This window comes from Halichoerus grypus, chromosome 9, assembly GCF_964656455.1.
Source record: "Halichoerus grypus chromosome 9, mHalGry1.hap1.1, whole genome shotgun sequence".
NCBI lineage: Eukaryota > Metazoa > Chordata > Mammalia > Carnivora > Phocidae > Halichoerus > Halichoerus grypus.
Window position 1 is genome coordinate 141920535 of NC_135720.1, and position 103991 is coordinate 142024525.

The 103991-nt window shown below is 48.5% G+C and overlaps 11 protein-coding genes across 24 annotated transcripts; 5 read left to right on the forward strand and 6 right to left on the reverse strand.

Annotated features, from left to right (window-relative positions):
• Positions 1-14339: 14339 nt before the first annotated feature.
• TRIM38 (tripartite motif containing 38) lies at positions 14340-52321 on the forward strand. 7 transcript variants are annotated; one of them, XR_013441460.1, is made up of 11 exons: positions 14508-14528; positions 15863-16282; positions 18471-18566; positions 20486-20716; positions 21709-21731; positions 21828-21940; positions 32603-34450; positions 34648-34778; positions 34935-35388; positions 47248-47400; positions 52092-52321. XR_013441460.1 is itself a non-coding variant. In XM_036112292.2 (7 exons), the coding sequence occupies exons 2-7, from the start codon at positions 15893-15895 to the stop codon at positions 28997-28999; spliced, it is 1377 nt and encodes a 458-aa protein (XP_035968185.1). In that variant the 5' UTR covers positions 14340-14409; positions 15863-15892; the 3' UTR covers positions 29000-30605. The 7 variants fall into 7 exon arrangements, 4 of the variants coding, with proteins under 4 accessions (XP_035968185.1, XP_035968183.1, XP_035968184.1 ...); XR_013441459.1 differs by lacking the exon at positions 34935-35388; XR_013441461.1 differs by lacking the exon at positions 34935-35388 and having other exon boundaries at positions 34648-34730.
• Positions 50530-69875, reverse strand: LOC118548430 (histone H4). 7 transcript variants are annotated; one of them, XM_078055767.1, is made up of 5 exons: positions 68568-69875; positions 62042-62202; positions 53877-53972; positions 52876-52941; positions 50530-51665 (listed from the first exon to the last, which is right to left on the reverse strand). In XM_078055767.1, the coding sequence occupies exon 1, from the start codon at positions 69799-69801 to the stop codon at positions 69490-69492; it is 312 nt and encodes a 103-aa protein (XP_077911893.1). In that variant the 5' UTR covers positions 69802-69875; the 3' UTR covers positions 50530-51665; positions 52876-52941; positions 53877-53972; positions 62042-62202; positions 68568-69489. The 7 variants fall into 7 exon arrangements, 1 of the variants encoding a protein (XP_077911893.1); XR_013441467.1 differs by lacking the exon at positions 62042-62202 and having other exon boundaries at positions 69128-69485; XR_013441464.1 differs by lacking the exon at positions 62042-62202 and having other exon boundaries at positions 68568-69485.
• H1-1 (H1.1 linker histone, cluster member) lies at positions 58627-59325 on the reverse strand. Its single transcript, XM_078055766.1, has one exon. It carries the CDS (start codon positions 59272-59274, stop codon positions 58627-58629), a length of 648 nt encoding a protein of 215 aa, XP_077911892.1. The 5' UTR covers positions 59275-59325.
• On the forward strand, positions 61586-62125 carry LOC118548404 (histone H3.1). Its single transcript, XM_036112332.2, has one exon. It carries the CDS (start codon positions 61715-61717, stop codon positions 62123-62125), a length of 411 nt encoding a protein of 136 aa, XP_035968225.1. The 5' UTR covers positions 61586-61714.
• On the forward strand, positions 62912-63269 carry H4C1 (H4 clustered histone 1). The gene has a single exon (XM_078055768.1). It carries the CDS (start codon positions 62935-62937, stop codon positions 63244-63246), a length of 312 nt encoding a protein of 103 aa, XP_077911894.1. The 5' UTR covers positions 62912-62934; the 3' UTR covers positions 63247-63269.
• A 2693-nt stretch (positions 69876-72568) lies between the features above and the next one.
• Positions 72569-75267, reverse strand: H3C2 (H3 clustered histone 2). 2 transcript variants are annotated; one of them, XM_078055770.1, is made up of 3 exons: positions 74593-75267; positions 73401-73597; positions 72569-72856 (listed from the first exon to the last, which is right to left on the reverse strand). In XM_078055770.1, the coding sequence occupies exon 1, from the start codon at positions 75265-75267 to the stop codon at positions 74857-74859; it is 411 nt and encodes a 136-aa protein (XP_077911896.1). In that variant the 3' UTR covers positions 72569-72856; positions 73401-73597; positions 74593-74856. The 2 variants fall into 2 exon arrangements, with proteins under 2 accessions (XP_077911896.1, XP_077911895.1); XM_078055769.1 differs by having other exon boundaries at positions 73401-75267.
• A 1002-nt stretch (positions 75268-76269) lies between these two features.
• Positions 76270-76670, reverse strand: LOC118548410 (histone H2A type 1-B). The gene has a single exon (XM_036112337.2). The coding sequence runs from the start codon at positions 76668-76670 to the stop codon at positions 76278-76280; it is 393 nt and encodes a 130-aa protein (XP_035968230.1). The 3' UTR covers positions 76270-76277.
• Positions 76671-76730: 60 nt separating this feature from the next.
• Positions 76731-87315, reverse strand: LOC118548428 (histone H2B type 1-B). Its single transcript, XM_036112362.2, has 2 exons — positions 86898-87315; positions 76731-77030 (listed from the first exon to the last, which is right to left on the reverse strand). The coding sequence occupies exons 1-2, from the start codon at positions 87272-87274 to the stop codon at positions 76988-76990; spliced, it is 420 nt and encodes a 139-aa protein (XP_035968255.2). The 5' UTR covers positions 87275-87315; the 3' UTR covers positions 76731-76987.
• Positions 87316-87622: 307 nt separating this feature from the next.
• LOC118548398 (histone H2A type 1-E-like) lies at positions 87623-88118 on the forward strand. The gene has a single exon (XM_078054424.1). The coding sequence runs from the start codon at positions 87623-87625 to the stop codon at positions 88013-88015; it is 393 nt and encodes a 130-aa protein (XP_077910550.1). The 3' UTR covers positions 88016-88118.
• Positions 88119-88953: 835 nt separating this feature from the next.
• H3C3 (H3 clustered histone 3) lies at positions 88954-89755 on the forward strand. The gene has a single exon (XM_078054425.1). The coding sequence runs from the start codon at positions 88969-88971 to the stop codon at positions 89377-89379; it is 411 nt and encodes a 136-aa protein (XP_077910551.1). The 5' UTR covers positions 88954-88968; the 3' UTR covers positions 89380-89755.
• Positions 89756-95859: 6104 nt separating this feature from the next.
• LOC118548395 (histone H1.4) lies at positions 95860-98256 on the reverse strand. The gene has a single exon (XM_036112321.2). The coding sequence runs from the start codon at positions 98220-98222 to the stop codon at positions 97581-97583; it is 642 nt and encodes a 213-aa protein (XP_035968214.1). The 5' UTR covers positions 98223-98256; the 3' UTR covers positions 95860-97580.
• Positions 98257-103991: the final 5735 nt, after the last annotated feature.

Here is a 103991-nt window from a genome sequence, read left to right on the forward strand (position 1 = left end):
GACGCCCCCTCCCCGGGCCCTGGCGCACGTCTCCTCCCCGGGCCCTGACGGGCGCCTCCTCCCCGGGACAGGACGGGACCCTCATCCCCGGGACCTGACGGGAGCCTCCTCCCCGGGACCTGACGGGCGCCCCCTCCCCGGGACCTGACAGGAGCCTCATCCCCGGGCCCTGACGGGTGCCTCCTCCCCGGGACCTGACGGGCGCCTCATCCCGGGGACCTGACGGGCGCCCCTTCCCCGGGCCCTGAAGGGAGCCTCCTCCCCGGGACCTGACGGGCGCCTCATCCCCGGGACCTGATGGGAGCCTCATCCCCGGGACCTGACGGGAGCCTCCTCCCCGGGACCTGACGGGCGCCTCCTCCCCGGACCTGATGGGCGCCTCATCCCCGGGACCTGACGGGAGCCTCATCACCGGGACCTGACTGGAGCCTCATCGACGGGAGCCTCATACCCGGGACCTGACGGGCACCTCATCCCCGGGACCTGACGGGAGCCTCATCACCGGGACCTGACTGGAGCCTCATCGACGGGAGCCTCATACCCGGGACCTGACGGGCGCCTCATCCCCGGGACCTGACGGGAGCCTCATCCCCAGGACCTGACAGGAGCCTCATCGACGGGAGCCTCATCCCCGGGACCTGACGGGCGCCTGATACCCGGGACCTGACGGGAGCCTCATCGACGGGAGCCTCATCCCCGGGACCTGACGGGCGCCTCATCCCCGGGACCTGACGGGCGCCCCATCCCCGGGCCCTGGCGCGCGCCTCATACCCGGGACCTGACGGGAGCCTCATCCCCGGGACCTGACGGGAGCCTCCTCCCCGGGACCTGACGGGCGCCTCATCCCCGGGACCTGACGGGTGCCCCCTCACGGGGACCTGATGGGAGCCTCATCCCCGGCACCTGACGGGCGCCTCATATCCGGGACCTGACGGGAGCCTCCTCCCCGAGACCTGACGGGAGCCTCATCGACGGGAGCCTCATCCCCGGGACCTGACGGGCGCCTCATCCCCGGGACCTGACGGGCACCCCTTCCCCGGGCCCTGACGGGCGCCTCATCCCCGGGACCTGACGGGCGCCTCATCCCCGGGACCTGACGGGAGCCTCATCGACGGGAGCCTCATCCCCGGGACCTGACGGGCGCCCCCTCCCCGGGCCCTGGCGCGCGCCTCCTCCCCGGGCCCTGACGGGCGCCTCCTCCCCGGGACAAGACGGGCGCCTCACCCCGGGGAACTGACGGGCGCCCCCTCTCCGGGACCTGACGGGCGCCTCCTCCCCGGGAACTGACGGGAGCCTCATCCCCGGGACCTGACGGGAGCCTCATCCCCGGTACCTGACGGGCGCCCCTTCCCCGGGCCCTGACGGGAGCCTCCTCCCCGGGACCTGACGGGCGCCTCATCCCCGGGACCTGACGGGAGCTTCGTCTCCGGGACCTGACGGGAGCCTCGTCCCCGGGACGTGACGGGAGCATCATCCCCGGGATCTGACGGGAGCCTCATTCCCGGGCCCTGACGGGCGCCTCATCCCCGGGACCTGACGGGCGCCTCATCCCCGGGACCTGACGGGCACCCCTTCCCCGGGCCCTGAAGGGAGCCTCCTCCCCGGGACCTGACGGGCGCCTCATCCCCGGGACCTGACGGGAGCCTCATCCCCGGGACCTGACGGGAGCCTCATCCCCGGAACCTGACAGGAGCTTCAACCCGGGACCTGACGGGCGCCTCATCCCCGGGACCTGACGGGAGCCTCATACCCGGGACCTGACGGGAGCCTCATCCCCGGGACCTGACGGGCGCCTCATCCCCAGGACCTGACGGGCGCCTCCTCCCCGGGACCTGAAGGGCGCCTCATCCCCGGGACCTGACGGGCGCCTCCTCCCCGGGACAGGACGGGACCCTCATCCCCGGGCCCTGATGGGAGCCTCCTCCCCGGGACCTGACGGGCGCCTCCTCCCCGGGACCTGACGGGCGCCTCATCCCCGGGACCTGATGGGCGCCTCATACCCGGGACCTGACGGGAGCCTCATCCCCGGGACCTGACTGGAGCCTCATCGACGGGAGCCTCATCCCCGGGACCTGACGGGCGCCCCCTCCCCGGGACAAGACGGGCGCCTCACCCCGGGGAACTGACGGGCGCCCCCTCTCCGGGACCTGACGGGCGCCTCCTCCCCGGGAACTGACGGGAGCCTCATCCCCGGGACCTGACGGGAGCCTCGTCCCGGGGACCTGACGGGCGCCCCTTCCCCGGGCCCTGACGGGAGCCTCCTCCCCGGGACCTGACGGGTGCCTCATCCCCGGGACCTGACGGGAGCCTCATCCCCGGGACCTGACGGGAGCCTCCTCCCCGCGACGTGACGGGCGCCTCATCCCCGCGACGTGACGGGCGCCTCATCCCCGGGACCTGACGGGCGCCCCTCCCCGGGACCTGACAGGAGCCTCATCCCCGGGACCTGACGGGAGCCTCATCCCCGGGACCTGACGGGAGCCTCATCCCCGGGACCTGACGGGCGCCCCTTCCCCGGACCCTGACGGGAGCCTCCTCCCCGGGACCTGACGGGAGCCTCGTCCCCGGGGCCTGACGGGAGCCTCGTCCCCGGGACCTGACGGGAGCCTCCTCCCCGGGACCTGACGGGCGCCTCATCCCCGGGACCTGACGGGAGCCTCATCTCCGGGACCTGACGGGAGCCTCCTCCCCGGGACCTGACGGGTGCCCCCTCCCCGGGACCTGACGGGAGCCTCATCCCCGGGACCTGACGGGAGCCTCCTCCCCGGGACCTGACGGGAGCCTCATACCCGGGACCTGACGGGAGCCTCATCCCCGGGACCTGACGGGCGCCTCATCCCCGGGACCTGACGGGCGCCTCCTCCCCGGGACCTGACGGGCGCCTCATACCCGGGACCTGACGGGAGCCTCATTCCCGGGACCTGACGGGAGCCTCATCTATGGGAGCCTCATCCCCGGGACCTGACGGGCGCCTCATACACGGGACCTGACGGGCGCCTCATACCCGGGACCTGACGGGAGCCTCATCCCCGGGACCTGACGGGAGCCTCATCGATGGGAGCCTCCTCCCCGGGACCTGGCGGGCGCCTCATCCCCGGGACCTGACGGGAGCTTCATCCCCGGAACCTGACGGGAGCCTCATCCCCGGGACCTGACGGGAGCTTCATCCCCTGGACCTGACGAGAGCCTCATCCCGGGGACCTGACGGGCGCCGCATACCCGGGACCTGACGGGCGCCTCCTCCCCGGGACCTGACAGGAGCCTCATCCCCGGGCCCGGACGGGAGCCTCCTCCCCGGGACCTGACGGGCACCTCCTCCCCGGGACCTGATGGGCGCCTCATCCCCGGGACCTGATGGGCGCCTCATACCCGGGACCCGACGGGAGCCTCATCCCCGGGACCTGACTGGAGCCTCATCGACGGGAGCCTCATCCCCGGGACCTGACGGGCGCCTCCTCCCCGGGACCTGACGGGCGCCTCATCCCTGGGACCTGACGGGAGGCTCATCGCCGGGACCTGACGGGAGCCTCCTCCCCGCGACGTGACGGGCGCCTCATCCCCGGGACCTGACGGGCGCCCCTCCCCGGGACCTGACAGGCGTCTCATCCCCGGGACCTGACGGGAGCCTCATCCCCGGGGCCTGACAGGAGCCTCATTCCCGGGACCTGACGGGCGCCTCATACCCTGGACCTGACGGGAGCCTCATCCCCGGGACCTGACGGGAGCCTCATCCCCGGGACCTGACGGGCGCCTCATACCCGGGACCTGACGAGAGCCTCATCCCCGGGACCTGACGGGCGCCCCCTCCCCGGGCCCTGGCGCGCGTCTCCTCCCCGGGCCCTGACGGGCGCCTCCTCCCCGGGACATGACGGGCGCCTCATCCCCGGGACCTGACGGGGGCTTCGACCCCGGGACCTGACGGGAGCCTCGTCCCCGGGACCTGACGGGCGCCGCATACCCGGGACCTGACGGGACCCTCCTCCCCGGGACCTGACGGGCGCCTCCTCCCTGGTACCTGACGGGAGCCTCATCCCCGGGACCTGACGGGCGCCTCATCCCCGGGACCTGACGGGTGCCTCATCCCCGGGACCTGACGGGAGCCTCATCGACGGGAGCCACATCCCCGGGACCTGACGGGCGCCTCATACCCGGGACCTGACGGGCGTCTCATCGATGGGAGCCTCCTCCCCGGGACCTGGCGGGCGCCTCATCCCCGGGACCTGACGGGAGCTTCATCCCCGGGACCTGACGGGAGCCTCATCCCCGGGACCTGACGGGAGCCTCATCCCCGGGACCTGACGGGAGCTTCATCCCCTGGACCTGACGAGAGCCTCATCCCGGGGACCTGACGGGCGCCGCATACCCGGAACCTGACGGGACCCTCCTCCCCGGGACCTGACGGGCGCCTCCTCCCCGGTACCTGACGGGAGCCTCATCCCCGGGACCTGACGGGCGCCTCATCCCCGGGACCTGACGGGCGCCTCATCCCCGGGACCTGACGGGAGCCTCATCCCCGGGCCCTGATGGGAGCCTCCTCCCCGGGACCTGACGGGCGCCTCCTCCCCGGGACCTGATGGGCGCCTCATACCCGGGACCTGATGGGCGCCTCATACCCGGGACCTGACGGGAGCCTCATCCCCGGGACCTGACTGGAGCCTCATCGAAGGGAGCCTCATCCCCGGGACCTGACGGGCGCCCCCTCCCCGGGACAAGACGGGCGCCTCACCCCGGGGAACTCAAGGGCGCCCCCTCTCCTGGACCTGACGGGCGCCTCCTCCCCGGGAACTGATGGGAGCCTCATCCCCTGGACCTGACGGGAGCCTCGTCCCGGGGACCTGACGGGCGACCCTTCCCGGGCCCTGACGGGAGCCTCCTCCCCGGGACCTGACGGGCGCCTCATCCCCGGGATCTGACGGGAGCTTCGTCTCCGGGACCTGACGGGAGCCTCGTCCCCGGTACGTGACGGGAGCCTCCTCCCCGGGACCTGACGGGCGCCTCATCCCCGGGACCTGACGGGCGCCTCATCCCCGGGACCTGACGGGAGCCTCATCCCCGGGACCTGACGGGAGCCTCATCCCCGGAACCTGACGGGAGCTTCAACCCGGGACCTGACGGGCGCCTCATCCCCGGGACCTGACGGGCGCCTCGTCCCCGGGACCTGACGGGAGCCTCATACCCGGGACCTGACGGGAGCCTCATCCCCGGGACCTGACGGGCGCCTCCTCCCCGGGACCTGACGGGAGCCTCATACCCGGGACCTGACGGGAGCCTCCTCCCCGGGACCTGACGGGCGCCTCATACCCGGGACCTGACGGGAGCCTCATTCCCGGGACCTGACGGGAGCCTCATCGATGGGAGCTTCATCCCCGGGACCTGACGGGCGCCTCATCCCCGGGACCTGACGGGCGCCTCATACCCGGGACCTGACGGGAGCCTCATCCCCGGGACCTGACGGGAGCCTCATCGACGGGAGCCTCATCCCCAGGACCTGACGGGCGCCTCATACCCGGGACCTGACGGGAGCCTCATCGATGGGAGCCTCCTCCCCGGGACCTGGCGGGCACCTCATCCCCGGGACCTGACGGGAGCTTCATCCCCGGGACCTGACGGGAGCCTCATCCCCGGGACCTGACGGGAGCCTCATCCCCGGGACCTGACGGGAGCTTCATCCCCTGGACCTGACGAGAGCCTCATCCCGGGGACCTGACGGGCGCCGCATACCCGGGACCTGACGGGACCCTCCTCCCCGGGACCTGACGGGCGCCTCCTCCCCGATACCTGACGGGAGCCTCATCCCCGGGACCTGACGGGCGCCTCATCCCCGGGACCTGACGGGCGCCTCATCCCCGGGACCTGATGGGCGCCTCCTCCCCGGGACCTGACGAGAGCCTCATCCCGGGGACCTGACTGGCGCCCCTCCCCGGGACCTGACAGGAGCCTCATCCCCGGGACCTGACGGGAGCCTCATCCCCGGGGCCTGACGGGAGCCTCATTCCCGGGACCTGACGGGCGCCTCATACCCTGGACCTGACGGGAGCTTCATCCCCGGGACCTGCCGGGAGCCTCATCCCCGGGACCTGACGGGCGCCTCATACCCGGGACCTGACGAGAGCCTCATCCCCGGGACCTGACGGGCGCCCCCTCCCCGGGCCCTGGCGCGCGTCTCCTCCCCGGGCCCTGACGGGCGCCTCCTCCCCGGGACATGATGGGCGCCTCACCCCGGGGAACTGACGGGCGCCCCCTCTCCGGGACATGACGGGCGCCTCCTCCCCAGGACCTGACGGGCGCCTCATCCCCGGGACCTGACGGGGGCTTCGACCCCGGGACCTGACGGGAGCCTCGTCCCCGGGACCTGACGGGAGCCTCCACCCCGGGACCTGACGGGAGCCTCATCTCCGGGACCTAACGGGAGCCTCCTCCCCGGGACCTGACAGGAGCCTCATCCCCGGGACCTGACGGGCGCCTCATCCCCGGGACCTGACGGGAGCCTCATCCCCGGGACCTGACGGGCGCCTCATCCCAGGGACCTGACGGGCGCCGCATACCCGGGACCTGACGGGACCCTCATCCCCGAGACCTGACGGGCGCCTCCTCCCCGGGACCTGACGGGAGCCTCATCACCGGGACCTGACGGGCGCCCCTCCCCCGGACCCTGACGGGAGCCTCCTCCCCGGGACCTGACGAGCGCCTCCTCCCCGGGACCTGACGGGAGCTTCGTCCCCGGGACCTGACGGGAGCCTCGTCCCCGGGACCTGACGGGAGCCTCATCCCCGAGACCTGACAGGAGCCTCCTCCCCGGGACCTGACGGGCGCCTCATCCCCGGGACCTGACGGGAGCCTCCTCCCCAGGACCTGACGGGCGCCCCCTCCCCGGGACCTGACAGGAGCCTCATCCCCGGGCCCTGACGGGTGCCTCCTCCCCGGGACCTGACGGGCGCCTCATCCCGGGGACCTGACGGGCGCCCCTTCCACGGGCCCTGAAGGGAGCCTCCTCCCCGGGACCTGACGGGCGCCTCATCCCCGGGACCTGACGGGCGCCCCTCCCCGGGACCTGACAGGAGCCTCATCCCCGGGACCTGACAGGCGCCTCATCCCCGGGACCTGACGGGAGCCTCATCCCCGGGACCTGATGGGAGCCTCATCCCCGGGACCTGACAGGAGCCTCATCCCCGGGACCTGACGGGCGCCCCTTCCCCGGGCCCTGACGGGAGCCTCCTACCCGGGACCTGACAGGCGCCTCATCCCCGGGACCTGACGGGAGCCTCATCCCCGGGACCTGACGGGAGCCTCATTCCCGGGACCTGACGGGCGCCTCATACCCTGGACCTGACGGGAGCTTCATCCCCGGGACCTGACGGGAGCCTCATCCCCGGGACCTGACGGGCGCCTCATTCCCGGGACCTGACGAGAGCCTCATCCCCGGGCCCTGAAGGACGCCCCCTCCCCGGGCCCTGGCGCACGTCTCCTCCCCGGGCCCTGACGGGCGCCTCCTCCCCGGGACAGGACGGGACCCTCATCCCCGGGACCTGACGGGAGCCTCCTCCCCGGGACCTGACGGGCGCCCCCTCCCCGGGACCTGACAGGAGCCTCATCCCCGGGCCCTGACGGGTGCCTCCTCCCCGGGACCTGACGGGCGCCTCATCCCGGGGACCTGACGGGCGCCCCTTCCCCGGGCCCTGAAGGGAGCCTCCTCCCCGGGACCTGACGGGCGCCTCATCCCCGGGACCTGATGGGAGCCTCATCCCCGGGACCTGACGGGAGCCTCCTCCCCGGGACCTGACGGGCGCCTCCTCCCCGGACCTGATGGGCGCCTCATCCCCGGGACCTGACGGGAGCCTCATCACCGGGACCTGACTGGAGCCTCATCGACGGGAGCCTCATACCCGGGACCTGACGGGCACCTCATCCCCGGGACCTGACGGGAGCCTCATCACCGGGACCTGACTGGAGCCTCATCGACGGGAGCCTCATACCCGGGACCTGACGGGCGCCTCATCCCCGGGACCTGACGGGAGCCTCATCCCCAGGACCTGACAGGAGCCTCATCGACGGGAGCCTCATCCCCGGGACCTGACGGGCGCCTGATACCCGGGACCTGACGGGAGCCTCATCGACGGGAGCCTCATCCCCGGGACCTGACGGGCGCCTCATCCCCGGGACCTGACGGGCGCCCCATCCCCGGGCCCTGGCGCGCGCCTCATACCCGGGACCTGACGGGAGCCTCATCCCCGGGACCTGACGGGAGCCTCCTCCCCGGGACCTGACGGGCGCCTCATCCCCGGGACCTGACGGGTGCCCCCTCCCGGGGACCTGATGGGAGCCTCATCCCCGGCACCTGACGGGCGCCTCATATCCGGGACCTGACGGGAGCCTCCTCCCCGAGACCTGACGGGAGCCTCATCGACGGGAGCCTCATCCCCGGGACCTGACGGGCGCCTCATCCCCGGGACCTGACGGGCACCCCTTCCCCGGGCCCTGACGGGCGCCTCATCCCCGGGACCTGACGGGCGCCTCATCCCCGGGACCTGACGGGAGCCTCATCGACGGGAGCCTCATCCCCGGGACCTGACGGGCGCCCCCTCCCCGGGCCCTGGCGCGCGCCTCCTCCCCGGGCCCTGACGGGCGCCTCCTCCCCGGGACAAGACGGGCGCCTCACCCCGGGGAACTGACGGGCGCCCCCTCTCCGGGACCTGACGGGCGCCTCCTCCCCGGGAACTGACGGGAGCCTCATCCCCGGGACCTGACGGGAGCCTCATCCCCGGTACCTGACGGGCGCCCCTTCCCCGGGCCCTGACGGGAGCCTCCTCCCCGGGACCTGACGGGCGCCTCATCCCCGGGACCTGACGGGAGCTTCGTCTCCGGGACCTGACGGGAGCCTCGTCCCCGGGACGTGACGGGAGCATCATCCCCGGGATCTGACGGGAGCCTCATTCCCGGGCCCTGACGGGCGCCTCATCCCCGGGACCTGACGGGCGCCTCATCCCCGGGACCTGACGGGCACCCCTTCCCCGGGCCCTGAAGGGAGCCTCCTCCCCGGGACCTGACGGGCGCCTCATCCCCGGGACCTGACGGGAGCCTCATCCCCGGGACCTGACGGGAGCCTCATCCCCGGAACCTGACAGGAGCTTCAACCCGGGACCTGACGGGCGCCTCATCCCCGGGACCTGACGGGAGCCTCATACCCGGGACCTGACGGGAGCCTCATCCCCGGGACCTGACGGGCGCCTCATCCCCAGGACCTGACGGGCGCCTCCTCCCCGGGACCTGAAGGGCGCCTCATCCCCGGGACCTGACGGGCGCCTCCTCCCCGGGACAGGACGGGACCCTCATCCCCGGGCCCTGATGGGAGCCTCCTCCCCGGGACCTGACGGGCGCCTCCTCCCCGGGACCTGACGGGCGCCTCATCCCCGGGACCTGATGGGCGCCTCATACCCGGGACCTGACGGGAGCCTCATCCCCGGGACCTGACTGGAGCCTCATCGACGGGAGCCTCATCCCCGGGACCTGACGGGCGCCCCCTCCCCGGGACAAGACGGGCGCCTCACCCCGGGGAACTGACGGGCGCCCCCTCTCCGGGACCTGACGGGCGCCTCCTCCCCGGGAACTGACGGGAGCCTCATCCCCGGGACCTGACGGGAGCCTCGTCCCGGGGACCTGACGGGCGCCCCTTCCCCGGGCCCTGACGGGAGCCTCCTCCCCGGGACCTGACGGGTGCCTCATCCCCGGGACCTGACGGGAGCCTCATCCCCGGGACCTGACGGGAGCCTCCTCCCCGCGACGTGACGGGCGCCTCATCCCCGCGACGTGACGGGCGCCTCATCCCCGGGACCTGACGGGCGCCCCTCCCCGGGACCTGACAGGAGCCTCATCCCCGGGACCTGACGGGAGCCTCATCCCCGGGACCTGACGGGAGCCTCATCCCCGGGACCTGACGGGCGCCCCTTCCCCGGACCCTGACGGGAGCCTCCTCCCCGGGACCTGACGGGAGCCTCGTCCCCGGGGCCTGACGGGAGCCTCGTCCCCGGGACCTGACGGGAGCCTCCTCCCCGGGACCTGACGGGCGCCTCATCCCCGGGACCTGACGGGAGCCTCATCTCCGGGACCTGACGGGAGCCTCCTCCCCGGGACCTGACGGGTGCCCCCTCCCCGGGACCTGACGGGAGCCTCATCCCCGGGACCTGACGGGAGCCTCCTCCCCGGGACCTGACGGGAGCCTCATACCCGGGACCTGACGGGAGCCTCATCCCCGGGACCTGACGGGCGCCTCATCCCCGGGACCTGACGGGCGCCTCCTCCCCGGGACCTGACGGGCGCCTCATACCCGGGACCTGACGGGAGCCTCATTCCCGGGACCTGACGGGAGCCTCATCTATGGGAGCCTCATCCCCGGGACCTGACGGGCGCCTCATACACGGGACCTGACGGGCGCCTCATACCCGGGACCTGACGGGAGCCTCATCCCCGGGACCTGACGGGAGCCTCATCGATGGGAGCCTCCTCCCCGGGACCTGGCGGGCGCCTCATCCCCGGGACCTGACGGGAGCTTCATCCCCGGAACCTGACGGGAGCCTCATCCCCGGGACCTGACGGGAGCTTCATCCCCTGGACCTGACGAGAGCCTCATCCCGGGGACCTGACGGGCGCCGCATACCCGGGACCTGACGGGCGCCTCCTCCCCGGGACCTGACAGGAGCCTCATCCCCGGGCCCGGACGGGAGCCTCCTCCCCGGGACCTGACGGGCACCTCCTCCCCGGGACCTGATGGGCGCCTCATCCCCGGGACCTGATGGGCGCCTCATACCCGGGACCCGACGGGAGCCTCATCCCCGGGACCTGACTGGAGCCTCATCGACGGGAGCCTCATCCCCGGGACCTGACGGGCGCCTCCTCCCCGGGACCTGACGGGCGCCTCATCCCTGGGACCTGACGGGAGGCTCATCGCCGGGACCTGACGGGAGCCTCCTCCCCGCGACGTGACGGGCGCCTCATCCCCGGGACCTGACGGGCGCCCCTCCCCGGGACCTGACAGGCGTCTCATCCCCGGGACCTGACGGGAGCCTCATCCCCGGGGCCTGACAGGAGCCTCATTCCCGGGACCTGACGGGCGCCTCATACCCTGGACCTGACGGGAGCCTCATCCCCGGGACCTGACGGGAGCCTCATCCCCGGGACCTGACGGGCGCCTCATACCCGGGACCTGACGAGAGCCTCATCCCCGGGACCTGACGGGCGCCCCCTCCCCGGGCCCTGGCGCGCGTCTCCTCCCCGGGCCCTGACGGGCGCCTCCTCCCCGGGACATGACGGGCGCCTCATCCCCGGGACCTGACGGGGGCTTCGACCCCGGGACCTGACGGGAGCCTCGTCCCCGGGACCTGACGGGCGCCGCATACCCGGGACCTGACGGGACCCTCCTCCCCGGGACCTGACGGGCGCCTCCTCCCTGGTACCTGACGGGAGCCTCATCCCCGGGACCTGACGGGCGCCTCATCCCCGGGACCTGACGGGTGCCTCATCCCCGGGACCTGACGGGAGCCTCATCGACGGGAGCCACATCCCCGGGACCTGACGGGCGCCTCATACCCGGGACCTGACGGGCGTCTCATCGATGGGAGCCTCCTCCCCGGGACCTGGCGGGCGCCTCATCCCCGGGACCTGACGGGAGCTTCATCCCCGGGACCTGACGGGAGCCTCATCCCCGGGACCTGACGGGAGCCTCATCCCCGGGACCTGACGGGAGTTTCATCCCCTGGACCTGACGAGAGCCTCATCCCCGGGACCTGACGGGCGCCACATACCCGGAACCTGACGGGACCCTCCTCCCCGGGACCTGACGGGCGCCTCCTCCCCGGTACCTGACGGGAGCCTCATCCCCGGGACCTGACGGGCGCCTCATCCCCGGGACCTGACGGGCGCCTCATCCCCGGGACCTGACGGGAGCCTCATCCCCGGGCCCTGATGGGAGCCTCCTCCCCGGGACCTGACGGGCGCCTCCTCCCCGGGACCTGATGGGCGCCTCATACCCGGGACCTGATGGGCGCCTCATACCCGGGACCTGACGGGAGCCTCATCCCCGGGACCTGACTGGAGCCTCATCGAAGGGAGCCTCATCCCCGGGACCTGACGGGCGCCCCCTCCCCGGGACAAGACGGGCGCCTCACCCCGGGGAACTCAAGGGCGCCCCCTCTCCTGGACCTGACGGGCGCCTCCTCCCCGGGAACTGATGGGAGCCTCATCCCCTGGACCTGACGGGAGCCTCGTCCCGGGGACCTGACGGGCGACCCTTCCCGGGCCCTGACGGGAGCCTCCTCCCCGGGACCTGACGGGCGCCTCATCCCCGGGATCTGACGGGAGCTTCGTCTCCGGGACCTGACGGGAGCCTCGTCCCCGGTACATGACGGGAGCCTCCTCCCCGGGACCTGACGGGCGCCTCATCCCCGGGACCTGACGGGCGCCTCATCCCCGGGACCTGACGGGAGCCTCATCCCCGGGACCTGACGGGAGCCTCATCCCCGGAACCTGACGGGAGCTTCAACCCGGGACCTGACGGGCGCCTCATCCCCGGGACCTGACGGGCGCCTCGTCCCCGGGACCTGACGGGAGCCTCATACCCGGGACCTGACGGGAGCCTCATCCCCGGGACCTGACGGGCGCCTCCTCCCCGGGACCTGACGGGAGCCTCATACCCGGGACCTGACGGGAGCCTCCTCCCCGGGACCTGACGGGCGCCTCATACCCGGGACCTGACGGGAGCCTCATTCCCGGGACCTGACGGGAGCCTCATCGATGGGAGCTTCATCCCCGGGACCTGACGGGCGCCTCATCCCCGGGACCTGACGGGCGCCTCATACCCGGGACCTGACGGGAGCCTCATACCCGGGACCTGACGGGAGCCTCATCGACGGGAGCCTCATCCCCAGGACCTGACGGGCGCCTCATACCCGGGACCTGACGGGAGCCTCATCGATGGGAGCCTCCTCCCCGGGACCTGGCGGGCACCTCATCCCCGGGACCTGACGGGAGCTTCATCCCCGGGACCTGACGGGAGCCTCATCCCCGGGACCTGACGGGAGCCTCATCCCCGGGACCTGACGGGAGCTTCATCCCCTGGACCTGACGAGAGCCTCATCCCGGGGACCTGACGGGCGCCGCATACCCGGGACCTGACGGGACCCTCCTCCCCGGGACCTGACGGGCGCCTCCTCCCCGATACCTGACGGGAGCCTCATCCCCGGGACCTGACGGGCGCCTCATCCCCGGGACCTGACGGGCGCCTCATCCCCGGGACCTGATGGGCGCCTCCTCCCCGGGACCTGACGAGAGCCTCATCCCGGGGACCTGACTGGCGCCCCTCCCCGGGACCTGACAGGAGCCTCATCCCCGGGACCTGACGGGAGCCTCATCCCCGGGGCCTGACGGGAGCCTCATTCCCGGGACCTGACGGGCGCCTCATACCCTGGACCTGACGGGAGCTTCATCCCCGGGACCTGCCGGGAGCCTCATCCCCGGGACCTGACGGGCGCCTCATACCCGGGACCTGACGAGAGCCTCATCCCCGGGACCTGACGGGCGCCCCCTCCCCGGGCCCTGGCGCGCGTCTCCTCCCCGGGCCCTGACGGGCGCCTCCTCCCCGGGACATGATGGGCGCCTCACCCCGGGGAACTGACGGGCGCCCCCTCTCCGGGACATGACGGGCGCCTCCTCCCCAGGACCTGACGGGCGCCTCATCCCCGGGACCTGACGGGGGCTTCGACCCCGGGACCTGACGGGAGCCTCGTCCCCGGGACCTGACGGGAGCCTCCACCCCGGGACCTGACGGGAGCCTCATCTCCGGGACCTAACGGGAGCCTCCTCCCCGGGACCTGACAGGAGCCTCATCCCCGGGACCTGACGGGCGCCTCATCCCCGGGACCTGACGGGAGCCTCATCCCCGGGACCTGACGGGCGCCTCATCCCAGGGACCTGACGGGCGCCGCATACCCGGGACCTGACGGGACCCTCATCCCCGAGACCTGACGGGCGCCTCCTCCCCGGGACCTGACGGGAGCCTCATACCCGGGACCTGGCGGACGCCTCCTCCCCGGGCCCTGACCGGCGCCTCCTCCCCGGGAACTGACCGGCGCCTCCTCCCCGGCCTCTCGCGCTCGCCTCGTCCCCGGGGCCTGACGGGCGCCTCCTCCTAGGACCTGGGGAACGCCTCCTCCCCGGCCCCTCGCGCTCGCCTCCTCCCCGGCCCCTGGCGGACTCCTCCTTCCCGGGCCCTGACGGGCGCCTCCTCCCCGGGAACTGACGGGCGCCTCCTCCTAGGACCTGGGGAACGCCTCCTCCCCGGGCCGTCGCGCGCCCCTCCTCAGACATCCTTCCGGTCCCCGGCGGCCCGCCTCTCACAGCAGTTTCGCTTCTGAGTTTGAGGTCTGCGACCCGCGCGGCGGGGCCTGGGGAAGCGGCGGCAAGTGTGTGGGGGTGGGCGCTGGGGGAGGGTGGTGGGCGCGGGCGTGTCCCGGAGGGTTGGGATGCACGCGTGTGTGCCGGTGAGTGTGTGAGGGGCGTCCTTGTGCGGAGCCCGCGCCGCCGGAACCCTGCCGACCGTCGGGGCTGCTGGTGGGCCCGCGGAGTCCCCGCCGGGCCTGGGGAGGGAGGGAGGGCGCTCTGCCCGCACGCCCGGGCCTCGGGCGCGGCGGAGCCCGGTGTGTGCCCGCCGAGAAGGCACCCGCCGGGGAAGAGGGGTCTCCAGAGGACATCCTCGGTGACTGCGAGAGACGTTACGGGATGCTAGGAGCCCATCTCGCCACTGCAGCCGAAGCCCTGTTTTTATATCTGGCACTGTCAACAGGGAAAGTAGTGGTCACCCTCTGAACTGCTTCTCGCACCTCCGCGCCCCTGCCCGCCAAGGCGCAGGGGTGGGGAGTGGGGGACAGGGCGAGGTTCCGCAAGCAGCTGCCGGCCGCGGTGGGTGCCTCTGGTCAGGCCTCCCTCCCTGTCACGGGTCGTCGGGTCCTTGCCGCTGGAGGCCAGGAGGCCCAGCCCGCGGGACGCCCCCCTCCCAGGCGGGGCCTGCCTCCTCTGCTTCCGCCCCCTCCTGGCTTCTGCAAACCCCCAGTGCTCCTGTCACCCCGAGAGCCGGTCCCCTCCCTCACTCTGCGGGAGCTCTGTTCCCGGGGACAACCCTTCCTTTCCCAGCTCTTTCCAGATCTTTCTCTCAGGTCTGAGAGGTCGACAGCAAAGACGCATTGGTTCTTCTGGTTGCCTTATTTACTTTCGTTATCATCCCGGTTGGGGCTCCGTTGAGACCTTATTACCCTGGTGTCCTTTGTTCCCTGTGGGGTGGGAGTGGGGGCCGGCAGTGGGGTTCCAGTAGAGTCAAATTGGATGATCTCGGGGGAATCCTTCAGCGGCCACCCAGTTACTTCAGGGTTACCACCAGTCATGAAGGGACAGTCCTGGTACTAAGGATTCTTGACGTTTATTAGAGTAGGAAAGAGTTTCACGCTCCCTCACGGAGTTCTCTCTTGCTACAACTTTGGTGAGGAAGCCTTCCTTGTTCTCTGTCGCTGTCAGTGCTTGGTCTGAGAAAACTTTCTGCAACCAGGGAGTGTGACATATGGGCGATCGTGTAGCCACCAGTGACCGCAGCTGTTAAGCAACTGAAATATGGCTAGAGGGATTGAGAAACGGAATTTTATTTAATTTTAATTAATTTAAATATAAGTGGCCACATGTGATCGTCACCACCGTTTTCCACAACACAGCCTCATTTTATGTGCCATCTAAATCCCAATCCATTTCAGTGGCCGGTGCAGTGCGTGGCACGGAGGCTCAGGTGAGGTGTGTTTCCATACCTTTGGATTTTCATCTCTGCCTCTAGCTCCCATATTGGAACTTGTCGGGAAAAGCCATGGCCTCAGCCAGCAAGATGAAGGAGGAAGCCACGTGTGCCATCTGCCTGTCCCTAATGTCTGAGCCTATGAGCATCAACTGTGGACACAGCTACTGCAAACTGTGCATCATCACCTTCCTTGAGCAACAGGAAACGTTAAATATGGTCCCCTGTCCCCACTGCCGGGCTCCATTTCATTTGTCCAGCCTCCGGCCCAACAAGCAGCTGGGAAGTCTCATTGACGTCATCAAGAAGATGGACCATGAGATGTCGTGTAAGGAACACGGAGAGCACCTCCACCTATTCTGCGAAGATGAGAGCCAGCTCATCTGCTGGCGCTGTGAGCGGTCACCACAGCACAAAGGGCACCACACGGCTCTCATCGAGGACGTATGCCAAGACTACAAGGTGAGCGTGTGGGTTGGAGGGCTTTGGCGAGTACCGCTCCCATGCTGCTCCTTGGGGACTGAGGTTATTTAGCCTATAACCTGAGAAAAGGATCCTGAAATCCTTGTCTGTCATCATGTCACCCTTCATGTCATGTCTTTCATGATACGAGAAATAGTTTCTTATGGGTCCTCATTGAGTCAAGTTCCGACTGTCCATCCTGACCTTCAACAGGATGGTCACACTCTTGTTCCTCTCCATTCTTGCTATGATGAACATCTCCCTGCTCCAGAATGCAATGTGCTCAAACCCAGACCTGCATGTTTTATTGCTTCGCACCATGTATATAATTTTAGAAACCACAATGTGCAAGACCGTATGACACACTCTGAAAACACAGGAGACAAAGATATACCACCTTTTAGGTATCCTATAGTCTAGTGGGGAAGACAAATCAGCAAAAAGACTGCCTGGAATCAACTGGTTGGGGTGGCGAGGAGGGACACCAAGGGGTGGGGAGTGGTATCTGAGGAGTCTTCTCAGAAGTGACTCCTGAAGAACATGTAACAGTTAACCATAGATACAGGCATGGAGAAAAGAGGGGGCATTCCAGACAGAGGAGACCAAAAGTGCAAGGGCATAGCCAGGGTGGGGGATGTAGGGAAAGGCAGGCGATGGCCTGGGAAAGGAGCTTGGCCCGGAACTGTGGTATCAACTAGAGTCGAAATCCTAGCCCAGAGTAGTACTGGCCACTGGGGGGGTTTATTTGCAGATCGAAGGATCAGGTTGACGTTGAAAAGGGCATTCTGGCCTTGAAAGTAAAAGGAGTATCTAGGAGTAAAATTCAGCTTATTCCTGTAAGAAGGGGGAAAGGGGCAGTTTCACGCAAGATTCAGGAAGGGGAGCTACAGGATTTGAAAATGATTGTTCATGGAGGATGAAGTGGAGGGAGAGGTTTGGGGCAAGTCCTGTTTCTCACTCAGAAGTAGTAAAGGAAGGCTGGCCTTTGCTGTAGGGAATGAAGAAAGGGCACAGTCCTGCCACCTTACTCTCTCTCTCTCCTGCCTAGATTTGAGAAAAACATCCCCAGTGCGGGGCTCCTTATTCCCGCCCCCGTGAGGTGGAGGTGGGCTTGTAGTAAGGTTCTGGGTCCCCTGGATAGCAACGGCAATACGGTCTTTGACTGACAAGTTTCATAGAGCCCTTTCTTGAGAGTACTCAAGAATTAATGAGTATACTTATTGGATTTACGGAAGACAGGAGCTGATCCTTTGGTCACAACTAGCAATTTAGGTCAGCTTAAAATTGCTTTCCATGGAAACGTGAGAAACATTTCTGAAAAATAACCCAAAAGCTTGACATAGATACAAAATCATTTTAAATTGGCTTCACGAATTATCACTCTTCAAAAGTACCAGAGCTCCCCTCCTCCATTAACTGTTTCTAGTAACTTTCGCTGACATCCTGGTCTTTCCTTCCCGACTCATCATAACACATTCAAAGTTCCATGCGCATCACTATGGCATTGGTTATGTTTGGTTCAACACATTATTTTATAAAATCTTCTTTTAGATGATGATTAGCTTGTTCTGTGTGAAGTGTTTCCCTGGCAAGACTGTAGTGGTGGATATAGCCCAGGCCCTGGGGTAGTGGACGATGTTGGAATCACAGCTCGGTTCAGCCACTCAGAACCATCTATTAGTGGGAACTAGTTATTGCACCTTGGGCAAGTTATTTAACCCCTTCCTAAGCCGCAGTTTCTGCTGCACAGAAATGATGTTAAAAATCCTACCAATTGGGGCACCTGGGTGGCTCAGTCGTTAAGCGTCTGCCTTCGGCTCAGGTCATGATCCCAGGGTCCTGGGATCGAGTCCCGCATCGGGCTCCCTGCTCGGCGGGAAGCCTGCTTCTCCCTCTCCCACTCCCCCTGCTTGTGTTCCCTCTCTTGCTGTGTCTCTCTCTGTCAAATAAATAAAATCTTTAAAAACAAAAAACAAAAAACAAAAAATCCTACCAATTGCTCAGTGCTGCCAAGGGAATCAAATATGTGATTGCACATCCAGCCCTCAGTGTGCTTCCTAAACTACCAGAAATGACTCAGTGTATATTCAGTGTTATTCTAATAGTTTTGGAGGGCTGGGGTTCCCCTTACATGCCTAATGAAGAGTTACTAATTGAATAGACTTTATTCACCCAATTTTTCCTTCAGGAAAAGCTTCAGAACGCTGTGACAAATTTGAGGCAACTAGAAGAGGAATGTATGAAACTGAAGGTGTTCACAACAAAGCAAATAAGCGAATGGAATGTAAGAATTTGTGTTTATTGATCTCAAGCTCTTTTCCATCCTAGAATGTAGGCATAGAGGATGGTTGGCAAAACACAATGATAATTTATTTTTACTAAACCAGACCAAATGAAACCAGATGAAACCCCAAAAAGAAACCATTGTTTGTTTTTATGCCCCTAGTTATCTACATCTGTGAGAATTTATCTCCAATCCCTTCAACTTTTCAGTAGTAATTGGCTAGGATTCCTGATGCCTCAGGAGAAGCAGAATTGGTATGTCTATTTAAGTTAGAGCCATCCTTGACTGGGTTTCAAATTTTAAACCCCTCAAAGTACCTTCCTGGTTTGAAGGCCTCAACTTTATTACTTTGGCACGCTTACCACAGTGCAGGCTGTGGTTCAGAAATCAATCTTTGTGAACATTAAGGAAACAGAATCACTCCAGGTTGAGATTCATATTGCTCAAGCCCATGAGGCTAGTAAAAGAAGTCTATTTGATTTATAAGGAGGGTCATAAGTGCTGCAAGAACCTATACACATAAACTGCAGACTAAGAGTCTCTAAGATGATCCCCCTTGGCTGACTAGCTCCCCATGATCAGAGATGCATCCCCTTTTGGAAATATTTATGTAATCCATCAACTTGTAGCCAAATCCCTCAGGCTGGTGGACTATTTTGCCTCTCTCAGGGGTCTCTTCCATCCTCTGCCCTGATCCTTTGTTTGTGGATGTTAAACTCTCCAAGGACGCTCTTACTTCCCTTATTTCTGGGATCTTGGGCCATGTTTCTTTTAGATACACCTTGATTATAACTAATATATACAGAAACCCCATCCATGACCCTTCTAGCACATCCTCTCAGTCATCAAAACCATGTCTGAATTGGGGAAGCACTAGTGGAAATTGCAATTCTGTCTCTCCCAAAATGAAAGCCGGGCCCCAAAAGATGTAGCACTTGGCTTCTGTCAGTCTTACACATAAAGATGATTACTGGGACCCTGGGTTGGTGGTGAATATTTCTCAGTTAACTATGATAAAAGCCTGCCACCCAGACCCGCCCCTGCTGAGACCATGGACTTCCCTACTAGCCTGGTTGTCTTAGAGTCCAGGCTCAGTGATGTTTATTACAAGCTTTTGCTTCAAGAAATTTCCTCAGGCTCAGAAATACCTCCTTATGACCCAATAAAAACTCAGTTTTTTTTCTCTGTAACTGGTAAAGTGTTTGACCTCAGCCTTAGTTCCACAATTAAATTATCTGGCACTACTGCCCCTCCTTCCCCCTGCATCTTGGCTGAAGAAGAAGGAAATAAATCAGGTGACTGTAGAGAATCATGACAACTGTCCTCTCCCACATCTGAGTGCCCGCCTCCTAGGCATGACTCTGCGGCAGGGAATTTATGACTTTCTTCCAGCTCTGATGACTCAGTAGCTGAGAAAACTGTCTTCTGTGTATGTTAAAATACACGTAACATAAAATTTACCATTTTAGTCATTTGTAAATGTACAGTTCATTGGCATTAAGTACTTTCTCATTGTTGTACAACTATCACCACACATCTCTTAGTGGGAACTAATAGTGGAAACTAATCTCCAGAACTTTTTCATCATCCCAAACTGAACTCTGTACCCATTAAACACTAACTCCCCATTCCTTTCTCCTCTCAACTTCTGGTAACCACTATTCTACTTTCTGTCTCTATGAATTTGACTAGCATAGATACCCCATATAAGTGGAATCATATAATATTTGTCCTGTTTCTGGCTTATTTCACTTAGCATAATGTCTCCAAGATTTATCCACATCATAGCATACATCAGAATTTCATTCCTTTTTAAGTCTTAATAGTATTCCTTTATCTATATACGACATTTTATCAATTCATTCATCGATGGACATTTGGCTTGTTTCTACCTTCTGAGCATACTTTCTTGACTCTAGGAGAAGATAGAGATTCAGAAACAAAAAATCCAGTCTGACTTTAAGGATCTTCAGAGATTCCTACAAGAAGAGGAGAAGTCTCATCTGTGGAGACTGGAGAAAGAGAAAGAGCAGACTCTAAAGAGACTGAGAGATAACGAGGCCACTCTGGAACAGAAGAGCCAAGAACTCAAGAGTCACATCCTGGAACTAGAGGAGAAATGTCAGGGCTCAGCCCAGAAGTTGCTGCAGGTGGGCTGTGCACTCGGGGGGAAGGAACTCTTGGGCTATTAAGAGAAGGAGAAGGGTGAGGGAACATGGGCAGATTGGCGAGGCCTGCCTGCCTCACTCAAAAGTGGCACATTGGTATGGGGAATTTAAAAAAATGTTTCTTTTAGATATACCTCAGTATGGGGTGGCCTTTACTAGTCTATAGCGAATCACAAAAATCTGTTCATGTGAATCGGAAAAATGTAGCCCTTCTGGTGGATATGGTGGGGTCCTTGGCTAAATGGAATCACGGGGTAACTTTTGCTACCACTTGCCTCTTTCCGTGTGCACAGAACCCCGTGAAACTGCCTCCTGAAGTCCTCCACCAGGTGACTGGTGGGTAACAAAGTAGGGCAGCCAACATGAGTGACAGTCTTTTCCCTAATTTGCTTGTAGAGCTCTCCACAGCTCTTATGGGGCCTTCTTTCAGCTATATGAAAGATCCAGCCCATTAAGATAAAGTATGCCTGGAACTATTAATTCTAGTTCCCGCTAACAGGACTCGAGGTTACACTGTAAGTCTGAGACCGTAGCGTGACTGCAGCACCACCATGTGATATGCCTCCCACCACCATCCTAGTGGGCCATTCTCAGGGGCTGTGCGCGGACTCACCACTCAGGACCCTTAGTGACAGGGGGTCTTTCATATGGGCTCACTCTGTCAGGTCACTGACAGCAAGTCTTGGCAGAGGAAGCATGGGCAAAGCTCCTAGGCCTCTTCCCTAAGCATCCCACAGGCTGTGATTGCGGACACCACAGCTTGCCACAGATCTCAGCAGGAAAGACGACAGACTCAGAGGGTGATAAACATCCTGCCATGCTGACTATCCCAGGGCGCTGGGATGGGAATCATTCTGTCTGAGTATCCATCAATATCTAAGGCTAGGGTCACTCTCTTAACTTCTTTGGAAGGAGCGTTTATAGAGAAGAGCCCCATGTGCCTCCACTTACTTTCTGTCTTTGTTTCTCTGTAGGATGTGAAAGACACTTTGCGCAGGTAAGTCCTATATGAATGCACAAGGGAAGGGGTATGGGTATATAAAGTTGAATGGAATGTATCACTGAAGAAGTCCTTGGCCTCTGCTTATTCTAGGAGTTGGGCTATGACGTTGGAAAGACCAGAGGCCCACTCTTTGGAGCTTGATACTGTGTGCAGTGTTTCTGAGCTTTATTTTGATGTGAAGAAAATGTTAAGGAGCTATCAAGGTATGTGAAGAATCCCTAAATGCTATGGATGGAAGGGGCCTTAAGTCGTAACCATGTTCACCACCTGTCCCCGGCCGGGCTCACAGCCGGAGAGGTCATTTAGTGATTTTCAGTGGAGCTGTCTTGCCCTCCCTTGTTAGCATGCTCTAGTGCTTAGACAAGGACATAGCATACTGGTTATCTGTGCAGACCCATCACATTCCTGATCTGCCATATATTGGCTGTGTCACCCCAGGCAAATAACTTCCTCAGTTTCCGCAGCTGAAAAATGAAGATATGAACAATTCCCACTTCACTGGTTGTCATGAAAAGTAATTGTGTCAACATGTGTAAAGTGCTTAGTGCAGTGTCTGGGACACAGTGTTTGTGGTTAATATTTTAATCAACTCTCAGAGCAATATAAGAAAGATCAGTGAGTATTATGGACTTTGATTCAAATGGTTTCAGGACCTTGACCCAGACAACACAGATGGTAAATATTAGAACCATAATGAAAAATGAATTTTACCAATTCCAAAGCCTGAACTTCCTGCTTCATTGATTCTCTTAATCAGTGCTTTCTATATTTCTGCAATCTGTTATTTATAATTACAAAATTTAAAAAGCTCTGAAGACTGAAAGTTTTTTAAAACTTGTTTGGCTACAAAATCAGACCTAACCTAAAATGATTTGGTGACTATATTATCTCTTCCAGTAAACAAATTTAGCAGCTTAAAATTATACACACATATTATCTCATAAGTTTTGTGGGTCAGAAATCTGGGCACAGCTTAGTTGGTCCTTTGCTTAGGGTCTCACAAAGCTGCATATTAAGGTGTTGGCCAGGCTGGGTTCCTGGAGACTAGACTAGGGAAGAATTCTCTTCTAAGCTTACTCAGGTTGTTGGCAGAATTCATTGCTTTATGATTATAGGGCATAGGGCCCTGGCTTTTTGTGAGCTGTTGGCTGGAGGCTGCCCTCAGCTTCTAGAAGGCACCCCTCAAACTCTTGCACATGGGCTTCTCAACATGGCCACTTACTTCTTCAAAGTGAGCTCAGGAGAGTGTCTCTAGAGCATGTCTTTTAGAAAGATGGAGTCCCGTATAATGAAATATAATATTAGGAGTCACATCTCATCACTTTTGCCATATTCTATTGGTCAGAGGTAATTCACAGGTCCTGCCCACACTCAATTGGAAGGAATTGCCTAAGAGCATGAACACCAGAAGGCAGGGACTATGGAAGACCAAACTGAATCTAACAATACATTAAAAAAAAATCATTTGCCATGATCAAGTGGGATTTATTCCTGGGATGCGAGGGTGGTTCAATATTGGCAAATCAACAATGTGATACATCAACAACAAGAGAAAGGATAAAAACCATATGATCATTTCAATAGATGCAGAAAAACATTTGACAAATTATAACATCAATTCATGATAAAAACCCTCAACAAAGTAGGTTTAGAGGGAACATATCTCAACATAATAAAGGCCATATATGAAAAACCCACCACTAACGTACTACTCAATGGTGAAAAACAGAACTTTACCCCTAAGGTCAGGAACAAGACAAGGATGTCCACTCTCACCACTGTTATTCAACATAGTACCGGAAGTCCTCGCCACAGCAATCAAACAAGAGAAATAAATAAAAGGCATACAAATTGATAAGGAAGAAGTAAGACTTCCACTATTTGTAGATGACATGATACCTTATATGGAAAACCCCAAAGACACCAGCAAAAAACTACTAGAACTACTAGAACTATATTTAGTAAAGGTGCAGATTACAAAATCAATATACAGAAATCTGTTGCATTTCTCTACACTAATAATGAAGCAGCAGAAAGAGAAATTAAGGAAACAATCCCATTTACAATTGCACCAAAAATAATAAAATACCTAGGAATAAACTTAACCAAGGAGGTGAAAAACCTGTACTCTGAAAACTATAAAACACCGATGAAGGAAATTGAAGACAATACTAACAAATGGAAAGATATTCCAGGCTCCTGGATTGGAAGACCAAATATTGTTAAAATGTCTACACTACCCAAAACAATCTACAGATTTAATGCAATTCTTAATCAAAATACCAACTGCATTTTTCACAGAAGTAGAACAACAACGACAAAAAATTCTGAATCCAAAACCCATTTGGCCCCACGGGGTTCAGATAAGGATTATGAACCTGTATTTGTTTTCCCCTCAAGTTAACAACAACAAACAACAATAAGAACAATTACAAAACAAAGCAACTCTGTATTTGATCCTATAAAGATTCAGGAAAGGCAAAAATAGGACTCCATGCAAATCACATCCAGATTTAACTGAGCAGATTTGTCTACTCTTGGCTTTTACAGAAGGATTACAACATTGTGCAAGTCAATCTCTTTCTAAAATGGGCTCATCTTTTAACTAGATCATTTATCATATTTATCATATTATTAAAACTTTTCTTCTTTCAAAAGTAATACAAATAAATTATAATCAGTCAAACAATATAGATAGATATGAAGAAAAATTCAAGGTTTCTCCCGCCTCTCTCCAATCCTACTTCTCCAGGTAACAATATCTATGTCTTTCTCTGTTTGTTTGTTTGTTTTTACAAACATTTAATATATAGAATGTCACTCGTTGCTTTTTAAAGCTAATATTCCCTGAGTACATTATAATTATACGTAACCATATCCCTACCATTGGAGCTTCAGGCTGCTTCCAGCACTTGGGTATCAAACACTGCTGCAAATAACTGCCTGGGCCATGCAAACTTCCATCCTTGTGTTTTCATACCTGTAGGACAAATACCTAGCACTGGGGGTGCTGGGCTTGTTGTTAATCTTAATACATATTACGTGTGGCAACATACAGTCTCACCAGCACCAAGAAAAGCAACTTACATATACCAAGCACTCTTTTTCTGACAGATGAGAAAAGCTACACATGTGTTACCTGTTTCATACCACAGTCCTCTCTGTAGGAAGCATTTTTCACTTTATAGATGAGGAAACTAAGACACAGTGAGGCAGCCAATAAGTGGTAACTCTGTATCTCTCAGAACACACTCTCTTAATCACTCTGCAATGTGGCAAAAAAATGAATATGTTGTGGTTTTGAATCCATTGTTTTGTGGAGCGGGCATTGAAATTTATGTATAGTTGGTTTTGTTTGTTGCTGGTGCACACCATGCTACCGTGAATACTTTTCCATGTGTCCTTGTGTTCTGTGGATGGTTTCCTCTGAGGCTATACCTTGAATTGAAAATGCTGCCGTGCAGGGATGCACATCTTAATTTGACTAAATACTGCAGATCTTGAAATTGTATCGGTTTATATCCTGCCGACAACATAAGAGCTCCCACCATTCTGCATCTCCCTGAGTCTTTGCTTATAATTTATAATTTTTGATAATCTGATGGATCTGAAATGGTACCTAATTGTGGACTTAATTTGTGCTCTTTGATTTCACTAGCAAGGTTGAGCCTCTTGTAAGTCCATTAGCCTTTTAGTCTTCTGTGATTTATCCATGATTTGCTCTGATTTAAGCATTTTTCTATTGGGTTCTTTCTCTTATTGACTCATGGGAGCTTATTATAGCTAATATCTCTGGTAATGTATGGCATTTTACATTTTCATTCTATCTTTTGATATATAGGGTTTCAAGACACATTTTCCTTCAAAGTCTATGACTTGTTTCCAAGGAGCTCCGTCATCATCAATGGGCATTGAATTTATCAATGAGTTAGTTGTATTAATTGATAGGATCATGCGGTTTCTCTCCTCTAATCTGTTAATGTAGTGATTATGATAATTTTCTAATGTTAAACCATAGTTGCAGTCTCAGAAAAAGCTAAATTTTGATATATATACAGTATATATAACATAGGTTTGATAGCCAAATATTAATTTGTCATGAAGATCATTATTATGCTGTACTTATGTTGCTAGATAAAGGTTAGTTGCATAGAGCAGTTAAACAAATAATCCATTGAGCAAACAGGAATGCTGACATTTGAAAGTAAAGAAGGTTTTGCTGATACCTATACTCTGATAGCATGATGACTATGATAGAGTGATGATGGAGACAGTTGCTACGTATGTCAGGAGAGGCTGCTTACACATCAGACCTCCTCACATAAAAGTGAGTCATATGTTTTCCTGGTAAGTGTGCCTCTGCAAACACCTTCTGTCCCCATTACTATAACTAATACTCTATCAGCTCTGTTGATGACAACATTGTATGTTGGCTCCTCACCTTTACTCCTTGACTCTTTGTCTAGTTGGTAATAAAAACATCCCAGTCTTTTCATACAATTATACACACAAACAGAATATTATATATCTAATAATATATATTAAAACATTTGATATATAATATAGAGAGATTATTTTTTTATTATGTTATGTTAGTCACCATACTGTACATCATTAGTTTTTGATGTAGTGTTCCATGATTCATTACATGAGTTTTTACTAAGAACTATTTTTCTAGAAAGTTATTCATGTTGTTGATATTTTCAACTTTATTAGCAACATAAAGTTTATCATAAATTCTCTTAATTTTTAATTTCTATATTCATTCCAATTTTGACTTCTTTTTTTTTCTCCGTTGATAAATCTTTTTAGAGATATGTCTCTTTTCATGAAAGCTACTGTTGGCTTTTCCCTTTCCATTGCATTCTTACTTTCTTTCATTTCATTGGTTTAGTATTTAAACTTTAGTTTCCTTTTAAAAAAAAAATTCTGTTTGGGTTTCTCTGTTCTTTTTTTTTTTTTAAGATTATTTATTTATTTATTTAGAGAGCACATGATCAAGGGGAGGGGCAGAGGGAGAGGGAGAGAGAGCATCTCAAGCAGACTCCCCACTGAGCTCAGAGACCCATGTGGAGCTCTGTCTCATGACCCTGAGATCATGACCTGAACCTAAACCAAGAGTTGGATGCTCAACTAACTGAGCCACCCAAGAGCTCCATTCTCTGTTCTTTTTCTATTTTAAGCTGGATAGTTAGCTTCTTAATTTCCAGCTTTTTTCTCTTTCTAAAATAAGCACTTAAAGGCTATAAATTTTCCCAAAAATTCCACCTTAGCTTCGTTGTATAATTTTTTATATGTAGCATTTATTATTGCTCAAGTCTGTATGTCATCATATTATGATTTAGAAACACTTACATTTCCTAATATTGAGAAGATTTTTTATTGATCTTTTTAATTGGTTTCTAACCTAATTGTATCGAGGTGAGAGGACATGGTCTATGCAATATAGGTTCATTGCAATTTGTTCAGACTTGCTTTCTGACTAGTCTACTCAATTAGTACATATTCCATCTATACTGGAAAAAAGTGCGTATTCTCTATTTATTAGTTGCTGAACTTTGCATATAGTTACTAGATTGGGCTTGTTGGGTTGTTCAAATCTTCCATATCTTCCCTTTTTTGCCTGCTTGATCTATCAATTATGGGAAAAAGGGTGTTAAAATATCTCATGATGATTGTAGAGTTGTCATTTTCTTCTTGTAATTCTGTAATTTTTACTTTGTATATTTTGAGTTATAGTATCAGTGCATGCTTGTTTGGAATTAGGATCTCTTCGTAGTGAATTATATATTTTTCTTTATTAGGTAACCCTTTTCGTCCTTGGTAGTACTTTGCCTTAATATCATTTGATATGAGTATATAACTGTAACAGCTATATATTAGCCATCCTTTAACTCTAAACCTTTCTATGTCTTTTTGTTGTATGTGTCACTTATAAGCAATATGAGGTAGAATTTTTAAAATCCAGTTTGATATCTTCTCCTTCAAGTGGTATTGCCAACCTGTAAGCATTTTAATTTCTTAACTTGGGTTTTCCTGAATCATTAAGATAATAAAAATTGAACCCCAAACTTTTTTGAGTCAGGCTCATGATAAGAACCGATTGGATAGCATTTAATAAAGGGATTATCTACAAAGATAAGGATTGGGGTCATTGTATAAAGAATAGTGAAGCAGCCAGGGCTGGGAATAGGTAGGGAGCCATCACCTCCCTGGGGCCTCAGTAGCAGGTGGACGAATTGTAGGAGAGTATGACCAGAGGAAGGGGAAGGCAGACCCTCCAAGTGATAGGCAGTAGGGAGGGACTTGGGGTACTAAATACTCTGAACTCTGCTTCTTTTTGCCCTATGGTCTCCTCTAGTACTTCCCATTGGCTTTGGAGAGGATAGCAACCATGTCAACTCTGGTTAGTTCTGGTCCTTGGCTCCTGTGAGTGACTAAGATGATATTATTATTACTACCACTTACTGGGCACTTACCATATTCCAGGAATTTTACTGAGTACTGAGCATACATTAACTCATTCAATGCTCCCACTATTCTTTGTGACAGATATGATAATTTCTACTTCATATGTAACAAAACTGAGTCTTGGAGAATGACTTGCCTAAGCTCTCACAGCTAGTAAGAGATGATGCTTGGGTTTGAGCACAGGTTGGTTTTATTTAAATTAAACTGTGCTCTTGGCAACAAAAAATGTGTCTTATCTATTTATTTACTTACTTACTTTTTTTTCAGTCAATGTGACTCTGGATCCAGATACAGCTCATCGTGAGCTAACTCTGTCTGAGGATCGGAGACAAGTGACTCGTGGATGCCTCCAGGAGAATCTGGACAACTCTTCTAAGAGATTTAGGATCTTACCCTGTATTCTGGGCTGTGAAGGCTTCACTTCAGGAAAACATTACTTTGAAGTGGATGTGGGAGAAGGAACTGGGTGGGACTTAGGAGTCTGTCTGGACAATGTTCAGAGGGACGTTGGTCTGATACAGAAGCCTCAGTCTGGATTCTGGGTCATTAGACTATGCAAAAAGAAAGGCTACTTAGCACTTACCTCTCCCATAACTTCCCTTTATCTGAGGGAGCAGCCCCTGGTTGTGGGGATTTTTCTGGACTGTGATGTCGGAGTTGTATCCTTTTACAACATGACCACTGGATCCCACATCTTTACCTTCCCAAAGGCCTCCTTCTCTGATACTGTCCGGCCCTATTTCCGGGTTTATCAACATTCTCCTTTGTTCTTGCCTCCCCCAGACGAGTAAGGAAAGAAGTAAAATCTCCTTCTTGGTTTAACTAGCATAGAAAATATAACGTCAGCCCTGTGAGGGCAGAAATTTGGTCTGTTTTCTTCACTTCTTGTACTCAGAACAGTCCTGGGCTTTTAGTGGCTACTTAATAATTCTGCTTCGAATGAATGGATAGAACAATGGCAGAAATACCACAGATGGTCAGCCTGAGCTGGGAAAGCCAGATAATAGCAATGATCATGCATTGTCTTCCAAATCCCCCCCTCCCCCCCAGTGGATTCAGAGCTTTGATTTCCAAGAGTCTTTGGGTGACCTGCAGGGTGACCCACAGGTCAGGAGGTCTGAGTTCTCCCAGTTTGTTTGATGCCATAGGAACTCATGGGTGGGGGGTGAGGCAAAGCTGCAATGGTCTCTGCCAACTGCAAGAAAGAGCAGGAGAACCAACATAGTGACTCTTCTAACCACTGACATTTGATTATTCATCTGAGCCATAGCCCTGGATGATGTAGTGAGTGCAGATGCCTTCCAGACCTAGTGAGCTCTGCCTGGGCAATAACACGTAAAGTATGAAAGAAGAGTTAAAATTGGCTTACAGTGATATGTTTCAAATGGGAAGGAGATTCAGAATAAAAACAAATTTTCTTGGACTCAGTACTGGAAAAGAAGTTGATATGTTCCAGACTGTGCTAAGCCAGCTATCTTGAAATAGCTAAAGATCTCAGCAAATAGTTACCACTGGCATGATTGTTGGCAGACTTTGTTATGATTCTTCTATGATCAAAGAGACCTTAGCTATACCTGGGTCTATTTTCAAGAGAACATTCCATGGCAAACCTAAATTATCATGGCTGAGTTGACTAATGGCAAGATCATAGTGAAGTCAGCCAAGCCACAGACAATGTAAATGATGCAGGTGTGATGCCTGGGGCTTTAGAAGCTGTCTGAGATCCTAGGGATGGTAGAAGTGTGGCTAAAGGGAGCTGGCATTTTGGGGAGGTGCCGTACCAGCCCTGGTCTCTGGATTTCCTGGACTGTCTACATGGGAGAGACATGAACTTGCTTCAGCCACTATCATTTTGGGTTTTCTAGTCAATGGAACTTAATCTAATCTACCAGGGCACAGTGAGTTGCTGTTCCTTAAAAAAAAAAAAAAAAAAGTAGCCATAAAATCATCTACTCCTTATATGTTTTGTTTCCATGTATTTAATTGGAATTCTGTACCTTTCTGAATTTCATTTGTATGTATGAGTTTGTTTAGATTTTCATTCCCCTTCTTGAGTCAGTCAGGTCATTCAATTTCTTTTAAAAAGCAGTTTATCGAAGTTTTCGAATGTATTTGCACATAATTCTTCAAATTACTCTCAAAACTATTATTTCCTGTATATGCTCTTTCAGGTTTCCATTTTATTGCCTGTTTTCTTTTTTAAAAACCTTTATTAGAGTAGCTAATGCTTTGTTTAATGTAGTAGCATTTCTTCCCGTTAAGGACGAGCAGAACTTATTTTTTGTTCTCTAACTTGCCTGAACCCCAGTCAGTTTCTCATGCAGGCCATCTGCATGTTTTTCTCAGGGGGAACTCTTCCCCATGGCATTAAAAATTATTTTAATATGTGGTTTTAAATGACTGTAGCAATCTCATAATCACTCACATATACATTTGGGTTGTTTCTTGCAATTATAAGTAACGTTCAAATGAACATCATTGTATGCGATTAGGTCTTCAGCTCTCCTGTTTTTCCTCAGGGTGGGTTGCCAGAGTCACAGTATATGAACGTTTGGTTAAAAGACTGTTAATATGTTCTTGCCCCTCTCCTTCCTCTCCCCCCACTTCCTCTATCCCCTCTTCTGTTCCTACAGCTCTGGCTGTCATTGGCTAAGCCCTCCAGGAGCTGGGAACCTTGGGGGGGCTTTGATAACATGGGAACTATGGGCAGGAGTTCAGATGGGAGAACCTTTCCCAGATGGGAGTGAAGAATGTTGTAGTTTGGAGGTGAAAAACATCACTGAAGCAGAGATCACCTCATTAATACCCACTTCTGTTTCCTCGTGTAAGAAAGGGATGGATACAGAATTTTAAAAACTAGGGGGCTGAAGGGGCAGGGGGCAAGAAGCTGGACACATCTGGGATTTTACTTCAGAAGCAACACTTGCTTCTCCTCAAGGACGGACAGAGCTGTCACTGTTGTAGAAGACTAATTCAAGGCCATCCACCGAATTTCTGCACCAAACCGCCCCAAAACTTTGTCGCTTCAGACTGCTATCAATCATCACACTCACAATGCTCTAGGTCAGCGGGAGGTTCTTGCGGGCAGGGCTGTATGTGGCTGAACCCGGCTGTGCCTTCTCGTGTGTCTGCGCAACTGGAGAACCAGCTGGTGCCAGGTGATCTGGCACAGCCTCACCCCAAGTCTGGGGGCCGGCAGGCTGTTGCCTGGAGCGCCTCCCCCCGCTAGCAGGCGAGCTGAGCCTCTTTCACATGGTTGTTTCAGGGCTGTGAGAGAACCAACCAAAAGGGGAACAAGTTGCAAAGCACCTGGCTCTTTTGAAGCCTCTGCTTAGGTTACATTTGTTAAATCACTTGGCCAAGCCCAGATCCAAGCGATAGAGAAATACATTCCACTTCTTGATGGGAGAAGCTGCAAAGTCACAAAAGCAAAAGCGTACAAACAGAAAGAGGATGAGATGAATTCAGGGCAATTTTTGCAATCTATCATTAGAAACTTATTGCTTAAAGTCTCTACATCTAAACTAAGGGAGGAATAGAGATTCAGAGACACTCTGAGTCCTTGGCCCATTGCAGATTCAGCCCCAGTCTCTCCCCAGAGACAAGGTCTACTGGACTCTTGGCAACATCAGTAATTCCACTCTGCCCACACAAACAGCCTGAGCCCCTGGGACTCTGAGAACTGATCCTCACACCCACCTCTCTTAGCCCTGCCCCTCATGCTTTTCTATGTGGATAGATGCTTCTGTGATCATAACCAACCACCTGGACCTGCATATACAGGCACTGGCTTAAGAATGTGGTTTGTGAGACTCGTGCTGTGTGAATAACCTTGGGAGCCTGGTTTCTTAAAATATATGATCTGGCCTCCAGGTCAGAACTGGCCCTTCTGTTCCGAACACCAAGAGCTACAAATCTTGTCTCACATCCCCTCCTGCTCCAAGCAGGGCTGGCCCCCCAGGATGGAATCCGGGAGGGGTGGCAGACACAGAGAGCCCGGGCTCCTTGAAAATACAGAAACATGGTAACATGGAAATGCAGCTTGCTCCAGACTGCACGTAGGCGAACAAATGTTTAACTTCAAACCCTGTTATCTGCCCTATGAATATGGTCTTTATGGGGATGGTCAGTTGGAAGTCTCAGCTGAGGGGAGGATGCTCTGCCCAGGGCTCCCAATCAGAACTCCAGCCTGGCTGTTTCCATGGGGCTTCCCCAGCCAATGAGGTTGGATGTTTTAAGTACCCGATTTGATGTAACTTTGCCTTATTCTCATTTATTGCCTACTATTAACTCCACTATGTGTAGATTCCTTTCCTCTTATGTTTCTATAATAATAATAATGTTTTCTTTCCTTTTTGAAACCAAAACACAGCTGTTGTGAATCTTTTGTTCAGAACACATGCCCACCCATAACACCAGCCTGAAGTGGAGTCTGCACTTGGTTCTCTGGGACTCCCAGGGAAGGAAAAGAATTACCAGCAGCTGGAATTGGAAATGCAGGAAACTCCTCAGGCCCTTCACCCCAAATTCTCTTCTTCACCAGGAGGAATAAGGAAGACAGAGATTGTTGTTCAGGAAGGTGTTTGATTAGCATGTTAATGAGCATGTGGCCAAGAGAATCTGCTATACTCCTTGAACTTATATGAATTTCTCTGGACAAGTAGATATGATCCAACCTGTCTTATTCTAGGAATCAGGTGTCTCATCACTCCAGTCCAGAGGGTGGGCCTGCAGTCTTCAGAGCTCATTCTTCTTCCCACCTGCCTTGCATCTAGCCATCTGACCCTCTCTGTCTTTCTCCAATGCCTAATCTCTCTGAGGACGGGACTGTTTTTGTTTTACATCTTGGTGCCAATCCTAAGTGCCTGCTTTAGTTTGTTGGACACCTGGATCCATTAAAGATAGTAAGTGAAGTATAAAAACGTTCACCTTTCTATGGTACAGCCAGATCTATGTCTGATTTCTGATTTGATTTACAAGTGGGTGACACCAGACTTCTGGGCTCTGTTTCCTCAAGGGTAAGACTGGGGCAATAATCCCAGGCTCGGGTACAAAGCACTACGTATGTAACACAATAACTAGGCCTTTTCTGTTAGTTGATGTAACAATTGCAAAGCACTTCCATATACATGACCTGCTAAAGAGGACTTCTTGGGCCGCCATCATGTAATCTTTGTGGGATCCTGGGTAACTCAATCCCTTCTCTGGGCCTCCATCAGTCCAGGAAAATACTAACACAATTTTAGTGATGCAAAGAAAAACATTCACTACTGTGTGGTCCTCGACCCAGATCAGTGGTTCTTTTTTTTTTTTTTTTTTTTTTAGATTTTATTTATTTATCAGACAGAGAGAGACAGAGGCAGGCAGAGGGAGAAGCAGGCTCCTTGCTGAGCAAGGAGCCCGATGTGGGACTCGATCCCAGAACCCTGGGATCATGACCTGAGCTGAAGGCAGACGCTTAACCGACTGAGCCACCCAGGCGTCCCCAGATCAGTGGTTCTTAACTTCTGCAGCCCACTGTGGTTACCTGCAGAGCTTTTAGGTAACACACCGAAGCCGGCCTGCCCTAGACAAATTAAAAGAGGAATGTGAGCGAGGGGAGCCCAGGCAGAAGGTTTACATCTTGAGCTTCTGCAGTGACAGTGAAGGGACCTCTCCCCCGGAGGTGTCACTTCTTTGGCCTTACCCAGGTCTCCCCCTCCCCATGAGCCTCAAGGAGGACTGAGCACCTGCTTCTCTCCTGAGGCGGGTCCTGGGGGCGTTCAAGGTCCCACCCCCACTGGAGCCTCTCCTCTCGGTCACCGGCGGCGGGGAAGCGCCCGATGGGCGAGTGCCCCGAACCGGTGCACGGCCCGTAGGACCTCTCCTTCCACGCCGGGGATCATCTGCGCAGACTCCACCTCCGACCGGAGTGGGAAGCGGGGGAGACCTCGCGAGGCCGGATCCGGCGCCAGCGCCCACGAGGGAGCGCCCGCCCCTCCGAGCCCAGCCCCGGCGCCGGGGAGCGCCCGGCGTCTCCTGCCGCAGGAGCCCCGCCCCCAGCGCCGGCCCCGCCCACTCCAGCCTCCAGGAGCCGCGCATGCGCCGCCGCCGGGGCTCGTGTTCGGGCGTCTCGGGTCGATTGCTGCGGTGTTTCTGGTTTCTCCTGAGGGCGAGAGCTCTGGCAAAGTTGCTGATCGTGGTGCGCTCGTCAGGGGGTGAAGGTGGAGACCCCACGTCTGAGTCGGGCGGGAAGGAAAGAGGTGAGTCGCGTAGACGCCCCCGCAGGGCGGGTGGTCCGGGAACCGACGACCCCTACTCGCCTTGAGCTTGTGGTCTGGAGCCACTGGGCTTTCCTCAGAGGCTTCAAATGGAAAAGTACAAAAAACCAATGTAATGGAAACCTGCATATCCAGCCCCCAGATCTGTACAAGTTAACATTTGACTGTGTTTGTTCCAGATTGTGTCGAGAGAAGTAGACGCGGACAAGCTGCAGGAAGAACTCACCGCCTATCCCTCCGGGAGTCCGCAGTGCTTCTGAAGGTGGGGTGTCGGCTCCCAGGACCCCCTTTTTAATTAAAAATATTAAAGGTACTTTCCGAAATACTAGATGCGGTACGATATCATTTACATGCATTTTTAAGGACGGGCAAAAGAGCCTCGAGTGCTGTCTTGGTGCCCTGCCCATTTGTGGCTCACCTTTTGTCACTTGGCTTTTCCCCCGCGGTACTGATTTTTGTTATCTAGGTAGATACACGAAGTGGAGTGCACCCCATCGAAAGAATAAATCACAATGAATTCCTTTGTTCCTGCTGGTGAGCGTTTGCGGATGTTGGTGGAGAGCTGGCCTCCTGGCGCTGTCATCTTCTGCTGGTTCTGCCCCTTCTGTGCTGCTGTTTCCGACTTACCTGCATCCCAACGACGGCAGAGCGCCTCTGTGCGGTGTGTGCATGCTGTGTCACCCTCCCAGGGAGACTCCCAGGTCCCAGCGGTTCCTGAGTGCTGCCAGACACTCCTCCTGCTGGTTCTAACCCTTCTGTGCTGCTGTTTCCGACTTACCTGCATCCCAACGATGGCAGAGCGCCTCTGTGCGGTGTGTGCATGCTGTGTCACCCTCCCAGGGAGACTCCCAGGTCCCAGCGGTTCCTGAGTGCTGCCAGACACTCCTCCTAGTGGCCTCAGCATCTAGACTCCTGCATCGGTGCGTGGGAGTTTTTATGTCCCACGAACTCGTGTGTGCTTGCTTTTGTCCAGCTTTCTAATCTGTGCCAGGCAGATAGGGAGTAAAGTGACCTCTCATGGTTTTATTTGACCATTTGGGGAACATTTGAGTTGTAATTCCCTTTAAATGATTGTTAGCATTGCAGTTTTCTCATCTGTATACTGCCAGCTGATATCCTTTGTCAATTTTTCTATCGAGTCAGTTACATTTTTTGTTGATTTTTCAGATGTTGATAGAGTTTAGCTATTAATCTTTTGTTGGTTTTTGATATTTCAAGTATCTCCTCACAAACACGGTAACTTTGTCATAGATCCTTAATTGAACAGAAAACCTTAATTCTAACGTAATCAAAATTATTAATTTAATTATGACTTGCGCCTATGGGATTTACTTCAAGTTCTCTTTTATTTACTTATTTACTTACAAACTTTAGAGTTTACCTTACGCCCTTAGCCATTTACTTCATTTGGATTCCACCCCTGTAGGTGATGGAGGGTTGGGATCCAGTTTAGTTTTCGTCATTCAGTGAGCTAGTTTTCAGGACACCATCGACAAACGATCTGTTCTTTCCCCATGGACATGCTCTGCCTCGTTTTCGTATGTTCAATCCCTGTATCCACCCATGTCAGTCTCTGAGCTCTTGCATGTCTTCCAGTGGCTTATTTTTTCCTGTCTCGCCAGCAGTGTTGCACCTTACATTCTAGTACACATGTCTGTGCATATGTACAAGAATTTTTCCAGGGTGTATACCAAGAAGGAAAACTGTTGAGTGTTAGGGATGCACACTTTCAAGTGGACTCCCAGACTGTCAAGTTAGTATCCTTTTTTTCCTACATTCCTGCCACTGAGGGATTGAAATGGTATCTCACTGTTTGAATTTGCATCTCCTTGCAAGTCATTTTGTAGTTTCCTCTTCTGCCGGTCGTTTGTTCAGTATTCTTCTGGGTTGTTTTTCCAAATGATTGATGTTTAAGAGGTCTTTATGAGGGGCGCCTGGGTGGCTCAGTCGGTTAAGCATCTGCCTTCGGCTCAGGTCATGATCCCAGGGTCCTGGGATCGAGTCCCGCATTGGGCTCCCTGTTGAGCAGGGAGCCTGCTTCTCCCTCTCCCTCTGCTGCTCCTCCTGCTTGTGCTCTCTTGCTCTCTCTCTGTCAAATAAATAAAATCTTAAAAAGAGGTCTTTATGAATTTTGGATTCTAATTCTTAGTGATGTAACAAATGGTGTCTGCAGGTATATTGTTTGTACCTTAATTGTGATTAGAATGGATTTTGTTATATAGAAAATGTTAATTTTGGATTGTTCAAGTTGAATACTATATTCCTTAATCATTTTTGGTTTTGTATCTGACTTAAGGAATTCTGCCCTTCCCTGAGGTCATACATAGTCTCATTTTATTCTAAAATTTTAAAAGATTTTCTTTTCTAGTCTATTTCTTTACTAGATCTGGAACTTTTTGTGAGGGGTAGAACTATAATTTTCTTTTAATTCTGTATGAAAGCCATTTACTCAGCCTGAGTTGTCAGCCTTTCTCCACCAACTTTGAGTAGTGCCGCTCCTGTATGATCTGCATTGGCACTGTCTCTGGGCTTTCTCTTTTATTGTACTGATTTCCTCATTTATTTCTGAGTCAGGGCTCTCTTCTGTTGGGGAAATAAAATAGTTCTGCCAACAGAAGACCCGTCTGGGTCCTCATAACCACACTATCATCAGGGAAGGCCAGTGTGGTGTAGTCCAGGATTCAGCTAGTGGAATGTTTATTCCCCATTTGTTCAGCTACTTAGCAGGAGCCCAGTGTGTGTGTTTGGTGGGGAGAGGGAGGGCCTGAAGGGAGAATCCTAATCCCCAGATCTTCCCATTCACTTGCCCTAGTATGTGGAATCTTATCATTAAGTGTTGATGTTTTTAGTTTTGTTTGTTTAAATCAGTATCTTCTTTAGAAATTAAAGTGTCACTAAGGCTTAACATGTAACATGTTTATAGCCCCATAGGAGTGAGTTTATCTGAAAGCTTTTTAATGATAGATAAGCCAGGACCTTTTGAAACAACCAGAATGATGAAATATGGAAGGTTTGAGTGGCCGCTTTTGAAACTATAGACTAAAATAAAATTTAGAGGTTGTTTTTAATTTTAATTAATCACGCCGTTATTTCTCCTCTTTAATTTCCAGATACATTTATGAGTTGATTATAGTATTTTTCAGTTTTTACTGTGCTTAATTATCCTGATGATAATTGTCACCTGCCCCCATTCCAGACAATAATATACTTAATAAAAAATCAACTTTATTGAGGAATAATTTATACACAACAAAATGCACTTGTATTCATTGTATGATATAATGAATTTTGTATATCCATGTAGTGACCCCCATAATCAAGATACAGAACATTTGGGGCGCCTGGGTGGCTCAGTCGTTAAGCGTCTGCCTTCGGCTCAGGTCATGATCCCGGGGTCCTGGGATCGAGCCCCGCATCGGACTCCCTGCTCCGTGGGAAGCCTGCTTCTCCCTCTCCTGCTCCCCCTGCTTGTGTTCCCTCTCTCGTTGTGTCTCTCTCTGTCAAACAAATTAATAAAATCTTTAAAAAAAAAAAAAAAGATACAGAACATTTCCATCAACCTAGATAGTTTCCCTGTGCCCCAGACCCAGCCCTGGGCCCTAGCCAACCACTGATCTGCTATCTGTTATTATACCTTAGTTTCCCCATTCCTTGGATTTCATATGAATGGGATTTATATTATGTATTCTTGCATCTGGTTTATTTTTCTCGAAATGTTTTTGGGATTCATCCATGTCCTTGCATGTGCCCCACTTTGTTCCCTTTTATTGCCGTCTTTCATTATAAGGATACATGATGTTTTGTTTATCCATTCACCTGTAGATGGACTTTTGGGTTGTTTCTGATTTATGGCATTGTGAATAAATCTGAAAGAGACGTCTGTATACAAGTCATGGTGCGGACATGTTTTCATTTCTCTTGGATGGAATTGCTGGGCTGTATAACTGTTTGTTTAATTTTATGAGAAACAGCCAAACTCTTTTTCCAGTGTGGTTATAACATTGTCCACTTCCTTCCACAATGTGTGAGAGGACTGGTTCCTCCAGACCCTTGGCTAACACCAGGTCAGGGTTTTTAATTTTAGGCATTTTATTAGGTGTGAAGTGGTTTTGATTTGCATTTCCGTAATAACTAATAATGTGTAGCATCTTTTCATGAACTTGCCATTTGTACATCTTTTGTGACATGTCTGTTGAAAACTTACTCTTTTTTTTTGCTTGTTTGTCTTATTATTCAGTTGTAAAGTTCTTTATATTTTCTGGGTACAAGTCCTTTGTCAGATATATGTATTATAAATATCGGTGGTTTCTATTTTCATTGTCTTATCTGTTTTTTGAAGGACAGAGTTTTTAGTTTTGGTGAGCTAATTTGTCATTTATCATTTATGGTTCATGGTTTTTGTGTATTTTTAATAAATCTTTGCCTGTCCTGAGGTATTGAAAATTTTCTGTGATTTTAGTTTTTATAGTCAAATCTGTGATACATTTGGAGTTAATTTTTGTGAAAGGCTTGAAGTTCTTTTTTTTCCCCATGGAGGATATCTAGTTGTTGGAGAACCATTTGTTGAAAAGATTGTCCTTTCCCTTTTGACTGGCTAGCTTTGGCATGTTTCTCAAAATTAATTGACTGTAGATGTACTCTATTCTGTTCCATTGATCTTTCTGTCTATCCTTATATCAGTACATACTGACATATAGTCTTGATTACTACAGCTTTTTAATGAAGTCTTAAAATTAGATAGTAATAAGTCCTTGGACTCTTTTTTCCATTTTGAAAGATTGATTTGGCTCTCTTTAGCCTCATGTAAATTTAGAATCAGATTGCCAGTTTTGACCCCCCCCCCAAAAAAAAGGTTCCAGTTGTATTTTTTCATTGGGATTGTGTTAAAGCTATTATATCAATTAGGAGAGATTTGACATCTTGACAGTTTTTTTTTTTATTTAAATTAAAGTTAACATATAGTATATTATTAGTTTCAGGGGTAGAGTTTAGTGATTCATCAGTTGCATATAACACCCAGTGATCATTACATCAAGTGCCCTCCTTAAACCCCATCCCCCCACCCAAACCTCAGTTATTCCCTCCAGCAACCCTTAGATGGTTCCCTGTAGTTAAGAGTCTTCTATGGTTTGCCTCTCTCTCTGTTCTTATTTTATTTTTCCTTCCCTTTCTCTGTGCTCATCTGTTTTGTTTTTTAAATTCCACAGATGAGTGAAATCATATGGTATTTGTCTTTCTCTGACTGACTTATTTCACTTAGCCTGATATACTCTAGTTCCATCCAGGTCATTGCAAATGGCAGGATTTCATTATTTTTGATAGCTGAGTAATATTCCAATTTGTATATATATACCACACCTTCTTTATCCATTCATCAGTTGATGGACATCTGGGCTCTTTCCATATTTTGGCTATTGTGGATAGTGCTCCTATAAACATTGGGGTGCATGTGCCCCTTCAAATAACTATTTTTTTATCCTTTGGGTAAATATCTAGTAGTGCAATTCCTAGGTCATAGGATAGTTCTATTTTTAACTTTTTGAGGAACCTCCATACTGTTTTCCAGAGTGGCTGCACCAGTTTGCATTCCCACCAGCAGTCTAAGAGGGTTCCCCTTTCTCTGCATCCTCACCAACATCTCTTGTTTCCTGACCTGTTAATTTTAGCCATTCTGACTGGTGTGAGGTGGTATCTCATTGTGGTTTTGATTTGTATTTCCCCGATGCCCAGTGATGTTGAGCACTTTTTCATGTGTCTGTTGGTCATTTGTATGCCTTTTTTGGAGAAATGTCTGTTCATGTCTTCTGCCCATTTCTTCCCTGGATTTTTTATTTCTTGAGTGTTGAGTTTGAGAAGTTCTTTATAGATTTTGAATACTAGCCCTTTATCTGATATGTCGTTTGCAAATATCTTCTCCCATTCCATAGGTTGCCTTTTAGTTTTGTTGTTTCCTTTGCTGTGCAAATGCTTTTTATCCTGATGAAGTCCCAGTAGTTCATTTTTGCTTTTGTTTTCCTTGCCTCTGGAGACATGTCTAGCAAGAAGTTACTGTGGCCGAGGTCAGAGAGGTTGCTGCCTGTGTTCTCATCCAGGATTTTGATGGATTTCTGTCTCACATTTAGGCCTTTGAATTTATTTTTGTGTGTGGTGCAAGAAAGTGGTTCAGTTTCATTCTTCTGCGTGTGGCTGTCCAATTTTCCCAGCACCATTTGTTGAAGAGACTGTCTTGTTTCCATTGGACATTCTTTCCTGCTTTGTCGAAGATGAGTTGACCATAGAGTTGAGGGTCCATTTCTGGGCTCTCTATTCTGTTCCATTGATCTATGTGTCTGTTTTTGTGCCAGTACCATACTGTCTTGATGATGACAGCTTTGTAATAGAGCTTAAAGTCCAGAATTGTGATGCCTTCGGCTTTGGTTTTCTTTTTCAGTGTTACTTCGGCTATTTGGGGTCTTTTCTGGTTCTGTATAAATTTTAAAATTGTTTGTTCCAGCTCTGTGAAAAATGCTGGTGTTATTTTGACAGGGATTGCACTGAATGTGTAGATTGCTCTAGGTAGCATAGACATTTTAACAGTACTTGTTCTTCCAACCCGTGAGCATGGAATATTTTTCCATTTCTTTGTGTCTTCCTCAGTTTCTTTCATGAGTGTTCTATAGTTTTCTGAGTACAGATCCTTTGCCTCTTTGATTAGGTTTATTCCCAGGTATCTTGTGGTTTTTGATGCAGTTGTAAATGGGATCAGTTCCTTGAATTTCTCTTTATGCTCCATCATTGTTGGTGTATAGAAGTGCAACAGACTTTTGTGCATTGATTTTTATATCCTGCAACTTTGCTGAATTCCTGTATCAGTTCTAGCAATTTTTTTTGGTGGAGTTTTTCGGGTTTTCTACATAGAGTATCATGTCATCTGCGTAGAGTGAAAGTTTGAGTTCTTCTTTGCTGATTTGGATGCCTTTTATTTCTTTTTGTTGTCTGATTGCTGAGACTAGGACTTTCAGTAGTATCTTGAACAACAGTGGTAAGAGTGGACATCCCTGTTGTGCTCCTGACCTTAGGGGAAAAGCTCTCAGTTTTTCCCCATTGAGGATGATATTAGCTGTGGGTCTTTTGTATGTCCTTAATGATGTTGAGTTTTGTTCCCTCTATCCCTACTTTGTTGAGGGTTTTTGTCAAGAAACGGTCCTGAATTTTGTCAAATGCTTTTTCTGCATTTATTGAGAGGATCATATAGCTCTTACCCTTTTCTTTTATTAATGTGGAGTATCATGTTGATTGATTTGCGGATATTGAACCACACTTGCAGCCCAGGAATAAATCCGCCTTGGTCACGGTGAATAATCCTTTTCATGTACTGTTGGACCCGATTAGTTAGTATCTTGTTGAGAATTTTTGCGTTCATGTTCATCAGGGATATTGGTCTGTAATTCTCCTTTTTAGTGGGGTCCTTGTCTCGTATCAAGGTAATGCTGGCCTCATAGAATGAATTTGGAAGTTTTCCTTCCATTTCTATTTTTTGGAACAGTTTCAAAAGAATAGGTATTAATTATTCTTTAAGTGTTTGGTAGAATTCCCCTGGGAAGCCATCCGGCCCCGGACTCTTGTTTGTTGGGAGATTTTTGATTACTGATTCAATTTCTTTGGTGGTTATGGGTCTGTTCAGATTTTCTATTTCTTCCTGTTTCAGTTTTGGTAGATTATATGTTTCCAGGAATGCATCCATTTCTTCCAGATTGCCTAATTTGTTGGCATATAATTGCTCATAATATTCTCTCATAATTGTATTTCTTCAGTGTTGGATCGCTCCTCTTTCATTCATGATTTTATTTGGGTCCTTTCTCTTTTCTTTTTGATAAGCCTGGCTAGGGATTTATCAATCTTGTTAATTCTTTCAAAGAACCAGCTCCTAGTTTTGGTGATCAGTTCTACTGGTTTTTTTTTATTTCTATATCATTGATTTCTGCTCTAATCTTTATTACTTCCCTTGTACTGGATTTAGGCTTTATTTGCTGTTCTTCTTCCAGGTCCTTTAAGTGTAAGGTTAGGTTGTATATTTGAGACTTTTCTTGCTTTTTGAGGAAGGCCCATATTGCTGTATACTTCCCTCTTAGAACTGCCCTTGCTGTGTCCCAAAGGTTTTGAACTGTTGTGTTTTCATTTTTATTTGCTTCCATATATTTTTTTTAATTCTTTAATTTCCTGGTTGACCCATTCATTCTTTAGTAGAATGTTTTTTAACGTCTATGTATTTGTGGTCCTTCCACATTTTTTCTTGTGTTCGATACCAAGTTTGATAGCATTGTGGTCTGAAAATATGCATGGTATGATCTCAATCTTTGTACTGGTTGTGTCCTGATTTGTGACCCAGTATGTGATCTATTCTGGAGAATGTTCCATGTGCGCTCGAAAAGAATTTGTATTCTGCTGCTTTAGGATGAAATGCTCTGGGTATTATCTGTGAAGTCCATCTGGTCCAGTGTGTCATTCAAAACCCTTGTTTTCTTGTTGATCTTCTGCTTAGATGAACTGTCCATTGCTGTGAGTGGTGTGTTAAAGTCCCCGACTATTTTTTTTAAAGGTTTTATTTGAGAGAGAGAGAGCGAGTGTGAGCAGATGGAGGGGTAGAGGGACAGAGAGAGAGAAAATCTCAAGCAGACTCCTCAGTGAGCATGAAACTGGATGCCGGGATTTACCTTACAACCCTGAAATCATGACCTGAGCCGAAATCCAAAAGTTGGATACTCACCAGACAGCCACCCAGATGCCCTTGAAGTCCCCTACTATTATTGTATTATTATCAGTGAGTTTCCTTAGGTTAGTTATTAATTGATTTATATATTTGGCTCCTCCCAAGTTAGGGGCATAAATATTTACAATTGTTAGATTTTCTTGTTGGGTAGACCCTTTAATGAGGATATTGTGCCCTCCCTCATTTCTTATTGCAGTTTTTGTTTTAAAATCTAGTTTGTCTGATACAAGTATGGCTACTCCAGCTTTCTTTTGATGTCCATTAACATGATAAATGGTTCTCCACCCCCTTACTTTCAGTCTGGGGATGTCTTTGGGTCTAAAATGAGTCTCTTGTAAGCAGCATATCAATGGGTCTTGTTTTTTTATCCATTCTGATACCCTATGTCTTTTGATTGGAGCATTTAGTCCATTTGCATTCAGAGTAATTATTGAAAGATATGAATTTAGTGCCATTGTATTACCTATAAAGTCGCTGTTCCTATAGATTGTCTCTGTTTCATTCTAGTCTTTGTTACTTTTGGGCTCTTTCTCCACTCAAAGGGTGGAGTTAACAAAGGGGGGGTTAACATCTCCATTGTATCGATGAAGAAATTAAGTTTTATAGAGATTAAAATATTTGTCTTTGAATCTAGTACAGTACTTAGTTCATAGTAGATGCACAGTAAATATTTGTTGAATGAATGATTTACTAGTCTAACACTTTTAATGCTGAAGCCTTCTACAGGGATTGAGAACTTGTCTATTTGGTGGTGTATAGAGGCGTATGGTGCTGGTACCCAGGATGGACACATTGTGTTTGGATACACTATTTGAAAAAAAATTTTTTTTTAAAGATTTTATTTATTTATTTGACAGAGAGATACACAGCGAGAGAGGGAACACAAGCAGAGGGAATGGGAGAGGGAGAAGCAGGCTTCCCACAGAGCAGGAGCCCGATGCGGGACTCGATCTCAGGACCCTGGGATCATGACCTGAGCCGAAGGCAGATGCTTAACAACTGAGCCACCCAGGCGCCCCAGTATTTGAAAAATTTGAATGTTAGTGTGCTACCTGCTTTGCCCTAGGCCCTATCATGCCTGGTTGCCTTATAACTCACCCAGTTTCCATGTTGATATCACCCATCTGTCTCCTGTGGGCTGGGTTGTGTGGAATCGCCTCTTCCACTTTCCCGTTCATAAGTCACCTTCTAGAAGGAGCTCATTGCTAACCTGTTGTTTTGCCTTCTCCCATCTCTTTCCTGCCATTGCCTTCCCATCCTTTCTCTCCCCTTCTCTGTCCACATATGTCCTCTGGATTTTCTCATGATTTTTAATGTTATAAGTGGAAATTCTTAGGCCACGATGCCTAATATGATGAGCTAGGAAACCTAAGCATCAAACGGAGTCGAATCAGGTGTACCATCTACAAGTTTGTGTTACACGGATTTAAATATTTAAATAAACATTTATTTAAATAAATATTGTACTGTGTGGTTAGTAGGCAAATGAGCAGTGTTTATAAATTATATTTAACGCAACCTCTATCAACTTGTCCTATTTTATAGTTACTCTGCTTTTATTCGCTGCAGTTAACTACCTGGGCGTCGAGTCATTTTATCGTATTGTTTTCTTGTCTGCTGAATGAGGAGTTAGAAGGCGTCATGTCTGTTCTGAACAAAAGATTTACAGCAGCTGTACTCTCAGTTTCAAAGTGGAGAAACCCCTTTATTGATATTATAAAAATATAGTAGAAATGGAAAGAAGAAAAGGGAAATCTGCATATAGATGAGAGCAATAGTAAGCAGTAAAGGAGAATAAGGCAAAGCTGCACCAGATCGGGTGCTTACAACCTCCAGCCTCATCAGCTGGGAAGCCCCGTGGAGACGGCCAGGCTGGAGTCCCGGCTGGGAGCCCTGGGAGAGCGTCCTCCCCTCGGCTGAGACGGACTGACCATCCCCATATAAGGGCCGTATTCGGAGGGTGAATAACAGGGTCTGCAGTCAAACATTTGTTCGCCTCCGTGCAGTTTGGAGCAAGCTGCATTTCCATGTTCTCGTGCTTCTGTATTTTCAAGGAGCCCGGGCTCTGTGTCTGCCCCCCTCGGGGATTCCATCCTGGGGGGCCAGCCCCTGCTTGGAGCAGGAGGGGACGTGAGACAAGATTTGTAGCTCTTGGTGTTCGCAACAGAAGGGCCCGTTCTGACCTGGAGGCCAGCTCATGTCCACTAACCAGGCTCCCGAGGTTATTCACACAGCACGAGTCTCACACACAAGTCCTGAGCCCGCTGTGCAGGTCGGGGTGGTCGGTTCTGCGGGACGAATCACAGGAGCCTCCATCCATACAGTGCAGTGTGTGAGGAGCTTTCGGGGACGTAGCCAGGGCTCCGTGTACGAGTACTATCTGGACAGGTACAACCTAGAGCAAGGGGAGTGGGGGGAGGATGGCATAGGGCCGGGTGCAGGTTGCCTGGTGCTCACCAGGCAAAGTTCTCCAGGAAACATCTGTGGAAGCAGCTTCAGAACCTCCGTCCCCGGAGGCCACCAGAACTGCTTTCCCTGGAAGTCCTCAGAGCACATCGTCCGGTAGAGCTGGACATCCTCCTCCTGTTCCTTTCTGGTCACTGTCCAAACTGTCGCCTGCTGACAGCCTTCCCCACAGTCGGCTTGGTTCCTCCTCCTGTGGGGCCCCGGGTGCTGAGGATCGCGCCCTTTACCAGACACACACCCACAGGGCCTGTGGGGACCGGGGTGCGGGAGGGAAACTCCCTCTGCCTGACTGCGCCCCAGCCTCCACGCATTTGGAACTCCGCCAGAGTCTTGCTTCTTGAGGAGGTGGCTCCTGGCACTGTGGCCGGGGTCTGCGGTCAGTCCTCCCCCTGTGGCTCACATTGGCTGTGGCAGACTCCCCCCCGCTCCTGTTTCTGTTTGGCCACTGGATCAGATGTTACTTTGACCACAGGACCTTTGCCCTACTTATGGAGAAAACCAAAACCAGTGGTAGGAACTCCACCAACGTGGAATCCGATATATTTACCCTTCTGTCCTGCTTGAATATGGGAGACAGGGTGGTGAGTCTTGTGTCTGAACCGCTGGGAGCGTTTTGTTTGTTTTAGAAGCTGGAAGACAGAATCACCAGCTTACTAAGCTTTCTGAGTTCTGCTGAAATGTGAGCTGTCAGCCTAGCTATTGCCTTTGTGAGTTGTGTAATCCAAACAGTATCTCACAAACCTTCAACTCCGTTGAAACCTAAATGTGTCATATTTGATAATGAGCAAAAATTACATTTATGACATAGGAGGACCTTATATTTTTCTTTCGATAACAGTAAAGTATAAGGGAAAAATGCATTTGCTTGGGAATTTTTAATATTTAGCCTAGCACATCTAGCCAGCAGAGAAATCTGATTAAATGTTAGTTCTATTAAAGTAAGAAGAGGCAGTTTGGAAAAAAAGAGGGGGTTTGCTTTGCCCTTTTGTTTTTTTTATACTTGTATAAAATAATACTTGCATATAATAAAACTTAAGTTTGAGGGGAGCATTTTATTTCTAATAACCACTTTAAAATTATATGGTAGTCTAAGTCATATGTAGCTAATGCCTTCATAAATTAGGAAATTCTGATACAATCAATACAGTAATATGATGAAAACTTCATGAATGTCCATAACCATACATATTTTAAGGAACCAATTCTAAAGGAACTAGGATCAGGAATATTGTAAAATAATTAGGGCACCCAAAATATTCTGTATTTCCTCCTGATAAAGCAGATGAGTGACTCTAAGTTTAATCAGACCAACAAGTTTGAGGAATTGTGCAACAGAATCAGTGATTATTATGAACACACAGTAATCTAACAGAAATGTTTGGTTAAGTGAAACAAAAGTGAAGACGTACTATGACAAATGATGGAAAATATACTCAGATTGATAAAAAATTTATAAAAATTAGAATGTAATGTAGAAAAGTAAATATAGTTCTTCATTTTGTCCTGAATTTGATTTTTTTTTTTTGTTTTTTTAAGTGGGTATCCTTTTTTTCTAAACACTTAGGAACAGGGAACATGAGGATGGTCAGAAGCCGCCCACGCAGCGTGCTCTGGTTTCTGGCCAGCCTGCCGGCAGCTCGAGGCTTCCCTCTGGTGGGCAAGTTTGGGAACGCACTGAAAATTCATCATCCCGTGTTTTCTTCCCTCCTTGTTCCAGGTGAGTACTTCCCTTTGGGTTTCTGTACTTTGCCCTCTTCAAGCCCAGCACCTTAACGTTTTTGTATCACCCCTGTTTCACCTCCAGTCTAGAAGAATCAGCTTATTGTCCCTAAGAAGGGTCCCTGAAGCTGCAGAAAGTCTTACTTTTGAAAACATGCCTGGTGTGCATCCTAGCGTGGGTTGTAGGTGTTGTGGGGGCTGTTGGGGAGGCCTCTGGAATATCAGTGGAGGTGTTGGATGAGAGGCGAAGTGGGCTGGAGGAAGGGGAGTGACGATGTCGGGAGAAACTGCTGGAAGCTCAGAGGATGGAGATGGAGCAGCGTGTACTGAAAATGTACAAACAGGTTTTAATCGATCCCTACCCCGTAACGATGAGCTCCTGCGGGCAGTGCCAGTCTCTTTCCCTAGGAGAGGTTCCCTCTTCTTACATTATGAGTTTAGCAGCAATTCTGCAGGAAATACTAGACTCCACAGCCTGGAGGAGTGATCTGCCCTTGCAGCTGCAGGCAGGCTCTGTGCTCAGTGGTGTGGCCCCCAAGGCAAGGCCATGAAGAGCTTAGATTACTGATAAGCAGGAATATGAAAACATCGTGAAATTTCAGGAGGAACACGGGTGGCTCCTTTTTGAGGCATATATTGGCCAGTGGCCTGGTTCTTAGACTGTCAGGAGGGGAGGAGCGAGCCCTGAGATCCCAGTGAGACCAACACTCCTCCCCCGTTCCAAAGCAAGGAGCATTCTCTCTAATGAGGCAGTGGGGTTTCCAGCTGCAGGACTCTTGACCCCTCAGTTTCTTCCTTCAGTTGAAAAATTCAAGACCGTTATATTTTATGATGTTGCCAAGGCACAGATTGGAATCCTACTCAAGGATGCTGGCAGTTCAAGGTGGTGGTCGTGGAGTCTTCATTCTTGGTTCCTTGCATAATCACTTATAAGAAGTAGTAAAAGTTTAGTGTAAGTAGGAAAAAATGGCCATAAAATGAGGAACAAAATTTTATTGATGGTTGAAAAGTGAGTGAGTTGTGATTTGGACTAACTGCTTCCCGTGTTCTCTTTTGTCTTGAGCTCTTAATTCTCTAGATGGTGGGGTATTTCCTTTTCCCAGGGAGCTTTGGGGCTCCCTGATGCTCATGTGTAAATATCCCCTATTATCTTCCAAAGTTGCAACTTGTAGTGAAATTTCCAGGCCTGTGGGGAAGATATTTCTACATTGTCCCCTTCCCCCATGCCCCTGCCAAACTGTTTTTTTGAACCTTTGTTCATATTTTTGAATGGAGTTAAAATCAACATGTGTAGAGAAAGCCCAGCCCGTGGGCTTCATAGAAGCTGGTAAATGACAACATCAAAGCCAGTGTGGATTTGAAGTTAGACTAACCAAGTGACAAACCTTACAGAACTGCAAATCACAGTGAGCAGTAAGGAAGTTTTCTTATGAACCAAACAGAAGCCACATGATGTTTCAGTGACATTAGTACTCGGTAGAGACTCCCACTTTGGGAGTCTGATCCCAGACTGTTTTTACCCAGTAAAGTTCAGTGTAGAGCTCTGAACATGAAGGGAATGAGCAAACAAGCAAGTCTGCCTGATAGTTCTTGCCCCACTTGGGTGAGAGGAAGCCCAGAGGAAGGCATTTATTGAGAACATTCTCTGAAAATAATGGTGTGTCAATAAATGTTTGATAGCTCTCAGGAAAACAAACAAGAACCACACACACACACACACACACACACACACCCCTTTAATTTGTAATGTGTGCCCATTTCTGTGGTGAAACTATTTCCACCACAGTGGATCTCAAACTAGCAGTGACTGAATGTGGAGTTAGTTACAAAGCAATGCACAGTAGCCCACGACGTAGAATCGCCACCACACGAGAGGAGTGAACAGCCCCATGAGTGAGGATAATGGTGAAGTGATGAGGAGATGTGGGGTATCAGCTAACTTTTTTTTTTTAAGATTTTATTAGAGCGCACGTGAGCACAAGTGGGAAGGAAGGGCAGAGGGAGAGGGAGAGGCAGACTCCCCGCTGAGCAGGGAGCCTGATGCAGGGCTTGATCCCGGGACCCTGGGATCATGACCTGAGCCGAAGGCAGATGCTTAACTGAGCCACCCAGGTGCCCTTAACTTTGCTTTTTATATAAGCTATTTAATTGTAAGTTTATATAATTTAATTTTTAATAATCGTTGAGTTTAAACAGGCAGCTCACAAAATGCCTGAAGGCTTAGCAGGTGGCCCTGGCGAGCGGCGTCAGCCACCCCGGTGCACCGCTGTGTGTAACCCCCACTCGGCTGGCGGCCCTCTTTGTCCTTCGTGTTCCGTGTAAACTCCTGTGAGGTAGGGGATGCTATGAAACTCCAGTTTGTAGCCAAGAATTCCAGACCCGTGAGACATGAAGCCGACTGTCAAAGATCAGTGGCCAGGAAGTGCTAGAGCAGGTGTTGGAGCTTTATTCTCCGCACCCCCCCCCCCCCCGAGTCCTGGGCAGCTTCTGTCCCCTGCATCCTGTTAGCTGGTCCGCAGGTTCTCCCTCGGGACGGATTCTGTAGGTAGCTGTCCTCTGGTGGTCTTCCAACCCCAGCTCTGTCCTGGAGGAGGATGGCCAGACCAGCCAGGGTGACGAGCCATGGGAAGCCAGGTATCTTTCCAGGGCCTGATAGTGAAGGCTCTTTTTAGGTCTGATGATTTCTGGAGAAGATGGATCTGTTTCAGCCCTGGGGGATCCTAGAGGCTGGACAGTGATGTAGGAGGTAAAGGGGGCTGCCTCACTGAGGACATTGGAGTTAAATCTGAAAGAGGGTGAGGGAATGAGCCCTTGTGATATCTGGGGGCAAACATTCCAGGTAGACACAATGATCGCTGCAAAGGCCCCCAAGGCCCCCAAGGCCCCCGGGGACTGCAAGGCCCGTTATTCCTGGGTGGAGTAAGCAAGGGGGCGCCCCCGGGACGCGGTCAGGGTGCCAGTGTGAGGTGCTGGGGGGAGGGGGCAAAGCTTGTATATACGGAGCAGTGTATTTTGCAGTGCTGGGCATGACCCGATAAGTATTCATGAAATCAATTTACTGGGCTGCTGCCAAGTGTTTCTGGATAAAAGAGCAGAACACAGAGAAAACAGCGCATAAAAAGTCAAGTCAGGGTAAGTATTGTTTAATGAAATACTTGTTTTGCTTTTGTGTGTCTTTGCTGTGACAAATAGTTCTTACTGAGTGGAATTTTAAAAATAAATGCTTAAAGCCCCAGCCGTCAGACCTTGTAGGAACACTGGGTTTTACACTGAGTGGGAAGGGAAACCATTGGCAGGATGTGAGTCGGGGGACACGAAAGAACACCCTGCCCGCTGTGTTGGGAGCCGACTGAAGAGGACGATACTGGAAATAGGAAGACCAGTTGGGAGGCTGTTGCCATGGGTCCAGGGGAGAAATAAGGAGGTGCAGTGACCATCTGAGGACAGGGGAGAGCCTGTGGGTGCAGTCTGGAGAGAGACTGAACCATTGGTGTTGGACATGCCAGGGTTGGGTTGCCTCCTGGACGTCCGAGGGGCAATGTAAGTTGGCAGATTCTAGAAGCGCGTATGTAGTATTAAATTAACCCAAAGAGAGGTCTGGCCTTTGCCCGTGGCTGCTAGGAGGTGGTCTCTAGGCCCTTGGAGTGTCCTGCCCGGTAAGAGTGTCTTTGTTTACCTGGTGGCCTTGGCCACTGGACAGTCAACAGTATAACTCCTAATGGGAGCTTTGGGCCACACAGGATCTGCTCTTCCTCCAGGGGGGCTGAGGACGGCGGGTCAGCCATGTGAACATCAGTCGTGGAGCTCCAGAACTGTGGGAAAATACATGTCTGTGTAAGGCACCCAGGCCGTGGTGTTTTGTTGGGGGCAGACCAAGCAGATGAGCACACAGTGCAATAGAAAAATGGGCAAGAGATGCCAAAGAAAACCACAGGGAGGTACCGCACATCTGCCACGATGGATAACATTTAAGAAGACTAACATTTTTAATTAAAAAAAATAAACAAAACTAGAAGGATGTGAAACAGGGATTTTCATCTAAATTTTACTCAATATTAGGTTTGTGAGGTTCATCCAGATGTTTATAACTGTGGCTTTAATTTTCATTTTTTGATTCCAGAGCAGGTAAACTGGTACAAGCACTCTGAAAAAGTTTAGGGTTTGACCCAGTGATTTCTGATTCTAGGTTATAAACAACACACGTGTGTCCACGTAGGTGCCGAAACACACGTGCGGGAATGTTCCTGGCGTTGTTTGTAATCCCTGAAAAAGAGAAACAAATGTCAGTCAGCAGTGGAATAGATCCCTAAATTGTGGTATATTCATAAAATGGAAGATTATACAATAAAAATGAGTCACAGTTCTATATAGTGACACAGATGAATCTGTCAAACCTAATTTTCTGAGTAAAAGATACCAGGCACAAAAGACTACCTTTTTTCTGATTTCCATTTTATATGAGATTCAAAAACAGCCAGACTGGATGACTGTGTCAGAGATCAGGATAGTGGGTACATTTAGGGAAGACAGAGGGTTAGTGACTGGGAGCAGGTGTGAGCAGACGGGGAGACTTGGTGGACGTTCTGTTTTTTGGACTTGTATGGTGGTTCAGGACTCTTCACTCTGTGATCATCCAGGGAGCTTTACATTGCTATTTTGTCACGTTTTGTTATGATTTTCTCTTTATAGGTTATGTTTACAGATTTAAAAAGTTTAAAGAAGGTTGGGGCTCATCTAAAGAATATGTCTTCCGCGGGGCGCCTGGGTGGCTCAGTTGGTTAAGCGACTGCCTTCGGCTCAGGTCATGGTCCTGGAGTCCCAGGATCGAGTCCCGCATCGGGCTCCCTGCTCGGCAGGGAGTCTGCTTCTCTCTCTGACCCTCCTCCCTCTCATGCTCTCTGTCTCTCATTCTCTCTCTCTCAAATAAATAAATAAAATCTTTAAAAAAAAAAAAAGAATATGTCTTCCATGAGAAGAGTTTTCAGCATCCAGAATAAACTTTAAAATCTCTGGTTTGCTTTCCGGGTAGGTGTGGGAGTGGCTTACCTGCTACTTACTCTTTTCATCTGTCAGAATCAAAATACTGAATATTTGATGCACAGTCAAGGCGCATGTAGCATATTAGCAGCGTTATAAATAAAAGGATAAAATCAACCCACAGGATTTTGGGGGCAGTTGCTCCTGCCATTGACTGAATCCTGTTTCCAGTGGCCCCTTTCTATGCGGGACATGGGAGAGTGCAGATCTATGGGTCGCTTCCCACGTATCCACTTTAGAGCAGCCAAGCATCGCTAGGTCCTCTAGGGGCAGGGTCTAGGCTTGCACACTTGGACCCTGTGCTCCCTCTGAAGAGTTAGCAAATATGTGAGTGATCCTTTAAAAAACAAAGAAACCTGTGTAAGTGTGGAAGAGGGTGGCTGCTTACAAAACCTATTTCGTCTTCCTCCGAGGCACGGGAATGAGAATACTTTACCTGCCTCCTTATCTGTTTCCTTTGTAGTTAGGATTCCCCATGTGGAAAGGGAAGCATGGTGGCCATCTAAAGAGTTTGGAGGAAAGAATGATTAATTAGTTCAGAGAGGACACCCACTGATTCTAAGATCATAAAACTTATTCCAGTTTCTTCTCACTCATTCGCCTTGAATGTGGCTCGATATAAATGCCCTGAAGATATGATGGGCCCTTTGTAGTTGATGGGGGTGCTGTGACATGAATTCAGAGAGCACAACACTCCCTGCAGAACTTTGCCAGACAGGAACAAACACTAACTGACTTCCAAAGCTTGTCTAGCTCTAAGCATTGCACAGGTCTTTGAAAAGCTAGAATTGTCTTATGATTGCCCTAAAATTGGAAAATAAGAACAGGAAGGGTGGATGATCTTTACCATATTTTGGAAAGGATCATCAATCCTCAATTAAAACAGCATGGTGCTAGTGCTTGGCTAGATGGACTGATGCACAATAGAAAGTCCAGAAATCGACAGCATAGGAATTTTGTATGCCATAAAGACAGCATTTTTTTTTTTTAAATAGGTTTCACGCCCAGTGCAGAGCCCAAGGGTGGGGCCCGAACCCATGACCCTGAGATGAAGACCTGATCTGAAATCCAGAGTTGGACACTCCACCGACTGAGCCCCCCAGGCGCCCCATAGATAGCCCTTCTCATCATTGGGAGTAAAGTGTTGAGACAATGGGATAGTCATTTTTAAAACACCATATACTAGGATAAACTCCAAATAGATCAAAGACTGACATGTTAAAAAAAAAACAAAAACCCAGATGAAAATACAGGTGAATTCCTTTGATTCTTGAAGTGGGAAAGACCCTTCTTAACTTATCAAAGTTAAGAGACAAATGACTATCTGAAAAAACATTTTACAACACCTGGTACAAAGGGCTCAGCTCTCCAATACAGACCCAGAGCTTCTGGAACCAAAATAAACCATTGTTCCTTTACACATGGTATATCACGTACCTGTGGAAAGAGATGGAGAGCTCTGGGTCCCATTACAGCCAAAGATCCAGGACAGACTGCTAAGTGAACAGCGGTAGAGAACTTGTTCACATTATCCTGTGACAGGGCAAGAAAGAAAAGTATATCTATGTTTTGTTTCTATTTGCATAAAGAAACACCGGAAGGGGACCTGAGTGGTCAAGGTCAGTGATGTGGAACTTGACTTCTCAGTGTGTATCTTTTCATGTAATTTGGATTTTTGTATCAAACTATTTATTATAAAATAAAATGAAATAAAATAGATGGTGACCCGTGATAGTCTAGGTCCAATCACATTTCGGTCTTTAGGCATTTGTATTTATTTGTTTTTAAGATTCCATGATGATTATTTTACTGTAAACTGCAGCTCGCAAGGTTGCTTTTTACCCTTTGATAGAGAAATCCCACTCCTGGAAACCCATTCTGAGACACACTTGAAAATGACTGTAGTTTCTGTTAAATAAATTTTTAAGATCCAGCAGGTGACTGGTGAACTAAACAATGGCGCACACCCACTCTCGAATCCTGTGGGTAGTTTCTAGGCCACCATTTTACTGAACAGCCATTTAGTAGTTAATACTTCGAGTTTAACCCAGTTCTATTTTTGTACGCAGAACAATTTTTCCCTTTAGATTTGCATGTACACATTGTCCAAGATCTGAAAAATAGGTTATGGTGTAAAGAAAAGAACAATGTTCTTTTCCTCCCCAATGTTCCCCCTTTTCCTTTGGGCACATAGGGCACAATAAAACCTGCAGCATCAAGATGTGAAACTTGCCCTCCTCTCTTTTTCTCATACATGTGCAATTGTAGGACTTACAGAGCCAAGCTCATTATCTGTCATCAGTATTTTAAAGGGCCCACACTGATCTTCCATCAGTCCTGGAAATCCTTTAACTCCTGTGCTTTGCGCCTCTCTTTTCTTTCCTTTCAAAAATCCCCACAGGCAAGGACAATCAAATCAATTAGTAAATAATAGAATTTGTATGTCACCTGTTACCCACTTGTCTCTGGAAGATCTCTGGGACAATGAGATGGATTTCAAGTCTCTCTACTGTCTTATATAGATGTTAGATCTGATTCTGTGGTCAGAACATCAAAACAGCAGACTCGGGATTGTGAAAGACCATAAGGGAGCATCTTAACCACTGGTTTTCACACTTGATGGTGACCCCACTAAGACACGCATTCTTCTTCGTGACCCAGCACATGCATACATACGCCTAACAACGGAAGTGCCCCCAACCTAAGTTCCAGGAAGCCATAGATACCTCAGGGTGGCACGCTCTAATATGTTCGAATCTCTTCGATTACCGACAAGCCATGAAAAACACTGCTCTAAAGCAACTTTTTTTTTTTTTTTTAAGATTTATTTGACAGAGGAGCACAAGCAGGGGAAGCAGCAGAGGCAGAGGGAGAAGCAGACTCCCCACCAAGCAGGGAGCCCGATGCGGGACTCGATCCCAGGACCCCGGGATCATGACCTGAGCCGAAGGCAGACGCTTAACCGTCTGAACCACCCAGGCGCCCCTCTAATGCAACTTTTAAATTAGCAAACGGAAGCACAAAGAAGTAGAATAGTTACTCAGCTTTATCGATGATGAATGGTCAGGACTAGGTCTCCTCCGCCCTTGATGTTCGATGCCTCAGGAGTCAGTACTTTCCCCTTTATACTCTTCTCTACCTCAGTCATCCCCTTGGCGACCTCACCCAGGTTCATGGCTTTACATGCCATCCATATACCAATGATTCCCAAATTTATAGTTCCACCTTAATTCAACTCCGTCCTCCCCAAACTATTCTCAAAGCTGTCAGTCACCTCCATACTACTTAACCAAGAGACTATTCTCAGGCCTGTACTCAATTCAGTCATTCAATCAGCAGCATTTGAACCCAGTTGCTAATACCCCTCATCCAGTTGGCGATCTCATGGACTCAGAATTTCTGACTCCCCCCTCCTCCAGCTCTACCACAGCACACCTGCTTCTCTCTTAGATGACCGCCTTATAAAAACACATCTTTTTCTAGTTCACTCTTTCAGCCACACTGCGTTTAAAGAAAATCATATATCAATATATTAAAGTCTAAAAGCTACTGAAAAATTTTCTAAAAGTAAAATAAAATTTGAAGGTATCATTTAAAATAATGGAGATGCCAAAAATTAACAAATGTCCTAAAGGACAAACAATAGCTTAATTAAAACCAAGAACTAAAAAAGGATTCCTGCTAAATTATTTAACTTTACTTTGGAAAGTCTCAGCAAATGCAGTACAAAAGAAATAAAATGCTTGGTATTCACATTGAGGAAGACAAAAACAACAACAACAACAACAACATGTTATTTTGCTGATGACTAGGAAAGACTCGAGGGGCTCTATTTTAAAAAGTACCAAGAAGTGGAATTACAGAAATTGGTAAGGTCACTGGATACAACATATCAATACATTTCCTCCTTCCTAGCAGTAAGACCTAAAAAAGGAAATGAGTCCTCTATTCACAGTAGAAACAAGCATACAAATTAACAAACATGACTTATATGGAGAGATCAACAGAAAAGAACACAGAAATCTTATTAAGACTTTAATAACAGGACATACAGTGGGAGAAATGGATGGATTATAAATTGTGTTAGGACAACTGGCCATCTGGGAGAATGTAAACTCAGATTCTAAAAGTGCATAAAATTTTAGATGGATTAGAGACTAAAAAATTTTTAGGAAGCAATTTTTAGAAGAAAACCTAGGCTATTGAATGAATAATGGAGGGGTGGGGTTCAGTTTCTTAACCAAGAAATCTAGAAGCTTTAAAAGATACGTTTCTAACATTTAATATTTGGGATTTTATATAGATCTTTATAACATTTAAATGGAAAATCCACCATAAATAAAATTAGTAAAAAATGCCAAAATTAGAAAACTATCTGCAACAGAGGTGATAAGTAGTTCATTACTATATAAAAAACAGTGGGACAAGAAAAACTGCCCAATGAAAAAGTAAGCAAAGGGATAAGCCTGCATTCTCTCAAGAGTGCATTCAAATGACCAATAAACCTAAAGAAAGGATATACTAGTGACCATGATAATGCACATCAAAGTGACAATGAGAAGTAATTTTACACCCTTTAGACGGGCAAAAATTGGGCCCACACCTTGAGGGGCAGTTATTTTCAGGATACGTCAGCACCAACTGAAATATAAAATTCACTCTAATCTAGCAAGTTCCGTGCTGGAACTCTTGCGCCACAGTCGCCAGTGGTCAGTGGAAACAACGTCAATGCTTATCGCTAGGAACTGGATGAAGAGCTTATGTTACTCCACGTGGACATTAAAAAGAGGTTTTGACTTGAAAGGATTTCCAAAAGGTTTTAAGAAGCAGTTTGTATAAAGTCACCGTTTTGTAAATAGCCCTAACCGAAAACCAGAAGGAGCAATCATGCATGTGTAGGGTAGGGGCTCCTAAGAGACCGAGTTCAAAGCAATCATGACTAGCTAGCTGCACGCCAGCTTAAGGGCCGGGGAACAGAGATGTGAAGTGCCTGTATGGCAGATGTTACCGGAAAGCGGGAGCCCAAGACAGTGGGAAAAAAGATCACCTAAAAAATGGGAAAAAAGAGTATGTAGGGGCACGTGTAAAAATGAGGCTTTACAACCAACTGAGCTGTGTTTAGTAACCCTGGCTCACCATATGGTGTTTTCTCCTCGGAGGTGAAAGAGGTTATTAAAATCTGTATCCTAGAATTAAATTTCAAAAGCCTAAAGGGACTATTCTGCGAAAGTGTCCTTCCCTACTTACTATGGTATAGCGCCACCAGAATTGAAAACCCTGTACGCAAAGAGATACGCTCTAGTTAGGGGCAGAGTGGGTTTTCAAATATTAGCCAATCAGGGCAGCCTTGTTTCCTATAAACACAGAAGCCCGGTAAGGGCTTGGGAGCTTCGGCTCCAAAACTCCGAGGCAGCCAAGCTTCCTTGTCGGGACCACCGCCAGAAACTTGCGCGCAGCCCCCAAGCCGACCCACGCGGAGGCGCCGCGCCAACAAAACCGACCTGCGCTTCCAGAGTTCAGCCTGCGAGGCCTACCTGGTGGGGCTCTTCGAGGACACCAACCTGTGCGCCACCCACGCCAAGCGCGTCACCATCATGCCCAAGGACATCCAGCTGGCGCGCCGCATCCGCGGAGGGTGTGGCCAAGCTTTCGGTTTCACTGGTTACCCCCCAAGCACTTGTCAGGGGAACCCATATCCGGAAAAGGCCGCCTTAAGCACTACTGTCCCGAAAAGAGCAGGGCCCGGCTTCGAACTCAACGGGGGGATGGAACAGCCAGGTGTGCGCGCGGCGCACGCTTCCAGCTGGGGCCGGGGCGGGGCTCCCATCCCTCCCAGTTCCCGGGGATGACTCAGTAGCCCGGGGCGCGGACTTCCGGTTCGGGACAAAATCCCCCAGGTCTTGCCAATACAGTTAACTTAGGCAAGACGAAGCTCGCCAGGCCAGTGGTTCCCGAGCCGCTAAACCGCACCTAGAAAGGTCAGGTCCGCCGGTGGGAACTGGAGCCTCTAAGGAACTGCGGGGTGGGGTAAGGACTGGCTCAGCACCCCCGGCAAGGGAGCCCAGCAGGACAGTGGCAAACCCCGCGTAGGAGCCAGGACGCACGTACTAAAGCTCTTTCCTCCGAAGTATGTTGGTGGCTCTTAAAAGAGCCGTTGGGTTATTGGAATAAGTTCCAACTACAAAGCTTACTTCTTCTTGGGTGCGGCCTTTTTGGGCTTGGCGGCCGTCTTTGGCTTGGTCACCTTCGCCTTGGCCGCCTTGGGCTTCACAGCCTTGGCTTTGGCGGGGCTCTTGGCTACTTTCTTAGGCTTCACAACCTTGGGCTTCTTGGGGCTCTTGGACGACTTCTTGGCCACAGCCGGCTTTTTGGCCTTTTTCGGGGTCTTAACAGCTTTTTTAACAGCTGCCGTGACCTTTTTAGGTTTCTTGGAAGCGCCCGTCACCTTGGCCTTCGCCACCTTCGTGGGGTTGGCCTTGGCTTCCCCGGAGGCCGCCTTCTTGTTGAGCTTGAAGGAGCCCGAGGCGCCGGTGCCCTTGGTCTGCACCAGGGTGCCCTTGCTCACCAGGCTCTTGAGGCCCAGCTTGATGCGGCTGTTGTTCTTCTCCACGTCGTAGCCGGCGGCCGCGAGCGCCTTCTTGAGCGCGGCCAGGGACACGCCGCTGCGCTCCTTGGAGGAGGACACCGCCTGCACGATCAGCTCCGACACGGAGGGGCCCGTGGGCTTCTTTTTGGCGGCAGCCGCAGCCTTGGCCGGCCTCTTGGCTTTCTTGCCAGCCGCGGGCTTCTCGGGGGGAGTGGAGGTGGCCGGCGCGGGCGGCGCGGTCTCAGACATGGTGAGAGCGGAGCGGACCGAGCGAGCTGCGAGGACCTGACTGAGCAGGAAGACGCCGGCGGCCCGGGCGCGGCGTATTTATAGGGCGGGGCCGCGCTGTGATTGGTGCTCGCCGGCGCCCGCCTCTCGCCCCCTAGCGCCCCTGCGCCGCGGCCCTCAGCGCGTCCCCGAGGGGACTGTGCCGCGGCGGCCCTGTCGCCTCGCGCAGCCCGCACTTCTGGGCGGGGAGGGGTCGGGTCCGCAGCCCATTAGCGCCAGACGGTGCCGCTTCCCTTTATAGAACAAGCCTTTTGATTCCGGGGGCGGAGGAAGAGCAGTTTGTAAACGAGGCACCCGGCTAAGACTCCAGGGAGGCGTCGTCAGGGGCACCCGTTCCTAATCGCACTGAGTGTAAAAGGCCGCGCGTCCTGAATGGCCCGGGAGGGAGAGAGGAAAGCGGGCTGTGGGGGGAGGGCGGTGTGCAGGAGTCTGGGACCAGCCCGCAACGCCATTGCCCCGGCGACGCCGAAGCGGGACACGCCTGGTCAAGACCTCCCATGAATTTTGGTCAAAGCAGTAGCGTGGTACACACCGCAACTCGCTGACACGGCGGCGAACACGCCGGCGGCACGTGTGGGAACCGACACACAACGCTCCCGTGAGCGAACGCCCAGTCGGGCCTGCGGTCCGGCGCCCCCGACGCGCCCGGTGCCTCCGCGGCCTCCCACACGCCGCGGGCCGGGCCGACGGGCCAGGGGCTGCTGTTCCCCGGCAGCGCGCCCTCGCTCGGCGGCAGCCCCCAGCCCCGCGCCCCCCCAGGGGCGTTGAAGAGGCGCCGGGCGGACTAAACGCTCCCCTCGCCGGCGCCGTGAGGGGGCGAGAGCGCCTCGGGACGACTGCTCGGTGGCCGTGAGGCGCACTTAAAGGCAGGGACAAGGCTCAAGTGGTTTCACAGCGCGAACCAGACGACGAGAGAACAAGATGCCTCTCCCAGGGCTGCGCCCGGTACCCAGCACGCCCCGTCACAGGCTCGGGCAGTCGCCCGGCGGCCGCAAGGAGGCAGAGACGTCGCCTTCCCGCCCTGCGCTCCTCCAGTTCTCAAACAAGTCCGCGCGGCCTAAGTGACCCGAGCTTCCCGCTTTCCCTCAGACGTCCGAGGGTTTGTTACCGGCCGGCGGCCGGCGATGGGATGTTCCCGCTAACAGCTCCGCCACCCTCGACGACCTCCCGCTTTCCCGAGAGTCGGCGTTTTCAGACGCAGCCCGTAGTTTCTCCCAGTTTGGAGGAGAACAATCGGAGCTGGGCGTTTGAAGGAAGAGTCAATTATAATAACAGGTATACGACCTTCCTGCAAATCTGGAAGCTTTTGTAAGTGAACATCTTCTGAAAGTCAAGCTTTTCCTAGTGTAATAAACGAAGACTCCAATTAAACGTAGCTTTTTGAAAGGGAACACTGGAGTCCGGAATTTCTTAAGGTTCCGGCCTCCTGTGTATCCACTGGATTAAATAGGCTTCAAATAAAATAGGAACGTTCTACCCAAATGAAGGATGCTAGGTTTCTTACTGGCCGGTCAGTACAAAAGTACTCAACCAATGAAAAGGTAGAATCCGGCCTACCTACTCTTAGTACAAAACGGTCACACTTGATGTTTCTAAGCTTGAAAAATTTTAAGAACTATAAGGTTAGGTCTTGGCAATGAGAAGTTTGCCCTTCTCGTGGCTCGGAATCCAGTTGATTGGACCCAGGACACGCCTGCTCCGCAAGGCTCAGAGAGGTCGGTGCTGGAGAATTTAGTCACTGATATTTTACACCTGGCAAAATGTACTCTAGGCATGAGAAAAAATAAGTTCCAGAAAGCTCCAAGTTTAGAAGTCAGCATTACCATTTAACAAATAGGTGTCCGATTACTGGAAATACTTCTGTAGGCGCCGGTGTAATTTTACTAAGGTTGACATTGTCTTGTAGGATGCAAAGGAGTTCCTTCATTTTAGCATTATAAAGGGATCTCATTTTTGAAAAGGTTTTAGAAACTTGTAATACGATATGGGGTTATTGGGGTTATTGAGCAGGGAGTGTAAAGAGTACATTATTGGGGGCAATATTTCTCAAATTTCTCCCCAAGAACTGAAGAAATAATACTTTTGAACTACAACACCAACGAAGTCAATGTTTAGTTTTTTGAAAAGGTAACGTTCAAAGCACTGCATTCAGACTACGAAAATCATTGTGTAAGTCATAGTGAGCTAGTTGTGGAAGAAAAAACCCGAAGAGACGAGGATAACGTGGTAGCCAATGAAACTGCGCCGTTGTTGGAAAGCTAAAAGATGGACCAATCAGAGCCTGTAACCTTATATGTCAGCATTTTTCTCATCCAATCACTTCACCTTACGTACTATAAATACTAGGCAGTCTTCCGAGTAACGTACTCGCGCTAGTGTTTGGTGCGTTTAAGTAGGTGTCATGGCCCGCACGAAGCAGACGGCCCGCAAGTCGACCGGCGGCAAGGCCCCGCGCAAGCAGCTGGCCACCAAGGCGGCCCGCAAGAGCGCGCCGGCCACCGGCGGCGTGAAGAAGCCGCACCGCTACCGACCCGGCACGGTGGCCCTGCGCGAGATCCGGCGCTACCAGAAGTCCACCGAGCTGCTGATCCGCAAGCTGCCGTTCCAGCGGCTGGTGCGCGAGATCGCGCAGGACTTCAAGACCGACCTGCGCTTCCAGAGCTCGGCCGTCATGGCCCTGCAGGAGGCGTGCGAGGCCTACCTGGTGGGGCTCTTCGAGGACACCAACCTGTGCGCCATCCACGCCAAGCGCGTCACCATCATGCCCAAGGACATCCAGCTGGCGCGCCGCATCCGCGGGGAGAGGGCGTAGATGTGATTTCCTGCTTCCGTGCCAGCTTTCAATCCAAAGGCTCTTTTCAGAGCCACCCACGTTTTCAAGTAAAGTGGCTGTAAAAAAACCATCAACTCAGCAGTTTAATATGACTAGCTATGCACTTAGAAACGAAAGGATATGGATTAGCAACACTTTCATGGGTTACAGATGCTTCCTTTTGTCTAAATGTTCCCTGTATATGCGAACAAAATTGGTCCTTTAAAAAGTTAGGAAGTACTGTTAACTTAGGTCCTAAGGAAGAGTCAGTGAGGGTTTCAAGAGGGGCATGAAACAGTTGGCATTTGAAGGGCATTAAATAGGGCCTCTTGAGCATGTTGTAAAACGAACAGGAATAGTATAGTTTCATCAACTCTGTGTTAAAAGTAAAACATCTAAAAGAAACCTGGTTTATCATTAACTATAAACTGCTCAACTTACATTTCTTTGATCTTGATATTTTTGCCATTACTGAAATTATTGCGAAACAAGCCCTTTGCCTTAAGTATTCTATTTAAAATATTTTTGGAATCATACATGAGTTTACCATAAGCCCAGTTCGTTAGAACAACGCAGTCCAGTTAAGGGAGTAAAGACCAATGGTCAAGCTGGGTTCTGACCCACGCCCGCCCTGAGCTCCTGGGGCTTGGAGGCGGGATTAAGGGAGGGGACTGCTGGCGTCACATCTCCCGCCTGCGCTCTTTCCATTCTCTACATCTGCAAGGGGTGGGGTTGGAAGGGACGTCGTTATATAAGGACCAGCTCTCACTTGCTTTGTCACTGGCTGTTGTTTTGCTTTTTAGAAAACCATGTCTGGCCGCGGCAAGGGCGGGAAGGGCCTGGGCAAGGGCGGCGCCAAGCGCCACCGCAAGGTGCTGCGCGACAACATCCAGGGCATCACCAAGCCCGCCATCCGGCGGCTGGCCCGGCGCGGCGGCGTCAAGCGCATCTCCGGCCTCATCTACGAGGAGACCCGCGGGGTGCTCAAGGTGTTCCTGGAGAACGTGATCCGGGACGCCGTCACCTACACGGAGCACGCCAAGCGCAAGACGGTCACGGCCATGGACGTGGTCTACGCGCTCAAGCGCCAGGGCCGCACCCTCTACGGCTTCGGGGGCTAAGCTCTGATTTCGTCACCAGAAAATTGCATTTCATAACCAAAGGCCCTTTTCAGGGCCACCCAACCGTTCAAAAAAAGAGCTGTCTTGATAGACCCTCCGCTGTAGTTAAACTTTCTAATCTAGAGATCCAATGACTGAATCCCGTAAAATTGCAGGATTTTTGGAAGTAAAACTACGAAATCCGTATACACCAAAGGAACTCCCTTAGCTGAACAGTATTTAGCCCGCTCCTCTGTCCCCATTCGCTGCATACGAGTAAGGGAGGAATGATATTCCAATTCAAAAGTGGGGAAGGACCAAATAAGTGGGGAACTTGCAATGATTTCCAGGAACAAAGAGGAACATTGTCCAATCAGAAAGTCCCATCCGTGGTTGTCAACCAATCAGAACTGATGATCTCATGTGCCTTCCCCCCCCCCCCCCCAAACCGCCAGGCGAGCCAGATGGGGGATGGGAAGGCTGGCCAGAAACCCCAAAGCCCTGGGTTAGGAATTTTTAAGATTTATCATTTTGCGGATTATGAAATAGACTCAGACCTGCAAGTGTCCTTCAATCAGGTCCCAAGAACAGTACTGAGGTTTCACCACTAACAGAATGATTTGTCTCCAAAAAATAGTCTCTGGAAATGGGCAGGGGAGAAACCAGATTCAGGCTGCCGGAAAACCCAGGGCACTGGATTCAGGGGAGAGTAACATCTGGTTTATGGGGGGAAGGTGCCTCTTTCATTGTCAGCAGAGCCCGTAGGAGTTCGCCATATTTTCCTTCCTTCACAGAGAAATGGAAATTAGGGCGGCTAATTTTGGGTGAATGTTATGATGTATAAACTATATCTCAATTAAATAGAGCGAGTGCGACAGAGCCCCCAAGCTGTTGCAAGCTCAGTATGTCAGCTTCAGCCGGTGTCTCTCCTAGCTTTTTTGGTCCGCTTTTCCACCTGATAACCGTCCTCCAAGATTTCTGGGGAATGATAAAAGTACCTAGCATGGCTTAATTTAAATTAACACGGGAGAATTCAGAGCCGCATCCTGGACGGCCAGAGGAGCAAAATGGGCCTGGCTGGGAGAGTGGTCATTTTATGTTCTCCTTAGCTGGTGTTAGCTGGTGTTCCTTCAAGAGATATTTACTGACCTCAGGTAATGTGCCAGATACTCTTGTAGGCACTGGGGTACATCTGTGAGCAAATCAGACAGAATTCCCTGTCCTGGATGCAGAGTATATGTAGAGAGGTGTGTGAATACAGATTTTCTATATGGGAGGAGAGGGGTAGTTGCTACAACAATAGACGTGACTAGCTTCTGTGATGGTTGGTCTGGCTTCTTTATTCATAGCCTTGTAGATAGTACTATACCCATTTTAGTCGTGCTCACTGCCCTGGGGGAAAGCCTCTGAGCCTTCCTCAGTCCTAACACTCACGAAGGCCTTGTTCAGAACAAAGATCATGCTGCCTGATTTGCCATTCGGCATCATTCCTCAGATCTAGAGGACAAACTGCCACACTGATTGATTCAGGCAGTGGTAAGTCAGGGAATAGTAGAGAATCAACTCTACTGTGGCAGCACTCTGGTGGGCCTAGGGTCTCGTGTAGAAAATTCATGTGTGCGTTCATTCAACTGATGGGGTTCGGGACATGCTATCTCCTACTATGCCACCTTGGTATATTAAATATGTTAAACTCAAGGAGTTTAAGCTTCAGAAGCAGGAAAATCACCCTGACATCCCCTCCACCCCACGTCACCCCCCACTTCTTCTTTTTCCCTGAAAGCAGAAGATAAATCTTTTATGTGAAATGTACCCTTCTGTACCAGGAGGAAGAAAGACATCCTTACCACCAGAGATGAGGAACTCAGGGCTGAGAAGGCCTTATGAATAAACCTTGTCACTTCTTTACCATTTACTACTTCTAGCCCAAAGTGCTTTGTCTTTTCACGTCTTTAGAAAGGTATTATTTCTTTGTCTAACAGATATAAAAGCTTCCTGCTCTGTTCACTTCCTTGAACCTTATATCTTTGTGGGGCTCCTGTACTTATGTATATAATTAAATTGGATTTTCTCCTGTTAATCTATCTTTTTATTACAGGGAGTTCTCAGTCAAGAATTTAGAAAGGTAGAAGGAGAAATACTTTTCCTCTCCCCACACAACAAACCTTCCTAGACTACCTATTAGCTGTCAGCCCTGTTCTAAGTGCTAGGGACACTTCAGGGACAAAATAAAGTCCCTGCTCTCAAAGAACTGTATTGTAGTTGGGGGACACAGAACAACAATCAGACATATATTGATACACGTGGGGATGCATATGTTATTTTAAAGAATGAGTAGAAAGTGGTGATTATTTTACATAGGGTGGTCAGGAAAGTTCTCTTTCATAAGAAGGTGTTTGGGCAAAGGCCTGAATGAAATGAAGCCTGCAGCCATCCAGGGACAGGTAGTAGAATATGCCACACAAAAACCGCCTCTGACATAAAGATTAAAGGCACCTTGAAAAAACAACAGGTGCTGGAAGGCACAGTGACCTCTCCTTTTTATTCCTGAAAGCAGGTGAGAAATTCCCCATATAGAAGATGTCATCCTGGGGTGCCTGGGTGGCTCAGTCGTTAAGCGTCTGCCTTCGGCTCAGGTCATGATCCCAGGGTCCTGGCATCGAGCCCCGCATCGGGCTCCCTGCTCCGCGGGAAGCCTGCTTCTCCCTCTCCCACTCCCCCTGCTTGTGTTCCCTCTCTCACTCCCCCTGCTTGTGTTCCCTCTCTAGCTGTCTCTCTCCCTGTCAAATAAAAAAAAAAAAAAAAATAGATGTCATCCTTACATGACAAGGAAAATAACATTTTTCTCACCTTGGGTGAGGAGTTGAGGCCAGGAGAAATCTGTACAAACAAACCTTGTAAACTAACCCTTATCTTCCACAATTCACTACCCAAGCCCCAGCCCCCTTGCCTTTTTGTGTTTTCAGCTTACCACTCTTTGTCCAACTCAGTATATAAGTGTTCAACTCTAACTGCTTCTTTGGGTCTTCATTTCCTTATGAGGGTAACTTTGTCATGGAAAACACATTGGTGTACCCCAATATCTATATATATAAATATATATGTATTTACATAAATGTAAAATGAATTGTATGCTTTTCTCCTGTTAACCTGTTTTATGTCAACTTAATTCTTAGGCCTGCCAAAAAAACCCTAAGAGGGCAGAAGTAAAATCCTCCCCTATACCAGGATAAGATACTTCTAGGAAGACAGAAAAATAAGCACAAGGGCTCTGAAACTGGAACATGTTTGGTCTGTTCCACAAACAGAAAAAAAGTCAGTGAAGACAAAGAAATGTGATAGCAAATGAGATCAGAGGGTGGCCAGGGCCCAGAGCATGTAAAGCCATCTAGGTAGGGTGACAAACATCCTGTTTGCCTGAGACTTTCTCCAAGTTTTAGCACTGAAAGTCCCACATTCCCAGAGACCCCTCAAACTCAGGCAAACTGGAATTTTTGGCTACCCTCCTTGTAGGCTGGGATAAAGACACTGGCTTTTATTATGAAGGTGGAAAACCATTGGAATGTTCTGAGGGTGGACATGACATCTTTTGAAATAATCACTCTTGTTGCTGGGTTGAGAAAAAAAACAAGCTATCAAAAGTGAAAACAAAGACTAGTTAGGAGCCATTATGGTCATCTGGACAAAAGGTGATTGTGGCTTGTCCAGGAGTAAGTAGCACAGAATGTAGTGAAAGGTGCTCTGATTGATTTGTAACATAGAGCTGACTGGGTTGGATGAAAGTTGTAAGAGAAAGAGCTCAAACAGGACTGCAAGGTTTCTGAGCTGAGCCCCTGGAAGCCTCCATTTATTGAGGTGGGGAATACTGGAGGAAGAACAGATTTGGTGTGTTTATGTGTTAAGATATCAAATTTGGACAAGTCAAGTTTGAGATGTCCATTAGATACTCGAGTAGATATGTCAAAAATGCAGTTGGATATGTGGCAAGCTTCATTATGAAGCTTGAGGTGGGTGGAAGGAAACTGATGAAAGTATAGGGGTGATTAAAAACTCCCTCCTAAAAACAGCCACTGGGATTGAGAAACATACAGAAGTTGACATAATCATAGGCATTGTCACTACAACCTGACCTGACACTTAGGGCTAGGCCATGGCGTTTTCCTGTTGAGCATAAACCATTTCACAGAACACAGAACATATCAATAGTGAGACCAAGAACAGAGAAGGGGCCCAAGAAGTGAGCCACAGGTACTCTAGAGCACATGCTGGAATAGAGTTTCTCTATTCTTTAATAGGGCTGTACAGCATTCCATTTGTTATGGACTGTTTGTATCCCTCACAAATTCATATATTGAAATTTTAATCCCCTATATGATGGTATTAGGAGTAGTGATTAGGCCATGAGGATGGAGCACTCATGAATGGAATTAATGCCCTTTAGACATAAGAGACTTCAGGAAGCTCTCCGGCCCTTCCCTCTGCCATGTGAGGACACAGCAAGGCAAGTCTATGAACCAGACACTGGGGTCTCACCAGACACCAAATCCTGTCTGAAACTGTCCTGTCTGAATCTGCCAGTACCTTGATCTTGGACTCCCAGCCCTGAGAAATCAGTTTGTTGTTTAAGCCACAGTCTATGGCATTTTCATTATAGCAGCCTGAAGTAAGACACGATTTCATGGATATAGATAATACCCAGTTCCCTTCTAGTGACAATTTACATTCCTACTATTCACATTTCTACTTATTATTTTTATATTATATATTACATAGAATATATACTATATTATATATTATGTATAATACATATTATAGTATGTATTATAATTATTCTACATTATTTACATTTGTTTATTATTACAATGAATTGCAATAGTGGTGTTTAAATTCTTACTGATCTGATCCAGACTCACCATTTATAGGTTGGTGATTCCCCAATTTTCCTCTAAACCAAACCAGACCTCTCACTTGAACTCGAGAATCTTTTCCAACTGCCTATTCAGTATCTTCTTGTGTCAGAGAGACGTTAGCAGAGTAACTTGCTCTCTTAGGCAGCCATCAATATATTCAAGCATTAAATCAAAGATGCTATTCAGTTGTCTGATTTAGTAACTTGAGGACATACTTCAAAACACTTAGTTTTTTTGTTTTGTTTGTTAATTTTGCCTGACAGAGAGCAGAGGGAGCTGCAGGCAGAGGGAGAAGCGGGCTCCAGCTGAGCAGAGCCCGACGCGAGCCGAAGGCAGACACAACCCACTGAGCCACCCAGGCGCCCCTCAAAACATGAGGGGTCACATTTGTGACCATGTGTGAAAGCTTCATTCAAAACCCCCAAACCTTACAATTTGCAGGACGCAGAAGAAAGAGGGAGAGAAGCTGGGCGGAGGGGGCAAGACGGTCACCAGAGAGCCAGCTGTCTCCAAGGAGGGCGCTCCTCCAAGTCGTGCAGGTTGGGCCCCGCCAGAGGCCGCAGGCTTCCGAGCAACCCGAGGCCTGAATCCGAGCAGACCCCATCCGTCTACTCCGAGCCCTGCTTGGCCAGGGGCTTCGGGGCGGCCGGGAGCGCGAGCCCGACAACGGCAATGCCGAGGCACCGTGCAACCCGAGCCCCCGGCTGCAGCCTCCCAGGCTCCCACTGCAGGGCTCCGGCGGCGGCGGCGGGGACGGGAGGCCAGGGCCTGCTCCTCTGACGCCGCTGAGAGCACACCCGGGACCGGACGTTCAGCGTCTCTCCCCGCAGTACAGTTTAGCCCACCGGGCTTCCTGGGAGGCGGGCCGCGGCCCCTCGCAAATACACACGTTATTTACCGACCCGAACCCTCCTAAGCGAACGAGCTGGGCGGCAACACAAGCACTGGCGCCAGCCGAGCGCCTCCTGGCAGGGAGCGTGGCTTGTACTCACTTCCTCCACAGGCGGGAAGCGGCAGGCAGGGCCCTTGCGGGAAGAGCGGCGGCGGTCAGGCCCGCTCCTACCGCGGGAGGCCCGGCGCCTCCCCATTGGCCTTCTCAGAAGGCCCCTACTGCCGATTGGCGCGAAACCCGCACCGCGCGCTGTGCAGCCCGCTCATTGGCTGAGCGAGCATCCGGCGGTCGCGGTGCTGTCAGACTTACGTTTACGACAAAAGCGCAAGTAGTAACAATGTAAAAGCTCCTTCAACCCAACAAAACCCAGACACAAGACGCGTACAGCCCTTTTGGAGAAAAGATGGGCGGCCCTGAAAAGGGCCTTTAGAGAACTTTGGAGAGCAAACGAAAACGAAGCTTTTAGCCCCCGAAGCCGTAGAGGGTGCGGCCCTGGCGCTTGAGCGCGTAGACCACGTCCATGGCCGTGACCGTCTTGCGCTTGGCGTGCTCCGTGTAGGTGACGGCGTCCCGGATCACGTTCTCCAGGAACACCTTGAGCACCCCGCGGGTCTCCTCGTAGATGAGGCCGGAGATGCGCTTGACGCCGCCGCGCCGGGCCAGCCGCCGGATGGCGGGCTTGGTGATGCCCTGGATGTTGTCGCGCAGCACCTTGCGGTGGCGCTTGGCGCCGCCCTTGCCCAGGCCCTTCCCGCCCTTGCCGCGGCCGGACATGACTGTTGGAAGCTCTGTGCGACTTGGACACAGCTGTGGCCCGGCTCGTCCGGCAGGACTAATTATAAGCAGAGGCCGGACCTCGTTGAGAACTGGAAGCGCGGGCGGGAACCGCGGCCCCGCTGCCCCACCCCGGGCTCCGCCCCCTCTGGGCGGAGCTCCAATGACTGTGGGGCGGGGGGCAGGGCGGTTTCCCGCGGAAGCTCTGCATTTCCCTGAGCCCGTTGGTATTTGTATCTGCGGCTCTCTTCCTATGAGAACGTGAGTAGGGGCTTCTAGTTTACAACGAGGTGCTGTCGTTTCTCATTCAGAAGGGAATGATTGTTAGCTGGGAAGGGAACCCTAAGATGCCACCCCAAAAGAGGAGTGTAGGAGTCCAGGACAAACCGTCTCAAAATGGGCCACTTTGGTATGAAGGGTAGCAGAATATGCCACCCCAAAATGTGCCTCTTTGGCATAAAGACTATTTTTGAGCAGATTATTTTTAAGAAATACCAGACGCAGGAAGAATCTCTAAAATCAGAGTAGAACTCTCTTTCTTAAGGGACATGTTACATTTATAAAGGAGATCTCAATCTGTAAGTGTCTCCCTCTCAGTACCAGAAAGAGAAGGATGATTAAATGATGATTAAATCAATTTTGTCCATGGAGAAGGCCCGAACTTAATTCTGCATCACAGCCTTGTTTACCTTTTGCTGGTAACCGATACCCGGCTCCCTGTGCGCTCTCCTCCCACATCAACATCTTTCAGCGGAAGACGGTATTTAAGGCGGTGGCTTGGGCCTTTCCAGGGAGTTTTACTCACTTCTTCAGAGTATCTCTCACGTATACAGGACGTATACATGTTATTAAACTGCTGTTTGTTTTTCTAATTAATCTTTTATTACAGGGTTCTCAGCTAAGAACTCAGAAGGGTAGGGGAAAGTTATTTTCCCTCTTTTACAGCTGTGTGACCTTGTAACCCTGCCTTAGTTTTCTTCATCTGTAAAGGTGGAGTGATGATACTGCTCATGTAGCTTTTGTGAAGATTTAAATTAAATAATGTAAGCAAAGGCCTAGAACAGAGATTGGCACAAAGAAGTCCTACATAAGTGTGCCTGGATTTTGGCTGGTATTATTACTTAAAGAATCTGTCTGGAGTTGGAAGATTGCCCTGAACTCTCATTTTCAAGCTTTTACTCTGAATACAATGTAGACAACACAGATACATATATAATAGTGAAAGTTTTTGTTGTTGTTGTTGTTGTTGTTTGTTTTAAATCACATTTAATAAAATACAAGACATTGATGATTTCTGGTTTTTTGGTTTTGTCTTCAATTGAAGTATAGCTGACATACAATATTATCCTAGTTTTAGGTGTACAACATAGGGAATTGACGGTTCTACACATTATGAAATGCTCATCATGATGTGTTACCTACCATCTGTTACCATACAAAGTCATTATAATATGATTATATTCCCTATGCTGTACTTTGCATCCCTGTGAATTATTTATTGTATAACTGGAAGTTTGTATCTCTTAATCTCCTTCACCTATTTTGTTTCTTACCCCCCACCCCCACAACTACTAAGTTGTTCTCTGTATTTGTCTCTCTTTTGTTTTTTTAGATTGCACATATTACGTGAAATCATATGGTGTTTGACTTTCTCTGTCTAACTTAGTTCATTTAGCATATACCCTCTAAGTCCATCCATATGAATAATAAGATTTCATCCTTTTTTTATGCTAATATTCCATTGTATATACAGTTGACCCTTGAAAAACTCAGGGGTTGGGGTACTGGCTGCTACACAGTTGAAAATCCGCATATAACTTTTGAATCCCCCCCTCAAAACTACCAATACCGTACTGTTAATTAGAAGCCTTACTGATGACATAAAGTCTATTAACACATATTTTGTACGTCATATGTATTATATGCTGTATTCTTATTATAAAGCAAACTAGAGAAAAGAAAATATTATCAAGAAAATCATAAGGAAGAGAAAAACATTTACAGTAGTATATCATATTTATTGAAAAAAATCTATAAATAAATGGGCTCATGCAGTTCAAACCTGCATTGTTCAAGGGTCAACTCTATATAGCATATATTCTTTAGCCATTCATCTATTGATTGACAGACTCTGTTCATACGTGACATGTTAAATATGGTTGTCTGAAAAATATTCCTTTGTGCCCTCTCCCAGGGTGCACGGACTGTGTCCTGCAGCCAAGGCTGGAATGCAGTTCACATCTCTAAACTGACTTCCCACTGTTGTGTTAAGTCTCCCTAAAACACTCATTGATTAGTAAGTCACTTCTGGGATGACTGGAAATGCTACTACTAAATTTCTTAGTCTGAAAAATGCACCCTGACCTTGGCTTCCTCCTCTTTTCTGGAAGTCTGTAACAAACCAAAAGTGTGGTTCTAGACACCAACAGCATTAGCTGTAAACTTTAGCCTGTGTGGTAATATCACTTCGTGGTGCCTGGGAGAGGAAAACTCTGTGTGACCGAGGACCTTGCAACAACCGTTTAAAAGATACAATCTGTACGTGAAACACCCCTTTTTTTCTCCAGCATGACCCTAGTCACGCCACTAATATAAAGTAATAAAGGCTTAATGCTTTGATATTAAAATGCTGGCACAACCTGTGGTCCAATATGTTCAGTAAATTTTCTTTTACAAATGCGAATTTCTTCCATTCTTTGGTTTTCAAATACCTGCTGAAGTTTCATTTCCAAACTGAGCAACAAAGTAATGCCAAATGAAAAGGAAGTTTAGAAGTTAAAGTTTGCATTTTTATTTCAATTTAAAAAAAATCTTAGAATATAAGGGAAAATAATACACAGCTCAGGATAATTCATAGCATTTATACAATGCTCTGTGTCCAAAAATCAACTCATAGTATCCCAATAACAGTTCTGAGGTGGGTAGTATCACCCCCGTTTTTCTGATGATGGAGAAATCGGTTTGTGTAAAAGGTCACGATAAGCAGTAAAACTGAACTGGAGCACGGCCATCTGTCATCCAAATGCTGTTCTGTGCTGCCTGCTTCCAGAGGCTCCTGGAGAAAGATTCACAAGGTATGAATTCTAAGGTGGTTCGAACCTTACTTTCCTAGACACTGGGCAATTTTTCGGTTGAGGAACTCAAGTAAATGAAGACTTAAAGCCAAATCCTTGATCCTTGGCTGGGAAAGGGGGGGGCAGCTGGTGGGGCAGGAGCACGGTCTGAGCCACTGTACCCTGGCCATTTAACCCTCAGACAGCAGTGGGTACTTTTGCTTTTGTTAAAGCTATTCTCTCAGGCCCTGTACCTAAGACACCCTTTTTCTAACAGCTACATAAAATATTCGGGGGAAAAGCCAAACACTGAACGTAAGAGCCAGCACAGCTATAAGAAAAACCAAGATACTTGGACTTCAGCTGGGACCGAGCTGGAGAGCAGTCACCCTGGTTCAAGCCAAGGGCATTGGGTGCCTCTGACAGACCCTTTATATGGGTAGCAAAGGTCTGGGCCAGAGTGGTACGTATGAGAGTCTGGAAAAATGAAATGTTAAAAGTACAACACAGTGACATACACACATACACAGAAATGTCCAACCTTACCATTTTTAAGAATGCAAATATGTTGTAAAGCAAAAGTTGCTTTATTAAAATCCTGGAATGTAAATAAATCCAAGTAAACCACACAATTCAAGTTTAATCTTCTGTGTTTTATGTTTCTTGTTGAGTTGTCCGCATGATTTAATATGGTACATCAACTCACATCTCAGACGGAGGCCCAAAATTTTAGATATTAAGACCTAAGGTGTGGAAAACAAAACACACAAAGCCTTTGGAATTTGCTGCTGTCATGTTCTACGGCATACTGTATTGTTCTGTTAAAGGCAGTTTGTAAGTATAGTGTAAATGCTATATAATTTCTTTTTTAATTTTTTTTTTTTATATTTTATTTATTTATTTGAGAGAGAGAAACAGAGATAGTGAGAGAGAGCACAAGTGGGGAGGAGAGGGAGAAGCAGGCTCCCCGCAGAGCAAGGAGTCCGATGCGGGACTCAATCCCAGGACCCCGGGATCATGACCTGAGCCAAAGGCAGACGCTTAACCGACTGAGCCACCCAGGCGCCCTAGTGTAAATGCTATATAATTTTTAAAGTAATTGTTTTCTGAAAAAATATTGGGTGAAATATGGAAATTAAATTTTAAAGCAAATGTTATTTTTCTTCAAGAATCAGCCACTATTTTTATGTGGATCATCTTCCTTCCAGTACTGAATCAGCAACTCCAGAGAGCAAGATCAACAAAAGAAAAATAATTATGACTTCTAAACTTGAATAGAAACTACAGCCAAGAATCGTGAAAAAATTATTGCCTAGCCCTAGAAGAAATAAAGCCATGCAACCAATCACAAGCAGGGCCACAAATAAGAAATAACATATTAAGCAATAAAGGGACTTGACTAATTATGCCTGATCAACTGCTAAACAATTATTAAGAATGGGTAGCTAGCTATAAAGAAATGCACAAGCAGTTGGATTCTTACTTCAGCTGAAACTTCAAGTTATTTTAAAAAAAAATTAAAAAGATGAAGAAATGTTATAAGAAAACTATATTGGAGTGAGGAAACTTCTTAAACTACTAAAAAACCGGGAATATTTATACTCATTTCAAACTTTGATTCCGAATCAGCAATGAATAACTTAGGTTGTGTTCTTAGAGGTGAAAATTACGGGCAATTGCTTAAAATGTGAAGATCATAACAGGATCCAAACAAAGAAAAGTCCATGTTCCCTGCTACCTTTTAAAATGGCTAGTTACTGTCAAGCTACTCTTGCTCATCTGGGAAAATTCATTGGTAAGTCTGCTATTCCATTGTTGAACCTGATCATTCCGTCGTAAAATATCCCAATGACCAGGGTTAGCACGGATTCCCAACTTAGCATGGTCAGGGATCACAGTCCTAGAGTACCGAAAGGATCACAGCCACTTTTGTTTGAACTAATTGGGTGGCTCTGAAAAGAGCCTTTGGATTGAAAGTCGGCACGGAAGCAGGAAATCACATCTACGCCCTCTCCCCGCGGATGCGGCGCGCCAGCTGGATGTCCTTGGGCATGATGGTGACGCGCTTGGCGTGGATGGCGCACAGGTTGGTGTCCTCGAAGAGCCCCACCAGGTAGGCCTCGCACGCCTCCTGCAGGGCCATGACGGCCGAGCTCTGGAAGCGCAGGTCGGTCTTGAAGTCCTGCGCGATCTCGCGCACCAGCCGCTGGAACGGCAGCTTGCGGATCAGCAGCTCGGTGGACTTCTGGTAGCGCCGGATCTCGCGCAGGGCCACCGTGCCGGGCCGGTAGCGGTGCGGCTTCTTCACGCCGCCGGTGGCCGGCGCGCTCTTGCGGGCCGCCTTGGTGGCCAGCTGCTTGCGCGGGGCCTTGCCGCCGGTCGACTTGCGGGCCGTCTGCTTCGTGCGGGCCATCTTAAAAGCGAGCTCAGAGTGTCTTCCCCGAAGCTGGTGAAAGGCAAACAGCCCTCCTGCTTTTATACAGCCAGACCAACAACCATTGGGCCCAAGAATATTCAAAAATTCCCGCGCCCTCCCCGGATTGGCCCAGCTCCGTGAGGGGTGCCCGGATTAAGAGTTGCTTTCAGATTGGTGAATGAATCCTAAACCCCGCCCTTCACTGTAGCTACTCTGACGTCATTTATTTACCCTTTCCCTTCTCATATCAACGGTGTACAAAAATTTTGCACCTAGAGCTTCAGGACATTTTGAAATGTACGGTAACGACGCAAAGCAACATAGGAATTTCCAATGGATCTTTTTTAAAAAAGAAATCCTCAAGATAATTTGCAGGTGTTTAGGGAAATAAACAAATGGGCTGCATCTAAAGTGAAATTCAAAATTTTCTTGGGTGTGGCACAAATATTGTGAACTAGGAAAATGGTCTTTATTCGCAAGCATGAATTATCAAGGACCTGTAATTTACTCTCAATTGCTTCAGCAAATGTGCAACATTTTCATCAACTTGGATCTAGGTGGAGAATGTGGGTATTCTTTACCATAATCTTTAACATAAAAAGTTAAAGAACTTAAAATCCCAGCGCCTTTCACTATTTTCATTTTCCAAAACGTGAAGCTGTCCTTGCGATAAACTTTCAAACTTGATCTGTAGAATATAGCCCTTTCTGCCTGACTAGAAAGTAGCCCATCTCATATGGCCAAACACGGTCAAGTTAGCCAAGTACACTAAACCCACGTGTGGCTTTTACCTCAAAACTAATATTACTGATTTTTTATAAGGGGGGTGGTAAAAGCTTTCTGAGGGTTAATTGTGACATTTCACCTTTTGTTTTTAAAGGCTCGTAATAGTTCAAAGCAGGACAGCTCTTTCAAAGGAAAAAGTGGGTGGCTCTTAAAAGAGCCTTTGCAAGTTGTTAGGTTAACTCGATTAGGAAAAACCCATGTAAGGAAAAACGGTCAGCATTTTACTTTCCCTTGGCCTTGTGGTGGCTCTCGGTCTTCTTGGGCAGCAGCACGGCCTGGATGTTGGGCAGGACGCCGCCCTGCGCGATGGTGACGCGGCCCAGCAGCTTGTTGAGCTCCTCGTCGTTGCGGATGGCCAGCTGCAGGTGGCGCGGGATGATGCGCGTCTTCTTGTTGTCGCGCGCCGCGTTGCCCGCCAGCTCCAGGATCTCGGCCGTCAGGTACTCCAGCACGGCCGCCAGGTACACGGGCGCGCCGGCGCCCACCCGCTCCGAATAGTTGCCCTTGCGGAGCAGGCGGTGCACGCGGCCCACCGGGAACTGCAGGCCGGCCCGCGACGAGCGCGTCTTGGCCTTGGCGCGGGCCTTGCCGCCTTGTTTGCCGCGACCTGACATGAGTGACGGTGTAGAAAGCAAACGCCTCCAGAAGAAAACGCAAGCAATATAGAGCCAGAGTGAGCGCAAGAGAAGTATTTATACTAACGGGAGGTAGGCTCTTTGCAAGCCTCCCATTGGCTATTTTCAAGTAACCAATGGGAAAGCAGAATCAGCATCCCTCATTTGCATACACGCCCTCCACCTAGCGGAAGGTTTTTGCAGCTCTAGTGTCATGAGGCCTGAAGAGCTTTTATTTTAATACTAATAAATGAGTCAATTTGGTTCTTTCAAATAATACTATTTCAAAATGCAGTCAGAAGCAGAAGTGATTGTCCTCATTGCTGTCTTCTGGCCGTTTTTCCTTTTCCAGGATTGTGACTGATTGTGGAAAGGAAGAAACAGAAAAATTGCTAAATAAATAACATTTAAAGAAGTCTGTCTATTCCAGCAGTTGCGTTAACGCTTTGAACCTTAAAACAGAAAAGAAAGAAAAGGAACAAAATGATTCTATGGGGAAACCTGGCTGGCGCAGTGGGTTAAGCATGGGACTCGGTTTAGGCTCTAGACCTGATCTCAGGGTTGGGGGACTGAGCCCCAGGGAGCCCCAGCGTGGGCCTCTGCTCTTAGGGCGGAGTCGGTTTAAGATTCTCTCTCCCTCTGCCCTCCCCACCCCTCGCTTGCTTGCTCTCAAATAAATACATAAATCTTAAAAATAATAATAATAATAATTCTTTTGTCAGAGCCCAAATCTTAAATTATCTGAACAATGAAAACTGAAGGCAAGACCTGGACCATACAGCCCCTGACCTAGGACAGCAAATTTTCTGCTTCAGACTTTATCTTACATATGAGGCCTTACGGGAACCACCTTCAAGGTATGTAGAGTACTGTGTTCACCTTAGAGACTGAAAACTTAGAGACTGAGATTGTTTGTTTGACTTTGTGCAGGCTCACGCTGAGTTAATGAGACAAGGACTCCAAACTCCTGACTGGGTAAGTCATCATTCCCAGTGCCATTCCCAATTCTCCTGCCTTCTCTCTCTCTTTTCTCATTTGGCTACAACACAAAGGATTCTAATTGGTTCAGGAAATTTCTCCGTCGTCAAGAGAAATTGCCAGGAGAAATGCCGTTTTTCCTTTTATAGTCCATGAGATAGAACTAAATGGGGCCCAGATGGAGGTGAATAATTATTTCAGGAATTTTTTCAGGCTCAAGCCTAAAGGTCTCCGAACTCCCAAACAGGATGGTAAAAGGAACAAGAGCCTATGTGTGAGAAAATCTACTCATAAGCCAAATCTGTCGGAGAACCATCCTTTGATCCAGGGAACCTGGCAGGAGAGTAAAGATGCTCATCTTCTGTTTCTTTTTTGCCTTCTCTTAAGTCTTCTGCCTCTTTTGACTTTTTCTCTTAAGAATATTCAACCTCCTTTTTATTTTCATCGTTATCTTCACTATCAACAACACTGATAATAACCACTGGCTCAGTGTCTTTGCCAGACCCCAGATGGAGATATAAAAAGATATCTCAAATCCTGCCTCGAAGAATTGATACTCTTGAAAAGGGAAGAATTGTATATCTGAAGACTAAATAGTAGAGCATAATCTGCATCCCAAAAAGAAGGTTTAAATAATAAGTAATATAAGACCACATGGAGGAGAAGAGTAATCACTGTGGGTTAGAAGGGGAAGAGAGTGTGTGTGGGAGATGAGCATCCAGCATTCGGTCAATGTGTACTTACTGAATCCCTGCTACATGCCAGTGTTCCAGGTACATGGAATGCGGCAGTGAAAAAAGCAGATAACAACCTGTTTGTACCCTTGTGGTGAAGCTCTTCTAGTGTGGGGAAGCACACAATAAGCTAAGTACATAGTAAAAGTGCACAGTGCATTTTTTGGTGATGAGTGGTTTGGACAAAAGGTAGGAAACGGGCATAGATACAGGGATGGTCAGGGAAAGCGTCACCAAGACGGTATCATTTGAGCTCAAACCTGAAAGAGGGGACGAAGTTAGCCAAACAAGAAGAATAAATGCTTCAATAAAAGGCCACATGCATCCAAAGCCAAGGGAACGTCAGAAGCTAAGGGCCAGAAGATAGAAGTGTTCTAATTTCCTGAATACACTGTAGGTCACTTTGGATGGAGCAGTGGGTATGTACAGAGCCAGGTAAAATAGAAGGCAAGATTAAGGCCTGTTTCAAAAACCCAGAATAGAAACTGGACTGCAGTCACAACATCACAAATCTATACTCCACTGAGTCACAGATGAAAATAAGTCTTCCCGTTATCTAGGTCACTACGTCAGACAAATCGACAAACACTTGGCCTCTGCTATGAGTAGAACAACTTAATGAAATCCTATTAGCAAGTTTTCAAAATCAGCAAGATCTAGGCATTTGACTCTGAAGAATAATGTGGAGGGCAGATATTGGGGAGGAAGATGAGGGGGGTAAATTCTTCCATAAAAATATGAGAAGAGTAGCTGTCCCCAGGAACCCCTCTTCCGCCAGGAGCAGGACGCATATGGGTTTATATAAGCAATGAAAGAAAGTAAATATCTTTTCCTTGCTCAATCAAAAAAGTGTAATGTGACTTGAACTCACTTGAGAAAATCTAACTGGCCTTGAGGCTATTGTTGAAGGAGTCCAGAACATGCCCTCCCCAAATATGCTGCTCTGGTATATTGACTAGTTGGAGTTAAAGGACTTGCATAAGAACAGCTGCGAGGACAATCTCATTTTTTACCTTTTTTTCCTTAAAAGCAGGGGTTGAAATTCCCATGTGAAAGGTGTCCTCCCTATACCAGAAAGAAAGAGTCATTCTTCTCACCATGGACGGGAAATTGAGGCTAAGAGAAATCTGTACAAACACTGCTAAACGAACCCTTAATCTTCCTAGTCTCTTCACCCAGTTAACTACCCCAGCCCCAGCCCCTTTGCCTGTCATGTTGTCACACAGCTGTTCTTTGTCTGACACAGTGTATAAGCATTAAATTCTAACTGCTTCTTTGGATCTTCATTTTTCCTTCAAAAACTTCCATGTGCATGTAAACAAAAAGTAATAATTAAAACTTGTAGGTTTTTTCCCATTACTCTATGTCAGTTGAATTCTTAGACCCAGTTGGAGACCCTGTGAGTGTAGAGAGAAGTTGTTCCTCCCCTACAAGTAGAAGCATTTGGAAGAGTCTGGGTTTGAGTACATTCAAGCTGAAGAACTTGGCAATCTAGAAATGGCAAGGAGAGCAAACAAACAACAGCAACAATAAAGACACAAAACAAGAAAAACTTGGCATCTCTAGCCAAAAGACCAAGGGTCGACCTAGAAAGTAGAAAACTTATGAAATAAGCACTGTACTCCAACGAAACACCATGGAAAAAATTGTGCATCTGCCTCCCCATCTCCCTAGGCATAGGGTTTCCACAGAGGCCACATGGGGATCCTGGACTTCACTTACTCAGCAATGATGAGGCGCTTCTCCCCTCTCAGGATGTGGGAATCATCCACCCAGGATTTTAAAGCAGCCATCATAAAAAATACTTCAGTGAGCAATTACAGACACACTTGAAACAAATGAAAGACTGGAAAACCTCTGGAAAAAAGGTAAAAGATGTAAAGAAGAACCAAATTCAGATTTTAGAACTGAAAAAATACAACAACTGAAATAAAAAGCTCCATGGATGGGCTCAACAGCAGAATGGAGAAGACGGAGGGAAAAAAATCAGTGAATCTGAAGATAGAAAAATAGAAATTACCCAATTTGTTTTTTTTTTTTTTTTTAAAGATTTTATTTATTTATTTGACAGAGAAAGAGACAGCGAGAGAGGGAACACAAGCAGAGGGAGTGGGAGAGGGAGAAGCAGGCTTCCTGCGGAGCAGGGAGCCCGATGCGGGGCTCGATCCCGGGACCCTGGGATCATGACCTGAGCCGAAGGCGACGCTTAACGACTGAGCCACCCAGGCGCCCAGAAATTACCCAATTTGAACAACAGAGAGAGAATAGACTGGGGAGAAAAATCATCATCAGAGACACGTGGGACAATGACAAAAGACCTAACATTCATGTCTTTAGAGAATCAAAAGGAGAGGAGAAAAGAGGGTGGTATTGGAAAAGTATTTGGAGAAATAATGCCCAAGAATTCCTAAAATTGACAAAAGATGTAAACCTACAGATCTCAGAAGCTACACAAACCCCCAAGTAGAATAAACCCAAACACATTCTTGCCATAAGATACATCATAATCTAATCTATGCAAACTAAAAACTAAACAAAAAAAATCTTGAAAGCAGTGAGAGAAATAAAATCTACATAAAAGGGAAAAATCAATTCAAGTGACAGCAGATTTCTCATCAGAAACCACATACCAAAAGGCAATGTCACATTTTTTAAGAGCTAAAAGAAGGGAACTGGTACCGTCCTTTAGGAATCGGGGGGGAAATAAAGACATTCTCAGATGAAGTAAAGTGGAATTTGTTGCTAGCATATCACTCCAGAGAAGAATGGCAAAAGGAAGTTCTTGAAAAAGAATGGAAATTATATAAGATTTTTGGAACATTAGGAAGGAAGAAAGTAAAGAAAGAAATATGGGTAAATACAGTTCTCTTGAGTTTTCTAAATTATGTTTAGAAGCTGAATTTCTTATATTATCTGATGTGGTTCTCGATGTATATAGAGGAAATATTTCAGATAATTATGAACAAGAGAGGGTAAAAAGATTTAAAAGGAGGCAAGCTTTGTAAAGGTGAACTAGTAACATAGATACCAGTGGACCGTGATGTTATGTGTCTGTAATATCTAGAGCAACCACTAAAAACTATCCAAAGACAACAGATGATTCAAATTTAAATTGTCTCAAGAAAATATTCAAGCAGCCCACAGGAAAGTCTGAATTAGAAAACAGAGAAACGAACAACAGTGAGGGAAAAATTAAAAACAAACAAAAAAACCCACCAGAAAACAAAAAGTAAAATGGCAAACTTAAGGCCTAACATGTATGGAAGAAAAATTTTTCCTAAACCCTTTTAGAGTCCCTGGCTGGGTGTGATAATTAAACTGACAAAGATAAACTAGCAGGAGAAAAGCGTACAAATTTTACTGGAATTTTTACATGTACTTGGGAGCCTTCCTAAAAAAATGAAGACCTAAAGAAGTGACCAAAGCAGGAAGCTTTTATAACTTTAGGCAACGAAGTAGATTTCTAAAGGACTGAAAAGACAAGGGGGTTTGGGCAATGGAGTAAATGGTGAAAAAGTAACAAGGTTTGTTCATAGAGTCTTCTCAGCCCTAAATTCCCTGTTTCTGGTGATGTTTTTCTAATCCTGCCTTTAGGGAAGAGGGGTGAGGGAGAGGAGGTCAAAGTAACCTTGGTTTGCTGTTTTCCCAGACGCCTCTAGCGTTAGCTTAAGATATTCAGTATGTCAAAGTGCCATCTTTTGGGGTAGTATGCCCTGAACCCCATCAATGTCAATAATTGCATTAAATGTACATGGTCTAAATACGTCCATTAAAAAATAGAGATCGGCTGAGTGGATAAAAGTACATGCTCCAAATGGATGCTGTTGTAGGGAGGAAAAATAATTTTCCCTCTATCCTTCTAGATTGTTAGCTGAACCCCCACCACCACCACCACCCCCACCACCAGTAATACAAGACAGATTAACAGGAGGAAACAGAGCTTTTAAAAAAAAACAAAAAACAAAAAACCCCAGAAGTTTAATAAAATCTGTCCCGCCTGTATACAAGGGGGAGAGCCAGGAAACACTGCGTAACGCCTCAGATGGCCCAGGCCACCACCTTAAACACCAGCTCCAGCTAGAGGCAAAAGATGTTCAGGGTGGAGGGTGGGGAGGCCCATTTTGGGAGGTTACCAGGCAAAGCACCGTAAACAAGGCTATGGTTGTTAGGCAGATTGAAGGTTTTGCCTTCTCCAATGGGTTCCTACAGGTTTAGTCATCCTTCCTGGCACAGAGAGGGAAACACTCTTGCAAATGCAGATTTCCCTTGTAAATGTAAATTTCTCTTACAAAAGGTTAACTTCTACTAGGTTTTCAAAGCTTTTTTAATGTCTTCTATTTAAAAAAAAAAAAATCATGGGTGTCTGGGTGGCTCAGTCGGTTAAGCATCTGCCTTTTGCTCAGGTCATGATCTCAGGGTCCTGGGATCGAGCCTCACGTCGGGCTCCCTGCTCTGCGGGGAGCCTGCTTCGCCCTCTCCCTCTGCCTGCCTCTCTGCCTACTTGTGCTCTCTCTCTCTCTCTGTCAAATAAATAAATAAATCTTTACCAAAAAAATCAGTTTAGGTAATCCTTATGCCAAGGAAGCATATTTTAGGGTGGCAAATAATGTTCCCCTTCATTGTCTACAGGAACTCACTTCAAATATAACGATACACACATGCTGAAATTATAGGGTAGAGGAAGAAAAACCCTGCAAATATCAACAAAAGGAATCAAGGGTGCCTGTATCCGTATCGAGTAAGTAAACCAGAGCAAAGAAAATTACCAGAGATAGAAAAGGACATTACAGAATGATAAAAGGGTCAATCTAATAAGAAAACCAAGCCATTCTTTTTTGTTTTGTTTTGCTTTGTTTCTTAAGATTTCATTTATTTATTTGACAGAGAGAGGGAGAGAGCACAAGCAGGGGGACTGACAGGCAGAGGAAGAAGCAGACCACCCGCTGAGCAGAGAGCCTGATTCAGGACTCGATCCCAGGACCCTGAGATCATGACCTGAGCTGAAGACAGGTGCTTAACCGACTGAGCCACCCAGGTGCCCCAAACCCAGCAATTCTTGATAAATGTGTAAGCACCAAATAACAGCCTTACAAAATATGTGAGGAAAACTGGTAGAACTGCAAGGAGTAATCGGTAGACAGGTAGACAGGTCAACACCCCCTCTCAACAATTGATAGAACAACTATACAAAAAGTTAGCAAATATATAGAACTCAACGAGTGGCTTGTTTACATCTGTAAACCAGCAGTGGTAATGTAGAGGTGGAAAAATGTTCCCTTCTTCCCTTCTAGGCTCTTTGGCTGGTTTAATAATTACATTTCGACACAAGGCAGATTAATAGGAGAAAAGCAAATATAATTTCTTATGTCTGAGAGCCCCGTAAAGACATGAGACTCAAAGGCAGTCAGGCAATTGACGATTGTATGCCATCCTGAGCTAAGGAATGGGGTGAGGACCTGGGGCTACAGAGGAGAGTTGGCAATTCACAAGAAGGTAAGAGTAGATGTTTGGTTAATCAGATATTTGCCCTGCCTTGCAGGTAAGTTTTTCAGATTTAAAAAAAAAAAAGTTATCCCTGACAATAGCTCTCTTTCTGGTACTGTTAGAATAGGCTAGGTTCTAACAGGATGCCCGGAGGCCAGCAAGGAGGCGGGCATGGCCAGCTGTGGGGAAGGTCAGAGGCCTGTCCTGGCAGCATCCACGAGAGGCCGGATCCCACCAGACAGGGCCAAGATGGTGGCGCCACGACAGGAAAGCCCTGAGCAAGTGAGGAAGAAAAAGCAGGGGGAGGCCACTCCTTCTCTCTCATATCTCAAGGGTATACTTTTAACTTTAATAAACTTTCCCGCTTGTGTCCCTTGTCCTCTGTGTTACATGTCTGTCCTTGAATTCTTTCTTATGACACGACCAAGAACCTTTGATCACCTCTTTGGAACTGGCTGAATGGAGGCCCCAGGGCCCAGGGTTTCCCTGTTCACCTGGCAACAAGATCTCTATTAAATTTTAAAGGATAAGAGAAAGTACGAACTCACATGACATTGATATATCTATATGCATATAGACTGGCACAAAATAAAATTTCCAGAAGATTGATGGCAAAAAAGTCCTGGATAATGGAATTACAGTTGATTTTCATTTGTTTATTTGAAATTATTTGTGGTGGTTGTTATTTTAAAATAACGGGCAGGTATTATTTTGCAAGGAAGTTAAAAAGAACTGACTTAAATGTGTATATTATTTAATGGAAACGAAAAGCCAAGAAGAAAGACATCAAATGTTGCAGAGAGATGCTGAAGACTGAGAAGTCTGTGTCCTCTCATCTGCCAGGAAGCAGGGCCAGGGCATCCCATTTCTAACTGTGCCCTATTTCCTGAATCATGAACACTTTCTGGACGCCCTGTTATCTGTCTGTGGATCTTTCTTCTCTTTTCCAAATTCTCAACCTTCCTCCAAATTAAAAGTCTCCCCACCCCCCCTCTGTCTTCTTCCTGGCACCCAGAACTTAGCCCAGAGCAGCTCCCCTTTCCCTCCCCGACAGATTGAGCTCTTCCTGTCTCCAGCTCATCTTTGTTGGATAGGAAGGCAGGCAAAACTTCCCGTGGCTGCAAGGAGAATCAGGGAAGTAATACAGGCTTTTTTTTTTTTTTTTTTTCATTTGCCTTTTTACTCAGAAACTGCCTCTCTGGAGGAAATGTGGGTATTTTATTAGGGAAGAGGGTATATAAACCCTTGTAGAATTTCACTTGGATGGCTTGCCTGCTGGCTTTGCTGTGTCCAAAATTGGTGCCTCATCAGATGCAGCTGGAGAGATTTTATGAGTTTTTTCCTGCTTTCTCACCACTCCCCACTATAGATCGGGAGTCTACCACAGAGTCCAGGCATCTGATTTTTTTAAATTCTCTGTGCACTTATTAGAGATCAGCCAGGTATTCAGTAGAGATGGTAAAAAGGCCTAGGTCTGAGTTTACAAACCCAAGTTTAGTTTGAACTTGTCAATTAAGGGTAAAGTTTTAGGTAAAGCATCAAATATTAGGAATGAAGTGGAGCATGGAGGGAGAGAGAGGAGAGAGATGAACGGTAGAAAGCAAGCAGGCAGGCAAAAGTTTTGAAGGACAAGATGGGGAGAAAATATCCCTACCTCAGACCATTTTGAACAGGATAAGAAATAATATTAAGGGTCAGTGATTCTTAAACTGTTGCCTGAGTTAGATAATTAAAAAAAAAGGGAGGGGGGCAGAATATGTCTTTTTATAATTATTAATTTTTGAGGCTGGGGTCTCATTCACAACTATATTTTGTGTTGCTGAGACCTGAAGTACTCATAGAGCGGTTGGCTGACATGTGGGATCTGGAAAAAAGATCATTTCAATTTAAATTTTCTTTATAAAGGGGTCCTTTTAAAGAAATTCTACTGTATATTTTATCTCTTCATCCAAAGACACTGTTGTATGTCAACTACATAAAATGCTCATAAACAGATGAAAAATACTGTTTTCCTCTTTTTCGTAGGCAGTCAGCAGCTTAGTCCTACCCATTCTCCTCCCCTCCCCCAGCCCCGGATTTAGACCTGACCCATTACCTCCTCTTCCTCAACCAAGGCCATTTTCTGTCTATTGGGGATTATTTTTGGAGTCCGGGTTCTTTGAAAAAGGTTTACCAAGAAAAACCAGCACATCTTCCTCTCCTGACCCGGGCCTTCCCCGCCAGCCAGTGAAGTGGCGCGATTGGGAAGAGCGGGAAATTCAAACCTTTTGTTCTTCTTATAGCTGGAGGGCCATCCTTCCCGCCCTTCTAGTGGCATTCCCGAAAAGCCAGACACCCAGAACAGGAAATGGGAGCTCGGATTTCTGGGACGTAAGAAAAATTGAAAAGGTTTAGATAGGCTATTGCCATCTGTAAACAATTCTAATGCGCAACTAATTTCCTTTAATCTGTGCAGAGCTTGAGGTATACCCCAGAGGTGCCCACGGGGACCACGGGCGACTGTCTACTGTTTACCCAGTGCTTTAGGCCAGGGAATTTAGGGTCCAGGTCTTTAAGCCCTCACTTGCTCTCTTTCCGCCGCCCAAAACTGCTCCTCCTCCCAATAAGGCAAGTCTGGATTAATTATCTCCTGAGGGTCCCTATTCTGAAAAATTTCAACCACTTCTTTACCCAGCAGGAAAATCCCTATTTCTTCTAGAAACGTGGACACTGGGAAGGGCAGAGTGAACACTTACAAGCATCCTGAGGCTTAGGGAAAAACGGAACCTGGGCTGAAAAAGAGGTGAATTAGCCCTTTTGAGCATTACACCACAGGACTGTATTTCGCTTTAAGGCTACCTTTCAAATCCCTCCTCGGCTCCAGCATTGCCTCCAGGAGCATCCTTCGGTTAGATTCCTGAGGACTCAAGCTATAGTACCGGACTTGCACTTCACACCGCTACGGAAGTGGTAGTCACAGCTCTCTTTCGATCAAGTGGGTGGCTCTGAAAAGAGCCTTTGGGGTTGACTGTGCCTCGGAAGACACACTCACTTGGAGCTGGTGTACTTGGTGACGGCCTTGGTGCCCTCGGACACGGCGTGCTTGGCCAGCTCCCCGGGCAGCAGCAGGCGCACGGCCGTCTGGATCTCCCGCGACGTGATGGTCGAGCGCTTGTTGTAATGCGCCAGGCGGGACGCCTCGCCCGCGATGCGCTCGAAGATGTCGTTGACGAACGAGTTCATGATGCCCATGGCCTTGGACGAGATGCCCGTGTCGGGGTGCACCTGCTTCAGGACCTTGTACACGTAGATGGAGTAGCTCTCCTTGCGGCTGCGCTTGCGCTTCTTGCCATCCTTTTTCTGCGCTTTAGTGATGGCCTTCTTGGAGCCCTTCTTCGGGGCCGGAGCAGATTTGGAAGGCTCAGGCATGGCTTTTCCTTAGAAGCGGTAGAAATGCTAATCGCATTCACCACAACAAAGGTTAGTGTTATGAAGGGTCCAGAGCTCATTCTTTTATAGTTCTTCAATGCAAATGAAGTTTCAAGAATTATCACTTCTCATTGGATAAAATCACAACGCTTTCACTAAGGGGAGGGGTTTATGCAAATAAAGGATACAGATTCTCTCTTCCTATTGGATATACAGACTAATATATTTTGACCAATGGGATAGCTCGTTGCCTCATCCCTGCGATGACTATAAAAGCATTTTTTTTTCAAAGTAGTTACGTACGTTTCTTCATTTTTCGCAGAGGTTCAGTTGTTCAATTGAGTTGGCATGTCTGGACGTGGGAAGCAAGGGGGCAAGACCCGGGCCAAGGCCAAGACGCGCTCGTCGCGGGCCGGCCTGCAGTTCCCGGTGGGCCGCGTGCACCGCCTGCTCCGCAAGGGCAACTACGCCGAGCGGGTGGGCGCCGGCGCGCCCGTGTACCTGGCGGCCGTGCTGGAGTACCTGACGGCCGAGATCCTGGAGCTGGCGGGCAACGCGGCGCGCGACAACAAGAAGACGCGCATCATCCCGCGCCACCTGCAGCTGGCCATCCGCAACGACGAGGAGCTCAACAAGCTGCTGGGCCGCGTCACCATCGCGCAGGGCGGCGTCCTGCCCAACATCCAGGCCGTGCTGCTGCCCAAGAAGACCGAGAGCCACCACAAGGCCAAGGGAAAGTAAAGTCTAGTACAGACAGCACGTATCTTCCACTTAACTACAGCAAGTTAAAGGCTCTTTTCAGAGCCATCCATATTTTCACAAGAAAGGCTGGTAACGAGTTTGTGCTACCTTGGTAGAATCCATCCTGAATACATTTATAAAACATTAGGTTAAAACATTGAGATCCAAGGAAACCGGCCGTGTACTCTGAACTTAGTGCATACCAGACATAACTTCACTACAAAAAGGTAAAGGGACTGAAATGTACAAGCAAGAAGAAAATTTGCTTTTGGCCAGTAACAATGCCCCACGTGCATTTCAGGTTTTCAGTTTAAAGAAAAGCCATTTTACCCAAAAAAGTCAGCGATCATTTGTTGCGGCCCAGTGTTGTATCTAGCGTTACCAGAGCCGGTGCTTTACGTGTGCTATTCCAAATCCCCCAGGGACGCCGCCATGTAGTTTCATACGAGAAAACTCGGTGTTAGGGGAGCTATAATGACCAGACCTAGGAAGTGGCTGTCCAGGCGACCCGAGATTTACTTCAAAATAACTAACCCAGCCATCTAGAGGCGAAGGTAACAAGATAAAATTGTACTCAATGAAATGTGCAGACCAGCAGGATTGATAACCTTCGAGCCTGTAAAGAATTTGGGGGATTTCAGGTCCCACTTAGATTTACAGAGCCACACAAATTACATTTAACATGCTTCTTAAATGGCTGGTCACCTAAACTGAGTGAGAGCGTAAAAGAACCTTTGAATATTAATTATTTCATACTGAGAAAGGGAGAGAGGTGGAATAATTCCTCCAATCAGATCCTCCAGTAATTAAGCAATGTGGTTACCGTTCGACCAATGGTTTTATCGCGCGGTTCTTTTGAAAAATTACAAGGCCAATCAGAAGGCTTCTTACTGTATATAAAGGAATCCTCTCCTTTACCCGCCAGGTGCTTGGTGTGTCTTTAGTTTCGCCAAATGGCCCGCACGAAGCAGACGGCCCGCAAGTCGACCGGCGGCAAGGCCCCGCGCAAGCAGCTGGCCACCAAGGCGGCCCGCAAGAGCGCGCCGGCCACCGGCGGCGTCAAGAAGCCGCACCGCTACCGGCCCGGCACGGTGGCCCTGCGCGAGATCCGGCGCTACCAGAAGTCCACCGAGCTGCTGATCCGCAAGCTGCCGTTCCAGCGGCTGGTGCGCGAGATCGCGCAGGACTTCAAGACCGACCTGCGCTTCCAGAGCTCGGCCGTCATGGCCCTGCAGGAGGCGTGCGAGGCCTACCTGGTGGGGCTCTTCGAGGACACCAACCTGTGCGCCATCCACGCCAAGCGCGTCACCATCATGCCCAAGGACATCCAGCTGGCGCGCCGCATCCGCGGGGAGAGGGCCTGAGCCAAGGCTGTTTTCTCTGGACTTTGAAAAAGGCTCTTTTCAGAGCCACCCACAGTCTCTTGAAAGCGGTTGTAACTACTATCAACCACCGAAACAATTTAGTTGCTAGGAACCTTTCGGATGTGGTACTTGAATGTTAATTGGCAAAGTCCCTCTCTTAGGCTTCCGTAGCCCTGTTAGAAGTGTTTTTTAAGGGCGCCGCGCCTGGGTGGCTCAGCTGGTTAAGCGACTGCCTTCGGCTCAGGTCATGATCCTGGAGTCTCGGGATCGAGTCCCGCATCGGGCTCCCTGCTCAGCGGGGAGTCTGCTTCTCCCTCTGACCCTCCCCCCTCGTGTGCTCTGTCTCCCTTTCTCAAATAAATAAATAAAATCTTAAAAAAAAGTGTTTTTTAAGGTACATTGATCGTTTGCGGGGTGACTTGAAAGCAGGTTTAATTTCTTGGAGCAGTTAGACAAGCTTCACATGTACACCAGGAATAGAGAGCAAAGTAAGCTTATAGTTGGACCTAAATTCCCCAGGGAGGTTTCTCTTTACATTGTAGTGCAGTTCCTTGAAAACCCTTTATATTGGTTTACTTTTACCTGTTCATTTGGACCTTTTTAAATTAAAGAGAATAGTATTTAGTCAGGTGAGTTTGTAGAGGGTCCTGATCATCCCCTGTAACATAATAGAAGTAAATCTAACAGCATTCTCAGTATCCATAAAGTTTTCAGTAGTCCACAAAACATTTCATGTATCCTGACTCCAGAATCTTGTATTGGTCTACCTGAGAAGGGACTGAAGCTCGGGGGATAGAAACACTTATGTACTCACCAGCAGAGACCCACTAAATACATATATGCAATAAGAAAAAAGACTTGCCTATCATCCCAAAGTTTCTTTGCCTACGCATCTTAAAATCAATAGGATTTGAGATTCTGACAGGTTGCTACCTAAAGTGTCTCTCCTACTCATGTCCTCTTTTAATAAATAAAAAATTATTGACTAAAGTGTTAATTTTTTTAATCTTCTAAGTATAAAATTATAATAAACTGATGGTAGTTCAAGGTTTCCTGAGGCCTAAAACTTACACAACTTGGCAACTCTTAATAATTACAATTCAAAATTTAAAATACAAAACTAGACAGTATTAATTTATAATTGAAAGAGGAGCCAAATTCCAATTTTACAAAAATAAAACCATAGCCATCACAAAGTTCATAAAAATAGCACATTTTATTAACTCTTGAATACAACACTATATTTTTTTTCCTTAGAATATTTTTGACTGCATACTCTGATTCCATTTTTACTTGAAAATTATTTTGGAGGGCAACCCTCTTGGGTCGCCTCCCTCCTTGGGAACTTAGTGCTATCGCTCAATTAACCTTGCTTTGCTGCCCACCAAAAAAAAAAAGGAATATTTGCTATACATACAGTGGGAAGAGAATTCAGTATTTCCTCCAGGGTAAATTGATCACAATTTGTTTTGTTCTCTTGATAACTAAGAACTGAGTTTCAGCTTCAAAACACATTATTGGTAGTGTCATGTTTAAGACTGTTTTCAAATTTGGGAAATCCTTTGTCAAGCTTCTTTCATATGTGAGTTGTAAAATTTAGGAGGATTCTGCATGGACTAGCTTTCAGCTCTATACATTTCAAATGTTGATTCATCCGTACTATACACCTTTACTCCCACTGCGGTTGCTACAAATACATAGATGTCATTATATGATATCTAGTACTACATCTTCTTGTCTGAAATCCAGGTAAGTTTGTCAGTGAGCAATAGGAGTATATTCCTTGAAACCACTCTTACATCCGATTGGCTAGAACAACTGAACTATATGTGAGCACATCTGCAAATTTTATATCTTGTTAACCCTAAACTAAACATATATGAAGTAAATTTTCTCTTACCCAAATCCAAATGTGTTCATCAGTATCCCAACATAATCAGGCAAAAGGTGAATTGTAATACGAAAGGGAAGATTGAGTGGCAATAAACAACAGGTTTAACCAGCTATGAATAAAATATCTTAACATTGAAATTATTTTAAAAAAAGAGAGAGAGAGAGACCAAGTGAACACACTCCCAAGAGCCCCTCTCAGGGCTTTTGAAGTACTGAGCCTAACATTTGAGTTTCATTAGCTTCAGGGTAAATGTGCTTCTGAACACTGTCCATGCTTTTCTAAATTATATACATGGCCTTCCCCTGCCTTCCTACCACTCTTCTAACACACCTTAGCAGAGAGCCCTAGGAGTTGAGAATCGCTAGTTTGGGATGACTTGTAGGCCTCTGGGATAATCTGAGCTTTGCTTTGCATGCTGCTTTGGATGGTGGTACCATTCTCAGAGATACCAGAAGGACAAAACTTAGTGGGGAGGACATAAAGTCAACTCCGAGCAATTTGAACCCTTTCAGTGTAAATGTGAGTTCTCTGGGACAATATTGCAGGGTGTTAGGGATCTATTCTGGACTGAATATCATCTTCCTTTAGAGAGGTCCCCATGGGAGGAACAATAAAACCATGTTTTCATTGGAGTCAGTCTAATAGCTAACATTCATAGTTTTCCATGGGTCAAGTACCACATGAACTGATAGGCCTGAATTGTTATATATCATTCTTTACCTTTTTTTTTTAAGTAGGCTCCACGCCCAGCACAGGGCCCAATTCAGGGCTCAAACTCACGACGCCGAGATCAAGACCTGAGCTGAAATCAAGAGTCAGACGCTCAACCGATTGAGCCACCCAGGCACCCCTGTATCATTCTTAATACAACCCTGAAAGTCAAGTTCTCTCAGTGTCCATTTTACAGAGGAAGAACTTTAGCCTAAGAGATTTTAGTTAATTGGCCAAATTCATACCACTACTAAATATCATTGACAGGCAATCTCACACCAAACCTACACTCAAAATATCCTCTGATCAATAAGATTGCCCAGAAAGGGATTCTTAGATCTAGTTGCTCCTGTCTCACAGATTAGGCTAGCTGGGTAGGAGATGCAGTGGCCTGGCTAACTTCTATTGTCAGAGTCCTCTGCTTAGTGGCCTGGTATGAGACGAAGTGGGTCGAATGAGTATAAGACACATCACGTCTTAAGGATGCTCTCTGGGCTTCAGGACCAGGTCAGAATAATCATTTCCTTGGAAACATCTGGATTCTGCTACAGAGCAAATATTTGCTTGTGTCTTCCCCAGAGTATTTACTATGGAGCTATATTGTCCAAGACAGTAGCCACTAGCCATGGATAGCTATTATGCACTTGAAATGTGGCTAGTCCAAATTAGAATGAGCTTTAAGGGTAAACTACGTACCAGGTTTCAAAGAGCTGTCTGAAAAATAGAATAAAAAAACCTCCTTAATATTTTTTATATTCGATAACTTGTTGAAATAATATTTTTCTTACAGCGAGTTAATATACTATTAAAATAGATTTTACGTGTTTTTTTACTCTTTTAAATGTGGCTACTAGAAAACATCAAATAACCTATATAGCTCTTACTGTATTTCTGAGGAAAAGCACTAGCATACAGAGGGTAATTATACTGGCTCACTGATAGGAAACTAGCTATATTCTTTTTTTTTTTTTAAAGATTTTATTTATTTATTTGAGAGAGAGAATGAGAGAGAGAGAGCACATGAGACAGGGGAGGGTCAGAGGGAGAAGCAGACTCCCTGCTGAGCAGGGAGCCCGATGCGGGACTTGATCCTGGGACTCCAGGATCATGACCTGAGCCGAAGGCAGTCGCTTAACCAACTAAGCCACCCAGGCGCCCTTAGCTATATTCTTAATATCACCAATCCCCAGTATTAATGACACCTACCTCAAAGTGCTTGACAAGGTGTTTGATAATAAGTGGAGAGTGATGAGCAACAATACTTGGCACATTGTAAATTAGAGCTCAGGAAATGCTAGCTCTCAATGCTATTGTTCCCACTCTGCCCTAAATCCCTCCACTGTGAAATCCTCTAATGTGTAATCTAGCTTCTCCTGGACCTGTTCATCTCTGGCATGAATTTCAACCCAAAGTTACTTTCTACACTTCCCTTAGGCATAGAATGATACCTAGAACTTTCCCTATGAGAAGTAATAGGATATTTAATTTTTCAGCCATGAGAGAGAGCACTATGTATGGGCAGGAAAAAAAAGTTTGGCATAATGCATTATAATGCGTTACAAGTAGCCTTTAATTTCTGTGTTACTCATGCTTTTTCATACATGGACATGAGATCATGAATTTTCATTGTTGAATTATCAATCAGCAGTTTAGTTTTTTTTTTTTTAAAGATTTTATTTATTTATTTGACAGAGAGAGCAAGAGAGCACAAGCAGGGACAACAGTAGAGGGAGAAGGAGAAGCAGGCTCCCCGCCAAGCAGGGAGCCCGATGTGGGGCTCAATCCCAGGACCCTGAGATCATGACCTGAGCCGAAGGCAGACGCTTAACCATCTGAGCCACCCAGGCGCCCCCAGCAGTTTAGTTTATGCAGTTCTGGCTAATCAGCCATGTTTGGGCAATTATTTGAATTTATTATTGCCATTATCAATATGACCATAAGTAGAACATCAAAAATGATAATATTAATAATGTCAAAATAAAATCTAGACTTCATAAACAAAAAATCAAGACAAGGACCTTTTTCTTAAAGCGGCCAAATTAGAGTCTAATGAATGGCTTACAGTATCAGACTTAACCCAGTCAACTTTGTGAACACTGGTGAGGGAATGGAACAAAAATCAAAGAAACATTGGTGAAGATTGTATCTAAAGTCTAGGTGAAATTAGAGATTTTTATGACAACTTTTAGCTCTCTGCGCATGAACTCTCCCTTTACCCTTACTAGAGAAGGGTGATTACATTTGTTTTTGATGAATACATTTCATTTGAAAGTAAAGGACACCCGTTACCTAGGCAGATATGTTTGCAGGAGACATTCAATGTGAGGATCAACTGCAAATATATAAACTCCAAAGGTGTGTGGACTTGAAAGCATTTGAAAGAGAAAGGGAGCATGGATATTCACTATGCCATAACCATAAGCACTAACTGGGATTCTATTTGAAGTGTCTTAATTAAGTCTTCTGGTTGCTACAACTTGACCCAACCTGAGCCAAGCAAGGTGACCTCAGTGGCCGGACTTCCGATGGCTAGGAGAACCAAGAACTCCGATGTCAGGAGCCCAGAGAACACCCCTCTATGCATCTCTCCTCTCTGCTCTGCTCTGTACTTGGCCCCATTCTGCTCTTTTTATTCACCAGACCTCTCGGTTTCTCCTACCGAGTGTCTAAGAAGGCAGTTCCCCGGACATCAGGTCACCTCAGTTTCTGTAACTCAATTCCAGTTTTTGGAAGAAAATTTTTGATGGTTCATATTGGCCCAATGCCCTTTGGACCAGTCAACCATCCTTTAAGGTCGGACACTTCACCAAAAGTTTAGGCCACAGAGGAGAGTATATTGACACACTGACATGCAAACATTAAGCCAAAGATGAGGTTAGAGAAGACCGAGATATTAGGGACCAGAGGGCATTCTAGAGTTTTATTGTCCCTATGGTTGCCACAAGCCACATACAGCTAACTGAGCTCTTCAAACAGGTTAGCAGGAACTGAGATGTGCTGTATACATAGAGTTTCCAAAGACATAATATGAGAAACAAAAAAGAATGTGAAATATCTCATAAATATTTTTATTTTATTTTATTTTTTTAAGATTTTATTTATTTGCAAGAGAGACAATGAGAGACAGAGAGCATGAGAGGGAGGAGGGTCAGAGGGAGAAGCAGACTCCCCGCCGAGCAGGGAGCCCGATGTGGGACTCGATCCCGGGACTCCAAGATCATGACCTGAGCCGAAGGCAGTCGCTTAACCAACTGAGCCACCCAGGCGCCCCATAAATATTTTTATATTGCTTTTATGTTGAACGAGAATCTTTTGGATATATTAGGCTAAATAAACTGTTATTAAAATTGATTTCACCTGTTTCATTTTTCCTTATTTATGTGGCTATAGACAGCACTGTTCTAGAGGTTGTTAATTCAGACAGGCATAGATCCCTTCCATAACTGGCTATCTTCTTCAGTGTGCACTTTATGGGATGCTGGTCCTCAAGGAATCTTAAATCTCATAGGTTGCCATTTCAACAGTAAAAAGATGACAAAATATCTGGGAATAAAGGTAATAAGAAATATGAAGATATATTTGGAGAAAATTTCAAACATTCTCCACAGATACAAAGTATTTGGGAAAAAAAAGGGGGGGGGGACATAAAATGTTCTTGAATAGGAAAATTCATCTCCCCAAATTAATTTGTAAATCTAACATCATCCCAAAGAAACTACTGATAGGGTATTGAGGGGTTTTTATGCATAATGGAGGGGTGAAGAGGTGGAAGGAAGCATCTTAAATTACATTTGGAAAAACGAAATAAACAAAAAATAGAATAACCAGGAAATTCTGAGAAAGAAGAGCAACGAGAGGGAATGACCTCTATCAGCTATCAGTCATAACATCTCAGTTTATTAAACATTCAATTTTTATTTTAATACCTACTATAGGTCATGTATTCTCAGCATTGAAAATAGTCCTGTGAACAATACTTAACAGTGTGATCACACTTGAGGAATGGCCAAGATCAAAGGAACAAAGTAGAAAACCTAGAATTACCCCAACTACCCAAGGAATTTAGCCCATGATAAAGGTGGCATCTCAAAATGGGGGTGGGGTAGGGAGGGGAGGGGGGTCAGAAATGGAAGGGTTGTATACATTTATTAAACCTTACAACAAAATACAGAGGGCTCAATTGTTTTAAATGTGAAATTAACAGCACAAAAATTATGGGAAGTAACCATGGGAAAATTCTGTCTTGGTGAGTGTGCGCGCGCGCGCGAAGCGCTCTCAAAGAAGTGGAGGTCTTTCTACTCACGACAACGGACGTCAAAGTATCCCCACTCTGTCGGGAGGGGCGGTGCGGGCAGGGATGAAACCCGTGGTCCCTACCGGGAATGGGGGACCGAATCTAGATTAATTAACGACTAGATCCGTCATCGTGGCAATGGACAAAGAACTGAGCTGCAGGTCCCAGAAGCCCGTTCCTGGAACTTGTCTCAAGAAAATCTGTGTTCACCAGAATAAAAACGGGACTAGGACCTTCTCTGTCCAGAAGAAACGCCATGAATGTAAAAACCCACAGATAACATCGTGAATATACACGAAAGCCCTTCATTAGAGACACCACCCCCACACACGCACACGCTTCCAACTGTTTACCCATATTTTGCTCCTCGCGTCGAAACTGTTGGACTTGGGGCCGCACAGAAATCCTTTAAAACGTCTCCGGTTTGGGGATGTTGACGTCTGCCTAAAATGAGGCTCGGGGACCCGCCGCCAGGACAAAATGGCCGACGAAAAGTTGTTTTGGATGCACTCAAATCCATCACACGTCTGTCCATGTCCAAAGATACACAAGGCGAGGGACGGAAGGGTGCGGGCCCAGCCGTGCGCCGTGGCAGGGTCGCCGCCGCTGCGCGCTTTTCCAGACGCGGTACTTGGTGGCCGCGGCGCACGGGCTTGCACACGAGATCGGGGGCGCAGGCGCCTGCATCCCCTCCTCCCGGGCCGCGTGCTGCCCCCCGGACACCCCTACTTGACTTTCCCAAACATGGGGAAGTGTCCGAAATACCAGGTACACGTTTATCAGCGGGAAAAGCCCAAATCAACGCACCAGAAACAAAACATACATGGAGTACACAAGAGGCCGGACGCCACCCAATAAAACACACGCAGAAAACCATGGGCTGGAGGAGTGGGCCAACCCGCGAGCAGGGCGGGACTTTTGAATGACTTTCCAATCCAGGGGGGGTATCCCTGCAGACACGGACAGGCCGGCTTAGCGGTGGTTGTTTTCGCTGTACCCGGCGCGGGGCGGGGCTGGTGGACGAGTGCGCGCCTCGGGACAGCGCTTCCGCACCGCAGCCGGGAGGCCACCCGGGGCACCGCAGGGCGGGGGACGCGCCCCACGGCGGCGCAGAGATCCCCTCCGCCCCTTTCCGGTTGGTGTCAGCCCGAAGTGACCAACCACACCCCCGACCCTGTTCTAGAGCTAGAGGTTAAGGAGGGAAAAGACATAGGGTGAGGAAAGAATGTCCAGCCCTTTCTCGGAGACAGTGGTGGCTCTGAAAAGAGCCTTTTTGGGTTTTAGAAGCAGACGTTCAACAACCTACTTCTTTTTGGGTGCAGCCTTCTTGGGCTTGGCAACCTTGGGCTTGGCAGTCTTGGGCTTCACAGCCTTAGCTGCGCTCTTGGCGGCCTTCTTGGGCTTGGCAGCCTTCGCCTTCTTCGGACTCTTGGCCACCTTCTTGGCGACAGCCGCCGCCGCGGGCTTCTTGGCCTTCTTGGGGGTCTTCTTGGCGCTCTTCTTGGGGGTGCTCGCCCCCGCGGCCTTCTTGGGTTTCTTGGCCGCCCCGGAGGCCCTCTTGGGCTTGGCCGCGCCCGCCTTCTTGGCTTTGGGCTTGGCTTCCCCGGAGGCCGCCTTCTTGTTGAGCTTGAAGGAGCCCGAGGCGCCGGTGCCCTTGGTCTGCACCAGGGTGCCCTTGCTCACCAGGCTCTTGAGGCCCAGCTTGATGCGGCTGTTGTTCTTCTCCACGTCGTAGCCGGCGGCCGCGAGCGCCTTCTTGAGCGCGGCCAGGGACACGCCGCTGCGCTCCTTGGAGGCGGCCACGGCCTTGGTGATGAGCTCGGACACCGGGGGTCCGGACGCCTTGCGGCGCGCCCCGGCAGGCTTTTTGGCTGCCTTCTTCTTCACCGGGGCCTTCTCCACCGGGGGGGCGGCGGCGGGCGCGGCGGGAGCGGTCTCCGACATGCTGAGGCTCTGGGACTGGGTACAAGTGGCAGAGCGCCGTGGGTGCGCGGCGGCCGGGCCGCCGTATATATAGAGCGCAGGCGCGCGCTGATTGGTGCTCCGCTCGCCCGCCTGGCTGGCAGGCTCCGAGCCGCCGCCGTGCGCCCAAGTTGTGTTTGTTCGACTTCACAAAAGTGGGAAAATGTGAAAATGCCCCGCACCAAATCTCCCGGCTTTGGTCGGGAAAGGATCCGAGAAGCCTCAGGCTTCGTGCTCGCCGCTTATTTTTTCCGCAAGCCCAAAGACAACGCGTCCAGGCGCCCCCAACTCCCCCAACTCCGAGGGAAGTCCAGGATGGCCGCAGACCACTTTCTGTTTTTCTTCTAAATTACCTGTTCGCTCCTTTGCCCCTGAAAGTTCTTTTTCTCAGGGGTGGTTGGGCACATGCTTCCCTTCTCAGGGAGACAAAAACGAAATGGTTTCCACCGCAGTTTTCACGATAATTCTGTTTCTTCGCAAGGGAAGTAACACAGGTCCTCTGTGAATTCTGCGCCCAGACCCACAGGAACCGTGGACTGGGACAAGGATTCCCCGGGCCAGTCCAAACCCGTTAGGGTTGGATGAAAGGGGGTCCAGAAGCCTTGGGGGGTGTCCTGGATCGTGGGGGGTTAGAGACTTAAATCTTAGACTTGAAGACACTGAAATTCTTTATCAAATCCGGCTTTTCACAGATGGGGGCGGGGCACTCTTCACTTCTCCAAAGACGAGAAATTGGGCAGTTTTTAAAAAGGTCTCAGGTTCCCCTCTGGGTTGTGCAAGGCAGGGGGTCTGACCCTCAAGAATAGGGATAATGAGGGAAGAAGGGAGACCCCCCTAAGCCTGCCAAAAAAAAAAAAAAATCCTCAATAGACTTGGCAGCTATAGATATTGAGATGACCTGTTTTCAAAGAAAACAGGCATTTATTTATTTATTTTCATATGCTCCAGTAAAGGGATGAATTTCAGCACATGAAAATTCTAGGTTACTTCTCGTAATAATATCTAACACATGTTATGCTGTAGAAGGACACTCTCTAACTGGGAATTCAAAGATCTGGATGGAAGTAAAGCAGCTGACTTTAATGTGATACAATTTTATCAGATGAACTATATATTTGAAGTTGAGCAAAGTAGATGGCTAAATTTTAAATAGAAATAGAGGAAAAGTACTGGAACATATAAATTATTACACCATTTTTTTGTTGTTGATAAGAACACCTCTTCTCGTCCCCTCTAAAGCCGGTCTTCCATATTCAGTTCTCAAGTTTGCTTTACTTCTTTAAGGTTTGTTACTTCATATTTCAGCCTTTGGTTGCCAGCAGTCACAATATTTTCTTAAGAGAAAAAGCTGAATAAACTTACTACTCATGTATTTAATATAATTGTATATTTATATTTAGGGACAAAGGAAGTATTACAACTTACCAGAAATTCCCATTCAAATATACAGTGACATGAAAATATGTATTAAAGATACCCGCCTTAGATTGTGATCAAGTTGTACAACTTAAGTTCGGTGATGAATAAAAAATCAGGCATCTTTTGGACTAAGGATGACTCCGTGGTTTTATTGAACAACATTTGTTCAACATTTGGAAATTGTGTCTAGTACTGATCATGTCCTCTGGGAATTAACAGCCTAATAAGATTAGTGATGGATGAATGAGCAGCCGTAGAAAACTACTTTAGACCTGCCATACCTCACTGTGACTTTGGGTATAGGAATTGTAAGAAGTTATTGAAAGTCTTTGAACAACTAAAGCACTTTTATCATACTAATGTACTCTGGTAACAAAATAACAAAACAAAATAAGAACATGGCACTTCGCTCTGATTCTCTGTACAATGAGACCCCCCCCCCCGCCCCACCCCCGCAGGCATCTGAAATTCAGTTAAGCATGCTTTACCACCAGGAAAATAACAGTGGAAAGTCTTGATTACCAGGTCACTGGACTTCCCTTCACTATAAACTGGTGTCCTGATTTATAAAACAGCAACATGTAAATTTGATTACTGTGATTCAGTTCTCTAATATGATCACTCAGGTTGAATCAATCAAAACACATCTCCCCACATGCAAATCTGATGTCCAGATCTCAAGTCATTAGGACTCCTGGCCGCATGGTATAGGCCAGAAGGCAAAGAAACAAGTAACCCGTCTCCAGATCCCTGTAACTTGTGTTGAGAAAAGGTATCCAAAACTTAAAAACAAGGGGAAACTATTTCTTCGTGTCCTTCCAAGCTGTATTAGAAAATTGTATAAGTTCATCTGTGGGTCATTTGATGCTGTAAGTCAATGCTCTACAATAAAATAGAATGTGAGTCACATGTGTAATTCTAAGTTTTCTAGTAGTCCCATTGACAAAAGTAAAAAGAAACAGGTGAATTTAATTTTAATAATATATTCTACTTCAATCTATCCAAACTATGACCATTTCAACATGTAATCAAAATTAAAAAAAAATAAGATAGTTATATTCCTTTTTTTTCCCCAAATGGCAAGTCTGCCAAATCGAGTGTATTTTACATTCGTAGAACATTCCATTTCAGACTAGCCACCTTACAGGTGCTCACCGGCCACAGGTGACTACTGCTTTCCATTCTAGATGGCCCAGCTTTCGAGAAGGTAACTGACCTCGTATTTACTCTTTGATTAGGTCCAGAGTATGTGAAATTAGACATTCACTTGTAGAAGATTGACATTCTAATAAGGGTTTTGTCCAGTCGAGAGGCAAATGAACTCTTTCCAGCAGAAAAGATAACCCTAAAAGTGATGATTGCATTGCCTCATAGAACTTTAACCAGTTTTGTATCTGAAAAACTACCAGTTATTCAGCCTTTCAGCATTTTTTCTTTTCCGGACTGAACACGTATTTCATTCTCCTGTATCCTGCCTTGACCTAACTTTGTCATCCTGCTTGCAACCTCTCTAATGACTTACACCATTCTTTGTCCCATGCTTGAGCCTGCTGTAAACAGCACTTGCAGGAGATGCGTATTTTTAACTTCTTGAAGATTATACCTTGACACCTGGTTAGTTGGTTTGTTCTAAGTGCTCCAAATCAGAATCTTTAGAAACCATTCTAAAAATCAGAAGACACAAAACTCTTTGGCTGTCAACTTTAAAGTAACTTTAGATCTGGTAGGTGTGTCATGGAGTCTCAGGCTTTGAAATAAGATTGAACAAGCCTGTGAGCAACAGAAAGCCTATTAAAATTAGTTCCAAGGGAAAATTCAGGTCAAGGGTGTGGTCTTCCCACTCAAAATTGGTGGCCTCAAGGTAGCCAACAATAAGCTGAGGACACAAATATTGCAATGCAATAAATTGTGTATTTTTGTATTTACACACATTCTGAATATTATGGATTGGCTAATTTTCTTTCATCTTCTTCAGGTCTGGAAAGCTGGTGAACACAATTAAATATGCAGAGCCGAATGTCATGTCCAAAAGGCTATAATGGCCACTGGACAGAGCGTGTGGGGGAGAGAGACTTGAACAGCAAGAAATACACAAGGACAGTGAGAGGAGCTGCTGGAGCAGGTGTAGGGATCCTCCTTTTACCATGCCAGAATAGGCTTCTGTCTGCTTCTGAAGGTGGCTGACCTGATATTTGTGAACCCTGTTATAGGCCCCCACTGGGAGCGATTAAAACCTGCTTCTTCCTGACTCACCAGTGGATGAGGCTAATAATCGCAGCCCCTCCACTGCACTGCCTGCTCGAGTGTAAATGGCTAGTACTTTGGTCCACTGTGAGGTGGTTGATAAAGGGCAGCCTGAGAAAAAATATGCAGGAAAGAGCTTCCGGAGATTTGCAGCCTAAAGTAGATTGTAAGTCTGATCGGAAAGACCCAAACCACGGAGAGAACAGAAGAATAAAAAAATTAAAATATTCATGTGCTGGTTACACCTTTGCCTGCAAGTCCTTACCAACTCAGTTGGGAAAATAAGACATCAGAGTTCAGCCTAGAGCAGTGGATCTCAAACTTCTAGATTTCAAGACCCCCTTACACTCCTAAAAGTCAGTAAGGCCCCCCAAATTTCGTTAATGATGGTTACACTTATAGGCATATTAACTGCTTTAGAAATTAAAACTGAGTGTTAAATTAATTTAATAATGTGTATCTATATTTACTTGGTAGCATTCATTAAGTACAAAATTAACTATGTTTATAATATTATATATATAACATATATCACATATTCATTTATATTACATTTTATAGATTTGTATGTATAACGTATGGTATAGAATATCATATATAACATTATAGTACATTATATTTTATGTATTATATTGCATATATAAATGATGGACGGCCAACTCAAAAAAACCTGTGCATTCCCTAGCCAGTTGGAAATCCTGGGAGCCCCAGACTAACCTGAAACTTGTCAGGCTGCCTGCAGGTAGAGAACACAGCTGAGCTCATGGTGCAGGAGGGTAGAAAGATAGCAGTTTCGGAGCAAGCACACTGTTTACGATCCCAATTCCTCCACCCAGCAGCGGCGTGGCCCTGCTAAGTTCTCAGACTTTCCACTTCCATTTCCTCCTCTGGCACAGGGGAATAGCACCTCCCCCCAGGAATACAGTGAGAATTAAATTAGATCCCATGCATACAGTTGCTGAGATGGGGCTGAACACACAGTTGCCTCTTATTTGAGGTTTCTTTCCATGAGATCCACCCACCATGGGACTCTGCTGTTTTAGAGTGACCCTGAGAAAGTTGGCGCTCTCCTTAATTTGGAGGAGGGTGAGAATAGACCCGCCAATAAGCTTGTTCCTCTTTCAATTAGGTGTGTTGCTCCTGGAAGCCTCTGAAAGGTAATATGACTAGGTACTAACCCAAGGAAAACTTTGAGAAGAGATTCTTTTTTTTTAATTTTTTTAAAAGATTTTATTTATTTATTTAACTGACACAGAGAGAGAGACAGCGAGAGAGGAAACATAAACAGGGGGAATGGGAGAGGGAGAAGCTGGCTTCCCTCCGAGCAGGGAGCCCGATGAGGGCTCAATCCCAGGACACTGGAGCCATGACCTGAGCCGAAGGCAGTCGCTTAACCAACTGAGCCACCCAGGTGCTCCGAGAAGAGATGAAGCTGGACCATTGGAGAAGGGAGACGTATGTGGGTGTGTGAGCGTGCATGAGCATGTGTGTGCATGCGTGTAATTGTGTGTGTGTGTGTGTGTGCGCGCGCATGTGTTGGGGAGTAGTAGGTGAGCATATAACCCAGGACCATCACTGTCACTCAGAATCTACCCCCACATTGCTGTTCTTGGAGCTCACTCCTAAAACTCCATGGGAAGAGAGGATGATGACACGCACATAGTCACCTGGTCCCCACCTTCTGCATCGCAGGTGTGTGCATACTTTCAATGGCAGGCAGGTAAGGCTGTCAGGGAGAGCTGTGTGTTGCCTAAGAGGGACCAAGGAACTCCATCACCCTGCATTTTTTACTACTAAACTCACCTAAACCTGCTTAAGTTCAACAGAAATCCTTGTTGGGACCAAATTCTTATTCCATTAGTCTACCTACGGATTTGTAGCTATGCTTCAGGTAATACATAGATTTCTTATACTTTTCATGGTTAATAGTAGTGACATTTAATTTTATAAAATAATCCAAGAAAAATACAGAGGTGGCATAGTATATTCATCAAAATGACTGCCTCAGAGGCTGGAATGCCTGGGTTCAAGTTCAACTTTACCATTGGACAAGTTATTTAATTTCTCTGTTTCAGTCTTCTCATCTAT

What these genes read in the sequence shown, in the direction of transcription:
- TRIM38 (XM_078055765.1), top strand. An exon ending in ACGTATGCCAAGACTACAAG is followed by an intron (nt 16,283 to 18,470) that starts GTGAGCGTGTGG and finishes TTTTTCCTTCAG; the next exon opens with GAAAAGCTTCAGAACGCTGT. An exon ending in AATGTTAAGGAGCTATCAAG is followed by an intron (nt 21,941 to 28,475) that starts GTATGTGAAGAA and finishes CTTTTTTTTCAG; the next exon opens with TCAATGTGACTCTGGATCCA.
- H1-1 (XM_078055766.1), bottom strand. Translation starts at nt 59,274, where the DNA reads ATGTCTGAGACCGCGCCGCCCGCGCCGGCCACCTCCACTCCCCCCGAG.
- LOC118548404 (XM_036112332.2), top strand. Translation starts at nt 61,715, where the DNA reads ATGGCCCGCACGAAGCAGACGGCCCGCAAGTCGACCGGCGGCAAGGCC.
- H4C1 (XM_078055768.1), top strand. Translation starts at nt 62,935, where the DNA reads ATGTCTGGCCGCGGCAAGGGCGGGAAGGGCCTGGGCAAGGGCGGCGCC.
- LOC118548430 (XM_078055767.1), bottom strand. Translation starts at nt 69,801, where the DNA reads ATGTCCGGCCGCGGCAAGGGCGGGAAGGGCCTGGGCAAGGGCGGCGCC.
- H3C2 (XM_078055770.1), bottom strand. Translation starts at nt 75,267, where the DNA reads ATGGCCCGCACGAAGCAGACGGCCCGCAAGTCGACCGGCGGCAAGGCC.
- LOC118548410 (XM_036112337.2), bottom strand. Translation starts at nt 76,670, where the DNA reads ATGTCAGGTCGCGGCAAACAAGGCGGCAAGGCCCGCGCCAAGGCCAAG.
- LOC118548428 (XM_036112362.2), bottom strand. Translation starts at nt 87,274, where the DNA reads ATGCCTGAGCCTTCCAAATCTGCTCCGGCCCCGAAGAAGGGCTCCAAG. An exon ending in ACCAAGTACACCAGCTCCAA is followed by an intron (nt 77,031 to 86,897) that starts GTGAGTGTGTCT and finishes TTCCACAATCAG; the next exon opens with TCACAATCCTGGAAAAGGAA.
- LOC118548398 (XM_078054424.1), top strand. Translation starts at nt 87,623, where the DNA reads ATGTCTGGACGTGGGAAGCAAGGGGGCAAGACCCGGGCCAAGGCCAAG.
- H3C3 (XM_078054425.1), top strand. Translation starts at nt 88,969, where the DNA reads ATGGCCCGCACGAAGCAGACGGCCCGCAAGTCGACCGGCGGCAAGGCC.
- LOC118548395 (XM_036112321.2), bottom strand. Translation starts at nt 98,222, where the DNA reads ATGTCGGAGACCGCTCCCGCCGCGCCCGCCGCCGCCCCCCCGGTGGAG.